Raw genomic sequence first — 124,828 nt, 5'->3', positions numbered from 1 at the left:
TCTAGTCTGCTGTCCAAAAATCTGAAAGTTAGAATTTATAAAACAGTTATATTACCGGTTCTTCTGTATGGTTGTGAAACTTGGACTCTCACTCTGAGAGAGGAACATAGGTTCAGGGTGTTTGAGAATAAGGTGCTTAGGAAAATATTTGGGGCTAAGCGGGATGAAGTTACAGGAGAATGGAGAAAGTTACACAACATAGAACTGCACGCATTGTATTCTTCACCTGACATAATTAGGAACATTAAATCCAGACGCTTGAGATGGGCAGGGCATGTAGCACGTATGGGCGAATCCAGAAATGCATATAGAGTGTTAGTTGGGAGACCGGAGGGAAAAAGACCTTTAGGGAGGCCGAGACGTAGATGGGAGGTGGATGGATTTGAGGGAGGTGGGGTATGATGATAGAGACTGGATTAATCTTGCTCAGGATAGGGACCGCTGGCGGGCTTATGTGAGGGCGGCAATGAACCTTCGGGTTCCTTAAAAGCCATTTGTAAGTAAGTAAGTAAGTAAGTAAGTAAGTAAGTAATTATGTCAGGTGAAGAATACAATGCGTGCAGTTCTGTGTTGTGTAACTTTCTCCATTCTCCTGTAACTTCATCCCGCTTAGCCCCAAATATTTTCCTTAGCATCCTTATTCTCAAACACCCTGAACCTATGTTCCTCTCTCAGAGTGAGAGTCCAAGTTTCACAACCATACAGAAGAACCGGTAATATAACTGTTTTATAAATTCTAACTTTCAGATTTTTCGACAGCAGACTGGATGATAAGAGCTTCTCAACCGAATAATAACACGCATTTCCCATATTTATTCTGCGTTTAATTTCCTCCCGAGTGTCATTTATATTTGTTACTGTTGCTCCAAGATATTTTAATTTTTCCACCTCTTCGAAGGATAAATCTCCAATTTTTATATTTCCATTTCGTACAATATTCTGGTCACGAGACATAATCATATACTTTGTCTTTTCGGGATTTACTTCCAAACCGATCGCTCTACTTGCTTCAAGTAAAATTTCCGTGTTTTCCCTAATCGTTTGTGTATTTTCTCCTAACATATTCACGTCATCCGCATAGACAAGAAGCTGATGTAACCCGTTCAATTCCAAACCCTGCCTGTTATCCTGAACTTTCCTAATGGCATATTCTAGAGCGAAGTTAAAAAGTAAAGGTGATAGTGCATCTCCTTGCTTTAGCCCGCAGTGAATTGGAAAAGCATCATATGTAAGTATAAACCATAAAAATGATCAAATGATCAAATGGACTGAGCGAGTTTTGGGATCGCATTCTTTAATTATTCCCTTTTAGATGTAGCTAATGAAGATTCGTTCCCTTTTATGCAGTTGCTAACATATATTGCCGTGTTAAATGAAATTTATGTACAATATTTTTGAAAGAGACGCTTTTAGATCGAATATCATAAGAAAGAAAGGACTTCTGTTTTTTGGGTAGGTACTCGTAGTATAATAATAATAATAATAATAATAATAATAATAATAATAATAATAATAATAATAATAATAATAATAGGCTCATTAATCTCCTGAGTTTCCTCTTATTGAGATTCTGGCTGATTTGTATAGATACGGAATTAAAAATTTGGAGCGAATCTTGATGGGAGTCCACCAATATGTGGGCAACAATTTCGCACGACTGTCCACAAGTAGCATACATACAGTGGCTCTTGTTTACTGCACATGCGCAGTGTGTTGTAAGCGAAACATACACAGTAAGGGAGCTCCAATTTTATTTCCGCTTGTGTACGTCTATTATCAGGGAGTACATCTCATTTGACGATATGTGTCAAAGGAAGAAAAATTGTTTGTGACGATATATGCAATGGGGAGGGAAAGGAACTGGCCACCCTACCTCGTTATCTCCTGGCCTAGTTTCCTCATAAGTGATGCCTTCTTGGTATCACTTTTGAGGTTCAGACCTCATTGTCTTCGAACAGTTGACTAAACAACAATAATCTCCTGAGGAAAATAGGACCGTGATCACTTCTCACCATCTAACTCTTATTTTGGGTAACATGTTCATGGGAATTACACAATTATATCCCATGCCTCCGGTTCTTTTCCCATTATACGACTTCATGATTATGCAACATTCAGTCTACGAGTATCTTATAGATGAGTCAGTAATCATTTTGTGGCATTTCGCCTTACGTTTGAAGACATACTGTTAATTTCTTTAGTAAAGTTTATGGTAAATCATGCGTATAATTAACAGACTTCGACAATTTCTAAACATGGTCCACTGATTAAGTTATTTCTTCAATGTTTTTTTTTTTTGCGTTTATTTATATATACATGCTTTAACATCTGTGGTCAGATCGCTTGTGTAGGATCTTTGGGTATATCAGGAGGCCGTTTTTACTATTGTTGAGTTTCTGTTTCTATTGTCGTGTGTTATAGATGGCTTGTGTTGATGTAATTGATTTATGTTTATGATATTGGTGATTGAGACGTTGATGAATCATGGTATGTAAATTTCCAGTCCGGGATTTGCCTTTGTGACTGAGGGAAACCATGAAAAATCCCAGTCAGATTGGCAGGCCACGGGGTTTGAACATGGGACCTCCCGAATATGCGTCTCAAACGTTACCGTCTGAGTCAAATCGCTTGGTTTTCAATGTTTTATACATACATTTCATACGGAAATGTTAAATTCTTATGTGGTATAGGTATTCTCCCTTTTCATAAGAGTCTGAGGCGCATTTCTTCACTCAAGAGCATCTAGCGTTATTTATTCCGCTCTAAAGATGAAAAAAAATGTTGACGAACGATTCCTATTTGTAGACCAAATTTAATAAGCAAATGTTTTTAAGTGGTAGCAGTGTATTATATAAAGAACGCAGAGGTCATTCAGCGTGGAAATCCGACGTGAGCTACAATCTTTCCTGAAGCCTGCTATCACGGACAGGGTTCTTTTACGTGCCGTAAATCTACGACACGGGACCCAAAGCTTCATTTCCCATGCTTTCCTATTACACGTTATACACAGTGTTCTTCATGTCTTCATGTTTATTACATACATACATACATACATACATACATACATACATACATACATACAGTCAATACCTGAGGAGTAACGGTTAGCGCGTCTGACCTGGTTGAGGTTTTTCCGGGGTTTTCCCTCAACCCAATATGAGCAAATGCTGGGTAACGTTCTGTGTTGGACCCCGGATTCATTTCACCGGCATTATCACCTTCATCTCATTCAGACGCTAAATAACCTAAGATGTTGATACAGCGTCGTTAAATAACCTACTAAAATAAAAAAATTAAAATACATACATACATACATACAGTACATACATACATACATACATACATACATACATACATACATAAGTGTTATAGGTTTTTCACTGCAAACCCAGCATTCTTCAATATTTTCTATTTTCTGCCTTCCTCTTAGTCTCCGCATAATATGATCAACATAATCTTAATCTCGTCTATCATCTGATATCTTCTTCTGCCCCGAACTCTTCTCCCGTTCACCATTCCTTCAGTAGGCAGTTTCTTCTCAGCCAGTGACCCAACCAATTCCTTTTTTCTCTTTCCGATCAGTTTCGCATAATTCTTTTTTCACCCACTCTTTCCAACACAACTTCATTCTTTATTCTGTCTGTCCACTTCACACTCTCCATTCTTCTCCATATCCACATTTCAAATGCTTCTATTCGCTTCTCTTCACTTCGTCGTAATGTCCACGTTTCTGTCCTATACAATGCCACACTCCTCACAAAGCACTAGTCTCTTCCTTAATTCTTTTTCCAGAGGTACGCAGAAGATGCTCCTTTTTCTATTAAAAGCTTTCTTTATATATAAATTGTATAAATTTTCAGTTCAATAAACATTTTCAGTAGTTTACTGTTTGATTAGTATTATTATTAATTTATTATTATTTGTGTTTTTTATCAATAAAATTGTATTTATTATTAATTGTCATTATTGAGTGTAATTAGTTACCACTGCCACCGGGTATTTACCCATAAACAGACACGTATATGTTTTGGCGCATACTGTATTTAAGATGTTTACATAAAATTGAATAGGTAATGACAGAAACAGAAACAAGCAGGACAATGTTGAGTTGATTTGTTGTTTAGCGGTTATAATTTAATTTTCATTTAAAAGAGGACACAGGCTTCGTTGTTTTTACACAGTTTTACAGTTTTACCGGGCGGAGAAAATTGCATGGGTAATAACGAAGAACTAATAATAAATACCTTTCTTTTAATTTTATGCCCCCTCCACCCGGAGAAAATATTCAATTCACACCCTAACTACTAAACGTGACTGCATTTCTTCATTCTTATACTTGTATCTTACGTTCAAGATCCCATTCTGAGAGACGTATTCACGCACAAAACTACCCCGATATTTTTTTCAACAGTAATCTCACTAGACGTTTTGATTTTATCGATAAATCTGCGAGTGGAACACGAGCAGATTTATCTAGAGAAAATCAAAACTCGAGTGGGATTTAATTGACTATTACACGATTAGAAGTAACGAAGTACTCCAATACAATAAAATATTAATTGACTTACGAAAATACAACTGTCTTCAAATGTATTATTGTACCATCTCAACATTACAAATATTACGCTAGATGCATGCTAGATGGCAGTAGTGAGCAATGCCGAGAAGTTCTCGGTCTATTTATTATACATGATGGCAATGTTACTATAGTCAAGAAGGCTTTGTTGATTCAGTTTCATTTTTATTAAAATGCAACATTCCACTTCAGTTATCCGAATCCCAGTAATCAACGTCACTTGACAGATGATTTTCAATAAATCTTAATATTAAACAATCTCTGATACGTGACTATCCATAATATCATATAGCAGAAGCTATAACATAACCTAACTAATATACTGTACACAAGTGTTAGAAAAGTTTTAATTAACGACGATGACATAAAAAATAAACATGAATAATTTTAAAAGGAATAATTATTGAATGTACAATTTTGAAATTTGAATGTGGTTGGTGGTTCAATTGATGTTATATTGGACGTGTGCATAATAGAAGTGGAACTCGTTGATTTAGGCCTACATGGTGTATTCAACTTATTCAGGATTTCCGAATGGCGCTCTTCATTTATTTGTAAATCGGATTTTAGAAGATGCATAGGTATGATCAGTGATTTTTATTAATTCTTGTTCTTGAATGCCAATGCGAGTCATATTTGAAACTGCTGTGCATCGACTGGAGTGGTTTGTAATTTTATATATACATATATATATGTATATATATATATATATATATATATATATATATATATATATATATATATATATTTTACGTCCAGACCAGCTCAGTTCCAAATGTTGGCAAACAAAGAAACAAATGCTAGGGACGCGATAAAATTGTGCGACAAGCAGCCATGATTGGTCGAAATACGTCCTTTCGTACCGTTTTATTGGTCAAAAGTAGTATGACGTAGTAAGAGTGTAATAGTCAGTATAAAAATTCTAGAGACGTGTATTCACGTCAATGCCTCGCGATCGTTTTTCGGTATCACAGTATTTTCTCTTCACACTTCGTAAAATAAGCAGGAAAATCACTGTTACAGAATGAATCATTTCCATTACTGGGATTATGGGGAGTCTGTACTGCCTATCCCAGTAATGTAAATTTCATCTAATTTAGGTGTACTTTTCTCAGGACTTACGTAAGATACACATTTGAAATTTTTAGGGATTATTCTTCAAGTATTATTGTATGTAACAGGCTAAAATTACGGTCTTTATCTTTTATTACTCCTCTTTACATTGATGGGATGGCAGTACAGACTCCCCTTAAAGGAACTGTATGAAAGAGTGGAGAATATGGCACGTGCGAATTTTAGCGGTGTTCTGGCAGTCACTTCAAAGTTCTGGTGTGTAAGCGAATTTGAGAGTCGCTAATAGAGAAAGGGAAGGGAGGAGAGGCACATAGCACAATAAAGAAGCTCATTCATGTCCGTGGGTGGGTAATGTTTCCTGAACTGACTGCCGGCAGTGAGCCAGGCCTGTTGCAAGTTAAATAGAACACTGCACAGTCCAAGGTCACAATTAGGCATGCTATGATTCCGTGAATATGAACCGCATGTTGGTACTGTAGGTCTGTAACGTTTCAGTGGCAAATAGAATATCCACTTTAAAATTAGACAAATTGATTAAATTTTTAATTTTATATTAAAGAAAGTTTTGCGCAAAAAAAAAATCGAGATTTTTGAGCAAATATACATTTTTAGCATCACTGTTATTGAAAAAATAATTCTTGTGCATGCCATCTCTCTGTTTCCAGCGATTTATCCAATTGGATGTACTGTGTGTTGTTCATATGAACATATGAACGGTTCAGAGCCATAGTGGGCCAAGCGCCATTTATTAAAAACGGAGACAGCAAGGGTTAAAGTTAAGTGAATACCATAGTTTAATGAAGACTATTACACTCTTACTACGTCATACTACTTTGGCTGCTTATCGCACAATTTTATCGCGTCCCTAGCATTTGTTTAATTTTATCGCGTCCCTAGCATTTCTTTAATTTTATCGCGTTCCTAGCATTTATTTGTTTCTTTGTTTGCCAACTTTTGAAACTCCGCTGGTCTGGACGTCAAAAATATATATAAAATTACAAACCACTCCAGTCGATGCACAGCAGTTTCAAATATGACTCGCATTGGCATTCAAGAACAAGAATTAATAAAAATCACTGATCACACCTATGCATCTTCTGAAATCCGATTTACAAATAAATGAAGAGCACCATTCGGAAATCCTGAATAAATTGAATACACCATGTAGGCCTAAATCAACGAGTTCCACTTCTATTACGCACACGTCCAATATAACATCAATTGAACCACCAGCCACATTCAAATTTGAAAATTGTACATTCAATAATTATTGCTTTTAAAATTATTCATGTTTATTTTTTATGTCATCGTCGTTAATTAAAACTTTTCTAACACTTGTGTATATTAGTTAAGTTATGTTATAGCTTCTGCTCTGAGAGGATAAAAAGAACTTCTGCTATATGATATTATGGATAGTCACGTATCAGAGATTGTTTAATATTAAGATTGGATAGTAATCATTACAGTGTCTGTATAAAGACACTATTGTCATCTAGCATGCATGTAGCGTAATATTTGTAATGTTGAGATGGTACAATAATACATTTGAAGACAGTTGTATTTTCGTAAGTCAATTAATATTTTATTGTATTGGAGTACTTCGTTACTTCTAATCTTTATATACTTTCTTCTAATCGTGTAATAGTCAATTAAATGCCACTCGAGTTTTGATTTTCTCTAGATAAATCAAAACGTCTAGTGAGATTACTGTTGATAAACATATCATTTAGTTTGAATGTGTATACCTTATATTACTTGCTATATGTTTCCATTGAATTATGGTGAGAACTTCATTTTAACTCTTGTTTTCTACGGTTTTAGTAAATGGCGCTTGGCCCACTATGGTTCTGAACCCTTCATATGTTCATTAATACATTATCTAGACGTCAATTGGAGGACAAAGGTAATTGGGATTTCTCGGTCCCTGGACAGGTCAAAATCCTGATAGAACTGATATTTAACCTTTGGGGTGAATTTCGTGAAGTCCGGAGGGCCTAATTAGTCAAGTCCACTCTCCTCACCTCCACGCTGGGTCCCTCTGTAATGTTTTAAGATGCGAAAAAGAGAGTAGTACAGACGTGGACAAATTATTATCAAAATTGACGATTTTTATGATAATTCTGTTTACAAAATTTGACTTTTCAATTTAGACTACAGTTGACAGTTTTGCATATTTCCATCATTATAGTGGACAGGAATTTGCAAAAATGTCAACTGTAGTTTAAATTGAAGAGCCAAATTTTGTAAAAATACATAATAAAAATCTTAAATTTTGCTAAAAATTTATAAATATGCAAAAATGTCAACTGCAGTCAAAATTGAAGAGTAAAATTTTGTAAAAATATAAAATAAAATCTTCAGCTTTGCTAATAATTTGGAAATATCCAAAATGTGAACTGTAGTCCAAATTGAAGAGTTGAATTTGGTAAAAATATATAATAAAAATATTCAGTTTTGCTAATAATTTGTAAATATGCAAAAATATCAAATGTAGTCCAAATTGAAGAGTCAAATTTTCTAAAAATATACAATACAAATCTTCAATTTTGCAAATAATTTGGAAATACGCAAAAATGTCAACTGCAGTCTGAATTGAAGAATCATATTTTATAAAAATATATAATAAAAATCCTCAATTTTGCTAATAATTTGTCCACGTCTGTATAAGGTGGCTGCCGCATTTATCTTACCCAAGACAAACTATAAACATGGCATGGTGATACAAGACGAAGACCATGGTTATCGGAAAAAAAGGCAAACGTGCGCATTCGAAATGAGGCAGTAGAGCAAGTGGACAGCTTCAAATACTCGTACTGGGGTGTACTATAAGCAGTAACATGAGCTGCAACAAGGAGGTAAAAAGGATAGCTATGACAAAGGAAACTTTTAACATGAAAAGAAGCATCTTCTGCGGACCTCTGGAAAAAAAAAAAACTAAGGAAGAGATTATTTAGTAAGGTACTCCGTATGGAGTGTGTTAAATGTTATGTTTTATTTAACGACGCTCGCAACTGCAGAGGTTATATCAGCGTCGCCGGATGTGCCGGAATTTTGTCCCGCAGGAGTTCTTTTACATGCCAGCAAATCTACTGACATGAGCCTGTCGCATTTAAGCACACTTAAATGCCATCGACCTGGCCCGGGATCGAACCCGCAACCTTGGGCATAGAAGGCCAGGTATGGAGTGTGGCATTGTATAGGGCAGAAACATGGACATTACAACGAAATGAAGAAAAACGACTAGGAGCATTTGAAGTGGATATAGAGAAGAATGGAAAGTGTGAAATGGGCAGACAGAATAAGAAATGAAGCTGTGTTAGAAAGGGGAGTGAAGAAAGAATAATGCTGAAACTGATCAGGAAGAGAAAAATGAAATGGTTTGGGATCACTGGCTAAGAAGAAACTGCCTATTGAGGGATGCATTGGAAGGAATCGTAAACGGAAGAAGAATTCGTGGCAGAAGATATCAAATGAAAGACGACATTAAGATATTATGGACAAGAGGTAGGCAAAAATAGGAAATATATATTATTTTAATGTACCGAAGTACATATGATATTTCCATGCAGATATTCTGCGTCATCATACGATGACATCGTAAAAATAGGAAAGATTAGGGAAAGCTGGGTTTGCAGTGAAAGATCTGACCTTTAGCAAATGCTATGAATTAATGAGTCAATTTATTCCGAAATGATAGGCCTACATATAAAATATAATAGTTTTAGTAGAACAAATCTTTATTTGAAATCAAAAAACACAACTAGCGATGAACTCGAAATTGACTGAAACAATTCTTTTTAGATTTTGTTTGTTGCATAAGTAAAATGTCCTCAAAGTGCTACATTTCAGAGAAAGTGATTTTATACCCAGAATTAAGTTCGTGCACACAATGCGTTGCTCCAGCTGAATGAGCACTGTGTATTCAAGGCCAGACCTACTCAATTTTTAGCTCTATTTCATTGAACATTTAATTTCGCGCTCGTACAGATGATACGATTAGCCATTTTTTATATTATTATGTAGAGATGTAACCATGTACGCAGTTTGAGAGGGGAGGTTTCGATATGAACTTAGTAACAGTTACTTATCTATCAGACGTCTAAAACAGCGTTTCACTTTAAAGGTAACGCACCGAACTTGTAGTTCTCTGAGTTGCTCCTTAGCACCATATATGGTGAATCTATAACACATCGTTATGTGATGATGGATCATGCTTTAATTGGTAAAATTACGAGATTGGATGAAGGAAATGCTCCACAAATATGTGCCCAAACTCCGTATTTGTCCAGCACAAATTTATCTTGTATTCTCCGGGACTCGAATTTTGTTCTCCGGCGTGGATCAGAAGAAAATAATCGAATGTATATTATTATCCTCACGATATAGCCTCTCTAGAATATGGTCGCAAGGAACACCGATAAGTGTGCTTAAATGCGACAGGCTCATGTCAGTAGATTTGCTGGCTTGTAAAAGAATTCCTGCGGGACAAAATTCCGGCACACCGGTGACGCTGATATAACCTCGGCAGTTGCGAGCGTCGTTAAATAAACTATAATTTAATTTAAAATGGACCACCGAACGAGAAAAAAAGCAAAGAAAACCTACACTAGGCGAAGGAACCTGCTATGATAGCAAACACTGCTCCTATTGATAGAACGTAATGGAAGTGAGCTACTACATAATAAGTATCAGATAGAACAATGATTTTCAACTGGGGATCTCAAACGAAATAATAATAATAATAATAATAATAATAATAATAATAATAATAATAATAATAATAATAATAATAATAATAATAATAATGATTTGTAAAAGTTGTTCTTCGAAAATTTAAACAAACGACTATTTTGTATTAAATAAAAATATAATTAAATTGTTTTATTTTTAAATTGATACCAAATTTTACACTACCATGTCCTACTTGTACATTCTACTCTACACCTTAGGTCAGGGAACCTCAGTAAAGAATTGTGAGAAGAAGAAGGGTCCACAGCGCAAAAATGTTTAGAAACATTGAGATAGACACATCCCGATGAAATCCTCAACACACAACTCAATTTCAGAACACACACACTTTTTGACTCCATATTACATTACACAAACACACCCCCATAGGAAGCACAGTCAGAAGGCCCGAAAACGAGGACCACCCAGTTCTGAAGATAGTCTATAACAGGCTGAAACTAGTCAACAAGGTAACCTAGTTTTAACACGTGAAAGAAAAAAGTTATATATTCCGAAGTGAAATAACGTTAAAAGTTGTGTAATCAAGATGTACGAGTATACTGTAAAAATCTTGAATAACTTTGCAATGTGGAGGTATAGGCCCATTTTCTTCCAGAGATTGAGAAAACACTCCTTTCCCTTAGTAGCTAGTATAGGTAGTCAATATAACCACTTTCACGTGCTAAAATAAACTAAGTTGTAATTCAGCTTATGTCAGTAATCATCAGAACTAGTTTTACAAAACAACTGAATACTGGAATAGTTCTGATGATGACAGACATAAGCTGAAACTAATCAACTAGATAATTACAACTTAGTTTATTTTAATACATGGAAGTGGTTATAATTATTAACTAAATTACTAAGTGATATAAAGTTAAAGATTAAATTTCCAACTTCTTTACCGTGTTAATATTTAAGATTTACCTTAGCTGACTAATTTCGAAGCCTTGTGCTTCATTGTCCAAAGCCTAATGGAGATCCCGCGCTATCTTCCGGGTTCCTGTTATGATGGGGTGTGGTCATTATTGTGTCGAAAAGAATTTGTGTTTTAAAATTGAGTTGAGTGTTCAGGATGTGATGTGGGTGTGTTTTTATATGTTTATAAATTCCATAACGACATGAAAATACTACACAGCCAGCCAAAAAACCAGAAACTAGACACCCTAGAACAATAAGAGTTTGGTGCACGAATATGAGTCAGTATTAGAAGCTTGTGCGATTCTTCAAGCATTTTGGAGGTTGATATTGAACAATGTAATTGCCAAATCATAAAATAAAATGATGTTCATAAAAAAATACAATAATCTCATCATGAAAAATAAAAGTGTTAATAAAACACATACACTCCTTCCCAAAGCAAAAGCCCTTACATTAGATACAATTGATATAAATTGTCCAATTAAATTAACCTATATATACAGACAGTTCTCTCTCAGATGAAGTTGAAGGAACTGATGCAGGTGAAACTTCCAGTTCTTTTCTTTTTATAAGAAAGTACCCCGTAGGTGAATACACCACAAAATATGATAGTGAAACTGAAGCAATTTATATATCTCTACAGAATATATTTATGTGGCTGCAACACTGTAATATTATCTGATTCTAAGGCTACAATTCAAGTAATTGCATCTGTCATATGTCAAAAAATGGAAAGAATTAATGAACGATAAATCGAATTCAAAATCTAGAGAAAAACATAGCTTCACAGTGGATTCCAGCACATTGTGGCATAAACGGAAATGAGATAACTACGTGTTAGCAAAAAATTAGAAAAAAAAATGTCTTCAAATAACACATAAGTTTTCATATGAATCTATGAAACGAATCATAAAAAAGAAAATAGTCTGCAATTATAATTTTAAACTAATCTCTGAAAATGACAATTCTAATTGGAGGAAAAAAAGTATTCAAGACTCTAGATTGATACCTGAAGCACCTCGTAAATTAGCTGTAACCATATTTAGGCTGATCACTGGACATGATTGTTTAAGCAGACATCTTGGCTTAGATGCATTATAGGTACTCCCAACCTATTTGATAATATCGATTTATATTATTATTGGCTAAGATCACACCGTACACGAGCCTGGCTCTTACGGTAATGGCTAGAAACATTCTCGTTTTATAATTATTTTAATTTGTACTCACTAGTTAGCTAGCTAGTTAAGTAAATTAAATATTCTTATCTGGAAATAGTATATTATCGATTGCTATTCTAATATAGCCAACATTAATAAAATTAATTAATGTTTTTTAAAATATATTTCAATAATACGTGATGTCACTGCCTTCTCCAAAGTTATTCATTATAGTTTTTTAAGCAGATATTTTCCCTGGACTTTTGGTATGTTTAAATACCCGCCATGGTGGCATAAAAATAAACAAACTTTGGTTCTCAATTAGTCAAACAATAGATATCGATAATTTCATTTATCGAACTGCTACTTCCGTTTACCTTTTTTAGGAGATATATTAACTGGCAGTACATCTCTATAGGATTGGAATAACAACCACACCTAAATGTCTCCAATGCCATTAGGAAGTAGAAATCTGACACATCATGATATAATATAAAACTATTAGAAACCAAGAAAGAAAATAATTATTGTTAAATCGAGAGCATTAGATACATATTACATATATTTTATTTTATTGGGTTATTTTACGACGCTGTATCAACATCTAGGTTATTTAGCGTCTGAATGATATGAAGGTGATAATGCCGGTGAAATGAGTCCGGGGTCCAGCACCGAAAGTTACCCAGCATTTGCTCGTACTGGGTTGAGGGAAAATCCCGGGAAAAACCTCAACCAGATAACTTGCCCCGACCGGGATTCGAACCCGGGCCACCTGGTTTTGCAGCCAGACGCGCTGACCGCTACTCCACAGGTGTGGACCATATTACATATACATACATTCTCTAAATAAGTAAGTTGCTAATAGGAACTGAATTCGTAGATGTAATCATGAAGAAAGTTTTTATTGATTTTTTTCTCTCTTTTATTTATACTCGCTTTAACATCTCTGGTCATATCGCGAGTTAATCTTTTGGCTGAAATCCGAAGGCCTGTGTACTATTGTTGAGACTGGTTCTATTGTTGTGAACTAGATGGCGACTGTATATATATATTACTGATTTGTTATATGATTTCGGTGATGAATGAGGCCGACAGGGATGGTGTGGCCCCAATTTCCTGAAATTTACCTTACGGTCGAGGAAAAACCCTGAAAAACCTCAACCAGGAAATTCAACCCGACCGGGAATCGAACCCGGGCCCTCTGCGTAAGAGACACCACAGAGGTGGTCTACTGATTTTGTACAGGGAACTTGTGGAACATCGTTTAACAGTACTTTGCATAGGTTTTCATTTCGTTTAGAGAAAATCAAGTGACAACATACACCGTCTGCGTTGAAAATAGTCTTTCTTGGAACAATCAGGCTGAAAAAAATCTCACATAATATGACATTTTAAACTTGACATAGGCAACCACATGGGTCTGAATTCTTTTAGTTATATTAGTGGTCGTCAGCACTCGCTGAAATGTGCAAAGGGTAAGCGGAGCCGTCCCTTGTGTCCCGTCGTGCAGCAGGAAGAGGTAGAGAGTATATCCGCTAGCAGCTACGAGTGCACCATGGTGCACTGTATTCTCCGTGGGTAAGAGACGCTAGCCCCAGGGAGCTCTGTGCTGACGACAATTGATTTATATGATGTGATTGTGCAAATATTTTTTACGAGTTACTGTATTTTTCACATTTTTCATTTTTCTATGTACACTTTTAACACTTGCATATCACTGATTAAATTTACAACTTCTTTACCGTGTTAATATTTAGGATTTACCTTGTCATGTTGGGGTTTCAGAGGAGTAGAGGACTATAGGAAAGAAATAGATCTTAATAAATTTACAGAAACATAAACAATTTATTTTTACCCCGCAAGTTTATAAACAACAGCATTTACACAATGCCACATCTTTAAAAATAATATAAAAATAATTACAGTTTGCTTTTATTTCACATTATACATATACCAGTAGAGTCAAAAAATAACCGAACTTTTGTTGCAGATGACATGTAACCATTTACACAACACCACCTTCAAAGTACGCCCTCTGGTCAGTGACACACTTCTGCCAACGTCCATACCACTTCTCGAAACATTCCTGCAGCCCATCTTTGGTCACTTTCCGCAGAGCGCTTGTCGCATGAATTTTCATCTTTTCGGCTGACGCAAACCGCCGTCCCATGAATAGGGATTTGACATTTGAAAACAGGTAGAAATCTGCTGGAGCAAGATCTGGAGAATATGTTGTCTGTGGAAGGACAGGTATCTTGTGTTGTGCGAGGAATTTGCTCACCAAGAGTGACCGATGTGCTGAGGCATTGTCATGATGAAGAACCCAATTCTGTTCTTGCCACAAATTGGGTCTTTTTCGTCGAACTGCATCACGAAGACGTCGAAGAATTGCAACATGCGTCTATTTACTGACAGTTCGAATCTCAGGAATAAACTCGAAATGTACAAGACCCTGGATATCGAAAAACGCTACTTCAAACATTAAGGCTGGTTCACAATAAACCGAGAACGGAAACGACAACGAGAGCGAGAACGGAAATATTGTTAAAATAAATGTATTTAAATGACAATAATAAAAAACAATTGACTAAAGAAGATAGCATTTTAATATTACACATGAATGTTTGATCGTATTTATTTATATTTCTAGTGTTGCAAAACATTTCCATGGTTCTTATTCCGATAGGATTACAAAACATTTCCATGGTTTTCAATTTTTATTGTATCGCCAAATATTTCCATGGTTCTTATTTCGATAGTATTACAAAACATTTCCATGTTTTTTTATTTTTATTTTATCGCCAAATATTTCCATGGTTCTTATTTCGATAGTATTACAAAACATTTCCATGGTTTTTGTTTTTATTGTATCGCCAAATATTTCCATGGTTCTTATTTCGATAGTATTACAAAGCATTTCCATGGTTTTTAATTTTTATTGTATCGCCAAATATTTCCATGGTTCTTATTTCGATAGTATTACAACACATTTCCATGGTTTTTATTTTTATTACATCGCCAAATATTTCCATGGTTCTTATTTCGATAGCATTACAAAACATTTCCATGGTTTTTATTTTTATTACATCGCCAAATATTTCCATGGTTCTTATTTCGATAGTATTACAACACATTTCCATGGTTTTATTTTTATTACATCGCCAAATATTTCCATGGTTCTTATTTCGATAGTATTACAACACATTTCCATGGTTTTTATATTTATTACATCGCCAAATATTTCCATGGTTCTTATTTCGATAGCATTACAAAACATTTCCATGGTTTTTAATTTTTATTGTATCGCCAAATATTTCCATGGTTCTTATTTCGATAGTATTACAAAAACATTTCTATGTTTTTTTATTTTTATTTTATCGCCAAATATTTCCATGGTTCTTATTTCGATAGTATTACAACATATTTCCATGGTTTTTATTTTTATTGTATCGCCAAATATTTCCATGGTTCTTATTTCGATAGTATTACAACACATTTCCATGGTTTTTATTTTTATTGTATCGCCAAATATTTCCATGGTTCTTATTTCGATAGTATTACAACATATTTCCATGGTTTTTATTTTTATTGTATTGCCAAATATTTCCATGGTTCTTATTTCGATAGTATTATAAAACATTTCCATGGTTTTTATTTTTATTTCATCGCGAAATATTTCCATGGTTCTTATTTCGATAGTATTACAACATATTTCCATGGTTTTTATTTTTTATTGTATCGCCAAATATTTCCATGGTTCTTATTTCGATAGTATTACAACACATTTCCATGGTTTTTATTTTTATTGCATCGCCAATCATTTCCATGGTTGTTATTTTATGAGCATTACAAACATTTCAATTATTTTTTATTTTTATTATATCACCAAACATTTCCATGGTTCTTATTTTGATAGTATTGCAAAACCTTTCCTTGGTTTTTATTTTTATTGTATCGCCAAACATTTCCATGGTTCTTATTTTGATAGTAAGCCTATTGCAAAACATTTCCACGGTTTTTATTTTTATTGTATCGCCAAACATTTCCATGGTTCTTATTTTGAGAGTATTACGAAACATTTCCATGTTTTTTATAGTATTACAAAACATTTGCACGCTTTTTATAGTATTACAAAACATTTGAATGTTTTTATTTTATAGTACTACAAAACGTTTGCATATTTTTTATCTTTATAGTATTACGAAACATTTGCATTTTTTTAAATTTTATAGCACTATAGCATGTTTTTATCTCTAAGTATTACAAAACATTTCTAGGGTTGACTCGTAAAAGCCATAATAGTAGGAGTAATGATGATGACAATAATAATAATTAACGAGAAGCTTACCGGAGCCCGGGAACGGTAATGTAAAAATTTATTTTAACAATATTTCCGTTCTCATTGTCATTTCCGTTCCCGGTTTATTGTGAACCAGCCTTTACTTTCCCTTTTGATCGGTCATCGATCGGCACACTGAGACTATACGCCTGGAGTATAGGCTACATACCACACGGACAAGGCAGAGAAGTTGCCTACAGAGCAAGGCGTTGCCACCCGAAGTTCGGGGACTTTCTGACTCTACTGGTATACATTTAAGAACTAAAGTGTGGTGAGGCACTCCCGGTCCCAGTCGACGGGTATGAGCGGCTTGATTAGTCTTAAGAAAGTGTCCAGGTAACAAGGTTGTCCACATTTCGGCATGTTGAGTATGTTCAGGTTGCGCGTGGCTGTGCTGTTCAGGTACAGCAGCTGAAACAGAAGAAATGAATTCGTGACACAGAGAAATGAACTACAAAATTATCACACATTAAATCATAATTATGTGAAAATAATATGACAGAAAGGATTACATTTTAAAAGAATCTTGCATAGGATTTTGTGAAAGAAAGGTCAGCAATGAAATCATTACACGATTTTCTAATAAATTACTCTTTTCACAGTCATCTTCGATAGTACAGGGACATCATTTTATTTTTACTAACATTTTTAATATTAAAATGCCTATACCTCCGGATCAACGCCGTTTGCTACCCCCTTCCAGGACTGGAGATCGATGATACTGGCGTAATATACAAAAAAATCACTTTACTAGGTATAGGAGGGAAGAAAAGTAGTTCATCCATTTACGTAAACTAGGAAATATTGCGCTTTTGAGTTTGATCGTTTTCATTAGGTTTTTGTTTAATTAAAATACAGTAGCCTACAGTATTAACAATAAATGTTTTTACTAACGAACTGAGCTGTCCATGTGGACGTATTCATTATGCAGTGTATATTATATCACAGTCTAGTATATACAGTCACGAAGCTCAATACGTAGTAAATATGCAAACATTAGATAGTTGGTCACCACTAGGATCGCTAATATTGGCTCATTACAGGCAATGCAAAATAGTACCGGCACAGTCTATTGTTTCTAGCACCCTCAAAACTCAAGCTTCGTGACTGTATATAGTTGACTGTGATTATACTGTCTACAGTACATTAGCGTACAAGATAAAGAATGAAGTTAAATTGTAAAATAATCATAATATGGATATTTAAATACATTTTTTTTTAAATGGTGGCCGTTCATTTCGATACAGGCTTCAGTGTTGCACTATAGACTATTGTACCTAATCCCAATTACCAGTTTCGTTCTTCGTACTAGTAACTCATGTTGAAATAATTCTGTACCTACTCTATAAAAGAGTACCTTACGTACTGTAAATTCAATCTTCACTTCTGCCCGATCCGAAAAGATAAAATTATTCAGACATGCTATCTACTGTCCGTCCAAGTGATTATGTCGTAGGGTCGTAGAAAGTGAGAAAATCACGTGACAGTTAATTACTTAACGAGCTCCTTTTATTTAAGTTATTTGAACAGTTGTATAATATTATGTAGACGTCCAATTCCTAACAAATTAATGTTCTCAGAAAGGAGCTAAGACAGCCCAGCTACTAGCTGGCGAATAAAAGCTGGTGGGGGAAACCGGAATGCGACGTAGGCAAATGGACGACAGTACCTGTGCGAAAATGATTCAATATTGAAAGCTCTTTCGTCACTGGAAAACGCGAACATATTTTTGTAACATACTGTTTATTATGACCGTAAGGCTACTATGATTGTATAATATGCGGTCTTGGATCTGTGTGGAGGAGGGTTGAACTTCATTAGTAGAAGGGGTAGGAGTGAAGTACATTCAAAAACTCAGGTACAATAAAAATTGGAGTAAAATAAAATGATGCCCCTGTATAATGGTTACCATATTTGTCACCAGTGGCGCCAACTTTTTAAAAACATTGAGTGGGCTCAAATACTTGATCATAATTTCCCAAAAGGATCTCATAAATCCTCCCTTTAATGATATGAATACCAATTTGTTCCTTTATACTAGTAACTAAATACAAAAAAATCTCCGCATTATCTTGTGAGTGGCTGTTCTGCACAAATATTATTCATTTTTAGTAATTAAATAGAGCGTTACAATTATATAAATATTTTAACTAGGGGACTTGAATTCTTTCTAACTATAAATTGATAACACGAAAGTGGACCGGATATTCTAAATGGAGTACTTAACTGTAAAGGAATCAGATTCTCTGTAATAGCATTATTAATCATTACAATTAAAAAAAAACTCATTGGCGTCATGTTGATGTGTGAATCGTTTAGAATACTACCTACATAAAAACATATACCCACGCACAGATACAAATACATACGCGTTTCAACTTTTCTTTCAATTTTTAAGCATTCAAACAATGCATGCAAGAGTGAACGAAACGCATTCAATTGTGTGTGCTCCACTAAAAATGAGAGCGCATGCGACAATTGAAAGCTACCCATCGCCGGTGGGTATCTTGTGCGTATTTCGTTCAACAGAAGCATGCAGCGAACAGCTGATTGTTCTGGGTGGCCGTGAATGAACTGAAAATTGTTTTGTCTGGTGATGGTGGACAGTTTATGGGAAGAAGATGGTATTTTTTAAAACATTTTTCCTATTTGGTGTAAAATATTAATTTTTTGTATGTAGAGAGTTCATAACTGTGGCAACTCAACCAAATAAAAATAAATAATTGATACAATGGTGATCTTACTCGTGTTAATTGTGTGAGCATGTGCGGCTTATAGCCGTTTCGGTGCTTCTTCACACCATCCTCAGAGCCTACTAGATCTCGGCTTCATCTCGAACTTCGCTGTCTGTTGTACGGGTGCATTAGATTGTTGAAAAGTGTTGAAATGTGGACATGGACAAATAATAATATTTTGAAAAAAATATATTTGGGGGCCCAAATTTGAAAAAAAAAATATATCCAATGCAGGATTGTACTAAAACCGATATATCTAAACCGTTTTTAAAGATAGATTCAAACATTTTTTTTGCAATGTATTTGCAAAAGCATGTTCTACAAACTGTCTGTAACAGAATTTTGATATTAGTCCCTACGTTTGTAAAATTAACAATTAAAATTTAATAACAATTTTCTGATTTCCTTTTTTGCAAACAAACGGACGTATTTTTAAAATGAAATAAATTAACAAAATTCTGTTACAGGGAAAAGTTTCGTAATAGTCTAAAGAATGTGTGTTCTAAATTTCATGCATGTATCTGTAATAGTTCAGAAATTATATCTTTTTTTTGTCTGGCAATGTAGAAAAAAAATGAAGTTACTGGAAACCGATAAGAGCGGGCGTGTGATTTAAAAATCCATAGCGCAGGAAGTTTAAAAATGACGTCTCAACATTCGATAAGGGCACAAATACCCACAAAATATTATGCTATGCATTGCACACATATCAAAGGGTATTTTAAAGAAAAAAAATTCTGAAAATTTAATTTACCGGAAACAACAATAAAAGCGGGCGTGTGATTTAAAAATCCATAGCGCAGGAAGTTTAAAAATGACGTCTCAACATTCGATAAGGGCACAAATACCCACAAAATATTATGCTATGCATTGCACACATATCAAAGGGTATTTTAAAGAAAAAAAATTCTGAAAATTTAATTTACCGGAAACAACAATAAAAGTGGGCGAGTGATTTAAAAATCCATAGCGCAGGAAGTTTAAAAATGACGTCTCAACATCCGATAAGGGCACAAATGCCCACAAAATGTTATGCAATGCATTCCACATATATCAAAGGGTATTTTAAAGAAAAAAAAATTTGAAAATTTAATTTACCGGAAACAACAATAAAAGTGGGCGTGTGATTTAAAAATCCATAACGCAGGATTTAAAAGCGGTGACTCAACATCCGATAAGGGCACAAATACCCACAAAATGTTATGCTATGCATTCCACACATATCAAAGGGTATTTTTTAAGAAAAACATTTTTTTTTAAATTTAATTTACCGGAAACAACAATAAAAGTGGGCGTGTGATTTAAAAATCCATAGCGCAGGAAGTTTAAAAATGACGTCTCAACATTCGATAAGGGCACAAATACCCACAAAATGTTATGCTATGCATTCCACACATATCAAAGGGTATTTTTAAAGAAAAACATTTTTTTTTGAAAATTTAATTTACCGGAAACAACAATAAAAGTGGGCGTGTGATTTAAAAGTCCATAACGCAGGATTTAAAAGTGGTGACTCAACATCCGATAAGGGCACAAATACCCACAAAATGTTATGCTATGCATTCCACACATATCAAAGGGTATGTTAAAGGAAAACATTTTTTTTTGTGAAAATTTAATTTACCGGAAACAACAATAAAAGTGGGCGTGTGATTTAAAAATCCATAACGCAGGAAGTTTAAAAGTGGTGACTCAACATCCGATAAGGGCACAAATACCCACAAAATGTTATGCTATGCATTCCACACATATCAAAGGGTATTTTTAAAGAACACCATTTTTTTTTAAATTGAATTTACCGGAACCAACAATAAAAGTGGGCGTGTGATTTAAAAATCCATAACGCAGGATTTAAAAGTGGTGACTCAACATCCGATAAGGGCACAAATACCCACAAAATGTTATGCTATGCATTCCACACATATCAAAGGGTATGTTAAAGAAAAACATTTTTTTTTTTTTGAAAATTTAATTTACCGGAAACAACAATAAAAGTGGGCGTGTGATGTAAAAATCCATAACGCAGGAAGTTTAAAAGTGGTGACTCAACATCCGATAAGGGCACAAATACCCACAAAATGTTATGCTATGCATTCCACACATATCAAAGGGTATTTTAAAGAAAAACATTTTTTTTTATTTAATTTACCGGAAACAACAATAAAAGTGGGCGTGTGATTTAAAAATCCATAACGCAGGAAGTTTAAAAGTAGTGACTCAACATCCGATAAGGGCACAAATACCCACAAAATGTTATGCTATACATTGCACACATATCAAAGGGTATTTTAAAGAAAAATTTTTTTTTTAAATCTAATTTACCGGAAACAACAATAAAAGTGGGCGTGTGATTTAAAAATCCATAACGCAGGAAGTTTAAAAGTGGTGACTCAACAACCGATAAGGGCACAAATACCCACAAAATGTTATGCTATGCATTCCACACATATCAAAGGGTATTTTTAAAGAAAAACAGTTTTTTTTGAAAATTTAATTCACCGGAAACAACAATAAAAGTGGGCGTGTGATTTAAAAATCCATAACGCAGGATTTAAAAGTGGTGACTCAACATCCGATAAGGGCACAAATACCCACAAAATGTTATGCTATGCATTCCACACATATCAAAGGGTATTTTTAAAGAAAAACATTTTTTTTTTAAATTGAATTTACCGGAACCAACAATAAAAGTGGGCGTGTGATTTAAAAATCCATAACGCAGGATTTAAAAGTGGTGACTCAACATCCGATAAGGGCACAAATACCCACAAAATGTTATGCTATGCATTCCACACATATCAAAGGGTATGTTAAAGAAAAACATTTTTTTTTTTTGAAAATTTAATTTACCGGAAACAACAATAAAAGTGGGCGTGTGATGTAAAAATCCATAACGCAGGAAGTTTAAAAGTGGTGACTCAACATCCGATAAGGGCACAAATACCCACAAAATGTTATGCTATGCATTCCACACATATCAAAGGGTATGTTAAAGGAAAACATTTTTTTTTTGTGAAAATTTAATTTACCGGAAACAACAATAAAAGTGGGCGTGTGATTTAAAAATCCATAACGCAGGAAGTTTAAAAGTGGTGACTCAACATCCGATAAGGGCACAAATACCCACAAAATGTTATGCTATACATTGCACACATATCAAAGGGTATTTTAAAGAAACATTTTTTTTTTAAATCTAATTTACCGGAAACAACAATAAAAGTGGGCGTGTGATTTAAAAATCCATAACGCAGGAAGTTTAAAAGTGGTGTTTCAACAACCGATAAGGGCACAAATACCCACAAAATGTTATGCTATGCATTCCAAACATATCAAAGGGTATTTTTAAAGAAAAACAGTTTTTTTTGAAAATTTAATTTACCGGAAACAACAATAAAAGTGGGCGTGTGATTTAAAAATCCATAACGCAGGATTTAAAAGTGGTGACTCAACATCCGATAAGGGCACAAATACCCACAAAATGTTATGCTATGCATTCCACACATATCAAAGGGTATTTTAAAGAATTTTTTTTTTTTTTGAAAATTTAATTTACCGGAACAACAATAAAAGTGGGCGTGTGATTTAAAAATCCATAACGCAGGAAGTTTAAAAGTGGTGACTCAACATCCGATAAGGGCACAAATACCCACAAAATGTTATGCTATGCATTCCACACATATCAAAGGGTATGTTAAAGAAAAACATTTTTTTCTGAAAATTTAATTTACCGGAAACAACAATAAAAGTGGGCGTGTGATTTAAAAATCCATAACGCAGGATTTAAAAGTGGTGACTCAACATCCGATAAGGGCACAAATACCCACAAAATGTTATGCTATGCATTCCACACATATCAAAGGGTATGTTAAAGAAAAACATTTTTTTTTTTAAATTTAATTTACCGGAAACAACAATAAAAGTGGGCGTGTGATTTAAAAATCCATAACGCAGGAAGTTTAAAAGTGGTGACTCAACAACCGATAATGGCACAAATACCCACAAAATGTTATGCTATGCATTCCACACATATCAAAGGGTATTTTAAAGAATTTTTTTGTTTTGAAAATATACTCATTTTTCACCAAAAAATACCATCCTCTCCCCTTAAGCTGAAAATGGCGGCAAGTACGATTAGCTTTATTGAAGATTATCACAAATACGAGGCGCACCGTGTAGACAAAAAATGTGCATGCTTCTTAATTGAACATGTGTTTTCAACTTTATTCTTTCAATATTCTCCCTACATTGCATGTGTAAACGCATGGAAAATTGAACTGTGTAGATGCACCTTTAATATGCAATATAAAAACTTATGTGCTATTAAATTTCATGTATTCAAGATTTGTATAATGTATGAATATACTCTTAAAAAAGGCCAAATATCCAAACATGCAGGAAAAGGTGTCGTTATTTGGAATCGTTAAGTCATAAAACGAACATTTGTAAAGTTTGAGAAGTGTGACAAGCTTACATAAAAACATACATTTGCATCATGGAAATCCGGGCTTTAGTAATGTTACAGCAAATGTTCAGTCGATACTCACTTTCACCTCATGATCAGCACCTGATCGTGTTGTATGTAATTCTAATATCAATGAGGCACCAAAATCAGGTTTAATCATGTCCGTAAACCCTAGCGTACGCCATACATTTACAATAGTGACGTCATGTGCTGAATAAAGTACCATCTTGCGGTCAGTCTTCGATACGGCAGTTCTCTTGCTATCCATGTTGTAGCTAATCTCCTTCACCAGGGGACCTGCAAATCAAAACAACAGCATTTTCATTGGAGAGTTATTCAGGCCAGAAGAGGAGTTTACAAGGAAGAGAAAAAAATTCCAAAATATAAAAATCCGTGTACACAAGCCTATATGTATGTATTGATTTGTGTGGAGTAAATATGGTACCTGCCTATCGAAAAATCAATGCCATAAATGGTATACCTTTATTTTTATTTTTATTTCAAAGGAGATGCGGAAAACTGTCAGAGCTATACCATAGATCTCCCTACTTAAATAAGGATGGTAATTTTCTCAGGCACTATTAACAGAAATTTGTGAAATATTGTATGGAATTGAAGCCATACCATAATACTGTAAAAACAAACACCATGGAAATGTTTTGTAATACTATAAAAATAAAAACCACGGAAATGTGTAACATTACAAAAATAAAAACTATGCAAATGTTTTGTAATACTATTAAAATAAAAACCACGGAAATGTGTAACATTAGAAAAATAAACACCATGGAAATGTTTTGTAATACTATAAAAATAAAACCCACGGAAATGTGTAGGCCTAATATTATAAAAATAAAAACCAATGAAATGTTTTGCAATACTATAAAATTAAAAACCATGGAAATATTTTGTAATTCTATAAAAACAAGAAAGTATGGAAATTTTTTGTAATATTATAAAAATAAAAACTAGGGAAAAGTTTTGTAATACTACAAAAATGAAAACCATGGAAATGTTATGTACTACTGTAAATATAAAAAAAAAACCTAGAAATGTTTTGTAATACTATCGAAATAAGAACCATGGAAATATTTGGCGATACAATAAAAATAAAAACCATGGAAATGTTTTGTAATACTATTGAAATAAGAACCATGGAAATATTTGGCGATACAATAAAATTAAAAACCGTGGATATATTTTGCAATACTATCGAAATAAGAACCATGGAAATATTCGGCGATACGATAAAATTAAAAACCATGCAAATATTTTGCAATACTATCGAAATAAGAACCATGGAAATATTCGGCGATACAATTAAAATATAAACCATGGAAATGTTTTGCAACACTATCGAAATGAAAACCATGGAAGTGTTTTGCAATAGTATCGAAATAAAAACCATGGAAATATTTTGCAACACTATCGAAATAAAAACCATGAAAATGTTTTGCGATACTATCGAAATAAAAACCATGGAAATATTTTGCAATACTATCGAAATAAGAACCATGGAAATATTCGGCGATACAATTAAAATATAAACCATGGAAATGTTTTGCAATAGTATCGAAATAAAAACCATGGAAATATTTTGCAACACTAACAAAATAAAAACCATGGAAATGTTTTGCGATACTATCGAAATAAAAACCATGCAAATATTTTGCAATACTATCGAAATAAGAACCATGGAAATATTCGGCGATACAATTAAAATATAAACCATGGACATGTTTTGCAACACTATCGAAATAAAACCATGCAAATGTTTTGCAATAGTATCGAAATAAAAACCATGGAAATATTTTGCAACACAATCAAAATAAAAACCATGGAAATGTTTTGCGATACTATCGAAATAAAAACCATGCAAATATTTTGCAATACTATCGAAATAAGAACCATGGAAATATTCGGCGATACAATTAAAATATAAACCATGGAAATGTTTTGCAACACTATCGAAATAAAAACCATGGAAATGTTTTGCAATAGTATCGAAATAAAAACAATGGAAATATTTTGCAACACTATCGAAATAAAAACCATGGAAATGTTTGCGATACTATCGAAATAAAAACCATGGAAATATTCGGCGATACAATTAAAATAAAAACCATAGAAATGTTTTGCAACACTATCGAAATAAAAACCATGGAAATGTTTTGCAACACTATCAAAATAAAAACCATGGAAATGTTTTGCAATACTATCGAAATAAAAACCATGGAAATGTTTTGCAATACTATCGAAATGAAAACCATGGAAATGTTTTGCAATACTATCGAAATAAAAGTCATGGAAATATTTTGCAACACTATCGAAATAAAAACCATGGAAATATTTTGCAACACTATCGAAATGAAAACCATGGAAATGTTTTGTAATACTATCGAAATGAAAACCATGGAAATGTTTTGCAATACTATCGAAATAAAAACCATGGAAATGTTTTGCAGTACTATCGAAATGAAAACCATGGAAATGTTTTGCAATACTATCGAAATGAAAACCATGGAAATGTTTTGCAATACTATCGAAATGAAAACCATGGAAATGTTTTGCAATACTATCGAAATAAAAACCATGGAAATGTTTTGCAGTACTATCGAAATGAAAACCATGGAAATGTTTTGCAATACTATCGAAATGAAAACCATGGAAATGTTTTGCAATACTATCGAAATGAAAACCATGGAAATGTTTTGCAATACTATCGAAATGAAAACCATGGAAATGTTTTGCAATACTATCGAAATTAAAACCATGGAAATGTTTTGCAATACTATCGAAATGAAAACCATGGAAATGTTTTGCAATTCATGGAAATATTTTGCGATACTACAACAATACAAACCTTAGAAACGCTTTCTAATACTATAAAAATAAAAACCATGGAAATGTTTCACGATAGTGTACAAATAAAACCATGGTAATATTTTACGATACTATAGAAATAAAACCATGGAAATGTTTTACAATACTAAACCAGGGACGTGCTTTACGATATTATAAAAACAAAAACCATGGAAATGTTTAGCTATACAGTACTAGGCCTATACAAATAAAAGGCATTAACATGTTTTGCTATACTATAAAAATAAAAGGCATAAAAATGTTTTGTGATAGACGTATTATAAAAGTAAATAACATGGAAAATTCACGAAGACATATCTTGTAACATACAATCCTGTGTCAAAAGTGAATTACTCGTATGTGACCTATAGTCCTGTGATGAAAATGTTATTATATGTGTCGAATCAGACATATGACCAGTACTTTGTGTCGAATCATCCAGATCCCGTGAGACTTTCTTTGCCATGCCTGTTATTATGAATCATTCTGTAAAATATATTGTGACTCTGAATAACTGAGATAGCAGTGAAAAGACTTGTGAAAGACATAATAATAGAAGTAATGATGACAATGATGATAATAATGATAATAATGATAATAATAATAATAATAATAATAATAATAATAATAATAATAATAATAATGAGGAGGAGGAGGAGGAGTGAAAGGACATACAAATAGACAGAGGATCAAGGCAAAGAGACCAATTAAAAACTGTAAGAAATTTGAGATGAAAATTCAGCAAATAAGAGACATGAATGTTGTACTATACATGTAATGACAAGAATAGAAACTGCAATTAAAAGAAGTGCTCAATGGTACATCACATAACAAAGCAGAAAGGCATTTCGTCTGAAAACAGTACGATTCAGTTCAGAAGATTCATGCCAAATCACGTTAGCAGAGAATCAGTGTCCTTTTTTTTTAATTCAATAATTTTACCGACCAGAGGCTATTTTCCTAAAGCTTTTTCTTTGTTTTTCTTTTTTATGTTAAATTTTTCTTCAACTAATACGGACATAATACCCATGCAGAAGGCATGGGACTCAAACCCACAACCTTTAGGAGCAAGCGGTAGCGACATTCCGTGCCTCTACCGCTTGCACCACCCAGGTTGGTATTTTAAACTCATTGAGGATATCATTTTTAAAGCCTTTCTTATTGTTATTTGAGACATGTTAGGCATTAAAGCGAATTTGAAATTTCTGTAGATTGAAGGGCGTACCATATTTGCGGAACACAGCGGCATTTTTTCTGCATATGGAGAGAAGCTGAACAAAATTTCTTTATCCCCAAAAGCGTTTTTACAAGGTCTGATTGGAAAACATACCAATATCCGTTCTTATTCTGTCGCTATATTTCTCTCCAGAACTAACTTATCAACTCCAGTTTAATTACAACTATTCCGTTTACAAAACGGAATCAATGCACACTTCAAATGCTTCCGATACATCATTAAACCACCAACGTGTACACTCTCTTAATTGAACATGATGCTGCACCGAGATTCTAATATAAAGACCTCGATAACAAGAAAGGGACATTCTGTAATACCGGTACGTAATTTTTAATGTTGTGGTAGTTTGGCTATGTTTAGTGTACGTAAACTCAGGTTAAAATAAATAAAGATGTGAACTGTTGTCTATGTAACAACAAATTATTAGGTTGCCACTCAGTTACACGTAGTTCACACTAACCTGCTGTGAGCCTCTTCAGAATATCAGTTTCCGTGAAGATTGCAAGGCTTCTGGCTGCTAGATTTTTCATTTTGTCGGGATATACTGTCCGCGTCCATTCTGGCAGAGTAAGCCCATTTGAATTCTGCAAGCATGTAAAAGATAGTCACACATTGAAGAGTGATGGATGCTTTAAAACAGGAAGAATTACATGTGAGTGGACAGCTTCAAATACTTGGAGTGCAGTATAAGCAATAACATGAGCTGCTGCCAGGAAGTCAAAAGGAGGATAGTAATGACAAAGCAGCATCTTCTGCGCTCCACTGAAAAAAAGAATTAAGGAAGAGACTAATGAAGTGCTTTGTGTGGAGTCTGGCACTGTATGGAGCAGAAATCTGGACATTACGACGCACAGTGGGACAGATCGCGATTCTAGCCGGAACAAAATCAATTTTCACATGTTCTCATTTTTATGCGTGTCCTATCTCAAGTTGTTGCTAATGAATCACAGAATGCTTATCTATGAGAAAGAAGCTTTGACACTGAACATACGGACGTCACACAATGATGATGACGAGGATTCCCCTCTGTAACCAGTTTTATTGCTCAGCCACGCTGAAACAGTGTAAGAAGCAAGCATGTTTTCTGTGATCTGGGAGTGAAACATTTTGTGATTCTGAAATAGAAAATGAAGAACAAGGTTGGTAGATAATTATTATATAAATTTTATGATCATAATAATTTTGAATTTTTAGAAACGGAATGTTAACTTAAGAGCGGCAAATGCGATTTTTAAAACTATTTATCAAAGTAAACGTTGACTTATAATAGGAGAGTCACACAGAGTCACATTTATTTTTATGTCAGAATGTAGGTTTAAGTGTGCACTTTAAGACTAACCTAGTTTCATTTGCTCCTACTGACCGCCCTGCAGGTGGTTAATTTTTTTCAGACTCGGAACCACTACCGGTGATTTCGGCAGTGATCTATTTCCAATGCTTGCCAATAAAAGTGGCGACTTAGATGAACTATATAGATATGTTTTGAACAAATTATGTCTTGAAACATGTAATTCTAATAGTGAGAAGTGCATTCGTAATATTTTGAAGAATATTCGAAGTAATTTTAACAGACGTTGGATGCAGTGCCACTGTAAAGAGGATTATTTTCTTAAAAAACATTGTTCTTGGCATGTCAGAGACAACAACAAAGATATTTTTGCAGCCAGAAAAGAGGACATTATTTCTAGATTTCGCTCTCAATTAGGGCTTCTTATTGACAAGCCGAAATCTGGTGGGCCTGGGACATCAAATGTTGGCGATTCTGCACTTCGGTTTTTTGAAAACCCACAAATTACAGCCAATATTACGGACATTAGTAAGGCTTCGTTCACAGATTTTCTGTAATTTTATGCACCATTTCATGTGGATAATCAATATATATTGAGGCTTTTGAGAAGTACACTAATGATACAACCCAATTATATGTACAATTATATCCATGGTATACATGCCATCCAGCGTACATAAAATACTGATAAATGGACGAAAAAGCAGAAACTGCAATACTTCCTATTGGGATGTTATCTGAAGATGCTCAAGAGGGAAGGCACAAAGATTTACGAAAGTACAGGCTGGATCATGCTAGAAAGTGTTCTCGTGAGAAAAAAAAACTTAGAAGATATCCTGCACATGTTGTTAGTAACTTCTGATCCCATCATATCCCAGATCAATCGACATCCAAGTCCAAGAAAATCAAAACTGTCAGTTGAAGTAATTAAACTGCTACAAGTACCAGCTGCGAGTGCCAACAACAGCACTGCTCAACTGCAACCCCAAGATGAGGACGACTGTAGCGCTAGCGGGTCCGACACTTCTGGACATACAACAGACGCTTCAGATTTCTAAGCATGAGTCATAAAATTTACTACATATATTACTTTTCTCTTCATAGTAGTGTGTGAAATAATTTCTGTTACTTTAATTTTTTATTCGCATTAGTTGTATGCAATTTCTATTACTGTATGATTTTTTTAATAAATAGGTGTTCTATACCAAAATAATAATTCTCATACATATATTTCATCAAATTTCATAATAATTTACCTTCATCTTGCTATTTTCAACGATTCGAAAGAAATTTATCAATATTAGATTTTGTTCCGGCTAGAATCGCAATCCGTCCCACTGTGCGACGGAGTGAAGAGAAGTAGCTAGAAGCATTTGAAATGTGAAATGGACAGACACAATAAGAAATGAAGCTGTGTTGGAAAGAGTGGGTGAAGAAAGGATGATGCTAAAACTTATCAGGAAGAGAAAAAGGAATTGGTTGGGTCACGGCTGAGAAGAAACTGCCTATTGAAAAATGCACTGGAAGGAATGGTGAACGGGAGAAGAGTTCGTGGCAGAAGACATCAGATGATAGACGACATTAAAATGTATGGATCTTACGCGGAGACCAAGAGGAAAGCGGAAAATGGGAAAGATTGAAGAATGGGTTTGCAGTGAAAGACCTGCTCTTGGGCAGAAAACTATGAACAGGCTATAAGAGGCACTCATTCCGACATTACTAATTGACTATGAATGGTACCAATGATTTTATTTAATTTTATGTCCGTAAGAGTCCAGACTAGCAGTATCATTAGTTCTTTACAGTTTTATAATATGGAGAAAGGCACTGTGAATACACTAGATTTAGTCTGAAATGTATTTATTCCTAACATGTAGACTATATGGTCAAGATTTGCTCATTGTCGTCTGATAAGGAAAATGTACGAAGTTGTTATATTTTCATTTTGTACTGATAATAATTTAATTACGGCTACTTAGTTCTTGGTCAATTGTCAGGAAATACGATAGTTACCATAGTAACCACAACCATAGTGCTTCTGTATAAAACAAATGAAATATTACATAACGATATAAAAATATGTTCTTTCAGATGATAATAAAGAAACTACAGAGTGAATTTAAAAATGTTCTCGATGACGTCATAAATTGCATAACAATAGTTTCAAAACTATTTCGTTTCCATAAAAATATTCCTTTTCAAATACAGGGTTTCACGTGTCTGAGGTTTGTATCCAAAATATCATCATTCAATTTCAACTGCAATTATACTTTATTTTTTAAACACCCTGCATAATCCGTTCACGCAAATTTCCGTACAAATATATTAATAACTAGCCATACCCGTGCGCTCCGCTGCACCTGTTAGAAATAAATATAAAGTAATTACATAATTAAAATAGGACATTTGATCCAGGGAACATTCGTGTTTGATAGAAGGATAAATCGTTTAATGTGTTAATTAATTTAAATTGTATTTAAATAATTAAATTGCGGTCATTTTGGTCCAGAGAGCAATCATTTGGTGCAATGACAATTCCTTTAACATGTTTCTTAATTGTTATTACATGCAACCATAGTTTAATGAAGATTGACATATCATTTAGTTTCAATGTGTATACTTTATATTACTTGCTATATGTTTCAGAAGTTACTGTACTAACATTGTAGAATTATGTCCATCTAGAGAAACTACACTTTCCAATGGTGAAATAATAATTAAACAATTAATTAGCTTCCGATATTTTTTTTAATCCAATGCCACCAGGTTGTCTTTCGACATTTCTGGTCTTCTCTCCTGACCGTGGCTTAGTTGTAACCCACTTCTGAGGTTGGGGCGCCTGGAAGGCGGAGTTACATTACCCCGATGATGTGATAGGATGATTATGATAATGTGGTGCCAGGAGAGGTCTTAAATCTAAACTTAACCTAAATTCCAGACCATGGACGAACACAGGAATAATCCCCTTTAAGGAAAAATTCCTGTGCTCTAACTGGGAATCGAACCCGGGACCTCATGAACTATAACCAGAAGCTCTGACCACTAGACCATGAGGCTGGTCAGCTTCCGATATTATTTCATACAAACACAGAAATATTTTCTGTAGGCTATGATTAATAGCTTTCGATTGTTGTTGTCCAAGGCCCCTTATAGACGAAGTCATTTGTTTTTATTTCAGTACAGCGCTTTAGATGGCGTTGTTATTGTAATTTTGAAACTCATTTATCTCATTAAATATCAGTCCTATCAAAATTTTGTATAGAATAAAACTTATCGAAAATTATTTTTAAAGAAACTTTTGTTATGTAACATTTTTCATTAAAATCAATAATAAGCGAGATATTTCGATTTATTTAATTCAGGCCCCCTTATAACCCCCACTTTTAAATAAAGTATTTTGAATACCATATAGCCTAAAATCTAAGTTACAACGAATTTAATTTATATTCCAATTTTCATATAAATCGCTCCAGCCATTATCGCGTGAAAAGGTAACAAATGTCCAGACAGACAGACAGCCAGAAAGACAGACATACAAACAAGGATTTCAAAAAAGCGATTTTCGGTTTCAGGATTGTTAATTATACATGTTGACACCAATTATTTTTGGAAAATCGAAAATTACCAGAAAAATTTTGGCTACAGATTTATAGTATAGATGTATTCATGTAAAATAAAAGAATGAAAGCGAGTCATACAAGGCTGTCCATGTATTTTAGACTATTAGTAAAATCTTCATCATCCCAAAGAATAACTCGTAATACACGTTCACAGCACAATCTATTCCTATCCATACCACGTCATCAGACATCTCAGTACTCAAGTTCTTTCTCAATAGCCATGGCCCGCTCATGGAATTCGCTGCCGCTGGAAATCAGGGGTAGTCTTAGTCTCCAGTTGTTTAAAATTAGGTTGTTTAGAAATATTTTAAATGCACAGAATTAGTTTTTTAGGTATAATTTGTTTTATTTATTTATTTATTATATTATTATTATTATTATTATTATTATTATTATTATTATTATTATTATTATTATTATTATTATTTTACACAGTCATTACTTTATTTTTCCATTAACACTAATATCTAGGTAATTGTCATTGTCTCAATGTAACACGTGCTGTACTGATCATACTAATTGTACTATTCCTTTAGTTGTGAGATTATATTCATATGTACTAATTCTTTTTTTTTTTCTTTTAACTTAATACTTGTATACTAGAATGTATTTTTCTGTTTGTGATTATGTATTCAGTCTCTTTTTTTTTATTACATATATATTTTTTTATTATTGTTATTTTCAAAGTTAATACTGATTGTGTATATGTATTCAATCTCTCTTTTCTACTTAATTATGTTTATTATTATTTTTAAGTTCATATTTGTATACCGGTATGTATTTTTTCTGTATGTTATTTGATCCTGGTTGAGTGGAAGAAAAGGCCTGATGGCCTTAACTCTGCCAGGGAAAATAAAACTACACTCAGGGACAAAAAAAAAACCGGACACTTCTATATTTGCTTGTATTTTTTTGCCAATTATTTCAAAATGAAACAAAACCCATTTAAACAAAATAATGTTTCATTTAGCACCTTATACGACAACATTTGAAAAAAAAATCTCTGATGAGAAAATTTACAAAAAAATTACAAAGGGCGTATAACTATGGCATCGTTTGGTCTAACTGTTTTTTCATTTTATGGTGCCTTAAACATTAAAAACTCTTTTTAGTAACGGGTATTACCCCCTCTGGCTTGAATAACTGCATCCATACGTCTTGGCATGCTCTCAATTTGGTTAGCAATGTCTTCTTGAGGAATAAGTTCCCATTCTTCGGCAAGTGCTCGCCTCAACTCTTGTAACGATTCTGGTCTCGGTCGTCTATTCTTAACACGCCGTCCCAGCATGGCCCACACGTGTTCAATTGGGTTCATGTCTGGACTCCTTGCTGGCCATGGAAGAACATGGATTCCCACTTCTTGGAGATAATCTCCGACCGCATGGGCAATATGCGGCCGTGCATTATCGTATATTAAAACAAAATTATCGCCTACAAATTAGCCAAATGGCACAACATGATCAGCCAAACATTCATTTATATACCTATCAGCTGTTAGTCTTCCATTTTCAACAAAACCCAACTCTGTACGAGCATCCGTACACACTCCTGCCCAAACCATCACTCCACCACCTCCATACGGCACATTTTCGGAAATGCAACACTGTGAAAATCGTTCTCCCCTCCTACTCCAAACTTTTTCACGTCCATCAGGCGAGCACAGATTGAAACGGGACTCATCGGTGAACAGAACACAGCTCCACTGTCCATTTCTCCAATCCCTGTGATCATTTGCAAAACGCAGTCGTTCAACTCGATGCATCCTGAGAAGTCTGGGACCAGTTGCAGGTCTACTTGATATCAGTCCATTTGCTTTCAACCTCCTTCTAACTGTTTTGGCCGAAATTGGGCGTCCATGCATGTTAAGAAATTGCTGGGCTACATTAGTAGCTGGCAGGTTGCGCTCCCTAAGAACTCTCAACACCATATACCTGTCTTCATTTGGATTTGTAGCTCTTGGACGACCCGAACCTGGTCTTCTGGTATATTCTAGGGTCTCTCTATACCGTTTTATGGCATCATGGGTTGTGCTTCTAGCCATATTCATAACATTTGCAATGTAACGTACACTGCGTCCATCATCGTAAAGGGCTACAGCTCGAGCCACATCTTCAGGTCGCATCTTGTTTTTTAAGACAAATGTTACAACCACACTTAAACTCAGAAAATGTGAAAATAAAGAAATAACGAAAGATAACGATAATGAAGCACAAAATGGTTGAGACAAAATTGTTATAGCTGAGACTCCGAAAGCAAAATTGGAATATTTGGTTGCAATGGCTTGTTTATAAAACAAAAAACAATCAACAATGTATACACGTCTCCATAACAACAGATGGCTACCATAATATTGTATGAGAAGATAATGTTTTGCAAAATACCAACAAATATTAAAGTGTCCGGTTTTTTTTGTCCCTGAGTGTATTATTATTATTAACTTGCTCTCTTACCTCTATGTCGAGGGTGTTGAACAGATACTCGACTGCAGTCACGTTATCGATGTGTTTTCCCGAGTGCAGCTGCAGATATTTATAAAGATCTGCGTTCTCCCGGTCCAGTTCAACTATGGAAGGTGACTTATACGCTTTCTCAAGCTCCTGCTCTTTTCTGAGGCATGGCTTCTTCGCAATAATTACCTGAAAGTAAAGCACACATCATATTTACTAGTTTCATTGTGTCACTATGTTACTCATTTTTAAATAGCTCACGAGTCCTGCAATGTTTTAAAAACGTAGATATAAGTATCTAACAAATATTCTGAAATGAAAAAAGGGTATTCCATTATTGTAAATACAGTATACAGTATACAGTTAAAGGTAAAAGAGAAGATGGAAACGATACGATAAAAGAACTTAAATGGGAAACTTTGGAAAACAGACGTAGGAAAACTAGAATAACATCATTGTATAGAGCTCATCTAGGTCAGAAAGCATGGGTAGACATAACGGCTCGGTTAGAAAAGCTAACGCACTATGGTAGGAACGATCATGATTTTAAAATCAAATGTAGGAAACAGAAAACGGATGTAGGTAAATTCTCATTTTTAAATAGAACTATAAATGATTGGAATGACCTACCTGCAGAGGTCTTTGAGGGCTGTCCTTCCTTAAGGAGATTCAAAAATAATTTAAAAAGTTGTGTATAAAGTGAAAATTAAAATTAAGGTGACATTCAACATTTAATTTTTTAAGGTGACATGTATTTATCTAGCCTGACGAGTTTACTTCCTTGGTTTGAATTTTAAATTATTTAAAAATAGCGTTTAAGAGGGCCTTAGACTAGAAATGTTCAGTTTAAATGTAGTTCTGTTTATAAGTATGCATAAGGATGTAATTATTTGACTTATTTGAACTGTTGTATCAGTGATGCGAGGTGAGTCAGTGAAGTTATGGTTTTACAGTGCAGTGAACAGTTCCGATCAGTGATAATTTATAGCGTCAATGAAATGTGTTCTATAGTGTCAGTGAAATGTTTGCTAAAGTGTCAGTGAAATGCGTCATAGTGCCACTACAGGGAATGAGATGAGAGTAAAGTGAAAGACTATTGAAACTTATGTAGGACCTATACATAATTATGTAGGTTGTATTGTAAAATTAGGTATTTTATTTTGTTTTATTATTATTGTGTTAAATTGTATTGTGTATTCTTATTGTATTGTGTATAATATTGTATATGTGTTGTAAAATTATATTGTGTATTGTAAATTTTATTGTGTATTGCTTATCATTTTATTGTGTATTTGTTAATATTGTATATACCACTGCCACCGGGTGCTTGCCCACTTGCAGTGTAAATAAATACATACATAAACATTTTTATTTCTCGCGTTACAATACTCCAAGAGGTTAGCAACTGAGAGTACAAGGAACAGTAGATTGTGCGATAGTAGTGGTCCTAGTGGCTAGCAACTAAAGTTCAACTGTCATTGGATCCCTACGTATTTTGCTTCGTGACTGTAAGTACTAGATAGACTGTGATACTAGATAGTTGCTCACCACTAGGATCGCTAATATCGCCTCATTACAGGCAATGCAATATAGTATCGTCACAGTCTATTGTTTCTAGCACCCTCAAAACTCAAGCTTCGTCACTGTATATACTAGACTGTGATACTATCAAGATGTCATTATGGCTGTGAATTGACTATTATATTCAGTGACCAAGTAATTTAACAGGGAACAACTAGCCATTTTAATTACAAAGCCAGTATCAGGATTTGTGGTTTTGTCTTTTGTGAAGTTAAAACAAATGCGAAATAGTTTATATCTAATTAGAAATTATCTTTAATTGAAAATAATAAAGAAGAAAAATTTACCATACCTTCACAATTTTAAATACAGGAAAAGGAAATTCGATGCAAAAATTAGAGATTATTGTTTAGTTACAAGATATATTTTGTATTGTCAAGTTGAGGAGACTGTAATGTAGATGATCTTACAAATAATAAGAAGAAAGATACTGAACGTTAAAAAACAGTCTTTGATTTATTTCTAATTGTAACAATTGTTGGTTGGACTTTGTAATAAGATACATTTAGAAACTGCGAGAACAATGAATGCATCTAGCATTTGCAATGTAGGTTATAGTAGGGGATGACACAATTTTTATTTTCTTTGAATATACGCAACAATTTAACGTTCTGAAGTTTCGTCCCTCTGGAAAATTGAAGCAAGTCTATGTAAATAGGCCTCAACTTTTATCTTATGGATTAATTAAGTAAAATAAATCTAATTATTTAAGTCACCTTTCAGAAATAATACGTAATCTCCAACTTTTATTGTAAGTAGATTAGTAAGCCTATGTAATAATGCATTATTATTATTATTATTATTATTATTATTATTATTATTATTATTATTATTATTAGGGAAAACACGGAAATTTTACTTGAAGCAAGTAGAGCGATCGGTTTGGAAGTAAATCCCGAAAAGACAAAGTATATGATTATGTCTCGTGACCAGAATATTGTACGAAATGGAAATATAAAAATTGGAGATTTATCCTTCGAAGAGGTGGAAAAATTCAAATATCTTGGAGCAACAGTAACAAATATAAATGACACTCGGGAGGAAATTAAACGCAGAATAAATATGGGAAATGCGTGTTATTATTCGGTTGAGAAGCTCTTATCATCCAGTCTGCTGTCGAAAAATCTGAAAGTTAGAATTTATAAAACAGTTATATTACCGGTTCTTCTGTATGGTTGTGAAACTTGGACTCTCACTCTGAGAGAGGAACATAGGTTCAGGGTGTTTGAGAATAAGGTGCTAAGGAAAATATTTGGGGCTAAGCGGGATGAAGTTACAGGAGAATGGAGAAAGTTACACAACACAGAACTGCACGCATTGTATTCTTCACCTGACATAATTAGGAACATTAAATCCAGACGTTTGAGATGGGCAGGGCATGTAGCACGTATGGGCGAATCCAGAAATGCATATAGAGTTTTAGTTGGGAGACCGGAGGGAAAAAGACCTTTAGGGAGGCCGAGACGTACATGGGAGGATAATATTAAAATGGATCTGAGGGAGGTGGGGTATGATGATAGAGACTGGATTAATCTTGCACAGGATAGGGACCGCTGGCGGGCTTATGTGAGGGCGGCAATGAACCTTCGGGTTCCTTAAAAGCCATTTGTAAGTAAGTAAGTAAGTAAGTAAGTATTATTATTATTATTATTATTATTATTATTATTATTATTATTATTATTACTATTATTAACTAGGGCTAAGAATTGTATGCCGTTACATTGCGCTTCATTTGCCTCTGACTTTAAGTACCAGTACGCAATTGCGTTGGAGTGGGGGATTTCAGTGTGTTTCGTTCAGCAGCGAACTTCAGCTGATCGGTTACATTACGACCGAATACTGCTATTCGTAACAGGCAGCATTAAACGTCTTGTAAAGAAGAATAATAGCAAGATGCGGAGGACGAAATTTGTGACAATTTCAAATGAGGAAATTTGTAATAATGATACAGCTTTTGAGATAAATAATGCTTATGTAAAATATTTCAAATATGCCCTTATTGTTTCTGCAGAAGTGGGACGAAGTTTCTCTAGATATGAGCACAGTCTACTATAAACAGTCGCGAAGCTTGAGGTGTTTTTTTGCAAATCTCGTAATAAAGCGCTCCAAGCGGTTAGCAACTAGAAACAATAGACAGTCCATGGTCGACTTTGGACTGTGTCGTATTTCTATCGAGTGCTAGCTCGTTGCGTTTTTCACATTGATGCTTGTGAAATGTTCGTTATTGGTTGTAATGAAAATGTTAATGGCTAAAATATAATAATTGGAATAATAATATGGGACAAGGAGGAGACGTATGTAGTGATATAAATTGTGGCAACAGTAAGAGAAAGCGGCCAGAGTTATCCTTTTTCCGATTTCCGAAAGATTCAGAAAGGTTCCTGGGTTTCCACAAGAATGCTGTGCAGAAACAAAACTGTTAATTTTGGAATTCTTTGTGACTATTAGAATACATTATATCCCTAAATTTCACAATGAAATGTTTCAGTCTAACCGAAAGGACATTAGATACCGGTTAAAGTTCTGTCACTTAGGCTGCTAAATTTCCAGAGAAATAAAGGTTAGGTCTACTTTTTTTTTCAGAGGATATATTTTTAATTGTAGCTATTAATTTTGTTATTATTTTTATGTGTTATTTTACTAAAGACGTAGAAAAAAATTAAGTTTGTTTTAATGAAATTTATTGATCAAGTTTTATTTTCAATTCTGGTGGGATATTATTGCTTAGGCCTACTTTTTTTTGTCAAAGGATATGTTTTTAATTATAGCTGTTAATTTTGTTGTTATTTTTATTTGTTGCTTTAATAGAGACGTAGAAAAAGTCTGTTACAATAAAATTTATTGATCACGTTTTATTTCCAATTCTGGTGTGATTATTATTGCTTAACCTCATCCCACTTTGTGAACTACGTAAGCCTACACTACAAGTACCGGTACACGTAAGTTACTCCATTAATTCATATTTCCATTATTATTGTTGTAAAGGGAAATGCAAATTAATATTTATTAGTTTCATAGTTAATTATCGCTATAATCTTGAATGAGTGAAGCTATTATAGTATTTTTCAGTTCGTTTTGCACAAACAAAAATGATATTAACTTATTTCTTGCAGGTATCTTCGAGTTTATGGTGGAATTTAATATACTTCATTAAAATAATAAATTAACTTTATGCATTTAATATTTCAATAATGGAAGAAAGGTGTTAATTTTTCCAAAAGAACACAACGAAAGTGTAACACATTTTGTCGGCTGCTAGGAGAGAGATTTGCGATGATGAGGCGATAGTAGCGATCCTAGTGGTGGGCAACTACCCATGTTTGCATTTTTACTACATATTGAGCTTCGCGACTGTATATAGTAGACTGTGATATGAGGCTGTGTTTTCTAGCAACAGGCAATCATTCTCCTTAGAAAATTTGAAAATGTGGTTTGTTATTCACTGCAACAATATATGAAATGAAAAATCATGTAAAAAAAACGTAATACATTATCATATTCCCATAGTGAAATAATAAGTCTGATACGTGCTGTCATTGTTATTTTTGGTGTATTTTCTACAGATAGAAAACATGATGTAGTCAATGATATTGTGACGAAACTGAACAGCTGGAATACGAAATAGGAAAAATTTTAGCAAACAAGATGAAAAAAATACTGGATAAACATTATGGATATTTACCTCTATGTAAAATTTGTGACAATTTCAAATTAGGAAATTTAATAATAATTATACAGATTTTAAGATAGATAATGATTGTGTAAAATATTTCAATATTTCAAATAATATGTCCTCATTGTTTCGGCAGAAAAGGAACGAAGTTTTTCTAGATGTAAGGCTGTGTTTTCCAGCAACATGTAATCATTCTTCTTTGAAAATTTGAAGGTGTGGTTTGTTATTCACTGCAACAATACATGAAAGGAAAAATTATGTAAAACAAAAACATAATAAACTATCATATTAACATAGTGAAATAAAAAAGGCTGATACTTGTCAATGTTATATTAGTGGCCGTGTGCACCATTCTCGATCATCTAGCCCGTTTATCAGCAATCACGGAAACATGGTTAATTCTTGACAATGATCAAGTTACAGATGCGGTGCACCGACATTTTCCCTCGATCAACTCAGTACCGTCAGCTGACGGTACGCTCGCTTGAGAAGAATCATCTGAGAGCTAGGTTACCGCGTATAAAACAGCGAACGAACGCACTCTGTCAATTATCGCTTCGTTTTTGTTTGTCGGACTGTTTCAAACATAGACTTACTAAATAACCACTAGACCGCTCACTGGCGCTAGTGTTATGCTCCCAAATTGAACAGCCGACGAGCGGCCATTTGTTTGGTTGAGCTGAATAGCTATGGTTCGTTCGTGTGCTGTTTTTAATTGCAGCAATATACACGGATGTAAAGATAAAGAAGGAAGGAATGTTACATTTCACTGATTAGTAATCTTTCATTTCTACGACGATTTTTGCTCCGTATTACGTTACAGAAGACAAACTATTGTACTTAAACGACTGTATTATGCTTAGGTTTCCTTTGAATAAAGATTCCCTTAACAGCATGTGGATAGGTGTAATCCGCAGAGAGAATTTCTACCTTACTACGAATCATTCAATTTGTTCAACTCATTTCGAACTACTTTCAAACTACGTTATTACCATATAGATTGTTATTGTCCATCATCCACTCCATATCCTTCATTTTCTTCAAACAGATAATTATTCGCCGAATTTAAAGATACAGAAACTGTATAAATTATAAAACGTTAATATTTTAATATGACTGATTATTATTATTATTATTATTATTATTATTATTATTATTATTGGAAATTTTACTTGAAGCAAGTAGAGCGATCGGTTTGGAAGTAAATCCCGAAAAGACAAAGTATATGATTATGTCTCGTGACCAGAATATTGTACGAAATGGAAATATAAAAATTGGAGATTTATCCTTCGAAGAGGTGGAAAAATTCAAATATCTTGGAGCAACAGTAACAAATATAAATGACACTCGGGAGGAAATTAAACGCAGAATAAATATGGGAAATGCGTGTTATTATTCGGTTGAGAAGCTCTTATCATCCAGTCTGCTGTCGAAAAACCTGAAAGTTAGAATTTATAAAACAGTTATATTACCGGTTCTTCTGTATGGTTGTGAAACTTGGACTCTCACTCTGAGAGAGGAACATAGGTTCAGGGTGTTTGAGAATAAGGTGCTAAGGAAAATATTTGGGGCTAAGCGGGATGAAGTTACAGGAGAATGGAGAAAGTTACACAACACAGAACTGCACGCATTGTATTCTTCATCTGACATAATTAGGAACATTAAATCCAGACGTTTGAGATGGGCAGGGCATGTAGCACGTATGGGCGAATCCAGAAATGCATATAGAGTGTTAGTTGGGAGACCGGAGGGAAAAAGACCTTTAGGGAGGCCGAGACGTAGATGGGAGGATAATATTAAAATGGATTTGAGGGAGGTGGGATATGATGATAGAGACTGGATTAATCTTGCACAGGATAGGGACCGCTGGCGGGCTTATGTGAGGGCGGCAATGAACCTTCGGGTTCCTTAAAAGCCATTTGTAAGTAAGTAAGTAAGTATTATTATTATTATTATGCTTATTATGCTTTTTGATTTCATATAGCAGTTTAACCTACAGATTAAATTAAAAAGTAAAAATCCTTTCATTAACCGTGGATATGAATATTCACATTAAGAGTTCCTATGAAAATGATGAAAGCCTGACAGCCAGAGTTGCCGGGTATCCCAATTTAGGCGGGATTCTCCCAATTTCGTGGTTAAATCCCGATAAAGCGAGTCGAGAATGGTAAAAATTCCGATTTGAGAGATAACAGTTTAGAACGTAATTTAAACAAATTAGTCTGAATTTCCTATTAACCGATATTTTTATTTATATATTGACTCAAATGGTAACTCTGTGAACATAGAGGTAACCCGAGGAAATTTAGTAAGTCTGTGAGGTAACCCAGCTGATTGCCGTAAGGCAACTTACTCTATTCGCAAGATAATAGTTCCCCTAGTTCTACAGCATTGTTGATTAATCCGTTTCGGTACCTAGTTGCTGCTCTCTCAATTAATAAACATTGTGTAGTTCAGATGCGTTGAATGACAAAAAAGATAGCGTTTTGATATCGTATTTTTACACTAATAACAGACACATACAATTGCTGCGTTTTATAGTTTAGTGAACTATGTTTAAACATGGATTCATTGTCAGATGTACTGTTGCAGTACCGGACCCGAAAAAGAAAAGTTGCAAAGTTACTGTAATTTAGTAGCGAATGGTTAAAACATATTCGTGGTCAATAAAAGAAAAAACGATTAGCCTATAGCATTCACTGTACTGTGTATCCTTCGTATTTGAGTGTTTCTCAAGGAGGCGAATATTACATTAAAAGCACGCGAACATTACTTTGCAGAAAACAATTATAAATCTTATGATAAGGTGATGATAAGTCTAATGTCTTAAGTCAGCTTCTGATATCCCGATTTCCCTCGCAGAAAACCTAGCAACTCTGCTCACAGCAGAAACATGTTATTAAAGGTATATCGGAAAGGAAGTATTGTTCCTGTAAATAAAAAACATTTAGCTTTCGGGTACGCAATACAACGCGTATTCAATTAGCGGTTTCGAAATCCCGCGCGTTTTCTACCAACAAATGGCGGCTTTCCGCTGCTTCAATCTGGGAACATATTTCTCACTTTTCCGCTATGGCGTGGTAGGGGCTCGGTTTCAAACATCCTCGCAGTTTTCAAATAACAAGTTTCAATAATCATGGAAGAAAAAAAAGAAAAGAGCACCGAACTTCTCACAGTCCGAAGTGGGAATTCTTTTAGAACTCGTCATCAATTCTGCATCCATATTAGAGAATAAAAGTACTGACGGAAGTTCTCTAAGAGAAAAACAGGCTACCTGGTTGGATTTAACCTCACAATTCAACATGGATTATACGTGTTTACATAATTCCACATAACTTGTAACGTAATTTATACAGTGGTTATTTCATATTATTGAAAATTATTATTTGGGACAATTTCAGTATACGGATACCTCACTGACAATTATCTTGAAATAGGCTACTAAAAAGAGCAGATTTGTATGTGTTTGTCGAATGCTCATCATCTTGCTTACGAAAAGACACATTTCAGTGCCAATAATTTATTTGGAAAAATTTCAGTATACGGATACCTCGCTAACAATTATTTTAAAATAAAAAAAAGAAACAATTCGTATGTGTATGTCGAATACGCATCATCATGCATACGAAAAAGAAGATTTTATTTTGTGTGCATAAGGTTGGAATTTTGGAGTAAGAGGGAAAGGAAGGTATCCGTGTAATTTCTCTTAATTCAAGCTTAAATAGCCTAATTGTCCAAAACGTCATGTAGGTCCTAATAGGCCTAGTTTCAAACGGCAAATCTATAGCTAATAAGTGATAATCTCGCACTCTACAAAATGGTCATTTAGTTTTAGGCCTACTATATTATTACCGGCATAGAATAACTACTTTATTATTATTTTAACAAAATTGGACAGTTAGGCCTAAATAATATTTTGTCCTCAAGTAAAGCCCCGATCTTCCAAAGCAGAAACATATATAAAACAGTCTATTTTGAGAAAAAAAAAACATTTTTATTATTCATCTACAAACTTACTCTTTCTACAATAACACCAATTCTGTTATTTCCGCAGTGATTTGCGTGTTCAAGATACACCATTTCATCTTCAATTCCATCAAGTAGGCTACGTCAAATCGTGCCGCCATTTTGGTTTTCTCGACTTGACCAAGTTCAATTCAAGATAATCGGTCCCACACCCGTGATCAAATTTGATCATCATCAACTCGCTTGTTTAACTTTGATCGAGATTGATACTCCGCAAATTGGCGTTGAAGATGGTCAAGTGCCGACTTAACTTTGGTCAAATTTTAATCGAGAATGGTGCACACGGGCATAGGTGTATTTTCTATAGACAGAAAAAAAATGTTTTTAAAATAGTGTAATTTTTCTTTAACAAAGAAAATAATGTCTTTAAATTTTTCTTTAGCAGGTAATTGTGCTTCGAAGTCAGAGGAGTGACTTTCAAGCACCCAAATGCTGAGGACTAACTTACCGTGATGATAAGCACGAGTTCAAACGAACGAAAGACACTGCCTTAACTCACCCCAACGCTGAGACGTACTCAAAGTCAGAGGCGCACGAAGAGCACTGGTAGTACAAGGACATCATTTTATTTTTACTAACATTTTTAATATTAACCTGTCTATACCTTTAGAGAACCGGAAACACCGCTTGCTCCCCCCTCCAAGACTGGAGTTCGATGATACTGGCGTAAAACACAAATCACTCTACTAGGTATAAGAAGGAAGAAAAGTAGTTCATCCATTTACGTAAACTAGGAAATATCGCGATTTTGAGTTTGATAATTTTCATTAGGTTTTTCTTTAATCAAAGTACAGTACTGTATTAAGAATAAGTGTTTTTACTCACGAAGTGAGTTATCCATGCGAACGTATTCATTATGCGGTGTATATTATACTGTCTACAGCACATTAGCGTACAATATAGAGAAAGAAGTTAAATTGAAAAATAATCATAATATGAATATTTAAACACAATTTTGAAAATGGTGGCCGTTCATTTCGATACAGGCTTCAGTTCTTTTGTGCATAATATCGCACTATAGACTATTGCATCTAATTCCAATTGCCAGTTTCGTCCTTCGTACTAGTAACTCATGTTGAAATAATTATGTACCCACTCTACGTACTGTAAATTCAATCTTCACTTCTGCCCGACCCGAAAATATAAAATTACTCAGACATGCTATCTACTGTCCGTCCAAGTGGTTATGCCGCAGGATTGTAGAAAGGGAGGAAATCACGTGACAGTTAATTACTTAACGAGGCCCTTTTATTTAAGTTAAATTAAACAGCTGTATAATATTACGTAAACGCCCAATTCCTAACAGAAATTAATGTTTTCAGAAAAGAGCTAAGACAGCCCAGCTTTTACAAAGGGGCGAGCAGAAGCAGGTGGGGGAAATCGGGATGCGACGTAGGCAAACGGACAGTACCTGTGCGAAAATATGATTCAATATTGAAAGCTCTTTCGTCACTGGAAAACGCGAACATATTTCTGGAACGTACTATACTCAGTAACTCAGTACTGCTTACTATCTGCTGTCTTCGCTCTGTGTGGAGTTGGAACTTCATTAGTAGAAGGGGTGGGAGTGAAGTACATTCAAAAACTCAGGTACAATAAAAATTGAAGTAAAAATAAAATGATGTCCTTGTATAACGGCATATATTTCTCAGGCCTAACTATTACCATCATGATTCTACAGTTCAACGTTTAATATAATCCAAGAATTTGCCAGAGTTCAGACTGCAACTTCTAACCTCTCATCATCTTCAAGTCTTTAGGATAAAAAATCACCTCATCCAAATGCCTTGGAGTAGAATGGACAGGGATAGGCTGCCACTTGAGATCCGGGTTCCATTCCTGTGGCCCTGTCGGAGGATAGAGCCCAGCCAGAACAACCTGGGCACTCATGAGGCATCGGTCGTTGGAACTGCTCTTCATCAGGAACTCCTTGGGGTAATACAGCTCGTCCAGGTAGCCGTTATATCGGTTCCGCAGATACTGTCCGAGTTTGAACATCTGCATCTTCCCTTTCTGCAACAATGAATGAAAAATTGCATGTAAGAGTAGTTTTGTGTGATTTTAACATTTCAATGCCATCTATCCGCAGTATGCGGAACCCGAATCACGCAAGTGAAGTAGGTGGGCATTGGATACACACACACATACACACACATTTCAATGTCTGCTACATTGCATATATTCGAGAAAGATGTACAATAAAAGAAAAGTAAGTGTGAACAAAATGTTTAAGATCAAATAACATAAAAACACAAAATTACATAAACATGCATGTATTGAATTAGTTAATTATGCAATGCTAGCTATTGAGACACGAGTGCCGGGGTAAAACTGCACGAGTGTCTTAAGGGGTTAGGTACAGCTTAAAGGAGTAACATTTTGGAAATATTCAACATTTTTTTCCTCCATTACTGTATCTTGTACAATAATGAAAACTAGTATGTGTAAAACACTGTCCTTCTGCTATATAATAAACATATTTTTACGATTTAAAAAAAAAAATATTTTTTCAAAATTCAAAATTCACTGTGCAGTGATGAAGCGTTTCCCTCACAACTCAAAAAGTATCCAATATTCTGTGATGAAATTTTTTGTATGTATTTATGCATGTCATATCTACAATATGATGCAAACTAACTTCTCTACCTTTAATAGATTATCTGATAAAAATAAATTAATTTAAAAACACGGTCAAATATCAATATTTAAAAAAAAGCACAAAATAAAAAAATATATTATTTATTAAGTAATGTAGTTGAAAAAGCATGATATTGTAAACATGAATTTCAGCAATAAAATAAGAGAAAGACAACATGAAAAAGTTAACAAGTTTATGAGTTATGAGGGAAAACGCTTCATCACTGCACAGTGAACTACCACCGTTTTGAATTTTGAAAAACATTATATATAAATAATTTTTTTAAATCGTAAAAATATTTTTTTTTTCACATAGCAAAAGGACAGTGTTTACACATACCAATTTTCATTATTGTACAAGATACAGTAATGGAGGAAAAAATGTTGAATATTTCCAAAAATTTTACTGCTATAAGCTGTACCTAACCCCTCAATAGCCATTATTTATGAGAGTTCTGTTTTTCTACGACGTGTAGTAAGGTTAGACAAAATTGAATAATTAATTAAAAATTAAAATTAATGTTTAAATACATATTTATTTATTTATATTGACAATATGGAAGTATGAATATGGTTTTAGACAGGAAACAAAACAGTGACGTTTGAGACAGTGTGAAACGAAAGAATGCAAGTGATTCTTATTTGCAATTCCTATACGTAGGTACGAAAACAAATGAAATCACAGTCTCTTTTGTAAGTTTTAACGTTAAAAGAAATATGAACATTATTGAATAATGTCTGATTCTTTGTGAATGAAGCATTACTCTTAAAGGTGGAAGCTTCAGTCAGTCATGAAACCTAAAGTATTTCATCAGCTGTTTATTGAAGGAAGTACAGTAGACACAATGCATGCAGTTCAGAAGTCGAGGGCAACTCAAGTGCGGCGATTTATATTCAAAGCATGCGTCAAACGAAGGCAACATCCAGTAATTCGCATGCAAGACTTGGCCATGCTAAGAATTCAGGGGTGAGACTAGGCTTGCCTTGACTTTTAGAGGGACAGAACTGGGACAGACAAGCGCCGAGGCTCCCATAGGCGCAAGCAAAGCAAAGTCATTAATTTCATGGGATTATTCTTTCAGATATCTCAAACAAAACAGTTTAATGCAATTTTGTATATTTTTGCATCATTTTCGAGATAAAAATTGTTTTATATGAAACATTTCATAGCGTGTTTTGGGAAAGCCATTGATTTAATTCCAAATATACTCAACAATTTAAGAGAGCAGTGTGTTATGATAATAAATGATTGAAAGAATTTTGGTTTTGTCCTTTAAATGTGCAAAAATTTGATCTGAACAAATGTAACATTTTAAAATTTATTTTCAGAACGAAAAGTTATATTTGTTCGGATAAAATTTCTATACATTTAAAGTATAAAACTAAAATTCTTTTTATTAATCTATTATCATAATACACTGTTCTCTTAAATTGACTGAGCGTATTGGGAATTAATTCAATACCTTTCCCAAAACACACTACGAAAATATTTAATGTAAAATAATTTTTTCTCGAAGAGGAAGCAAAATCAAGAAAAATTGTATGAAACTTCTTTGTTTGAAATATCTAAAAAAATAACCCCTTGCTATTTATAACATTACTTATGATCCAGCCTGTATGTGCGATGATTGTGGTCAGTGGCTTGGGTGTCATTGATAAATCTGATACTGAGTGGCGGGCCATCCTTCCTCAGTCCTGACAGCCAGGTCCCAGACGATTAAATCTTACTACTGGGTTCACAAAGTTCCCGGAATTTTACTACCATTTTCCGTATTAATATATAACAAGGGATATTATACATTTGTTTTGTTGGTAACATTCATGATGTCATTTCCTTAAAGTTTGTTGATAACGGCGATTGCTGGTTTTGAGTTGTAGGCAATTGTTTATCATAGTGTTTTGTTTGTTCGTCGCATTTTGTAATTATGTCCACAGAGCAACGTACAAACATCAAGTTCTGTGTTTTGTTACACAAAACTCCTGCAGAGCCATTAAGATTGTTGGAAGAAGCATATGGCGAAGCAGCAATGAAAAAAACTCAAGTGTATGCCTGGCATAAACGCTTTTCTGGTGGCCGCCATAGCATCAAAGATGACGTACGCAGCGGCCGACCAACAACTGCAACAAATGAAGCAATCGCTCAGCGTGTGCGTAATGTTGTGAGGGACGACAGACGTAAAACCATAAAAGAGATAGCAGCAGAGGTCGGAATATCAGTCGGAAGTGTACACAATGTTTTCTTCACAAGCATCTCAACATGCATTACGTATCTCAGAAGTTAGTTCCGAAAATGTTGTCGGCAGAACAGAAAGAAACAAGAATGACTCTTGCTGGGGACATGATCAGTAAGGGTGATGAAGATGGTGATTTCTTAAACAAAATTATTGCTGGTGATGAAACTTGGTGCTACTTGTACGACCCGGTCCCTAAACGATAGTCATCTGAGTGGAAATCGAAAACATCTCCTAGGAAGCAAAAATTTCCTAGGCACACTTCCAAAGGCAAAGTTATGTTGGAAGTTTTCTTCGACTCTCTGGGTCTCATGCACCATGAGTTCATTCCAGAAGGTCGTACTGTAACGAAAGAATTGTACGTAGAAATCCTCCGTCGCCTCCGGGACGCAGTGAGAAGGAAACGTCCAGAAAAGTGGGTAGAAAACAACTGGTTCCTTATGCATGACAATGCACCTGCTCATCGCGCAATTATTGTAAAGAATTTTCTTGCCAGGCACAACATAACTGCTTTGGATCACCCACCATACTCTCCTGATCTCTCACCACCTGATTACTTTCTGTTTCCCCGTCCGAAAAGTCATCTGAAAGGACGGAGATTCAATGCTGAAGAGTTATCGCAAACGCGACGAGAGCACTAAGACGGGTTTCACAAAATGGCTTCCAGGAACTCTACACGCGTTGGCAAAAGTGTGTTGTTGCGGAAGGCAACTATTTTGAAGGGAATGCTGCAGAATAGTGTTTAAGGTACGTTGTTTCTATGATACTAGCAAATTCTGGGAACTTTTTGAACCTAGTATGTATATCAGCTTCGAAGACCCATACTATCCGTTTATGGAACTATGCAGATGATAGATGAAATGAAGGAGAGGTGGAATGAAAGAGGGGAACTAGAGGACCCCGAGAAAATCCTCTAGACCGTCTTTGTCCGCCAAAGATTTCCATCACGATTACACCGGGGATCTAACTCGGGTCGCCCAGATGAAATACCGACGTGCTAGCGCCGAGCTACAGACACGGCAAAAACCACGATGAGAATGGACGACCGCGATGTAAGCCGACGGAACATGACAGCCTGGGCGCGATCTGCAATGGAACGTTCTGTAGCCGAAATTAAATCAATGCTGAATTACAGACCAACAGGAAGGGACGGCCAGCAAGATCTTTAAAACGAATAGGCCTACTGGAAATGATAACAGCACGTTAGGGATATGCACGCACATACTTTGATATTTGTTTTAAAAATGCATGTGAAACAATACGCTAGTTACTTTTACCTTGCTTTAATAGTTTTTCCATAAATGTGTCATGCACAGTATTTTACTATCTCTCTACTGGGTGTTCATTTCAAAGTGCGTCATGACGTCACTGTTAGTGAGTCAGCGATTTGAAGCGAGTTTCAGCTTTTATGTCAGAATAGTTGCTTATTAATCAAAGCGTTCAATCTGAACTTGAGAACGTGTACGGCCAGCGATGTCAGACAGGGACTAAACGGAGCGGAGCGCTCCACTAGACTGGTTGCGTGCTCCGGTGTTTCCACAGACATAAGCAAGTTCAAGCTCCGATCTAGCTCCACAACCGGTATTGGAGCTTACAACTCTGACACTACACTGTACGGTATAACTTGAACGTCGTAGCAACAGATGGCAGTCTGTAAGGTCTGAGTGCTACCATAACCTCTTTCGAACTGTGTTTTGCGCGGGCAAGTCGTACGCAGGGTATTTGTTATCATCGGTTGCGTACGGCAACATTCCACAATACAAATCAAATGCTCCGTGTCCATGTTGACCGTCCAAGTTAATGTCAACAAATACGTAAGTAATCGTCTTAACCCTCTCCCCATATCCCGACAGTACGTATTTCCAAACAGTTCACATTCCTACCACTACCGGTGTTACCGTACGTATCGGTACGTATTCTTCAGAATGAACGCCGTACTTGCTAGGCAACTTCTCTGGCTCATAGGTAATACGCCTTTGCGGAAGTGTAGGAAGATTGAATTTTCTAGGCTCATCGGCCAGTACTGGGTGTTCAGTTCAAAGTGTGTCATGGCTCGCTGTGTGCCGTCATGTGGCTAGCCGACGAGCCTAGAGAATTCAATCTTCCTACACTTCCGCAGAGGTGTATAACCTATGAGGCAGAGAAGTTGCCTAGCAAGTACGGCGTTCATTCTGAAGAGTACGTACCGATACGTACGGTAACGCCGGTAGTGGCAGGAATGTGAACTGTTTGGAAATACGTACTGTCGGGATATGGGGAGAGGGTTAAGACGATTACTTACGTATTTGTTGACATTAACTTCGACGGTCAACATGGACACGGAGCATTTGATTTGTGTTGTGGAATGTTACCGTACGCAACCGATGATAACAAATACCCTGCGTACGACTTGCCGGCGCAAAACACAGTTCGAAAGAGGTTATGGTAGTACACAGACCGTACAGACCGCCATCTGTTGCTACGACGTTCAAGTTATACCGTACACGTTCTCAAATTCAGATTGAACGCCTTAAATAATAGGCAACTTCTCTGACATAAAATCTGAAACTCGCTTCAAATCGGTGACCCAACAACAGTGACGGCATGACACACTTTGAAATGAACACCCAGTATGTTTTATGAATGATCGTACTCCTATTATGAAACGCCTGTCGTTTAGACCATACGCACATCTTTCGGTCACATGTACTCAGTGGCGTACGCAGAATTTTGTCAAGGGAGTCATTATTAAAATAGTTTACAATTTACATCATCATCATCATCATCATCATCACGCTGCAGCTGTGAAGAAACATTTGCCAGTGTGAAATTTTCACTAACCTCGCGAGAATCGCTACGCGACTTTTTGCTAGAAAATTGTAAAATTGAGCTGTATGGTCGCTTAGACATATCAAAGAACTCCGAACGATGGTGTGAGGTTTATATTAAAAATATGAACTGCTGTCAAATGCACAACGTTAATCGAACGTTTCGCAATAAAATCAGAACTCTAACGGACGGGTGAATACCGCGGATATATCTATGCTGGCAACACTGACAGTTTCTTCGTCATATATTCACAGAAGTAATAAGTAAAGAAGCCACATTTACACGAATAAATAATCGATCACTATCGATTAGTAGGGGTCAGATATCTTTGAACGCAAGTGCACAGAAGAGAATTTAAAGTGATTATTTGCAATAAGGAGCTATTTTGACTACGCTATATGCATTTTCCCCTGATTCAAGACCACAGACTCCATTTAAAGAATGAAAAACATACTGTATCTTTTTTTTCTTTAGTTATTTATACACGCTTTAACATAAGTGGCAATATCCCGTGTGTAGGATCTTTCGAGTACATTAGTAGGCCATTTTTTTTACTGTTGTTGAGTTTCATGTTATAACATTTTCTTATTATGTATTTATTTTGACGTAAATACGTCTATGCTGAAGGGTCATTCGAAGGAAAGCGCAAGACATGAAAATGTGTCAGATCCAGCGTTGTGCCAGCTTTAACTCTCCAGTAAAAGAATGAATGGCAGAAACGGGAGGGAAAACATTTAAAAGGTAAGCAAAAATATGTCTTTGCAAGGAAAATTAGGACTGGGAGGAAGTGTCTATGTGAGCTCCAATCCTTTTGGCGACTTTTGTCACTCTGATGTTCGCAGTTCCATTTGAAGGAACATGAGAGAATTTTGAAAGAAAGTCGAAAGTGAACATAACCTAACAGCTACCATGTGGAGGAGAGATATCGACAGCACGACAGAACAGAACAAGGCAGGATCGGCGGAGTTGTTAAAAGCCTGGGGGCAAGGGAGGCGCAGTACTCGTAAGGGAAGGGATCCGAGCCCTTCCGTTGTCGATAAATAAATAAATAAATAAATAAATAAATAAACAAACAAATAAATAAAAAAATAAATAAACAAACAAACAAATAAATAAAGAAATAAACAAACAAACAAATAAATAAACAAATAAATAAATAAACAAACAAATAAACAAATAAACAAATAAACAAATAAATAAATAAATAAATAAATAAATAAATAAACAAATAAATAAATAAATAAACAAATAAATAAACAAATAAATAAATAAATAAATAAACAAATAAACGAACAAATAAACAAATAAATAAATAAATAAACAAACAAATAAATAAACAAATAAATAAATAAACAAATAAATAAATAAACAAACAAACAAATAAACGAACAAATAAACAAATAAACAAACAAATAAACAAACAAATAAACAAATAAATAAATAAACATATAAACAAATAAATAAATAAATAAACAAACAAATAAACAAACAAATAAATAAACAAATAAACAAACAAATAAACAAATACATATACAAACAAATAAAGAAATAAATAAACAAATAAATAAATAAACAAATAAAAGAATGAATAAATAAATAAACAAATAAATGAATGAATGAACGAATGAACGAAGGAACGAATGAACGAATAAATAAATAAACAAACAAATAAATGAATAAAAAAACAAATAAAGAAATAAATAAACAAATAAATAAATAAACAAATAAATGAATGAATGAATAAATAAATAAATAAACAAATAAAGAAACAAATAAACAAATAAATAAATAAAAAATGAATGAATGAACGAATGAATGAATGAACAAATGAACGAATAAACGAATAAATAAACAAATAAATAAACAAATAAACAAACAAAAAACAAACAAACAAACAAATAAATAAATAAACAAACAAATACATAAATATACAAACAAATAAATAAATAAACAAATAAGTAAATGAATGAATGAATAAATAAATAAATAAATAAACAAATGAATACATAAATAAATAAACAAATAAAGAAATAAATAAATAAATAAACAAATAAATAAATAAACAAATAAATGAATGAATGAACGAATGAATGACTGAATGAATGAACGAATGAACGAATAAATAAATAAATAAATAAATAAATAAATAAATAAATAAATAAATCGATCAATCAATCAATTATTCAAATCAAATCAAATAGAGGAAGTCGTAAGGAGTGAGTTTTAATAGTAGATAGTGTATTTACTTATGCCCCCATGTTAATTTTTTTTCAAGACCAGTGCATTCATTTTGTCAGGTACCCAGCTTTGAAGCCGCTTGCCCTGATTAACTTCCCCTTCCGCTGTGTTCAGTAATGGATACGATTCCGTTCTACATGAAATGGACCTCACAGAAAATGATTTGCTAAATTGTCGAACAACTCGCGATACGTTAAAAATTGTAAGGAAAGAATAATAAGGAACTACTATGATCACAAAATAAAGATATTTAAAACTATAATTTTATACAGGATGATTCACGAGGATTTACCGTCCCTTGCGGTGCTTATTTCCAAAGACATTCTGAGCAAAAAATGTCACATAAACATTTGTCCTAATCTCAATATTTTCAGAGTTACACTAATTTGAAGTTGTTTGTAAAATACCATTATTCTTGAGTTTTAAGGGTAAAAGAATATTACAGATAAAGAATGAACTATTCAGGAGTATCATCTCTTTAATTAGCTAATACTCTGAAGCTAGAAATGTGTTGTGAATTCCATAGTTGCTTCGTACAGAATTTTTTTTTTTCCGATTTTTAACTACAAAATTACATTTTCTTACGCATTTATCACAACAATTGTTACAAATCACACCACTCTTGTAAATTCTTCAAGACTGTACATTAGGATGCATAATTAAACTGTAAAGAATCAAGTTCCTGAAGTCGTATGATTTGTAACAATTTTTGTGATAAGTGCGTAAGAATGATGTAATTTTTAGTTAGAAATTGAAAAAATAAATTTGTACAAAGCAATTAACAACACATTTTTAGCTTCAGAACACTAGCCAATTAAAGAAATGATACCTCTGAATAGGTCATTCTCTATTTATGTTATTTTCTTACCCTTAAAACTAAAGAAAAAAGGTATTTTACAAACAACTTCAAATTAGTGTAACTCTGAAAATATTAAGATTAGGACAAATGTTTATATGACAGTTTTTGCTCAGAATGTCTTCGGAAATAAACTCCGTAAGTGGCGGTAAATCCTCGTGAATCACCCTGTATAATGTAAACTTTTATAATAGTTGTACATTATTTATTTCCCTTGTAATATTACAAGATGCAAAAAAAATATATATATATTGAATCGCGTTTAAAAGCGTGCCGTTAAATATTAGACATGACTCAAGATATGCAGTGTATAAAATACGTGAGAAACCACGGCCTAGTCCACACCTGTGGAGTAACGGTCACGCGTCTGGCCGCGAAACCAGGTGGCCCGGGCTCGAATCCCGGTCGGGGCAAGTTACCTGGTTGAGGTTTTTTTCCGGGGTTTTCCCTCAACCCAATACGAGCAAATGCTGGGTAACTTTCGGTGCTGGACCCCGGACTTATTTCACCGGCATTATCACCTTCATTTCATTCAGACGCTAAATATGCTAGATGTTGATACAGCGTTGTAAAATAACCCAATAAAGTAAATAAAACCATGGCCTTCTCAAATACGTAATTAGATTCTAGGTTGGGCAAATAGTTTGAATATTACAGGCATATAAATGTACAAATAAAGACGTTTTCAGTTTGTTAACAACAATAGCTTGACTGCCTCCGTGGTCTGTTGGTCAGCATGCTGGCTTCTAGATCAGGGGGTCCCGGGTTCGATTCCCGGGCTCGGGAATTCCTTGTGTGTCTAGAGTCTGGAAATTTGTATGAATGTGAGTGTGAGTGTGATTGTGAGTGTGCCGGGTTAATATTAATTAACCAATCATCACATATAAAAATACATCAGGACTGTCGCTGGGCAGTAACCTAAACACACGTTTCAGCGTCACATTGTTGACAAGTAACTCCATCTGTTAGCACAACCATAAAGCATCTAATAGATGCTATAGAGTTACCAACAACGGAAAAAAAAAACAATATCATTTTATGAAGAGATAGTATAATAGCTGTCCTTGATAATAAATTATATCCTTAAATTAAATTAAGAAGAAAAACATATTTACGTCAATATATACCAGAACCGTTGGTTATACTGCTAAATACTTTTTCTTTTTTTTGAGAAACCAGCCTTACACATAATAATGTGGACATTAAGATCATTCCAGATGAATTTTTCTGAATCCACATAAACGTTTCGAAGTAATTGCACATCACATTATTACCGGCGTTATAGACTCCATTACGTAGAATTTTATTCCCATGTAAGAAATGCATCTTAAGCCGACATGACGGCGACATTTCTGCTCTTCCTGTCATGATGATTTGTCCACTTTGGCAGATGTTCATGCCTTACGTCTTAATTGCGGGAGCTAAAAACGAGGAAGCTTTTTGCGAACCCAATTCCAGCTGTTTCTTTGAGTAAACATCGCCATAAAGCGAAGCATTTCGCCTGTTAAAACGTTGTGAGATTGTTCCTTACCAAGGACAATAAAATTGTTCGATACGTAAGAGGAGCCATTTTAAGTCTTCATACATGTGGAACGCAATAATGCAGCATTGGATTCTCTACATAAAAGCTCCTATATGAAATTTTAAGAATTTCGGTGAATCAGTAAAATGTACGTACAACCAAGAGAGTCAATTACGCTTATGAAATTCCATGAATATATAGCTACAATATGCGATATGAGATTCGATAGCTTTTGCGTCTTAGTATGAGCATTTTATTTTCTTATGGAAGACTGCCCTATTTTAAAAATAAAAAAGCAAATATATCCCCTTCACACAGCATGAAATGGCATGGAGAGCAAAGAGGTGAACTCCATGCTTTAATGATTTCTGCACTAGAATGAGGCGGGTGGTGTGGCCTTTTAACTCCGAAATAGACTTGGTGCCCAATTTTACAGGATACTGACAAGGAAGGCTCATCAAGTGAAAATGGATTTTCACAACGATTTTTCCCCCAATTGGGAGTCTCTTACCCCGTTTCGAAAATCACACAACCAGAAATTTCATTCAAAAAATGATACTGTTTTACGGAAGCGGGAGAGATTAAAATGTTGCATTAGAAAAAAAGTTATTGTTATTTTGAGCAGTAAACCATTATTGTTTATTTTTTAGACGTACAATAAAAAATGGAGCAATATTGTTAAATAAAATGGAAACTTACCATAATGTTCTATTAATGAAATTGAAAGTTTTTATTTGCTGCTCGTTTTATGTAAAAACAGTTGTCCTGGTCTGCCCCTGCATTAGAACAGAGCATCTGTTTTGCATCGGTATGTCTATATCCGCTTGAGCTGTACTGTGCACTTGTAAACTCCTTCTTCCCCATCGAGCAACGCTGCCAAACGTCTAATATTGTAAACTTTAATAATTAGTTAAATACTGCAATTAGAAAAAAATTGTGACGACATTTTGTCTTCCTGAAGACATGAATAATCATCACTTAAAGTAATGGCACTTATACCCCTTACAGCCTATATATGTACAAATCATACAAACGTCCAAATGGGTTGGCCGAGTTTCGGAATCACACTCTTCAATTTACGCTCATATCGCATCTATTTTGCTTTCTAAATTGCTCTGCCAATCTCCCTTTAGTTTTCCAGGCCCTCTACAGTTCAATATAAACAGACTTCAAATAATGATAATTTTCATAGTGTCTATATTTATATGGACTATTCCAGCGCCTTCTATCTTATGACTTAAGGTCACCGAAATATCACATTCCTCAGTCGTAAATTTAATTATTATATAATTTTCCAATTCATTTCGAATCAAGCACTGGAGGTCAGAAGTAATATCGTCTACTTATCGGTTATTAACTTCTTCAATGTTTGTGCTTATATTATTATCTGTGCATTTCGAACTAGCGGCTCAAAGTCAAGCAATGGACTGCATTTGCAACGTGTGCTTACTTCAATTCTGGACCATTCTCCTCAACTAAAGTCAACTCGGACAGCCAGAATTACCAGTGCTTCAGTTTACAGTTTGCAACGTGGTTTGTAGTTTTGTACATGATCTTGATCCGCCAGTTCAAAATGCACAGATAATAGTTGTATTAGTACTGTGGGTCCGCAACTCCTTCACGTATTTTTGTCTTAAAATGTCCTGTCTGATAATTCGTTATAATTAGATACAGGATGTGGTCAACACCAGCCAACTTAAGTAGTAGTGTAGCATTTCTCAGATAAATACCGTTCATTCATTCGCTCTATTGCTCAAACACATTCATTCATTCATTCATTCATTCATTCATTCATTCATTCATTCATTCATTCATTCATTCATTCATTCATTCATCCATTCATTCATTCAATCAGCTCCTAGTTCATTCATTCACGCATTTATCCACTTGTTCATTAATTAATTCATTCAATAATTCGTTCATTTGTTCATTCCATAATTCGTTTATTAATTCAATAATTCATCCATTACTCGTTCATGTGTTTACTCAGCTATTCATTCATTTGTTAATTAATGAAATAATTCATCATAAATTTATTTGTTCATTCATTCATTTACTCGCTTATTACCATAATTAAATTGTTTAGTTATTCATGCGTTAACTTCTTCACTGTTCCATTAATTAATTTAATAAACTGGTCTTTCTTTCAGCGTCCACAGCAACCAAATCAATGGCTTTATTCACAGTAGTGAATTAAAAGTTTTTAAATCACTCTCTCTTTGACAACCAACATATTAGCAAGAACAAAATCCATATACTTAATTTATCCATGACTGGAATCTAAACTGGTCTTTCTTTCATCGTCCTTAGCAACCAAAACTATGACTTTATTCACACTAGTGAATTAATAGTACATTATGCAACGAGCCTATAATGGTACTAATTAAGACGCGAGTATGTTTATGAAACGAGCACAAGCGAGTTTCATAATTTTCATACGAGCGTCTTAATTACCATTATAGGCAAGTTTCATATGACTTTTTATGCTCGACCATATTTCTAACTTGAAATTATTCATAAGTATTCATGTTATTCTTATCTGACTGGGGAGCGGAACTGACCTTGTGCAATATCTCGTAAACTGTGAGATGTACGCAGACGCGAAAGTATTGATTTTTTTCCGAGAAACAAATGTCATTGACTTTGATATAATCTAGAGAGTAAAATAAAGATTAATCTTGATATAAACTTGAAATTGATTTAGACATTGAAAAACGAGATGACAAATTGCATTTATTTGAATATTATTTGCAATTAACGCTAATTATTATAGTAACAGAACATAACCTTCTGCGACAATATTGGATTTCCAGCCTCCGTGACGTTTCGCTAGTTGTCTTTCGACTGCATATCCGAGAATAATCGATACTTGCGCTTTCATATTGCTACAATGGTGTTTTCTGATTGGTGGAACACCTGAACTTTAATGAATAGGTGTACTTTAATGAGGTCCATTAAAGGGCTGCTACCAGGTGTATAATTACTACATTTCGGCATCGTTGAGCATAAAAGTTTTTAAATCATCTCTCTTTGACAATCAACACATTAGCAACAATAAAATCCATATAATTAATTTATCCATGGAAAATATTTTTTATTTCAGGAAAACATAATCTGAAAACAAGATATCATACACTTCTATGCAAAAACTTTTCAAATTATATTTCGATGTTAGAGTATTACCAAGACTTGTTTCTGACATTTTTTTTCTTATTTTTTGTCCAATAATGATTCACTCAACCAAATTCTCTAAATTCCGCGTTTGAGCCAGGTAAATAAAATACGAATTCAATGACAATGGCAAGAGTTGAACAACAGATATTTTGATCTTTCAGCAGTGTTACAAAAGAAGGAGGCATTTCTCCTCCAGCTTTACACAATTCATATTCCATATTTGTAAATTATTTATAATTAATGACTTCGTAATACAAAACCCATCGAACGTTACGTAAAAATGATTTTAAGAAATTATTTAAATGAATTCTTCAACTGGAATATTTTGGCGTACCGAAGGGGTTTCATCAGGACATGGGACATTTAGCTCCAAATCGGGATGGTCCCGAAAATCCGGGATGAATAGTAGGTTTAGTGCATGTTTTATCATGCATTTTTGGTAGGCGTACAGTGTTGTTAGTCTCATTATCCTTGTATTACTAAATTGTCAGTTGTTAATGAGATGTGGAGACTTCAAGTCACGCCGATCCCACGTCAGTACGTCACTGAGAGAGAGGGAAACGTGGCTTATTACAAAGCAGATGAAGACAGGAAGTGGTTCTGTGACGTCACATGACCTTCCTCTTACATCATACTGGGCACACCTGAAATGCAGGTGGAGGATGAGGTACTGCGGAAATTAGATACCTACGTACTTTATACACGAGTAGAATTTAAATTGTAGTGAATTTTCAAATATACGAGGGAGCGTCAAAAAGTAACCTTAATAATTGTTTTATTAAGTGCATATGTACAATGAGACTACAAACACTTTATCACTTTTCAACATAGTATAACCACAGTCTAGCATATACAGTCACGAAGCTTGAGTTGTGAGGGTACTAGGAACAATAGACTGTGCCGGTACTATTTCGCATTGTCTGTAATGAGGCGATATTAGCGATCCTAGTGGTTAGCAACTATCTATGGATGCATATTTACTACGTATTGAGCTTCGCTCGTGGATTTATTTGGGAAATCTCAGACCTCGAGTGACATTTATTAGAATTATTTCGTGAATAAAATAAAAATGTAAATAATACATCCCTAAAATTCGCTCACAAAATGTTAATAATTGTATATTTATGAATACTTAACCTATTCAGACATTGTGAAGATGAATATCGATTACTGCAATAAAGAAATAGAATGTTATTCAGTAATGCCAATTGAGAAAAGAGAAATAGCCATTGCCCGCTCATAGAATTCGCTGCCACTGGAAATCAGGAGTAGTCTTAGTCCTCAGTTGTTTAAAATTAGGCTGTTTAGAAATATTTTAAATGCACAGAATTAGTTTTTTTAGGTACAATTTTGATTTCTTATTATTATTATTATTATTATTATTATTATTATTATTATTATTATTATTATTACTTACTTACTTACTTACTGGCTTTTAAGGAACCCGGAGGTTCATTGCCGCCCTCACATAAGCCCGCCATTGGTCCCTATCCTGAGCAAGATTAATCCAGTCTCTACCATCATACCCCACTTCCCTCAAATCCATTTTAATATTATCTTCCCACCTACGTCTCGGCCTCCCCAAAGATCTTTTTCCCTCCGGCATCCCAACTAACACTCTATATGCATTTCTGGATTCGCCCATACGTGCTACATGTCCTGCCCATCTCAAACGTCTGGATTTATTATTATTATTATTATTATTATTATTATTATTATTATTATTATTATTATTTTACACAGCCATTACTTTATTTTTCCATTAACACTTATATCTAGGTAAATGTCATTGTTTCAATGTAACACGTGCTGTGCTGATCATACTATATTCCTTTAGTTGTGAGATTATATTCATATGTATTAATTCTTTTTTTTTTAAGTTAATACTTGTATACTAGAATGTATTTTCCTGTTTGTGATTATGTATTCAGACTCTTTTTTATTATATATGTTTTATTATTGTTATTTTAAAGTTAATACTGATTGTATATATGTATTCAGTCTCTCTCTTTTACTTAATTATGTTTATTATTATTTTTAAGTTAATATTTGTATACCGGTATGTATTTTTCTGTATGTGATTTGATCCTGGTTGAGTGGAAGAGAAAGCCTGATGGCCTTAACTCTGCCAGGGAAAATAAAACTATTATTATTATTATTATTATTATTATTATTATTATTATTATTATTAAATACAGATTTTAAAATGTTAATTACATGTACTGCGCTTTTCTCTTGTTATTATAACAGAAGTACGTTTTCATTATCTGCTGAAATCATAATTTAATTTAAACATTTTATAGTATAATTACAAATAACCTGATTAATACATTAATTACATGAACAATTGTTGTGAAGGACTGACATTTTCTTTAGATACAATGTACATGGAATTAGAAGATGAAGTGTAGACGTGGAAGTAGGATTTCGCACTTTATTTAGTGCAATGGATTCATGCTCATCGATTTATGTGGAAACAGTTGGCGGCACTGACTAAACAAAAGAACGACCATGCGATAAACTGATAGCGATTAATCGAGCTGCAGAAAATATCGTGATGTATGACTGTGATTGGTTGGAATTCAAAATTTCATTACACTTCATTGGCCGAAAATGGAGTGACGTCATATAAACTATATAAATCTATAGTGACACTTATGACGGACAAGATCGCAGTTGGGGTTTTCTTCGGGTTCTCCCGTTTTCCTTTATTAGGCATCTACATCATTCCGTCAATATTTCTCTATTCCATAACATTCCCCGAACGCTAGCTGGCGACGCAGGGAGGGGGCTGGCCTAGGGACGAGTGGGGTTGCCTGCTCGAAACCTGGGTACGCAGCGAACCTTAGTGTAGTCATATATATTATTTTAATGTACCGAAGTACATATGATATTTCCATGCAGATATTCTGCGTCATCATATGATGAAAGAGTAATGGAACAGAGAAAAATTCTCTCCGGCACCGGAGACGATTCTGTCCGACACCGGGATGGGTATCCGGTGTGGCTTAGTGGATAAAGCATCAGCACGTAGAGCTGAAAACCCAGGTTCAAATCCCGGTGCCGGAGAGAATTTTTCTCTGTTCCATTACTCTTTCACCGTATGATGACGCAGAATATCTGCATGGAAATATCATATATATACTTCGGTACATTAAAATAATATATATGATATACGTAAATCACTTCGTGATTTGAGACGGCGCTTATTCCGTCGGATCCCGGCCAACTAGTCACTCATAACGAGTGCACCTCAGCACATGTGTGGACTTCAGTCCTACGTTCATATACATCTATGACGTAGTGCAGAGGGCGGCCACTAGAGGGAACCCAAGAGTTGGAACTTAAACTGAGTCGATTCTGTCCGACACCGGGATGGGTATCCGATGTGGCTTAGTGGATAAAGCATCAGCACGTAGAGCTGAAAACCCGGGTTCAAATCCCGGTCCCGGAGAGAATTTTTCTCTGTTCCATTACTCTTTCATCGTTAGTGTAGTCAGCCGGTGTGTGTTTAGGAATGCGCCTCATATTCTGCAGCAAAGTAATTAAACTGCCAATGCCTGATATTTCTGCATCGTATGCCACTATGTTAACATTCACTATCCTTTGTAACTCACAACACGTACGATTTCTTGGTGCACAATAGAACGAATTGCGACTAGATTTTGAGTTACATAAGGAACAAGTGTTTTTTTTTTTTCGTGTTACTAGTTCAACCTTTACTCCCACCAAGGACAGAACCCCGTCAGTTGCTAAACACACGCTATTATCTACCATGCCACCAAGCAATGGCGTAACGGCAGACAGAGAAGTACGTATAGTCACGTGATCTTTATACAGAGTGAACCGTAAGTAATGCCATTAATTTCAGGGGGTTATTCTTTGAGATATTTCAAACAAAAAATTTAATATAATTTGCCTTGTTTTTGCTTTCTTCTCGAGATAAAAATTGTTTTATATGAAACATTTCATAGCGTGTTTTGGGAAAGCCATTGATTTAATCCCCAACATGCTCAGTTAATTTAAGAGAACAGTGTATCATGATAATAAATTATTGAAATAATTTTAGTTTTTATCCTTTAAATGTGCAGAAATTTGATCCGTAGAAATGTAACTTTTCGTTCCACAAAAGAATTTTATTAGATACAAACATAATTTCTGTATATTAATATTATTTGTTATGATTAATCAAAGTATAAATTATAATCCTAATATACTTCATGTAAAACATTGATTTATACATTTGAAAAAAAATACTACTATTACTAAATCAGATAGACGCTATTCCTTCTCTGACATGAGCAAGAATATTTCTTAACCCAATGATTTGACCAAGAATATATCTTAACTCAATGCTTTGAGCAAAAATATTTCTTAACCCAATGCTCTGAGCACAAATATTACTTAACTCAATGCTTTGAGCAAGAATATTTCTTAATTCAATGCTCTGAGCACGAATATTTCTTAACCCAATGCTTTGAGCAAGAATATTTCTTAAACCAATGATTTGAACAAGAATATTTCATAAACCAATGATTTGAGCAAGAATATATCTTAACTCAATGATTTGAGTAAGAATATTTCTTAACCCAATGCTCTGAGTACGAATATAACTTAATCCAATGCTTTGAGCAAGAATATTTCTTAACCCAATGCTCTGAGTACGAATATAACTTAATCCAATGCTTTGAGCAAGAATATTTCTTAACCCAATGCTATGAGCACGAATATTAGTTAACCCAATGGTTTAAGCAAGAATGTTTCTTAACCCAATGCTTTGAGCAAGAATATTTCTTAACCCAATGATTTGAGAAAGAATATTTCTTAACCCAATGATTTGAGCAAGAATATTTCTTAACTCAATGCTCTGAGCAAGAATACTTCTTAACCCAGTGCTTTGAGCAAGAATATTATTTCTTAATCAAGTTTTTGAGCAAGAATATTTCTTAACTCAATGCTTTGAGCAAGAATATTTCTTAACCCATGATTTGAGCAAGAATATTATTTAACCCAATGCTTTGAGCAATATTTATTAACCCAAAGCTATGAGCAAGAATATTTATTAACCCAATGCTCTGAGCAAGAATATTTCTCAACCCAATGCTTTGAGCAAGAATATTCCTTAATCCAATGCTTTGAGCAAGAATATTTCTTAACCCATGATTTGAGGAAGAATATTTATTAATCCAATGCTTTGAGCAAAAATATTTCTTAATCCATGATTTGAGAAAGAATATTTCTTAACCCAATGCTTTGAGCAAGAATATTTCTTAACCCAATGCTTTCAGCATTTTAAGTCCACAGCCTATGTATCGGAGAATCATTCAGTGCAATTCTACGTTGGAAATTACATAAAATGAATCTTACCTTGGTAAGAGCACCCCAGCCTTCAACCCACTCTTTCCCGTCAATGTATGGGTCAGTGGGATAGGAATGTGTAGGCGTCCTGTCTCCATGTCGGAATATCTGCAACAGAAGTAAATTCGTTACTAAGCTTACCTGTTTGCATACACATTGTTCATCACTCAACGTCTGTAACACGAGAACCACTGGCAACGATGAACGTGTTTAGTGCAGTATTTTTTTTACTTGGTTATGTAACGATGCTGTATCAACTACGAGGTTATTTAGAGTCGATGAGATTGGTGATAGCGAGATGACATTTGGCGAGATGAGGCCGAGGATTCGCCACAGATTACCTGACATTTGCCTTACGGTTGGTGAAAACCTCGGAAAAACCCCCAGCCCAAGCGGAAATCGAATCCGCGCCCAAGCACAACTTCAGATCGGTAAGCAAGCGCCTTAGCCGACAGAGCTACGCCGGTGGCTAGTGCAGTATCACCTTCATATAATCAGGCCTATATTAGAAACCAAGTTCTGGATTGAACTCTTGGGGTGCTATTCATAGACATTTCGCTAGCCCGCGCTACGAGCGTGCTAAACTAGCCCCGGCTATCGACTGGTTAGTTGTACAGGAATCATATCATATCATATCATATCATATCATATCATATCATATCATATCATATCATATCATATCATATCATATCATATCATATCATTTTATATATCATATCATATCATATCATATCATATCATATCATATCATATCATATCATATCATATCATATCATATCATATCATAGCATATCATATCATATATCATATCATATCGCTAACACTGGTTTGTGAATACGAAAAACGTTAGTTTGCTGATCATCCACCGGAAGCCCGCGCTAAGAATGTCTATGAATACGGCCCTAGGTATTTTTTAATCCTAAAATGCTCTACGTAATTATTTTACTCTTCCAAGCAAAATGTTCTAGTAACATTCAGCAAGTGTAACACTATTTTAAATGAAGTACGTCAAAATTCCAGGTCTGATCAGGACTCGAATCTGAACTGCCTGCGATCGTAAGGCTAATCCTGATCTTCTTCTTCCATTTCTTCTTCTTCTTCTTCTTCTTCTTCTTCTTCTTCTTCTTCTTCTTCTTCTTCTTCTTCTTCTTCTTCTCAAGACATTAAATCCGCTCCGCTCGTTAGTCGACCTTGTTACAGCACAGGCTGATCTAGAGTTCACGCATCATCCGGTTTATTCATTAACTCGAACTTAACGCACGCAATGCCATAATGGGACTTCAGTTACTCAGGAGTGTCAACTTTGTCAGAGATTAATTCTTACGGAAGGGACAAACTTATTGGTTACTCTAGTGGTTAGAAACGCCGGCTATTAACCAAGAGGTCTCGGGTTTAATTCCCGACTCTTGCAAGGGGTCTTTTTTTGGTTAGACATTGTTCCTTGGCTTGAATGTTTGTGTTGTCCTTAGGTTTAAGTATTTTTTTTTTATTTTAGTAGGTTATTTTAAGACGCTTTATCAACAGCTTAGGTTATTAAATTTTAGCGTCTGAATGAGATGAAGGTGATAATGCCGGTGAAATGAGTCCGGGATCCAACACCGAAAGTTACCCAGCATTTGCTCATATTGGGTTGAGGGAAGTTTAAGTATCATAAGATTTAATTAGATGTAGATCAAACTGTTAGAAGGGGACTGGCGCACCATACTAAAAACGTGTTGAGAAGACAAAGGTAAGCGATTTTCTGCGCACAACTCGAGAATAACTGCAACAGAAATTACAGCATTTCCCCTAGTACAGGCCTGGGGGATTTATGCATTAGCTTGAGCGATCTTAAGATAGCGCGGTCTCCTTCTACTCCCGCAATTTTGTTCATCGTGGACATAAGAATCGATCAGTGGCGTGCAATGTGTAAGCTATTTCGTTGCAAACAGAAAATTAAATGTAGTATTTATGTACATAATATGTAGGCGAAGCATGACTTGAGAATGGCACTCACTGAACCTCTGCGTTGTTTGTCGTTCCTATCCACCTGTCCGCAGCCTGTTTCTCTGTAAGCGCGAGAGAGGCTTACCCCAACCCTGCCCTAGTGGGAGGTGCGTCGATTCCACCCGCAATGCACTTGTTAGTTAAAGAGCTTCAATTTTAAGCTGTAAAACAATTTGATATTTGTTCCATTAAAGTTAAATAATTACATTGTACAGGGACATCATTTTATTTTTACTAACATTTCTAATATTAACCTGGCTATACCTTTGGATCAAGGATTGCTACCACCTTCCACGACTGGAGTTCGATGATACTGGCGTAATATACAAACAAATCACTTTACTAGGTATAGGAGGGAAGAAAAGTAGCTCATCCATTTACGTAAACTAGGAAATATCGCAATTTTGAGTTTGATATTTTCATTAGGTTTTTGTTTAATCAAAATACAGTACAGTTTTAACAATAAGTGTTTTTACTCACCAACTGAGCTATCCATTCGGACGTATTCATTATGCGATGTATATTATACTGTCTACAGCACATTAGCGTACAATATAGAGAATGAAGTTAAATTGAAAAATAATCATAATATGGATATTTAAACACATTTTTGAAAATGGTGATCGTTCATTTCGATACAGGCTTCAGTTCTTTTGTGCATATTATCGCCCTATATACTATTGCATCTAATTCCAATTACCAGTTTCGCCCTTCGCATTAGTAACTCATGTTGAAATAATTGTGTACCTACTCTATAAAACAGTACCTTACGTACTGTAAATTCAATCTTCACTTCTGCCCGATCCGAAAAGATAAAATTACTCAGAAATGCTATCTACTGTCCGTTCAAGTGATTTTGTCGTAGGGTCGTAGAAAGGGGGTGGGGAAATCACGTGACAGTTAATGACTTAACGAGGCCATTTTATTTAAATTATTTTAAACAGTTGTATATTACCTAGATGTCCAAGTCCTAACAGAAATTAATGTTTTCAGAAAAGAGCTAAGACAGCCCAGCTACTAGACTTTGCAGAGGGGCGAACAGAAGCAGGTGGGGGAAACCGGGATGCGACGTAGGCAAACGGACGACAGTACCTGTGCGAATATATGATTCAATATTGAAAGCTCTTTCGTCACTAGAAAACGCGAACATATTTCTGGAACGTACTGTGGTGGACTGTTCTGTGTGGTGGACGGTTGGAAGTTTACTAGTAGAAGGGGTGGGAGTGAAGTACATTCAAAAACTCAGGTACAATAAAAATTGAAGTAAAAATAAAATGATGTCCCTGTAGTTGTAATCTCCTGGTGGAGACCTTTATCTCTACCTGCTTACATAAATACTAAATTTAAAAACAGTTTTAAAGAATATCCTTTAATTGTTTACTTACAATTATATCTTATGTAACGAATAACGACCGATTTATATAATAATAATTTTGTGCAATTAAAACATAATTACTCATATTTCTGACATCTTATGAGGACCTTTCAGTAAATACACTTGTGAACGGAATGGAATCTGTCAAAAATTCACACAGGAAGATAGTCAGATCGCTAAAACAAAAGAAGGCCTACGGAATGTGAGAAACTAGATTCTAGATATCCGGAATGTTGGATAATTTCGTCACATGCCAACATATCTTAGGCAGGAATAAGAGGTTGCACTTCTGACAAAACCGGCGCTGTATGTGCTTCAGAAACTTTGTTTCTGCTAACCAAAGAACATACGATATTTTATAGACTTATTACTTTGTTTTACAGAATAATATCCGTAATATTGACAATTAATATTTGAGGAGAAAAATTCGGCGTAGCTCAATGGTCAGAGTGCTTGGTACGTAGAACCAAGGACACGGGCTCGATCTCCGGCGCCGGAGCGAATTTTTCTCCTCAAATATGAATACGATATTTTGGTATTTTTTTCTCCTTAAGCATCCACATGGCCGTAGCTTTATAGAATTAAGAGTTTCTTTATTTGTCAGATTAGTTACGACTCCATGGCAAACACATCATTGTTATACAGGGACATCATTTTATTTTTACTTCAATTTTTATTGTACCCGACTTCTTGAATGTACTTCACTTCCACCCCTTCTACTAATGAAGTTCAACCGTCCTCCACACAGATCCAAGACCGCATATACAGTCATAGTAGCCTTACGGTTGTAGTAAACAGTACGTTCCAAAAATATGTTCGCGTTTTCCAGTGACGAAAGGGCTTTCAATATTGAATCATTTTGACACAGATACTGTCTTCCATTTGCCTACGTCGTATCCCGATTTCCCCCACCAGCTTTTATTCGCCAGCTAGTGGCTGGGCTGTCTTTTCTGAGAACATTAATTTCTGTTAGTAATTGGACGTCTACGTAATATTATATGACTGTTTAAAATAACTTAAGTAAAAGGGTCTCGTTAAGTAATTAATTGTCACGTGATTTCCTCCCTTTCTACGACCCTACGACTGACAGTAGATAGTATGTCTGAGTGATTTTATCTTTTCGGATCGGGCAGGAGTGAAGATTGAATTTACAGTACGTAAGGTACTCTTTTATAGAGTAGGTACAGAATTATTTCAACATGAGTTACTAGTACGAAGGACGAAACTGGTAATTGGGATTAGGTACAATAGTCTATAATGCGATAATATACACATTATAACTGAAGTCTGTATCGAAATGAACGGCCACCACTTTCAAAAATGTGTTTAAATATACATATTATGATTATTTTCCAATTTAACTTCATTCTCTGTATTGTACGCTAATATGCTGTAGACAGTATAATATACACTGCATAATGAATACGTCCACATGGACAGCTCAATTCGTGAGTAAAAGCACTCATTGTTAATAATGTACTGTATTTTGATTAAACAAAAACCTAACGAAAATTATCAAACTCAAAAGCGCGATATTTCCTAGTTTACGTAAATGGATGAACTACTTTTCTTCCCTCCTATACCTAGTAAAGTGATTTGTTTGTATATTACGCCAGTATCATCGAACTCCAGTCGTGGAAAGGGGTAGCAAACGGCGTTGATCCAGAGGTATAGCCAGGTTAATATTAAAAATGTTAGTAAAAATAAAATGATGTCCCTGTATAAATCGCAAGAGGTGCATTACCAAACCTTGGTAGATTTTTTCTGTTTGTCGTATACACTTTGAGTTATAACCATTTCTTTCATACGTGTTTCAAGCTGAACACTTTGTATTTGTATACAGAGTAAACTGTAAGCAATTTCATTAATTTCATGGGGTTATTCTTTGAGATACAGTAAATTCTCTGTGATCCGTTGCTATGTCGTCCGTCCGCTTCGTCGTCCGGCATTCACGTGATTTCATGCCTTACTGCAAGACGGTACGGAAATTAGTTAACTATCCCTCCATCGTCTGCATAATTGATATGAGTAAATATGATAAGGAAATATTTGTGAACATTTGAATAATACAGTAATTAAATCACCGATTACAATAGTTACAATCAGTATATTTTTTAATGTATTCCAATTAACATCAAGGGAAGCTTATTTGCCCCTGATGCATTGTAGCAAGCTAATACAGTCACACGTTCTTTTTGGATTTTGAAACCAGGCGCAGTTTTGCATGATGTAGATTCTAAAGTTCTTTTCGGTAAACATTTGATATTTAAACCGGTTTCGTCACAACTGTATATCTGCTGGGGAGATAATTCTTGTTTACTCACCAAATCTCGGAATGTAGTTTTATAGCCTATTCTTCAACTGCAGCGGTATCAGATGACATCCTCTCTCCACAAATTGCAAGTGGACGAACACCATACTTTTCCCTCCACATTGACAACCACCCATCACTAGCAGAGAAATCATCGCCTCCATGTTTCTTAAGCATATCAAGCGCTTTCTCTTTCACAATCGAGCCAGATGTTGGAGTACATTTCCTTCTTTGTTCTTGGAACCATGGAAACAGTTCCTTATCGTATTTGAAAACACTAGGCTGCTTCAATGCACGGCGCTTGTCATTAGAGCTCGTGGATGCACAATATTCTTCCAATGCAGCACGATTACGCTTCCAGTCATAAATTGTACTTCTTGGGATACCAGAAATAGTTTCCCCTTCATCCAGCCGTTTTAAAATATCCAATTTGTCTTTTAAAAAATAATTAAACTTCGAGCGTTTATCAGCAAATGTCTTAGAAAGCATAGTGAACTTCTTCCACACACAACCTGTGATTTACTGAAAGCACGACGGGGTTGCAAATAGGGGGAGGAAAAAAATACATGGCGGGGAGGAAGAAGGCACGTACTGTACTTTGAGTAGCCAATAATAATTACCTACCGTACCGTCCGGATGAGAGAGTAATCTAATTTATATATCTTCTCATTATTCGTGAGCTGCCACAAGGGACAAAGAGTGCTTAACCATAGAAATGTTTACAAGTTCATGAAAAACCATTGATTTTGTTTTAACAATGAAATTACTACAAATAATTTCCTGCAAATATATATATATATATTTTTTTGAGATTAGTATTTCAAACAAAAAAATTTAATTCAATTTTGCTCGTTTTTACTTTCTTTTCGAGATAAAAATTGTTTTATATGAAATATTTCATAGCGTGTTTTGGGAAAACTATTGGTTTAATTCCCAATATCTATACTAATAATAAATCTGTAGCCAAAATTTTTCTGGTAATTTTCGATTTTCCAAAACTAATTGGTCCTAACATATACAATTAACCACCCTGAAACCGAAAATAGCTTTTTTAAAATTTTTGTTTGTATGTCTGTCTGTCTGTATGTTTGTTACCTTTTCACGCGATAATGGCTGAACCGATTTCGATGAAAATTGGAATATAAATTAAGTTCGTTGTAACTCAGATTTTAGGCTATATGGCATTCAAAATACATTATTTAAAAGGGAGGGTTATAAGGGGGCCTGAATTAAATAAATCGAAATATCTCGCTTATTATTGATTTTTGGTGAAAAATGTTACATAACAAAAGTTTCTTTAAAAATAATTTGCGATAAGTTTTATTCCTTGAAAAATTTTGATAGGACTGATATTTAATGAGATAAATGAGTTTTAAAATTAAAATAACTGCCATCTAAGGCCGTGCAATGAATTAAAAAATAAATGACTTCGTCTATAAGGGGCCTTGGACAGCAAAAATCGAAAGCTATGAAAGATAGCCTACAGATAATGTTTCTGTGTTTGTATGAAGTAATATCAGAAGCTAAATTAACCGATTTGTATAATTAATTATTAATTCACCATTGGAAAGTGTAGTTTCTCTAGATGGACATAATGCTATAATGTTATTACAGTAACTTCTGAGTGAATCGAGGACAGGTAAGATTAAAATAGCTTCTTATGCACAGAAAATTTGATAGGCTATTCTGTACATTCGTTTCCTGTATTTCCTAAAATAATTTTTATGACCAAATGAGTGGTCTCTGGATCAAAATGATCGCATTTAATTATGCAAATACAATTTAAATTAAGTAACATAATAAACGATTTATCCCTATATCAAACACGAATGTTCCCTGGATCAAACGTCCTATTTTAATTATGTAATTACTTTATATTTATTTCTATCGGGTGCAGCGGAGCGCACGGGTACGGCTAGTGCTCAATAAACTTAAGAGAGCAGTGTATTGTGATAATAAATGATTGAAAGAATTTTAATTTTATCCTTTAACCCTTAAATTGGCAAAACATCATTTCTCACACTAGTTTATTAAACCGTGTCGGACTGTAAAGAAAACAACTATCGCAATGTCCATATTTTATATGTTGTACAATATTTTAATATTGTGAAATTTTAATTTTCCTAACAATTTTTTTTTCTATTGTTCTATTAAAATTATAGCATATAGCTTATTAACCTGTTGTATTCTATAGGATACTTTGTGAATTTAAGGGTTAAATGTGCAGAAATTATGTAGCCTATATTGTTTTTCAAAATGCATATATATAATATATATACATATATACACACATTTATTATTATCAGGGAACGGATTTATATGGACTAAAAATATATGAAATATGTAAATATATATGTAGTTATTTTTACCAAAATATGGAATTAAATATGGATTTTTACCAAAATATGGAATTAAATATGGACTTAAAATTATAAAAAAATGACTATGTACGTTAAATATTGGTACATTTTAATCAAACTAAACAAAAAATATAATGGACGTACCTTATCTTCCAATGTAGTTTCAACAAAACACAATTTTTATTGTCTGTTACCATAACAATAGGTTACAAACATTTCTTTCAAGTGCTGAAAAGTGAATCTTCTTCTATTGTCTCTGAGGATAGATTTATACTGACTAAAAGAGCGTTCGACGTCACAAGAAGTAACTGGTACATAATTCAATTTCACAATGTCTGCTGGGGATAAGTCCAAGTTAATCTTCACTGTTGATTCACCACTCATCACAGCAACAACCTTTTGTAGTTCTTCATATCCAGGGTTTTTTGAAAGTACAGTGTCCACCTTAGCTCTTACTGCATCTGCAACTTTACCTCTACCACGATTCAGTTGTTCCACAGTACTATTTATAATTTCAAAACTTTCAGATAGTGAAAGGTGCCTATTTTGGAGACTTTTGAGCGTTTTTATGATGCATGAAAATGTATGCTGAATGTGAGCTAAGTCATTCTTCACACTTATGTCACAGGTAACTGTTTTCGCAGTATCAATTGAGACTGCATCTTCAGAGTCCAATGCAAGGAGAACATTGTTAATAGAGTCTATATGTTCGGCATAATATTCAACTGCTTCTAGCCATGTACCCCATCTAGTTAAAATTGGCTTTGGTGGCAATGGAATTTCAGGGTACATTTCTTTCAACACGTTAACTCTACTGGGAGCTTTGAGAAATACTTTTTTCACTGATGAAATCAACAAATCTACTTTAGGGAAATTGTCTCTGACCACTTCTGCCACACGATGAAATGCATGCGCCACACAAGTAAAATGAGTCAATTTAGGATATACAACAGATAATGCTTGTCCAGCTTTGACCATATAAGGGGCAGCATCGCTAATAAAGAATAACACATTATCGTACATAATACCCTTTGGCCACAGGATACCCATAGCTTCGTTGAACAGTTTAACTATAGTTTTGTTATTGCACTTTTCTAGAACATCACAATGTAAAAGAATTCGTTCAGAATATTGTTCACTTAACAAACCGATAACTACATTACCAACAAGTCTACCTTCTTTGTCGGGAGTCTCATCAATGGAAACCCAAATTGAACTATCTTTAATTTCATCTCTTATCTTCTGTATTGTCTCATCGTAGATGGATGGAGCATACGTCTTCCTAAGTGTTGACTCATCCGGGATTGTATGTTGAGTATATTTTTCAAGGAATTCCCTGAAGACCTTATTCTTTAGTTTGTAGAGAGGAATATCAGCAGAGATGAGAGAACGGCACAGGTCGATGTTAAACTCAGATCTTACATTCGATGTTGTTGGTTGTGTTAAAAACAATTGTCTCTGCTTGGAATTTAGTTGCTTGTTGGCCTGATGTTTACTAGTTGTAATGTGTTGTTGCACCAGGAACTTTTGTGTAGATGATACTGCACACTGACACAAATTACAAAATAATATTTTATTGTCAGTTGATAAACCATCTTCTTTAAATTCTGAAATGTAACTTGTTAGTTTTGATTTTAAATTGACTGAATGACGTACTTTTGGCATATTTACCGTCTTTATAGTATGATTTACAAAACTGAACCTATGTGTACTCTGACTGGCATTTAACTGTTGAGCTGCACAACTGAAGTCTGTTAAAAATTTTAAATTAAATTAATACAGTTTTGTAACTTACTTTCCCATTGTTGATAGGACTGCTAATTTTCAAATAACTCTGATGTTAAAGGGATTACTGAACATGTGTTTAAATCTCTATTGTTGAAATGTATTTTTAAAAGTTAATGGAATTGTGTTTTGTTTTATTGTTAAACCTAATATAATATGGACTGTTTTATATGAAATATGGAAAATATATGGAAATTAACGAAAATATGTACTAAACTCTAAAATATGGAAAAATATGGAAAATAAAAGTAGGATTTTTCAACCCTACACATTGTGAAACATAAAGATAATGCAAAATATAAATTATATTAGCTTTATAAGTAAATATGTATTTACATATAAATCCTTTCCCTGATTATTATTATTAAGTATTAATGAGAAATTAACTTGGTACACATCATTTGATAGTAAAACTTTCGAAGTTTTAAGCTCTGATTTTCGGAAAACATATTTCTGTTGACTTGGGAGACAATGTTGATAAATGACAACTTCATAACATAAATCGATTTGCGTTTTGCAGCTTGCAAAAACAAATCCAGTATTAATGGTAGACCTACAAAGGTTGTTTCATAAACATTTGCGAATTGTCCATCTACAACATCGTTGGATTAGACGTGTTACCTTCGCTGATCTGACATATAATCTTTGGCCTCCCAGTTCACCAGACTTCACACCATGTGATTTCTTTCTTTGGGGTATGTGAGTGTTTCTGTTTATGTGCCACCTCCATCCCAAAACTTTAAGAAGTAAGACATCGGATCATTGCTGCGATTGCATCCATGAACAGAGATAGTATGTTCCAGAGAGTGTGGCAAGAATTTGACGATCGTGCTGATGTATGCCGTGTAACAAAAGGTTCTTACACTGAATGTTCATAATGTGCCAATAAAAACTTTGAGAGTTTATTAAAGAAATTATATACACGAAGTTGTTGCTGCAAATGTCAAAGTAATTATGAACAGACTTATTTAACGCGAGACAGTATTTCTACCTGTCCCTCACTCGCCTGAACGAGGAAAGTCGAATCAGTAGTTGTCAACACGCCAGAAAATGCAGCAATAAAAATGTTCCTTCCTTCATTACTAAGAAAAATTTGTCTTACGACATCACCATATTTCTTTGCATGCTGGTAAGATACTATTTGAAAGTAATGATCATCGATTAAGTTTAATTCGAGATGAACATGCACAGTGACCCCACAAAATCGTGGCTATTCTCGTTAGTAGCCGCATATCCGCTTATTGCGTCAGCTGTGAACTGAAGGGCGTTTTAAATGAGGTCAATTTTATGTAAATATAGGATGGAGAATTTCCCCTTCCTGTGATGCAATACACACACTCATCTGTACTTGCTTATTGGAAAGGCTTTCAAAGGATGTGAAAGGTTATAAGAGCCGTTTATTCTTGTGTGTATAGTATCGTTATATGAAAGCTTTCCCTTTTAACTTAAGCGGTAGCGTTTTCAGCTATACAAATACAGTAAACGCGTATTAGATTCTCGATCGTGTGGAAATTTGTTTCTTCCTACAGATTACACTGAACAACAAATTTTTACATATTGTCTTGCTCCGAAATAAAAAATAGGTGAATATTACTATAGTCCCGTCGCTCTAATTTCCGGTAGCCAATCGCGTTGTAGGTCGGCTACATTTAAACGTGTGCGTCTTGTGATTCGCTGATTCATTTCTTAAGGCTCGATAAATACTTAATATAATCGCCCGCCATTTTAGCCCTTTCGTTTGCGTTCGCAGAAAGCACACGAAGACATTATTTGCCGCTCAATTATTTGCTGAATTACATTGCGTTTACATTATTATCATAGGAGCTACGACATGATGATGTTTTACGGTGTGGCAAATAGATTCCTCGTATGGTAGCTCGGCAACGTAAGAACAAAAATGGCGAACAATACTACCTACCTAGACTTTATAGAGCCTTCACTTTCTAAGACGTAAGCAAAGAGGCGGAGTCACGTCGGAAATAACAGCGTCGGGACTATAATATTTATGCCCTAAATCCGAATTTAAAATCCAAATTGCCCAATCACGTACCATTTTCAGGGGAAAATGAATGGAATTTTTTTATGACAAAAGTTAGCTCTTTTTAATTTTTCACTGCTACCGATAAAATTACATACAACACACTAGGGGTTCAAAATTTCTCGTAATACTTGAAAAATGTGTACGGATAAAAAAATGTTCTTACATAGTTTAAAATACAACAACAATAAAAATATTTCATGCGTATAATGAGAAAAATCTCGGAATTTTAACTTACAATTAATCTAATTTTCTGGGTTATTTCTGCTTATAACTAGACCCGGGACTGTATTTTACAAGGAACCAACAATAGTCTGCAAGCATGCTGGATGATGATCTTCCTTTATATCGCCTTTCCATTTCAGATATTTCTTGATGAAATCTTTCCCCATGCTCGTCGCTTACCGCTCCAAAGTTAGAAGGAAAGAAATCCAAATGAGATTGTAAAAAATGTATTTTGAGAGACATATTACACTCCATTTTGTCATATGCACTTAACATGGTTTCCACAACAAGTTCTGTGTAGTTCTCTGCCCTAGAATTTCCAAGGAAATTTGAGCAAACGTCTTTGAAAGCGAGCCATGCCATTCTTTCTGCAACGAAAAGTTTTTGCTCAAACAAAGGGTCATCCATAACTTTGTGAATTTGTGGACCGATGAAAATACCCTCTTTTCAATTTTCCTTCACTCAAACTGGTAAACGTTTCTTTTAAATACTGAAAACCACATCCTTGTTTGTTTACTGCATAGATCTCACTCTGAATTGTTATGAAATTTACTTAATAGAAGGGACCAATATCTGTTTATTTATTAGAAGTACAAAATGTAACATGTCAACAACCATAAGAAACCGGAAATAAGTCATAAAGTCATAAAATGTATTAGCTTTTGTTTTGGTTTATACCCCCAACCCGAGCCAGATGTTTCCTGGGGGAGCGCTTACCGAAAAGTGAAATCATAGTACAGGGACATCATTTTATTTTTACTCCAATTTTTATTGTACCTGAGTTTTTGAATGTACTTCACTCTCACCCCTTCTACTAACGAAGTTCCAACTGTCCAACAGAACCAAGATCGCAGATAGTAAGCAGTACTAAGTTAGTGAGTATAGTACGTTCCAGAAATAGCCTATGTTCGCGTTTTCCAGTGACGAAAGAGTTTTCAATATTTAATCATACTTTCGCACAGGTACTGTCCGTTTGCCTACGTCGCATCCAGATTTCCCCCACCTGCTTCTGCTCGCCCCTCTGTAAAAGCTAGGCTGTCTTAGCTCTTTTCTGAAAACATTAATTTCTCTTAGGAATTGGACGTTTACGTAATATTATACAGCTGTTTAATTTAACTTAAATAAAAGGGCCTCGTTAAGCAATTAACTGTCACGTGATTTCCCCCCTTTCTACAATCCTGCGGCATAACCACTTGGACAGACAGTAGATAGGATGTCTGAGCAATTTTATATTTTCAGATCGGGCAGAAGTGAAGACTGAATTTACAGTAGGCCTACGTAAGGTACTCTTTTATAGAGTAGGTACAGATTTATTTCAACATGATAATATGCACAAAAGAACTGAAGCCTGTATCGAAATGAACGGCTACCATTTTCAAAAAATGTGCTTAAATATTCATATTATGATTATTTTTCAATTTAACTTCTTTCTCTACATTGTACGCTAATGTGCTGTGGACAGTATAATATATATACGTTCGCATGGATAACTCAGTTCGTGAGTAAAAACACTTATTCTTAATACAGTACTGTACTTTGATTGAACAAAAACCTAATGAATATTATCAAACCAAAATCGCGATATTTCCTAGTTTACGTAAATGAACTACTTTTCTTCCTTCCTATACCTAGTAGAGTTATTTGTTTGTGTTTTATGCCAGTATCATCGAACTACAGTCGTGGAAGGGGATAGCAAACTGTGTTTCCGGTTCTCTAAAGTTATACCCAGGTTAATATTAAAAATGTTAGTAAAAATAAAATGATGTCCCTGTATATCATCTTAAAACCCTTACGTGATACGAAGAAAAGAGATGCATTTTCGGATTCAGCGGACATCAAACCATAAGGGACACATTGTTTTAAGTCGGAGCAAAATTCTTGTTGTTCAGTCTAATGGGTGTGCCTCTCTTGCATTTTGTTTATCAATTTTTTTCTTGTTTAGTTGGTTAATTGGAGACGTTGTTTAACTACTATGCTATTTAACGTTGATGAAAATTGACGACAGCGAGATGGTATTTGGCGAGATGAGACCAAGGATTCACCGTAGATTATCTGACATTCGCCTTATGGCTGGGAAAAACCTCGGAAAAAACCCAACAGGTAAAAGCGCGAATCGAATCCACACTAGAGCGCAACCGTCTCTGCCGATTGAGCTAAGCCAGTGGCTTTAACTTATCTTACACTGTGGCCTTAAACCATGCTAACCACAATACTAGGTCACCCCCTATTTGCAACTCTCCAGTGCTGGTTCATTTGTGGAATCCTGTTGCGATAAAAATGTTGATCCATATACTGGATGTGCGAAGAATCATAATAGATGTTGATATAAAATTGGGTCATCTCCTCCAGAAGGGTCAAAGAAAGATGTATTTAGATTGCTATCAGTTAATAATATAGTAATCGGAAGAATAAAAAGGCATAGGAGCAAAGGACCCGAGACCTAAATGTGGAAATTGTATTAATGAAGACGAATACTTTTTGCTTTCTGATGATACGTTTTATGAAGAGAAAGTACTGTGATATCTTATAGTTTATATTTAGAGTGTTAAAAAATATGAAATATTACTCATTCATTTAGTGATCTGCCCAAGGGCCATTCTCCTGTTTCATGTCTTTTAATTCTTTATTAAACTTGTTTCATGGACTTCGAAATTGAGACAAATAAGTATGTAAAATCATGTTGAGTAACTTAGACCATAAAACTAAACAAAACACTACGGCTAACGATGAAAGAGTAATGGAACGGAGAAAAATTCTCTCCGGCACCAGGATTTGAACCCGGGTTTTCAGCTCTACATGCTGATGCTTTATCCACTAAGCCACACCGGATACCCATCCCGGGTGTTGGACAGAATTGTCTCAGTTTAAGTTCCAACTCTTGGGTTCCCTCTAGTGGCCGCCCTCTGCACTACGTCATAGATGTCTATGAACGTAGGACCGAAGTCCAGACATGTGCTGAGGTGCACTCGTTATGAGTGACTAGTTGGCCGGGATCCGACGGAATAAGCGCCGTCTTAAATCACGAAGTGATTTACGCATATCATATATATATATATATATATATATATATATTTATTATTTTAATGTACCGAAGTACATATGATATTTCCATGCAGATATTAATAATAATAATAATAATAATAATAATAATAATAGTAGTAGTAGTAGTAATAATAATAGCAATAATAATAATAATAATAATAATAATAATAATAATAATAATGAGATAATTTAGATACTTATCTGTGATATATATAACCATTAAACATTGAGAAACCTGAAACAGCTATTACTGTTAACAAGAATTGTTAGAAAAATATCTCGTTAGCCTATTCTTAAATTTGTTTGACGTCTGACAGTCCCTGACATTACTCGGTAGGCAATTCCAAAGCCGAGGAACAGCCACAGTGAAAGAAGATGAATATGAGGATGTTCGGTGGGAGGGAATTGATAATATTGAGGAGTGTTGTGATCGTGTGTCTAGGTTATGATGGGTGGATAAATTTTGAAAACGAGACGCAAGATAGACAGGAGTGGAGAAATGCAATATGTGAAAGAGAAGGGAAAGACAATGGATTTTCCTACGATCTTCTAGACGGAGCCAGGACAACATTTCGAGGGATGGTGTTACGTGATCAGCCCGGCGAATATTGCAGACGAAACGGACGCACATATTCTGCGTCATCATACGATGAAAAAGTAATGGAACGGAGAAAAATTCTCTCCGGCACCGGGATTTGAACCCGGGTTTTCAGTTCTACGTGCTGATGCTTTATCCACTAAGCCACACCGGATACCCATCCCGGTATCGTATGATGACGCAGAATATCTGCATGGAAATATCATATGTACTTCGGTACATTAAAATAATATATACTATGACTAACCAAACTTTACAACAGATGCTCAAAATGAGAACCATTCACAGCCAAACAGTATCCCAGTCTACCAAGAAAACAGTCCATTGTCTTTCTCACAGTTACTTGATTGATCTATTCCATCACATATCTAGAATGGATAAAATTATTGTACTTACGTAACACTAACACATAACTTAACATTACTGCAAACTTAATATTAAACAAATTTCATTGTATTACATTTAAAGTTAAAGAGGTTATAACGTAATAAAGAATATATAAAAACAAAATAATTTTCGTAATTAATTCACTGAAAAAAAAGTTATGTTTTATTTAACGACGCTCGCAACTGCCGAGGTTATATCAGCGTCGCCGGTATGCCGGAATTTTTGTTCCGCAGGAGTTCTTTTACATGCCAGTAAACCTACAGACATGAGCCTGTCGTATTTAAGCATACTTAAATACCATCGACCTGGTCCGGGATCGAACCCGCAATCTCGAGCATAGAAGGCCAGCGCTATACCAACTGAGCCAACCAGGGCGGCAATTCACTGAATACTTTGCGTTTTGATCTACAGAAATTTGGTCGAAACTTATCTCATGAGACGTTTTTGTTTACATTCTCCTCTCGGCAGACTTGCGGAGTGGAGGTCGGAGTTAAGGCTGGTCCACAATAAACCGGGAACGGAAAGACAACGAGAACGAGAACGGAAATATTGTTAAAATAAATGTATTTAAATGTGAACATTCACAATTGACTATTGTGAATGGTCACATTTAAATACATTTATTTTAACATTATTTCCGTTCTCGTTCTCGTTTCCGTTCCCGGTTTATTGTGAACCAGCCTTTACACTCACCTCCACCGCGGAGCAATGACCACAAGGAGCATAGCTATTCTTTGCAGCGTTGCAACACGTTGCATTTCGTATTCTCAAAACTATTGGACGTACGAAAAAACTTAATTGACAAAACTTGTTCGCATTGAATTCATCTATTACCTCTGCGAATTAATACAAAAGGTTCCCTTCCACTTTGTATATTCAATACCGTACTAGTTATTGTACCATTTGTTCATTATTTTCCGTTTGCGCTATAGCTACTTCAGAATACCGCGTAAGTACTTAAGTACAAAGACTGTAAAATTAAAACTAATTAAAAACATGTTTTTATTGATGATACAAGGTTAGATAAATAAATAAGTAGGCCTACATAAAAAAGAGCTGTTCCTTGCACCATAAATAAATAATTCAATAATGAAATAACATATGTACTTACGCAGTATTCTGAGGTCGTTCCTCAGTTTCTTTGTGGTTCCCTTCCCTTCTTATCTCCAAGATTTCCTTCCTAGTCCATTTTTTTACTTGGCTTTTAAGGAATCAGCAGGTTCATTGCCGCCCTCACATAATCCCGCCATCGGTCCCTATCCTGAGCAAGATTAATCCAGTCTCTACCATCATATCCCACCTTCCTCAAATACATTTTTATTTATTAATATAAATTAACACAACGAGACTTTCAATAAACACAGAAGTGAACAAACATCCAACAATGATTTCCTGAAGTAAACATCACAAACGCTTATTGAAGTCCTGACAGTGTTGTCAACTTTGTTCTGCATCATACTCATTTCCCGAGATATTAATCTCAAATTTTGTGACTTTATATTACTCATTGTAAGGTTTCATTTTAGCCTATTTTCGAAAAAAAAAAATCATGAATGTCCACTCACGCTCTTTTCGTAATTATTGCTAATGGCTGCGGGAAAAAAGTCGTTAATGTTACGATTTTGAAGAAATTTCCCCGTATTTATTCTCTTTATTTTTGTTACAAACTCATAAAAACTGTCACACTGGATTATTCAGGTGTGAGCGAAAAGTAATAAAATTTCAGTAGTCTACTTACCACACTAACTAATCGGAGTGTTGCATGAGGAGTTTCTTCTTGTCCGAACGCCATAAAAGCCAATAGGATGGCAGCAATGACAAATCCTAGGACAGTAACAGTTATGCATGCTGGCCGATGACGGCGCTGGCAACATTTTTGAACTATAAGCGGTTGGTGCGATCGTGAAAGTTCAGGCATTCCTACACGTATGAGGTGCTGCCACCACGTAACAACAACATACAATTAAATGTCACAATATAAGTATTAAACACCTTCAATCGCGAGAGAAATATCTGCATTCCTTTTAGTGTACGCTTCAAAATAATAACCGTTAATCAAGACACATCCATATCGCAAACATAAGCCTCTTCCACCACTGCTGCGTTTGACGTTCCGATGAAAATGATAGCGAACAAACACACTGTCATCGGAAAACTCGCACGAACTGTTGTTGTCTTGGTGGTACCTTCACCGCTTCTGCCGATGAGTCTGCTGCTAGCAGCACACAGATAACAAAAGCCAATCGCCTAGCGGAGAGATTGCGCAAAATGTACACGACAGATCTACAAAAGAAGACATGAATATGTGGCCTTCACATGCGGTACAGCGTGCCCGAGAAATCATTCTAATGGAGAGGGGATTACTACGTCGATTAAGAGGTCAATGAACTCATCTGACGTTCCCAAGTTCACGGTTTAGACCAATGCAGGGGTTTGTAAACATGGGACTGAGGAGCAGTTACAAGGTTCAGATCAACATATCGATATCTAAGAAATGATACTCGTAAAAATGATAATTTATGTTAACTACATTATTATTATTATTAATATTATTATTATTATTATTATTATTATTATTATTATTACTTACTTACTTACTTACTTACTTACTTACAAATGGCTTTTAAGGAACCCGAAGGTTCATTGCCGCCCTCACATAAGCCCCCCAGCGGTCCCTATCCTGTGCAAGATTAATCCAGTCTCTATCATCATACCCCACCTCCCTCAAATCCATTTTAATATTATCCTCCCATCTACGTCTCGGCCTCCCTAAAGGTCTTTTTCCCTCCGGTCTCCCAACTAACACTCTATATGCATTTCTGGATTCGCCCATACGTGCTACATGCCCTGCCCATCTCAAACGTCTGGATTTAATGTTCCTAATTATGTCAGGTGAAGAATACAATGCGTGCAGTTCTGTGTTGTGTAACTTTCTCCATTCTCCTGTAACTTCATCCCGCTTAGCCCCAAATATTTTCCTAAGCACCTTATTCTCAAACACCCTGAACCTATGTTCCTCTCTCAGAGTTAGAATCCAAGTTTCACAACCATACAGAACAACCGGTAATATAACTGTTTTATAAATTCTAACTTTCAGATTTTTGTACAGCAGACTGGATGATAAGAGCTTCTCAACCGAATAATAACACGCATTTCCCATATTTATTCTGCGTTTAATTTCCTCCCGAGTGTCATTTATATTTGTTATTATTATTATTATTATTATTATTATTATTATTATTATTATTATTATTATTTGTGCGCAGGTCACCACTATTTCAAGATGATGACAAACCCATTTTCGTTCCTACTATAAAGCAGTCCCTTTATATGACACATTTACTTCTCTGAACAGAGGAAACGCGTGACTATTGGTTGAAGGTCTCACTGCCAAGTGTCTTCCTTATATGAGACAAAAAAATGCTTTGAATTTAAACATAGAATGCTGTAAAGATAATGTTGAGATATGGAATTTTGAACTTTGGGTGCTGGTGCTAGAAGTCCAAATACATAAGTAAATGTTGAGACAGTACGCTCAAAGTAAGTCATCCCTCTGTTATTTCAAACATACGATAAACCCATAAATAAAATAAGAGATAGATTGTGCCCGAGGTCCAAATACTCACGTTAAGTGATGGGATAAGCCTATCTTAGCTTTTCGAGAGTTGAACCCCGAACGAGTCATTACACTTAACAACAACAACAACAACAACAACAACAACAACAACAACAACAATAATAATAATAATAATAATAATAATAATAATAATAATAATAATAATAATAATAAAGCAAGGAGATACACTATCACCTTTAAGTTTTGATTTTGCTCTAGAATATGTCATTAGGAAAGTTCAGGAAGACGGAGAGGATTTGGAATTGAACAGGTTACATCACCTGTTTGTCTATGCGAATGACGTGAATATGTTAGGAGAAAATCCACAAACGATTAGGGAGAACACGGGAATTCTACTTGAAGCAAGTAAAGAGATAGGTTTGGAAGTAAATCCCTAAAAGATAAAGTATATGATAATGTTTTGTGACCAGATTATTATATGAAATGGAAATATAAAAATTACAAATTTATCCTTTGAAGAGGTGGAAAAATTCAAATATCTTGGAGCAACAGTAACAAATATAAATGACACTCGGGAGGAAATTAAACACAGAATAAATATAGGAAATGCGTGTTATTATTCAGTTGAGAAGCTTTTGTCATCTAGTCTGCTTTAAAAAAAACTGAAAGTTAGAATTTGTGAAACAGTTATATTACCGGGTGTTCTGTATGGTTGTGAAATTTGGACTCTCACTTTGAGAATGGAACAGAGGTTAAGTGTGTTCCAGAATAATGCTTAGGAAAATATTTGGGGCTAACTGCGATTCTCCGAGTCGGAGTCACGACAGCTGTTCCAAATATGGTGAAATATGATCATATTTTCGAATGTTGCATATAAATCTAAAGCAGATATTATGGAGACGTTGTAGCTTTATGAGTAATTTTGAAGTTACATCAGTTAAAAGAACATTGCAATAATCTAATAAAGGCATTATCAGACTCTAGATAACAATTTTATTAGGGCTTAAGCTTTCCTTGGATCATTGTACTCCATATATACCAGGTAGGTCACGAAGTCCTTATTAATGCGAAGTTACGCAACGTCTCATAGTCATAGTCGATTCCGTTAACACTGTACTCGCAATCATATCTTGAATACGAAAGGGAATAGTGTGCCTTAAGGGGTTAGGTACAGCTTACAGCAGTAAATTTTTGGAAATATTCAACATTTTTTTCTTCAATTACTGTATCTTGTACAATAATGAAAATTGGTATGTGTAAAATACTGTCCTTCTGCTATATGAAAAAAATATTTTTACGATAAAAAAATAATTTATATATATATATATATATATATATATATATATATATATATTCCAAAAATTCAAAACGTTGGCAGTTCACTGTGCAGTGATGAAGCTTTTCCCTCATAACTCATAAACTTGTTAACTTTTTCATGTTCTCTCTCTTTTATTTTATTGCTGAAACTCATGTTTACAATATCATGCTCCTTCAACTACATTCCTTAATAAATAATATTTTTTTTTTATTTTGTGTTAGAATAAAATACTGATATTTGACTATATTTAAAATGGATTTATTTTTTATCAGATAATCTATCAAAGGTAGAGAAGTGATCTTGCATCATATTGTAGATATGACATGCATAAAATAATGCACACAAAAAATTTCATCACAGAATGTTGGAAAGTTTTTGAGTTATGTGGGAAACGCTTCATCACTGTACAGTGAACTGAATTTTGAGAAAAAAAATGTAAATAATTTTTTTTAATTGTAAAACTATATTTTTTTCATATACCAGGTCAGTGTTTTACACATACTGATTTGTGCGAGATCGTGCGTATTTGCTTGGTTTCCACACAAAACCAATCCGCGGAAAGTATGGAATTCCACATTTAGTATTCCCAACCTAACACACTTAACAATTTCCCACTTCTTACCGCTTAAGTGACATATTGATTTTACTGCTTTAGGCTTTTAACATATTATTTTTAGAGACGTTCAATATAGTAATAATTATAAATTCGAAACTTACCACTGCAATTTCACCTAAATTGCACTGTTAATTACTGTTTTTAAATATTTGCAAAAATTAAGTAAACTCTACAACTCCACTAAAGTTACTGCATTCGATTAAGGAAGCCGTGAAAAAAATCCAAAAATCAACTTGCCGATGTTATTATTGCAATATGTTATATAAATAATAGGCCTATTGTAAAATATTAAAATGAAAAATAAGTCATTACATAACCTTACCGTTTGTTTTAAGTTCGCATTTATAGACTGGGGGAAAAAAAAGACAGACGTATATCACGGCCTGCTGGAGTATAGTAAACACAGAAAACATTTTAAATCAACAATGTTGAAGATAGATATTTTTGTTTTGCAAATTTGCCGTTATTGAACAGAAACCAAGATGGAGATTTCATTGCAACTAATTAGAAATTCCTCTTTCAGTTATGTACTAAACGATCTTCGCACAAAATAATGTACGATACACGAGCGGTATGTTTTCTTTCAATTCTCGGAAATTAAAAAAGCTCAACTACGTTTCGCTTTTTCAAACTTTTCCTCGAACATGAAAACTTCAACATACCGCTCTTGTAACGCATATTACTATTTCATTATTGTACAAGAAACAGTAATGGAGGAAAAAAATTGTTGAACATTTTCCAAAATTTTACTGCTGTAAGCTGTACCTAACCCCTTAAGACGGTAATTAATAATGGTTTGCGAGTTCGTGTCTTACACTACATTGTATATATAATGTAGTATGCCTTGCACTCTTCTACCCCTAACCGTCGGAGTAATGCTCAGTATGTGTGACCGTGAAACAAGCGGGCATGTGTTCAAATCCTGGTTGGTAAAAGTTACCTAGTTGAGGTTTTTTCAAGGTTTCCATCAACCAATTTAAGCAGGAAATCTGCGTTACTTTCGACGTTGGACCTCGGACTCATTTCACCATATTTACACTTCCCTCCTTCATCATCATCACCTTCGTTTCAGTCCCATATTTCGGGCTTGCTTCGATGTAGAATCAGCTGCGGGCCGCCACCAAACTTGGAGTCCGTGGTATGTGGTCATTAGTTGCTGGTGGTAGTGCTATGTACCGTGGGCTCTCCACTAGTTCGTGGGAGCCGTGGTTCATGGACCCCGGTGATGCCTATGGAAAGGTAAAGGGATTTTTAAAGCTGTATGAGAGTGCAGAGGCGAACTCCAGGAGAATCTGTAGCAGGGAGGCCTTATGGCAGCGGTCATTAGCATAGTGCACCCTTGAGCTAGCGTCTCTTACCCGCGCATAAGACATTGCACTGCCATGCATCTCTGGCTTCTGACGGGTATGCTTTCTACCTCTCCCTTCTGCACGATGGAGCATATTACTTTGTACTCGTTACCCTTTACCCATTTGAGCGAGTGCTGACGACCACTGTCTTATGGCATGCACACCATTCCATTTCTGGTAGTACAGTGGGCCCATCCAAGCGGCCTACGTGCGAGGGCAGTCTCCAGCCTATGCCCATCTCCACAAGAGGGACTAATAGATTCTCTAACCAGTTAGTTTGTACTATACTATTCATATAAGTTAGACATACACATTCCATCTGTTTTATGTCGACATATCGTAAACTAACTTAGGTTGAGCCACAGTGAGACCAGATAATACCATTGCAGTAGATTAGATTTCAACAGTACAGTATTATAACAAAATCCTCATGTTCCTCAAGATCTTTTAGGACTTTGAAACTCATATGTTATGTATGTTTTTACATCGGGATATGGCAAGCTTATCATTTAATCTATGTTTAAGTAGAGTGACATATTTATGGGCTTAAAATACTGTCACTTTCAATTGAATGTACATATTTATACATATGGAGTGAACCGTAAGTCATGTCATTAATGGCAGAGGGTTATTCTTTTTTTTTTTAGTTGGTTATTTAACGACGCTGTATCAACTACTAGGTTATTTAGCGTCGATGAGATTGATGATAGCGAGATGAGGCCGAGGATTCGCCATAGATTACCTTGCATTCACATTACGGTTGGGGAAAACCTCGGGAAAAACCCAACCAGGTAATCAGCCCAAGCGGGGATCGAACCCGCGCCCGAACGCAACTTCAGACCGGCAGGCAAACGCCTTAACCGACAGAGCCACGCCGGTGGCTGGGTTATTCTTTGAGATACACTAAGACTAATCCGGACTAACTGGGGGGATAATTTGATCGGTTTAACGAAAGTCCGGATGAACTAAAATAACCTAAAAAACAGTAGAAAGTGGATTAAAACTCCGTTTATTGTAAAAAAAAAACAAGTTTATTATGGTTTACTTAAAGAGCAGAGGCCTAAATACATTGTACAGCACAGTAAAATGTAAAGCAATACATACAATGCAGTACATACGTGATACCCATAAGATGTGCCCGACGGAACTGGTTCTACTTTACTCGAAACTCTTGCTGCTGCGGGAGTTGGTTTGAGGTACATGTCTATATTCTTTTGGAACAAACGAACCAGACTCATCGGTTTTCTTTTGCCTGTTCGGATTAAGCCAGGGCTGTGCATCGGGAGCGGAACTAGACTCTATACGGGGACGCTTAATATTCATCCGTCACTGAATCAACGCTGCGCGGTGTTCGGCGGAGAGAAAGGGGATGAAGAGAAATCATATGCCTCCCCGTGTGAGAGTAGAATCCGCTCTTGCTGCCCAGCTCTGTATTAAGCGAAGTCCGGCTTAATGGAGTCCGGATTAACGAGGTTTTACTGTATTTCAAACAAAAAAGTTTCGTACAATTTTGATGGTTTTTGCTCCCTTTTGGAGATAAAAATTGCTTTATATTAAATATGTCATACCGTGTTTTGGGAAAGCCATATTTTGTTTCATTCCCAATATTCCCAGTCTATTTAAGAGAGCAGTATTATGATTATGGCCAGGAAGTTCATGCCCTAAAATCCTACTAAATATGCGTGCAAGTAAAACACCTTAAAATATGCCAATAAATATGCACTAATAAAATTCTATATTTATTTATACGAATAATAAATAACCAATATAATAATAATAATAATAATAATAATAATAATAATAATAATAATAATAATAATTCTTACTTACTTACTGGCTTTTAACGAACCCGTAGGTTCATTGCCGCCCTCATATAAGCCCGCCATTGGTCCCTGTCCTGAGCAAGATTAATCCATTCTCTATCATCATATCCCACCTCCCACAAATCCATTTTAATATTATCTTCCCATCTACGTCTCGGCCTCCATAAAGGTCTTCATCCCTCCAGCCTCTCAACTAACACTCTATATGCATTTCTGGATTCGCCCATACGTGCTACATGCCCTGCCCATCTCAAACGTCTTGATTTAATGTTCCTAATTACGTCAGGTGAAGAAGACAATGCGTGTAGTTCTGTGTTGTGTAACTTTCTCCATTCTCCTGTAACTTCATCCCTCTTAGCCCCAAATATTTTCCTAAGAGCCTTATTCTCAAACACCCTTAATCTCTGTTTCTCTCTCAAAGTGAGACTCAAAGTTTCACAACCATACAGAACAACCGGTAATATAACTGTTTTATAAATTCTGACTTTCAGATTTTTTGACAGCAGACTGGATGATAAAAGTTTCTCAACCGAATAATAACAGACATTTCCCATATTTATTCTGTGTTTAATTTCCTCCCGATTATCATTTATATTTGTTACTGTTGCTCTAAGATATTTGAATTTCTCCACCTCTTCAAAAGATAAATTTCCAATTTTTATACTTCCATTTCGTACAATATTCTCGTTACGAGACATAATCATATACTTTGTCTTTTCGGGATTTACGTCCAAACCTATCTCTTTACCTGTAATAATAATAATAATAATAATAATAATAATAATAATAATAATAATAATAATAATAATAATAATAATAATAAGCAATAAATGTAATAACATTATAGGTGAAACTAGATAAGATTAAACTTAGGTTTATTGTTGAGAGCGGCACACTACAGCGCCGTGACATTCGCTGGGAGTGCCGAGAAACTTCCAATACTTTTCCGGTAAAAATAATTATAATAATTTGACTCAGTACCAAATAGAATACGATGCTTTTACTTTAAAAGTCGAAACTATGCATTTTTATGCACATAAAATCAGCTTTAATGAGCTCAAACGCGAAAATCAGTAGTTACATCCAATGGAAAAATATATGCAAATGCATGAAATTCCTGGTCATAATTATGATAATAAATTATTGAAAGAATTTTAGTAAGCCATGTTCGGAGAGCATTTTCATCCGGAAAGGAAGTTCCTTGAAGGTTGTTCGATAGAGATCGGAAAAGGTGAAAATCTGAGGACGCAAGATCAGGTGAATAAGGTGGGTAGCGAACAGAATGCTGCAGAACAGCGCTTACAACCGGTTTATATTCGACCGGTTGCAGATCAACCGACGAGGTTGGATATTCGTTCGAATATCCGGCCGCCTTGAAGCGGTTGCCTGGCTAGACAGAACCACAGATATATAGGACAGAATACCAAGCGCATTTCACCATACAGGAACTCTGATGACATTTTGTAACTACGCAAATGGAGTAATTGAAGGAAATTTACTTTTCCTATTTAAAAAAATGGTTAGCTTGAAATTCTTAGGAAAATATTTGGGGCTAAGAGGAATGAAGTTACAGGAGAATGGAGAAAGTTACACAACGTAGATGCACGCATTGTATTCTTCACGTGACATAATTAGGAACATTAAATCCAGACGTTTGAGATGGGCAGGGCATGTAGCACGTATGTGCGAATCCAGAAATGCATATAGTGTGTTAGTTGGGTGAGCGGAGGGAAAAACACGTTTGAGGAGGCCGAGACGTATATGGGAGGATAATATTAAAATGGATTTGAGGGAAGTGGAATATGATGGTAGAGACTGGATTAATCTTGCAGAGGATAGGGACCGATGACGGGCTTATGTGAGGGCGGCAACGAACCCGTGGGTTCCTTAAAAGCCGTAAGTAAGTAAGTTAGCTTGAAATAGGGTTATAATTGATTGTACACTTTGGTACATTTATCTTCATAACTAATATATAAATCAACTAATGGACACCGGTATCAACAAAGGAAATATGCGTAATCATAGATGAAATCTGACGTGTAAACAAATACAGGAATAAAATAAATTACAATTACTTACAAAATAGAAGAGCAAATATTATGTACACACTTACTATTGTAACGTTCATACTTTAAACTCAAAATACATAGGCTACCTCTGAAAGAGTAGTTGTTAATATAGCCTATGTCTTTTAATTATTCTAAGTGGATGTATTATTATTATTTCTGTAATAAATCGTTTTTAGGGAAATAACAAGTTATTAACAAAAATAAAAGCACTCTCAATTCTAATGATTATAGTTTCAATGAAGAGAGAGGAGGAAATATCATTTGAAAAGTACACGATGATAATCGCGTCCTTGCAATGATTCTTGGAACTCCTGGATGGCCCAATATTATCTGTCGTTCATGACCCAGAGCCGTCCAATCGAGTGAGACTCGGACATTCGTTAAATCGAACTTTGGACCACTCCGCGAGACGAAAGAGCTTCGCAAACTGTCTATAGTGCCAGGGGTTCAGTAGCAATCTGTCTTTTCTATATTTCGTAACCGGTTATGCAGGACTCTAGTGCGGAATGACTTCCCAGCCCAACTCCTGGATAGTGTTTTGTGTCAGGTTAGCAGAGTGCGGAAAAGTGTGAAAAGTGATTCAAGGTACAACAGTCTCCCCTACAGTGAACTTTAAGAGCTAACCAATCAAATTACATTGCGAGATGAGAAGATAATTACTGTGAAAGTTGTGACTAGTTTGCTTGACAGTCACTGTGAATTTAGAAGCAGAGCTCTTCAGTCAGTTTGGTATCCGTGTGCTAATGTTGACAAGTACAAGTATTTATAGAACTTTATCTATATTGCTTATATACTTAATCACAATGACATCAGCCGAAGAATATCGGTGACCACAGGGATCCTGAATTACAGAAAACTATTTACAAAGTAAGTGATTAAAAAAATGTTAAAACAAAGAACGTGGTTTAGAAAATGTACAAGAATATCAGGTCTTATAAATCTTCTGTAGGAATCGATGCACGTATCCAGGCTTTGTCGCACACACTTGCCAGATCAATATGCCACTGGCAGTAACAATTACTTAATTGCTTGCCATAAAGAACTAATGGCGAAATGAGCACTTTTGAGACAAGAATATTGTTATTGTCATCGATCCGGCGGCGTCGTGGAATGCTCCTGGTGCTGGAACTTTCATCTTTCAAGGCTTTCTCAAAGGGGAGAAGCTTTCTATAAAACATGTAACAAGGGAAAATTCCTTTGCAGAGTGAAACATTACATTTGAAGATTTTGGAGATAAATAATGATAACCCACATATACAGTACAAACACAAGAGGATTGTCATATTTTTCAAGCATCATAATCCAATCATTTGTTAACATATTTACATAATTACTTAACAAAATCAAAGATAATGTTGCTTATAGGCTGTTAACAACCAGAAAACTGTTAATCTCAATTTTGAGGGTTATCACTATTTACCCTCGAGGTCTTCATTTGTTCAGATTTCTGAAGATTTAAAGGACGAAAGAAGACTTCTTTAACTCAAAACCACGCTACTTCTACAGGCGTGGAATCGAAAAACTACTCCAGCGTTAGCAGATTGTTGTAAATAGTGAAGGAGAATATATTGTTGATGATTAAGTTCTCTCTTGTGTATATATTGTGATTAATAAACTTATGAAAAAACGCTAGGAACTTACGTACCAACCCATATACAATATAGGCTACACACAATACAAAACAGAGCGTTAGCAGTGAATAGATTCTGCTACGGTCATTCCTACATCGTACAAAGTTAATCATGCTTAGCTCAAGGTCTGTTGGACAGCTTTCGCCGAATAGAGGTTGAAGATCAGTGTGCAGTTTCGGCAAATAGGCGTGGCTATTTTTGAAGCATTAAAACTATAATAAATGTTCAAGTGACAGCAGTTTGTTTTCAGAGATCATGGTAACTATTCTAAGAGTCAAAACTGAGAATTTACAAACATTCTATATTCATGATAACTTATAGGATAGGGAAGCTTCTATAGCATATTAATCCCCAGCTGTATGTTTCTCACGCATGTTGGCAGATCAATGCTCATATTTTGTCTTGTGTAACAACGTGATACAAAGCTGGTAGGGGCGGACACAGTATTTGCATCTGTGTTCCGTTAAAATACTTCATCTCTAAATTTATGTGGAACACTGACGTAAGCAGTATATGGTTTAAATACATTGGGAAGATCCAATCAGAGATCAAGTTAGTTCATGGTCTAACTGAACATGCGGACGATTGTAGAGGCCGATGGTTCACATTAATGACAATTTATGTCGCTAAAGTAATTTTGTTCCTAACCAGGCGCCACGGTGGAGGAAATCTCGCCGACCAGCGCGCTGGCTCGCAAAAATGATAACCTTCGGAGCTGCGTAATTGTTACGTTCTAATTGCATGACGTACGTGTGAAACTATCGTTATTACATCACAGTCACGAAGCTTGAGTTGTTGAGGGTACTAGGAACAATAGACTGTGCCGGTACTATTTCGCATTGTCTGTCATGAGGCGATAGTAGCGATCCTAGTGGTTAGCAACTATCTATGGATGCATATTCCCTACGTATTGAGCTTCGTGACTGTATATACTAGACTGTGATTACATCGTCTTTGTTTCAGATGTGTTTAAAAAAATAAATATAAAGAAAAACCTGACGTTGTTATCATGTACTTTTAATGTTACATAACTATTTTACTGAGGGAATTGAAGGTATTGGTGGATGAATGGATTATGTAACATTTTTGTGAATATTGAGTTTTCTTAGTGAATAAAGATGATATGTAGTGGTTTTTCAGATAGTACCTTATTTCAGTTTGTCTTGTCATAGAATGTAGAAATACAAAGAGCGGGAAGGACGTATGTTACAGATGCAAGTCTGTTTTTTAGTTTTATTTGAATATGGTAATATTTATAACATAAACCCTTCATCCACTAAAGCCTTAAATTCCTTTGACACGATACTTGGAAGTTCCATGAGTTACTATCAACATTTATTTTAATCTTTGTTAAAATATTTATTGTTTTCGCAAAAAAATGATCTTAAATTAATTTATCTGTATCAAATTAATGACAATGCTACTATATTACCAATACAGTGTGCTCTAAAATTCCCCTTACAAACTTCTAGGACTTGTTAAGGGGACTGTGTAGATAATATTTTGAATTGCAATTATTATTATTATTATTATTATTATTATTATTATTATTATTATTATTATTATTATTATTATTATTATTATTATTATTATAGTATCAAATACTATGTTATTAATATTAACCTTACCTTTACGGATTTCAAGCTTTCCCACCCCCTATTAACAATATTAGATTTCTGTTAGCCTACTGTATTATTACTTCTGTTATTATTATCATTATTATTTTTACTATTATTATTATTATAGTATCAAATAATTTGTTATTAATATTAACTTTACCTTTACGGATTTCACGCTTCCCCCCCATTAACAATATTCGATTTCAGTTAGCCTACTGCATTATTATTATTATTATTATTATTATTATTATTATTATTATTATAGTATCAAATAATGTGTTATTAATATTAACCTTACCTTTACGGATTTCACGCTTCCCCCCCTATTAACAATATTCGATTTCAGTTAGCCTACTGTATTATTATTATTATTATTATTATTATTATTATTATTATTATTATTATTATTATTATTATTATAGTATCAAATAATGTGTTATTAATATTAACCTTACCTTTACGGATTTCACGCTTCCCCACCTATTAAGAATATTCGATTTCTGTTAGCCTACTATATTATTATTAATATTATTATTATTATTATTATTATTATTATTATTATTATTATTATTATTATTATGAAGTTACAGGAGAATGGAGAAAGTTACACAACGCAGAGCTGCACGCATTGTATTCTCCATCTGACATAATTAGGAACATTAAATCCAGACGCATGAGATGGGCAGGGCATGTAGCACGTATATGCGAATACAGAAATGCATATGAAGTTAGTTGGGAGGCCGGCGGGAAAAAGACCTTTGGGGAGGCCGAGACGTAATTGGGAAGATAATATTAAAATGGATTTGAGGGAGGTGGGATATGATGGTAGAAACTGGATTAATCTTGCTCAGAATAGGGACCAATGGCGGGCTTATGTGAGAGCGGCAATGAACCTCCGGGTTCCTTAAAAGCCAATAAGTAAGTAAGTATTATTATTATCATTATTATTATTATTATTATTACTATTATTATTATTATTATTATTATTATTATAGTATCAAATAATGTTTTATTAATATTAATCTTACTTTTACGTATGTCACGCTTCCCCCCCCCACCTTTTAACAATATTCGATTTCTGTTAGAATACTTTATTATTATTATTATTGTTATTATTATTATTGCTATTATTATTATTATTATTATTATTATTATTATTATAGTATCAAATAATGTTTTATTAATATTAATCTTACTTTTACGTATGTCACGCTTCCCACCCCCCACCTTTTAACAATATTCGATTTCTGTTAGAATACTGTATTATTATTATTGTTATTATTATTATTATTATTATTATTATTATTATTATTATTATTATTATTATTATTATAGAATCAAATAATGTGTTATTGATATTAACCTTATCTTTACGGATTTCACGCTTTCCCTCCCCCCCTTTTAACAATATTCGATTTCTGTTGGCCTACTGTATTATTATTATTATTATTATTATTATTATTATTATTATTATTATTATTATTTTATATCAGCTTCTTGTCTATGCGGATGACGTGAATATGTTAGGATAAAATCCACAAACGATTAGGGAAAACGCGGAAATTCTACTTGAAGCAAGTAAAGAGATAGGGTTGGAAGTAAATCCCGAAAAGTCTAAGTATATGATTATGTCTCGTGATCAGAATATTGTACGAAATGGAACTATAAAAGTTGGAGATTTATCCTTCGAAGAGGTGGAAAAATTCAAATATCCTGAAGCAACAGTAACAAATATAAATGACACTCGGGAGGAAATTAAACGCAGAATAAATATGGGAAATGCGTGTTATTATTCGGTTGAGAAGCATTTGTCATCTAGTCTGCTGTCAAAAAATCTGAAAGGTAGAATTTATAAAACAGTTACATTACCCGTTGTTCTGTATGGTTGTGAAACTTGGACTCTCACTTTGAAAGAGGAACAGAGATTGAGGGTTTTTGAGAATAAGGTTCTTAGGAAAATATTTCGGGCAAAGAGGGATGACGTTACAGGAGAATGGAGAAAGTTACACAACGCAGAGCTGCACGCATTGTATCCTTCACCTGACATAATTAGGAACATTAAACCCAGACGTTTGAGATGGGCAGGGCATATAGCACGTATGGGCGAATACAGAAATGCATATAGAGTGTCAGTTGGGAGACCAGAGGGGAAAAGACCTTTGCGGAGGCCGAGACGTAGATGGGAGGATAATATTAAAATGGATTTGAGGGAGGTGGAATATGATGGTAATCTTGCTCAGGATAGGGACCAATGGCGGGCTTATGTGAGGGCGGCAATGAACCTCCGGGTTCCTTAAAGCCTGTAAGTATTATTATTATTATTATTATTATTATTATTATTATTTTCATGATCATCATCACTATTAAATGCGCTTAATTGCGACAGGTTCATCTCAGTAGATTCCTGCGGGACAAAATTCCGGCATACCGGCGACGCTGATATAACCGCGACAGTTGCGAACGTCGTTAAATAAAATATAATTTTATTATTAATATTATTATTATTATTCAATTGTTTTCTGTGTTCTTGTTATTTATATCTTCCATGTATTCTTATACTGTTTGAGTGGAAGAGAAGGCCTTATGTTCTTAACTTTGCCAGTAAAAATAAATCAATTAAATTAATGAACAAATAACTTAAATTGTAGGAAACATCACCGTAGTATCAGGCTTTATCACTATAATGCTTTGTGAACAGTCTATGAGGTCTAGTTGTGAATCACGAATAGAACGTCAACTTCAGCACAAACAAGATGCTGGCTGTGAAACGCATCAAATAAGACGTCACGTTAATATCACAACTAATTTTGAAATGACCCCCTTTGACTACAAAGTTCTAGGTACGCTACTGCTTGTACAGGTATTACGACTATGCGGTGTGTATTCAGTATAGAAGTAAAGGAAAAACAATAATTAAAAACACGTAAATCGTATTAAATTTATTTGACTCTCACTCATATTCGCAATCATCATAAAAAAGAATAAATCTAAATGCCACAATGACAGCTAATGACAATGACTAGTGCAAGACATAAGTACAGTAGTGCATGGCGTAGTACAGTAGTGCATGGCGTAGTACAGTAGTGCATGGCGTAGTACAGTAGTGCATGGCGTAGTAGAGTAGTGCACTACATAAGTACTGTAGTGCATGGCATAGTAGAGTAGTGCATACTAATATATATATGCATGTGCGTGCCCTTCTACGAATATATATATATATATATGCATGTTCGCGCCCTTCTACTAATATATATATATGCCTGTTCGCGCCCGTTTACATATATATATATATATATATATATGTATCTTCGTGCCCCTCTACTAATATATATATATATATATATATATATATATATATATATATATATATATGCCTGTTCGCGCCCCTCTACTAATATATTTATGCCTGTTCGCGCCCCTCTACTAATATATATCCATGTTCGCGCCCCTCTACTAATATACATCCATGTTCGCGCCCCTCTACTGATATATATCCATATTCGCGCCCCTCTACTAATATATATCCATGTTCGCGCCACTCTACTAATATATATCCATGTTCGCGCCACTCTACTAATATATATATCCATGTTCGCGCCACTCTACTAATATATATATTCATGTGCGTGCCTCTCTACTAATATATATATGCCTGTTCGCGCCCCTCTACTAATATATATATGCCTGTTCGCGCCCCTCTACTAATATATATATGCCTGTTCGCGCCCCTCTACTAATATATATATGCCTGTTCGCGCCCCTCTACTAATATATATATTCATGTGCGTGCCTCTCTACTAATATATATATGCCTGTTCGCGCCTCTCTACTAATATATATATGCCTGTTCGCGCCTCTCTACTAATATATATATGCCTGTTCGCGCCTCTCTACTAATATATATATGCCTGTTCGCGCCCCTCTACTAATATATATATTCATGTGCGTGCCTCTCTACTAATATATATATGCCTGTTCGCGCCTCTCTACTAATATATATCTGCCTGTTCGCGCCCCTCTACTAATATATATATATATGCCTGTTCGCGCCCCTCTACTAATATATATATTCATGTGCGTGCCTCTCTACTAATATATATATGCCTGTTCGCGCCTCTCTACTAATATATATATGCCTGTTCGCGCCCCTCTACTAATATATATATTCATGTGCGTGCCTCTCTACTAATATATATATGCCTGTTCGCGCCTCTCTACTAATATATATATGCCTGTTCGCGCCCCTCTACTAATATATATATGCCTGTTCGCGCCCCTCTACTAATATATATATGCCTGTTCGCGCCTCTCTACTAATATATATATGCCTGTTCGCGCCCCTCTACTAATATATATATGCCTGTTCGCGCACCTCTACTAATATATATATGCCTGTTCGCGCCTCTCTACTAATATATATATGCCTGTTCGCGCCTCTCTACTAATATATATATGCCTGTTCGCGCCTCTCTACTAATATATATATGCCTGTTCGCGCCTCTCTACTAATATATATATATGCCTGTTCGCGCCCCTCTACTAATATATATATTCATGTGCGTGCCTCTCTACTAATATATATATGCCTGTTCGCGCCTCTCTACTAATATATATATGCCTGTTCGCGCCTCTCTACTAATATATATATGCCTGTTCGCGCCTCTCTACTAATATATATATGCCTGTTCGCGCCCCTCTACTAATATATATATTCATGTGCGTGCCACTCTACTAATATATATATGCCTGTTCGCGCCTCTCTACTAATATATATATGCCTGTTCGCGCCCCTCTACTTTTATATATATATATGCCTGTTCGCGCCCCTCTACTAATATTTATATTCATGTGCGTGCCTCTCTACTAATATATATATGCCTGTTCGCGCCTCTCTACTAATATATATATGCCTGTTCGCGCCTCTCTACTAATATATATATGCCTGTTCGCGCCCCTCTACTAATATATATATATATGCCTGTTCGCGCCCCTCTACTAATATATATATTCATGTGCGTGCCTCTCTACTAATATATATATGCCTGTTCGCGCCCCTCTACTAATATATATATGCCTGTTCGCGCCTCTCTACTAATATATATATGCCTGTTCGCGCCTCTCTACTAATATATATATGCCTGTTCGCGCCCCTCTACTAATATATATATGCCTGTTCGCGCCCCTCTACTAATATATATATTCATGTGCGTGCCTCTCTACTAATATATATATGCCTGTTCGCGCCTCTCTACTAATATATATATGCCTGTTCGCGCCCCTCTACTAATATATATATTCATGTGCGTGCCTCTCTACTAATATATATATGCCTGTTCGCGCCCCTCTACTAATATATATATGCCTGTTCGCGCCTCTCTACTAATATATATATGCCTGTTCGCGCCCCTCTACTAATATATATATGCCTGTTCGCGCCCCTCTACTAATATATATATGCCTGTTCGCGCCTCTCTACTAATATATATATGCCTGTTCGCGCCCCTCTACTAATATATATATGCCTGTTCGCGCCCCTCTACTAATATATATATGCCTGTTCGCGCCTCTCTACTAATATATATATGCCTGTTCGCGCCCCTCTACTAATATATATATGCCTGTTCGCGCCCCTCTACTAATATATATATGCCTGTTCGCGCCTCTCTACTAATATATATATGCCTGTTCGCGCCTCTCTACTAATATATATATGCCTGTTCGCGCCTCTCTACTAATATATATATGCCTGTTCGCGCCTCTCTACTAATATATATATGCCTGTTCGCGCCTCTCTACTAATATATATATGCCTGTTCGCGCCCCTCTACTAATATATATATGCCTGTTCGCGCCTCTCTACTAATATATATATGCCTGTTCGCGCCTCTCTACTAATATATATATGCCTGTTCGCGCCCCTCTACTAATATATATATGCCTGTTCGCGCCTCTCTACTAATATATATATGCCTGTTCGCGCCTCTCTACTAATATATATATGCCTGTTCGCGCCTCTCTACTAATATATATATGCCTGTTCGCGCCCTCTACTAATATATATATATATGCCTGTTCGCGCCCCTCTACTAATATATATATTCATGTGCGTGCCTCTCTACTAATATATATATGCCTGTTCGCGCCTCTCTACTAATATATATATGCCTGTTCGCGCCCCTCTACTAATATATATATGCCTGTTCGCGCCTCTCTACTAATATATATATGCCTGTTCGCGCCTCTCTACTAATATATATATGCCTGTTCGCGCCCCTCTACTAATATATATATGCCTGTTCGCGCCCCTCTACTAATATATATATTCATGTGCGTGCCTCTCTACTAATATATATATGCCTGTTCGCGCCTCTCTACTAATATATATATGCCTGTTCGCGCCCCTCTACTAATATATATATTCATGTGCGTGCCTCTCTACTAATATATATATGCCTGTTCGCGCCTCTCTACTAATATATATATGCCTGTTCGCGCCCCTCTACTTTTATATATATATATGCCTGTTCGCGCCCTTCTACTAATATATATATATGCCTGTTCGCGCCCGTTTACATATATATATATATATATATGTATCTTCGTGCCCCTCTACTAATATATATATATATATATATATATATATATATATATATATATATATATATATGCCTGTTCGCGCCCCTCTACTAATATATTTATGCCTGTTCGCGCCCCTCTACTAATATATATCCATGTTCGCGCCCCTCTACTAATATACATCCATGTTCGCGCCCCTCTACTGATACATATCCATATTCGCGCCCCTCTACTAATATATATCCATGTTCGCGCCACTCTACTAATATATATCCATGTTCGCGCCACTCTACTAATATATATATCCATGTTCGCGCCACTCTACTAATATATATATTCATGTGCGTGCCTCTCTACTAATATATATATGCCTGTTCGCGCCCCTCTACTAATATATATATGCCTGTTCGCGCCCCTCTACTAATATATATATGCCTGTTCGCGCCCCTCTACTAATATATATATGCCTGTTCGCGCCCCTCTACTAATATATATATTCATGTGCGTGCCTCTCTACTAATATATATATGCCTGTTCGCGCCTCTCTACTAATATATATATGCCTGTTCGCGCCTCTCTACTAATATATATATGCCTGTTCGCGCCTCTCTACTAATATATATATGCCTGTTCGCGCCCCTCTACTAATATATATATTCATGTGCGTGCCTCTCTACTAATATATATATGCCTGTTCGCGCCTCTCTACTAATATATATATGCCTGTTCGCGCCCCTCTACTAATATATATATATATATGCCTGTTCGCGCCCCTCTACTAATATATATATTCATGTGCGTGCCTCTCTACTAATATATATATGCCTGTTCGCGCCTCTCTACTAATATATATATGCCTGTTCGCGCCCCTCTACTAATATATATATTCATGTGCGTGCCTCTCTACTAATATATATATGCCTGTTCGCGCCTCTCTACTAATATATATATGCCTGTTCGCGCCCCTCTACTAATATATATATGCCTGTTCGCGCCCCTCTACTAATATATATATGCCTGTTCGCGCCTCTCTACTAATATATATATGCCTGTTCGCGCCCCTCTACTAATATATATATGCCTGTTCGCGCCCCTCTACTAATATATATATGCCTGTTCGCGCCTCTCTACTAATATATATATGCCTGTTCGCGCCTCTTTACTAATATATATATGCCTGTTCGCGCCTCTCTACTAATATATATATGCCTGTTCGCGCCTCTCTACTAATATATATATGCCTGTTCGCGCCCCTCTACTAATATATATATTCATGTGCGTGCCTCTCTACTAATATATATATGCCTGTTCGCGCCTCTCTACTAATATATATATGCCTGTTCGCGCCTCTCTACTAATATATATATGCCTGTTCGCGCCTCTCTACTAATATATATATGCCTGTTCGCGCCCCTCTACTAATATATATATTCATGTGCGTGCCTCTCTACTAATATATATATGCCTGTTCGCGCCTCTCTACTAATATATATATGCCTGTTCGCGCCCCTCTACTTTTATATATATATATGCCTGTTCGCGCCCCTCTACTAATATATATATTCATGTGCGTGCCTCTCTACTAATATATATATGCCTGTTCGCGCCTCTCTACTAATATATATATGCCTGTTCGCGCCTCTCTACTAATATATATATGCCTGTTCGCGCCCCTCTACTAATATATATATATATGCCTGTTCGCGCCCCTCTACTAATATATATATTCATGTGCGTGCCTCTCTACTAATATATATATGCCTGTTCGCGCCCCTCTACTAATATATATATGCCTGTTCGCGCCTCTCTACTAATATATATATGCCTGTTCGCGCCTCTCTACTAATATATATATGCCTGTTCGCGCCCCTCTACTAATATATATATGCCTGTTCGCGCCCCTCTACTAATATATATATTCATGTGCGTGCCTCTCTACTAATATATATATGCCTGTTCGCGCCTCTCTACTAATATATATATGCCTGTTCGCGCCCCTCTACTAATATATATATTCATGTGCGTGCCTCTCTACTAATATATATATGCCTGTTCGCGCCTCTCTACTAATATATATATGCCTGTTCGCGCCTCTCTACTAATATATATATGCCTGTTCGCGCCCCTCTACTAATATATATATGCCTGTTCGCGCCTCTCTACTAATATATATATGCCTGTTCGCGCCCCTCTACTAATATATATATGCCTGTTCGCGCCCCTCTACTAATATATATATGCCTGTTCGCGCCTCTCTACTAATATATATATGCCTGTTCGCGCCCCTCTACTAATATATATATGCCTCTTCGCGCCCCTCTACTAATATATATATGCCTGTTCGCGCCTCTCTACTAATATATATATGCCTGTTCGCGCCTCTCTACTAATATATATATGCCTGTTCGCGCCTCTCTACTAATATATATATGCCTGTTCGCGCCTATCTACTAATATATATATGCCTGTTCGCGCCTCTCTACTAATATATATATGCCTGTTCGCGCCCTCTACTAATATATATATGCCTGTTCGCGCCTCTCTACTAATATATATATGCCTGTTCGCGCCTCTCTACTAATATATATATGCCTGTTCGCGCCCCTCTACTAATATATATATGCCTGTTCGCGCCTCTCTACTAATATATATATGCCTGTTCGCGCCTCTCTACTAATATATATATGCCTGTTCGCGCCTCTCTACTAATATATATATGCCTGTTCGCGCCCCTCTACTAATATATATATATATGCCTGTTCGCGCCCCTCTACTAATATATATATTCATGTGCGTGCCTCTCTACTAATATATATATGCCTGTTCGCGCCTCTCTACTAATATATATATGCCTGTTCGCGCCCCTCTACTAATATATATATGCCTGTTCGCGCCTCTCTACTAATATATATATGCCTGTTCGCGCCTCTCTACTAATATATATATGCCTGTTCGCGCCCCTCTACTAATATATATATGCCTGTTCGCGCCCTCTACTAATATATATATTGCATGTGCGTGCCTCTCTACTAATATATATATGCCTGTTCGCGCCTCTCTACTAATATATATATGCCTGTTCGCGCCCCTCTACTAATATATATATTCATGTGCGTGCCTCTCTACTAATATATATATGCCTGTTCGCGCCTCTCTACTAATATATATATGCCTGTTCGCGCCCCTCTACTAATATATATATGCCTGTTCGCGCCCCTCTACTAATATATATATGCCTGTTCGCGCCTCTCTACTAATATATATATGCCTGTTCGCGCCCCTCTACTAATATATATATGCCTGTTCGCGCCCCTCTACTAATATATATATGCCTGTTCGCGCCTCTCTACTAATATATATATGCCTGTTCGCGCCTCTCTACTAATATATATATGCCTGTTCGCGCCTCTCTACTAATATATATATGCCTGTTCGCGCCTCTCTACTAATATATATATGCCTGTTCGCGCCTCTCTACTAATATATATATGCCTGTTCGCGCCCCTCTACTAATATATATATTCATGTGCGTGCCTCTCTACTAATATATATATGCCTGTTCGCGCCTCTCTACTAATATATATATGCCTGTTCGCGCCTCTCTACTAATATATATATGCCTGTTCGCGCCTCTCTACTAATATATATATGCCTGTTCGCGCCCCTCTACTAATATATATATTCATGTGCGTGCCTCTCTACTAATATATATATGCCTGTTCGCGCCTCTCTACTAATATATATATGCCTGTTCGCGCCTCTCTACTAATATATATATGCCTGTTCGCGCCTCTCTACTAATATATATATGCCTGTTCGCGCCCCTCTACTAATATATATATTCATGTGCGTGCCTCTCTACTAATATATATATGCCTGTTCGCGCCTCTCTACTAATATATATATGCCTGTTCGCGCCTCTCTACTAATATATATATATGCCTGTTCGCGCCCCTCTACTAATATATATATATATGCCTGTTCGCGCCCCTCTACTAATATATATATTCATGTGCGTGCCTCTCTACTAATATATATATGCCTGTTCGCGCCTCTCTACTAATATATATATGCCTGTTCGCGCCTCTCTACTAATATATATATGCCTGTTCGCGCCCCTCTACTAATATATATATATGCCTGTTCGCGCCCCTCTACTAATATATATATTCATGTGCGTGCCTCTCTACTAATATATATATGCCTGTTCGCGCCCCTCTACTAATATATATATGCCTGTTCGCGCCTCTCTACTAATATATATATGCCTGTTCGCGCCTCTCTACTAATATATATATGCCTGTTCGCGCCCTCTACTAATATATATATGCCTGTTCGCGCCTCTCTACTAATATATATATTCATGTGCGTGCCTCTCTACTAATATATATATGCCTGTTCGCGCCTCTCTACTAATATATATATGCCTGTTCGCGCCTCTCTACTAATATATATATTCATGTGCGTGCCTCTCTACTAATATATATATGCCTGTTCGCGCCTCTCTACTAATATATATATGCCTGTTCGCGCCCCTCTACTAATATATATATGCCTGTTCGCGCCTCTCTACTAATATATATATGCCTGTTCGCGCCTCTCTACTAATATATATATGCCTGTTCGCGCCTCTCTACTAATATATATATGCCTGTTCGCGCCTCTCTACTAATATATATATGCCTGTTCGCGCCTCTCTACTAATATATATATGCCTGTTCGCGCCCCTCTACTAATATATATATGCCTGTTCGCGCCCCTCTACTAATATATATATGCCTGTTCGCGCCTCTCTACTAATATATATATGCCTGTTCGCGCCTCTCTACTAATATATATATGCCTGTTCGCGCCTCTCTACTAATATATATATGCCTGTTCGCGCCTCTCTACTAATATATATATGCCTGTTCGCGCCCCTCTACTAATATATATATTCATGTGCGTGCCTCTCTACTAATATATATATGCCTGTTCGCGCCTCTCTACTAATATATATATGCCTGTTCGCGCCTCTCTACTAATATATATATGCCTGTTCGCGCCTCTCTACTAATATATATATGCCTGTTCGCGCCCCTCTACTAATATATATATTCATGTGCGTGCCTCTCTACTAATATATATATGCCTGTTCGCGCCTCTCTACTAATATATATATGCCTGTTCGCGCCTCTCTACTAATATATATATGCCTGTTCGCGCCTCTCTACTAATATATATATGCCTGTTCGCGCCCCTCTACTAATATATATATTCATGTGCGTGCCTCTCTACTAATATATATATGCCTGTTCGCGCCTCTCTACTAATATATATATGCCTGTTCGCGCCTCTCTACTAATATATATATGCCTGTTCGCGCCTCTCTACTAATATATATATGCCTGTTCGCGCCCCTCTACTAATATATATATTCATGTGCGTGCCTCTCTACTAATATATATATGCCTGTTCGCGCCCCTCTACTAATATATATATGCCTGTTCGCGCCTCTCTACTAATATATATATGCCTGTTCGCGCCTCTCTACTAATATATATATGCCTGTTCGCGCCCTCTACTAATATATATATGCCTGTTCGCGCCCCTCTACTAATATATATATTCATGTGCGTGCCTCTCTACTAATATATATATGCCTGTTCGCGCCTCTCTACTAATATATATATGCCTGTTCGCGCCTCTCTACTAATATATATATGCCTGTTCGCGCCTCTCTACTAATATATATATGCCTGTTCGCGCCCTCTACTAATATATATATTCATGTGCGTGCCTCTCTACTAATATATATATGCCTGTTCGCGCCTCTCTACTAATATATATATGCCTGTTCGCGCCCCTCTACTAATATATATATGCCTGTTCGCGCCTCTCTACTAATATATATATGCCTGTTCGCGCCTCTCTACTAATATATATATGCCTGTTCGCGCCTCTCTACTAATATATATATGCCTGTTCGCGCCTCTCTACTAATATATATATGCCTGTTCGCGCCCCTCTACTAATATATATATTCATGTGCGTGCCTCTCTACTAATATATATATGCCTGTTCGCGCCTCTCTACTAATATATATATGCCTGTTCGCGCCCCTCTACTAATATATATATGCCTGTTCGCGCCTCTCTACTAATATATATATGCCTGTTCGCGCCTCTCTACTAATATATATATGCCTGTTCGCGCCTCTCTACTAATATATATATGCCTGTTCGCGCCCCTCTACTAATATATATATTCATGTGCGTGCCTCTCTACTAATATATATATGCCTGTTCGCGCCTCTCTACTAATATATATATGCCTGTTCGCGCCCTCTACTAATATATATATGCCTGTTCGCGCCCCTCTACTAATATATATATTCATGTGCGTGCCTCTCTACTAATATATATATGCCTGTTCGCGCCTCTCTACTAATATATATATGCCTGTTCGCGCCTCTCTACTAATATATATATGCCTGTTCGCGCCCTCTCTACTAATATATATATGCCTGTTCGCGCCCCTCTACTAATATATATATGCATGTGCGTGCCTCTCTACTAATATATATATGCCTGTTCGCGCCTCTCTACTAATATATATATGCCTGTTCGCGCCCCTCTACTAATATATATATGCCTGTTCGCGCCTCTCTACTAATATATATATGCCTGTTCGCGCCTCTCTACTAATATATATATGCCTGTTCGCGCCCCTCTACTAATATATATATGCCTGTTCGCGCCCCTCTACTAATATATATATGCCTGTTCGCGCCTCTCTACTAATATATATATGCCTGTTCGCGCCCCTCTACTAATATATATATGCCTGTTCGCGCCTCTCTACTAATATATATATGCCTGTTCGCGCCTCTCTACTAATATATATATGCCTGTTCGCGCCTCTCTACTAATATATATATGCCTGTTCGCGCCCCTCTACTAATATATATATTCATGTGCGTGCCTCTCTACTAATATATATATGCCTGTTCGCGCCTCTCTACTAATATATATATGCCTGTTCGCGCCCCTCTACTAATATATATATGCCTGTTCGCGCCTCTCTACTAATATATATATGCCTGTTCGCGCCTCTCTACTAATATATATATGCCTGTTCGCGCCCTCTACTAATATATATATTCATGTGCGTGCCTCTCTACTAATATATATATGCCTGTTCGCGCCTCTCTACTAATATATATATGCCTGTTCGCGCCCCTCTACTAATATATATATTCATGTGCGTGCCTCTCTACTAATATATATATGCCTGTTCGCGCCTCTCTACTAATATATATATGCCTGTTCGCGCCCCTCTACTAATATATATATTCATGTGCGTGCCTCTCTACTAATATATATATGCCTGTTCGCGCCTCTCTACTAATATATATATGCCTGTTCGCGCCTCTCTACTAATATATATATGCCTGTTCGCGCCCCTCTACTAATATATATATTCATGTGCGTGCCTCTCTACTAATATATATATGCCTGTTCGCGCCTCTCTACTAATATATATATGCCTGTTCGCGCCTCTCTACTAATATATATATTCCTGTGCGCGCCTCTCTACTAATATATATATGCCTGTTCGCGCCTCTCTACTAATATATATATTCATGTGCGTGCCTCTCTACTAATATATATATGCCTGTTCGCGCCTCTCTACTAATATATATATGCCTGTTCGCGCCTCTCTACTAATATATATGCCTGTTCGCGCCTCTCTACTAATATATATATGCCTGTTCGCGCCCTCTCTACTAATATATATATGCCTGTTCACGCCCTCTACTAATATATATATTTCATGTGCGTGCCTCTCTACTAATATATATATGCCTGTTCGCGCCTCTCTACTAATATATATATGCCTGTTCGCGCCCCTCTACTAATATATATATGCCTGTTCGCGCTCTCTACTAATATATATATGCCTGTTCGCGCCTCTCTACTAATATATATATGCCTGTTCGCGCCTCTCTACTAATATATATATGCCTGTTCGCGCCTCTCTACTAATATATATATGCCTGTTCGCGCCCTCTACTAATATATATATGCCTGTTCGCGCCTCTCTACTAATATATATATTCATGTGCGTGCCTCTCTACTAATATATCATATGCCTGTTCGCGCCCTCTCTACTAATATATATATGCCTGTTCGCGCCCTCTCTACTAATATATATATTCATGTGCGTGCCTCTCTACTAATATATATATGCCTGTTCGCGCCTCTCTACTAATATATATATGCCTGTTCGCGCCTCTCTACTAATATATATATGCCTGTTCGCGCCTCTCTACTAATATATATATTCATGTGCGTGCCTCTCTACTAATATATATATGCCTGTTCGCGCCCTCTTCTACTAATATATATATGCCATGTTCGCGCCTCTCTACTAATATATATATGCCTGTTCGCGCCTCTCTACTAATATATATATGCCTGTTCGCGCCTCTCTACTAATATATATATTCATGTGCGTGCCTCCTCTACTAATATATATATGCCTGTTCGCGCCCCTCTACTAATATATATATGCCTGTTCGCGCCTCTCTACTAATATATATATTATGTGCGGCCTCTACTAATATATATATGCCTGTTCGCGCCTCTCTACTAATATATATATTCATGTGCGTGCCTCTCTACTAATATATATATGCCTGTTCGCGCCTCTCTACTAATATATATATGCCTGTTCGCGCCTCTCTACTAATATATATATGCCTGTTCGCGCCCCTCTACTAATATATATATTCATGTGCGTGCCTCTCTACTAATATATATATGCCTGTTCGCGCCTCTCTACTAATATATATATGCCTGTTCGCGCCTCTCTACTAATATATATATGCCTGTTCGCGCCCTCTCTACTAATATATATATTCATGTGCGTGCCTCTCTACTAATATATATATGCCTGTTCGCGCCTCTCTACTAATATATATATGCCTGTTCGCGCCTCTCTACTAATATATATATGCCTGTTCGCGCCCCTCTACTAATATATATATTCATGTGCGTGCCTCTCTACTAATATATATATGCCTGTTCGCGCCCTCTCTACTAATATATATATGCCTGTTCGCGCCTCTCTACTAATATATATATTCATGTGCGTGCCTCTCTACTAATATATATATGCCTGTTCGCGCCTCTCTACTAATATATATATGCCTGTTCGCGCCCCTCTACTAATATATATATGCCTGTTCGCGCCTCTCTACTAATATATATATTCATGTGCGTGCCTCTCTACTAATATATATATGCCTGTTCGCGCCTCTCTACTAATATATATATGCCTGTTCGCGCCTCTCTACTAATATATATATGCCTGTTCGCGCCTCTCTACTAATATATATATGCCTGTTCGCGCCCCTCTACTAATATATATATTCATGTGCGTGCCTCTCTACTAATATATATATGCCTGTTCGCGCCTCTCTACTAATATATATATTGCCTGTTCGCGCCCTCTCTACTAATATATATATGCCTGTTCGCGCCTCTCTACTAATATATATATGCCTGTTCGCGCCCCTCTACTAATATATATATTCATGTGCGTGCCTCTCTACTAATATATATATGCCTGTTCGCGCCTCTCTACTAATATATATATGCCTGTTCGCGCCTCTCTACTAATATATATATTCATGTGCGTGCCTCTCTACTAATATATATATGCCTGTTCGCGCCTCCTCTACTAATATATATATGCCTGTTCGCGCCTCTCTACTAATATATATATGCCTGTTCGCGCCCTCTACTAATATATATATTCATGTGCGTGCCTCTCTACTAATATATATATGCCTGTTCGCGCCTCTCTACTAATATATATATGCCTGTTCGCGCCCCTCTACTAATATATATATGCCTGTTCGCGCCTCTCTACTAATATATATATGCCTGTTCGCGCCTCTCTACTAATATATATATTCATGTGCGCTGCCTCTCTATCCTAATATATATATGCCTGTTCGCGCCTCTCTACTAATATATATATGCCTGTTCGCGCCCTCTCTACTAATATATATATTCATGTGCGTGCCTCTCTACTAATATATATATGCCTGTTCGCGCCTCTCTACTAATATATATATGCCTGTTCGCGCCTCTCTACTAATATATATATTCATGTGCGTGCCTCTCTACTAATATATATATGCCTGTTCGCGCCTCTCTACTAATATATATATGCCTGTTCGCGCCTCTCTACTAATATATATATGCCTGTTCGCGCCCCTCTACTAATATATATATTCATGTGCGTGCCTCTCTACTAATATATATATGCCTGTTCGCGCCTCTCTACTAATATATATATGCCTGTTCGCGCCCCTCTACTAATATATATATGCCTGTTCGCGCCTCTCTACTAATATATATATGCCTGTTCACGCCCCTCTACTAATATATATATCATGTGCGTGCCTCTCTACTATATATATATGCCTGTTCGCGCCTCTCTACTAATATATATATGCCTGTTCGCGCCTCTCTACTAATATATATATTCATGTGCGTGCCTTAATATATATATGCCTGTTCGCGCCTCTCTACTAATATATATATGCCTGTTCGCGCCTCTCTACTAATATATATATGCCTGTTCGCGCCCCTCTACTAATATATATATTCATGTGCGTGCCTCTCTACTAATATATATATGCCTGTTCGCGCCTCTCTACTAATATATATATGCCTGTTCGCGCCCCTCTACTAATATATATATGCCTGTTCGCGCCCCTCTACTAATATATATATTCATGTGCGTGCCTCTCTACTAATATATATATGCCTGTTCGCGCCTCTCTACTAATATATATATGCCTGTTCGCGCCCCTCTACTAATATATATATTCATGTGCGTGCCTCTCTACTAATATATATATGCCTGTTCGCGCCTCTCTACTAATATATATATGCCTGTTCGCGCCCCTCTACTAATATATATATGCCTGTTCGCGCCTCTCTACTAATATATATATTCCTGTGCGTGCCTCTCTACTAATATATATATGCCTGTTCGCGCCCCTCTACTAATATATATATGCCTGTTCGCGCCTCTCTACTAATATATATATGCCTGTTCGCGCCTCTCTACTAATATATATATGCCTGTTCGCGCCTCTCTACTAATATATATATTCATGTGCGTGCCTCTCTACTAATATATATATGCCTGTTCGCGCCTCTCTACTAATATATATATGCCTGTTCGCGCCCCTCTACTAATATATATATGCCTGTTCGCGCCCTCTACTAATATATATATTCATGTGCGTGCCTCTCTACTAATATATATATGCCTGTTCGCGCCTCTCTACTAATATATATATGCCTGTTCGCGCCCCTCTACTAATATATATATTCATGTGCGTGCCTCTCTACTAATATATATATGCCTGTTCGCGCCTCTCTACTAATATATATATGCCTGTTCGCGCCCCTCTACTAATATATATATGCCTGTTCGTGCCTCTCTACTAATATATATATGCCTGTTCGCGCCTCTCTACTAATATATATATGCCTGTTCGCGCCCCTCTACTAATATATATATGCCTGTTCGCGCCTCTCTACTAATATATATATGCCTGTTCGCGCCTCTCTACTAATATATATATTCCTGTGCGCGCCTCTCTACTAATATATATATGCCTGTTCGCGCCTCTCTACTAATATATATATGCCTGTTCGCGCCTCTCTACTAATATATATATTCATGTGCGTGCCTCTCTACTAATATATATATGCCTGTTCGCGCCTCTCTACTAATATATATATGCCTGTTCGCGCCTCTCTACTAATATATATATGCCTGTTCGCGCCCCTCTACTAATATATATATTCATGTGCGTGCCTCTCTACTAATATATATATGCCTGTTCGCGCCTCTCTACTAATATATATATGCCTGTTCGCGCCCCTCTACTAATATATATATGCCTGTTCGCGCCTCTCTACTAATATATATATTCATGTGCGTGCCTCTCTACTAATATATATATGCCTGTTCGCGCCTCTCTACTAATATATATATGCCTGTTCGCGCCCCTCTACTAATATATATATGCCTGTTCGCGCCCCTCTACTAATATATATATTCATGTGCGTGCCTCTCTACTAATATATATATGCCTGTTCGCGCCTCTCTACTAATATATATATGCCTGTTCGCGCCCCTCTACTAATATATATATGCCTGTTCGCGCCCTCTACTAATATATATATTCATGTGCGTGCCTCTCTACTAATATATATATGCCTGTTCGCGCCTCTCTACTAATATATATATGCCTGTTCGCGCCTCTCTACTAATATATATATGCCTGTTCGCGCCCCTCTACTAATATATATATGCCTGTTCGCGCCCCTCTACTAATATATATATTCATGTGCGTGCCTCTCTACTAATATATATATGCCTGTTCGCGCCTCTCTACTAATATATATATGCCTGTTCGCGCCCCTCTACTAATATATATATGCCTGTTCGCGCCTCTCTACTAATATATATATGCCTGTTCGCGCCTCTCTACTAATATATATATGCCTGTTCGCGCCTCTCTACTAATATATATATGCCTGTTCGCGCCCCTCTACTAATATATATATGCCTGTTCGCGCCTCTCTACTAATATATATATGCCTGTTCGCGCCCCTCTACTAATATATATATGCCTGTTCGCGCCCCTCTACTAATATATATATGCCTGTTCGCGCCTCTCTACTAATATATATATGCCTGTTCGCGCCTCTCTACTAATATATATATGCCTGTTCGCGCCCCTCTACTAATATATATATTCATGTGCGTGCCTCTCTACTAATATATATATGCCTGTTCGCGCCTCTCTACTAATATATATATTCCTGTGCGCGCCCCTCTACTAATATATATATGCCTGTTCGCGCCTCTCTACTAATATATATATGCCTGTTCGCGCCTCTCTACTAATATATATATGCCTGTTCGCGCCTCTCTACTAATATATATATTCATGTGCGTGCCTCTCTACTAATATATATATGCCTGTTCGCGCCTCTCTACTAATATATATATGCCTGTTCGCGCCCCTCTACTAATATATATATTCATGTGCGTGCCTCTCTACTAATATATATATGCCTGTTCGCGCCTCTCTACTAATATATATATGCCTGTTCGCGCCCCTCTACTAATATATATATGCATGTGCGTGCCTCTCTACTAATATATATATGCCTGTTCGCGCCTCTCTACTAATATATATATGCCTGTTCGCGCCTCTCTACTAATATATATATGCCTGTTCGCGCCCCTCTACTAATATATATATTCATGTGCGTGCCTCTCTACTAATATATATATGCCTGTTCGCGCCCCTCTACTAATATATATATGCCTGTTCGCGCCTCTCTACTAATATATATATTCCTGTTCGCGCCTCTCTACTAATATATATATGCCTGTTCGCGCCTCTCTACTAATATATATATTCATGTGCGTGCCTCTCTACTAATATATATATGCCTGTTCGCGCCTCTCTACTAATATATATATGCCTGTTCGCGCCTCTCTACTAATATATATATGCCTGTTCGCGCCTCTCTACTAATATATATATTCATGTGCGTGCCTCTCTACTAATATATATATGCCTGTTCGCGCCTCTCTACTAATATATATATGCCTGTTCGCGCCTCTCTACTAATATATATATGCCTGTTCGCGCCTCTCTACTAATATATATATGCCTGTTCGCGCCCCTCTACTAATATATATATTCATGTGCGTGCCTCTCTACTAATATATATATGCCTGTTCGCGCCTCTCTACTAATATATATATGCCTGTTCGCGCCCCTCTACTAATATATATATGCCTGTTCGCGCCCCTCTACTAATATATATATTCATGTGCGTGCCTCTCTACTAATATATATATGCCTGTTCGCGCCTCTCTACTAATATATATATGCCTGTTCGCGCCTCTCTACTAATATATATATGCCTGTTCGCGCCTCTCTACTAATATATATATTCATGTGCGTGCCTCTCTACTAATATATATATGCCTGTTCGCGCCTCTCTACTAATATATATATGCCTGTTCGCGCCTCTCTACTAATATATATATTCATGTGCGTGCCTCTCTACTAATATATATATGCCTGTTCGCGCCTCTCTACTAATATATATATGCCTGTTCGCGCCTCTCTACTAATATATATATGCCTGTTCGCGCCCCTCTACTAATATATATATTCATGTGCGTGCCTCTCTACTAATATATATATGCCTGTTCGCGCCTCTCTACTAATATATATATGCCTGTTCGCGCCCCTCTACTAATATATATATGCCTGTTCGCGCCTCTCTACTAATATATATATGCCTGTTCGCGCCCCTCTACTAATATATATATTCATGTGCGTGCCTCTCTACTAATATATATATGCCTGTTCGCGCCTCTCTACTAATATATATATGCCTGTTCGCGCCTCTCTACTAATATATATATTCATGTGCGTGCCTCTCTACTAATATATATATGCCTGTTCGCGCCTCTCTACTAATATATATATGCCTGTTCGCGCCTCTCTACTAATATATATATGCCTGTTCGCGCCCCTCTACTAATATATATATTCATGTGCGTGCCTCTCTACTAATATATATATGCCTGTTCGCGCCTCTCTACTAATATATATATGCCTGTTCGCGCCCCTCTACTAATATATATATGCCTGTTCGCGCCCCTCTACTAATATATATATTCATGTGCGTGCCTCTCTACTAATATATATATGCCTGTTCGCGCCTCTCTACTAATATATATATGCCTGTTCGCGCCCCTCTCTACTAATATATATATTCATGTGCGTGCCTCTCTACTAATATATATATGCCTGTTCGCGCCTCTCTACTAATATATATATGCCTGTTCGCGCCCCTCTACTAATATATATATGCCTGTTCGCGCCTCTCTACTAATATATATATTCATGTGCGTGCCTCTCTACTAATATATATATGCCTGTTCGCGCCTCTCTACTAATATATATATGCCTGTTCGCGCCTCTCTACTAATATATATATGCCTGTTCGCGCCTCTCTACTAATATATATATGCCTGTTCGCGCCCCTCTACTAATATATATATTCATGTGCGTGCCTCTCTACTAATATATATATGCCTGTTCGCGCCTCTCTACTAATATATATATGCCTGTTCGCGCCCCTCTACTAATATATATATGCCTGTTCGCGCCCCTCTACTAATATATATATTCATGTGCGTGCCTCTCTACTAATATATATATGCCTGTTCGCGCCTCTCTACTAATATATATATGCCTGTTCGCGCCTCTCTACTAATATATATATTCATGTGCGTGCCTCTCTACTAATATATATATGCCTGTTCGCGCCTCTCTACTAATATATATATGCCTGTTCGCGCCCCTCTACTAATATATATATTCATGTGCGTGCCTCTCTACTAATATATATATGCCTGTTCGCGCCTCTCTACTAATATATATATGCCTGTTCGCGCCCCTCTACTAATATATATATGCCTGTTCGCGCCTCTCTACTAATATATATATGCCTGTTCGCGCCTCTCTACTAATATATATATTCCTGTGCGCTGCCTCTCTACTAATATATATATGCCTGTTCGCGCCCCTCTACTAATATATATATGCCTGTTCGCGCCTCTCTACTAATATATATATTCATGTGCGTGCCTCTCTACTAATATATATATGCCTGTTCGCGCCTCTCTACTAATATATATATGCCTGTTCGCGCCCTCTCTACTAATATATATATGCCTGTTCGCGCCCTCTACTAATATATATATTCATGTGCGTGCCTCTCTACTAATATATATATGCCTGTTCGCGCCTCTCTACTAATATATATATGCCTGTTCGCGCCCCTCTACTAATATATATATGCCTGTTCGCGCCCCTCTACTAATATATATATTCATGTGCGTGCCTCTCTACTAATATATATATGCCTGTTCGCGCCTCTCTACTAATATATATATGCCTGTTCGCGCCCCTCTACTAATATATATATGCCTGTTCGCGCCCTCTACTAATATATATATTCATGTGCGTGCCTCTCTACTAATATATATATGCCTGTTCGCGCCTCTCTACTAATATATATATGCCTGTTCGCGCCCTCTCTACTAATATATATATGCCTGTTCGCGCCCCTCTACTAATATATATATTCATGTGCGTGCCTCTCTACTAATATATATATGCCTGTTCGCGCCTCTCTACTAATATATATATGCCTGTTCGCGCCTCTCTACTAATATATATATGCCTGTTCGCGCCCCTCTACTAATATATATATGCCTGTTCGCGCCCCTCTACTAATATATATATTCATGTGCGTGCCTCTCTACTAATATATATATGCCTGTTCGCGCCTCTCTACTAATATATATATGCCTGTTCGCGCCCCTCTACTAATATATATATGCCTGTTCGCGCCCTCTACTAATATATATATGCCTGTTCGCGCCTCTCTACTAATATATATATGCCTGTTCGCGCCCCTCTACTAATATATATATGCCTGTTCGCGCCCCTCTACTAATATATATATGCCTGTTCGCGCCTCTCTACTAATATATATATGCCTGTTCGCGCCCCTCTACTAATATATATATGCCTGTTCGCGCCCCTCTACTAATATATATATGCCTGTTCGCGCCTCTCTACTAATATATATATGCCTGTTCGCGCCTCTCTACTAATATATATATGCCTGTTCGCGCCCCTCTACTAATATATATATTCATGTGCGTGCCTCTCTACTAATATATATATGCCTGTTCGCGCCTCTCTACTATATATATATTCATGTGCGTGCCTCTCTACTAATATATATATGCCTGTTCGCGCCTCTCTACTAATATATATATGCCTGTTCGCGCCTCTCTACTAATATATATATGCCTGTTCGCGCCCCTCTACTAATATATATATTCATGTGCGTGCCTCTCTACTAATATATATATGCCTGTTCGCGCCTCTCTACTAATATATATATGCCTGTTCGCGCCCCTCTACTAATATAATATATTCATGTGCGTGCCTCTCTACTAATATATATATGCCTGTTCGCGCCCCTCTACTAATATATATATGCCTGTTCGCGCCCCTCTACTAATATATATATTCATGTGCGTGCCTCTCTACTAATATATATATGCCTGTTCGCGCCTCTCTACTAATATATATATGCCTGTTCGCGCCTCTCTACTAATATATATATGCCTGTTCGCGCCCCTCTACTAATATATATATTCATGTGCGTGCCTCTCTACTAATATATATATGCCTGTTCGCGCCCCTCTACTAATATATATATGCCTGTTCGCGCCTCTCTACTAATATATATATTCATGTGCGTGCCTCTCTACTAATATATATATGCCTGTTCGCGCCTCTCTACTAATATATATATTCATGTGCGTGCCTCTCTACTAATATATATATGCCTGTTCGCGCCTCTCTACTAATATATATATGCCTGTTCGCGCCCCTCTACTAATATATATATGCCTGTTCGCGCCTCTCTACTAATATATATATTCATGTGCGTGCCTCTCTACTAATATATATATATGCCTGTTCGCGCCTCTCCACTAATATATATATGCCTGTTCGCGCCTCTCTACTAATATATATATGCCTGTTCGCGCCTCTCTACTAATATATATATGCCTGTTCGCGCCCCTCTACTAATATATATATTCATGTGCGTGCCTCTCTACTAATATATATATGCCTGTTCGCGCCTCTCTACTAATATATATATGCCTGTTCGCGCCCCTCTACTAATATATATATGCCTGTTCACGCCCCTCTACTAATATATATATTCATGTGCGTGCCTCTCTACTAATATATATATGCCTGTTCGCGCCTCTCTACTAATATATATATGCCTGTTCGCGCCCCTCTACTAATATATATATGCCTGTTCGCGCCTCTCTACTAATATATATATTCATGTGCGTGCCTCTCTACTAATATATATATGCCTGTTCGCGCCTCTCTACTAATATATATATGCCTGTTCGCGCCTCTCTACTAATATATATATTCATGTGCGTGCCTCTCTACTAATATATATATGCCTGTTCACGCCTCTCTACTAATATATATATGCCTGTTCGCGCCTCTCTACTAATATATATATGCCTGTTCGCGCCCCTCTACTAATATATATATTCATGTGCGTGCCTCTCTACTAATATATATATGCCTGTTCGCGCCTCTCTACTAATATATATATGCCTGTTCGCGCCCCTCTACTAATATATATATGCCTGTTCGCGCCCCTCTACTAATATATATATTCATGTGCGTGCCTCTCTACTAATATATATATGCCTGTTCGCGGCTCTCTACTAATATATATATGCCTGTTCACGCCCCTCTACTAATATATATATTCATGTGCGCGCCTCTCTACTAATATATATATGCCTGTTCGCGCCTCTCTACTAATATATATATGCCTGTTCGCGCCCCTCTACTAATATATATATGCCTGTTCGCGCCTCTCTACTAATATATATATTCATGTGCGTGCCTCTCTACTAATATATATATGCCTGTTCGCGCCTCTCTACTAATATATATATGCCTGTTCGCGCCTCTCTAGTAATATATATATTCATGTGCGTGCCTCTCTACTAATATATATATGCCTGTTCGCGCCTCTCTACTAATATATATATGCCTGTTCGCGCCTCTCTACTAATATATATATGCCTGTTCGCGCCCCTCTACTAATATATATATTCATGTGCGTGCCTCTCTACTAATATATATATGCCTGTTCGCGCCTCTCTACTAATATATGTATGCCTGTTCGCGCCCCTCTACTAATATATATATGCCTGTTCGCGCCCCTCTACTAATATATATATTCATGTGCGTGCCTCTCTACTAATATATATATGCCTGTTCGCGCCTCTCTACTAATATATATATGCCTGTTCGCGCCCCTCTACTAATATATATATTCATGTGCGTGCCTCTCTACTAATATATATATGCCTGTTCGCGCCTCTCTACTAATATATATATGCCTGTTCGCGCCCTCTACTAATATATATATTCATGTGCGTGCCTCTCTACTAATATATATATGCCTGTTCGCGCCTCTCTACTAATATATATATGCCTGTTCGCGCCCCTCTACTAATATATATATGCCTGTTCGCGCCTCTCTACTAATATATATATGCCTGTTCGCGCCTCTCTACTAATATATATATTCATGTGCGTGCCTCTCTACTAATATATATATGCCTGTTCGCGCCCCTCTACTAATATATATATGCCTGTTCGCGCCTCTCTACTAATATATATATTCATGTGCGTGCCTCTCTACTAATATATATATGCCTGTTCGCGCCTCTCTACTAATATATATATGCCTGTTCGCGCCTCTCTACTAATATATATATGCCTGTTCGCGCCCCTCTACTAATATATATATGCCTGTTCGCGCCTCTCTACTAATATATATATGCCTGTTCGCGCCCCTCTACTAATATATATATTTATGTGCGTGCCTCTCTACTAATATATATATGCCTGTTCGCGCCTCTCTACTAATATATATATGCCTGTTCGCGCCTCTCTACTAATATATATATGCCTGTTCGCGCCCCTCTACTAATATATATATTCATGTGCGTGCCTCTCTACTAATATATATATGCCTGTTCGCGCCTCTCTACTAATATATATATGCCTGTTCGCGCCCCTCTACTAATATATATATGCCTGTTCGCGCCCCTCTACTAATATATATATTCATGTGCGTGCCTCTCTACTAATATATATATGCCTGTTCGCGCCTCTCTACTAATATATATATGCCTGTTCGCGCCTCTCTACTAATATATATATTCATGTGCGTGCCTCTCTACTAATATATATATACCTGTTCGCGCCTCTCTACTAATATATATATGCCTGTTCGCGCCTCTCTACTAATATATATATGCCTGTTCGCGCCCCTCTACTAATATATATATTCATGTGCGTGCCTCTCTACTAATATATATATGCCTGTTCGCGCCTCTCTACTAATATATATATGCCTGTTCGCGCCCCTCTACTAATATATATATGCCTGTTCGCGCCTCTCTACTAATATATATATGCCTGTTCACGCCCCTCTACTAATATATATATTCATGTGCGTGCCTCTCTACTAATATATATATGCCTGTTCGCGCCTCTCTACTAATATATATATGCCTGTTCGCGCCTCTCTACAAATATATATATTCATGTGCGTGCCTCTCTACTAATATATATATGCCTGTTCGCGCCTCTCTACTAATATATATATGCCTGATCGCGCCTCTCTACTAATATATATATTCATGTGCGTGCCTCTCTACTAATATATATATGCCTGTTCGCGCCTCTCTACTAATATATATATGCCTGTTCGCGCCTCTCTACTAATATATATATGCCTGTTCGCGCCCCTCTACTAATATATATATTCATGTGCGTGCCTCTCTACTAATATATATATGCCTGTTCGCGCCTCTCTACTAATATATATATGCCTGTTCGCGCCCCTCTACTAATATATATATGCCTGTTCGCGCCTCTCTACTAATATATATATGCCTGTTCACGCCCCTCTACTAATATATATATTCATGTGCGTGCCTCTCTACTAATATATATATGCCTGTTCGCGCCTCTCTACTAATATATATATGCCTGTTCGCGCCTCTCTACTAATATATATATTCATGTGCGTGCCTCTCTACTAATATATATATGCCTGTTCGCGCCTCTCTACTAATATATATATGCCTGTTCGCGCCTCTCTACTAATATATATATGCCTGTTCGCGCCCCTCTACTAATATATATATTCATGTGCGTGCCTCTCTACTAATATATATATGCCTGTTCGCGCCTCTCTACTAATATATATATGCCTGTTCGCGCCCCTCTACTAATATATATATTCATGTGCGTGCGTCTCTACTAATATATATATGCCTGTTCGCGCCTCTCTACTAATATATATATTCATGTGCGTGCCTCTCTACTAATATATATATGCCTGTTCGCGCCTCTCTACTAATATATATATGCCTGTTCGCGCCTCTCTACTAATATATATATGCCTGTTCGCGCCTCTCTACTAATATATATATGCCTGTTCGCGCCCCTCTACTAATATATATATTCATGTGCGTGCCTCTCTACTAATATATATATGCCTGTTCGCGCCTCTCTACTAATATATATATGCCTGTTCGCGCCCCTCTACTAATATATATATGCCTGTTCGCGCCTCTCTACTAATATATATATTCATGTGCGTGCCTCTCTACTAATATATATATGCCTGTTCGCGCCTCTCTACTAATATATATATGCCTGTTCGCGCCTCTCTACTAATATATATATGCCTGTTCGCGCCTCTCTACTAATATATATATTCATGTGCGTGCCTCTCTACTAATATATATATGCCTGTTCGCGCCTCTCTACTAATATATATATGCCTGTTCGCGCCTCTCTACTAATATATATATTCATGTGCGTGCCTCTCTACTAATATATATATGCCTGTTCGCGCCTCTCTACTAATATATATATGCCTGTTCGCGCCCCTCTACTAATATATATATTCATGTGCGAGCCTCTCTACTAATATATATATGCCTGTTCGCGCCTCTCTACTAATATATATATGCCTGTTCGCGCCCCTCTACTAATATATATATGCCTGTTCGCGCCTCTCTACTAATATATATATGCCTGTTCGCGCCCCTCTACTAATATATATATTCATGTGCGAGCCTCTCTACTAATATATATATGCCTGTTCGCGCCTCTCTACTAATATATATATGCCTGTTCGCGCCTCTCTACTAATATATATATGCCTGTTCGCGCCTCTCTACTAATATATATATGCCTGTTCGCGCCCCTCTACTAATATATATATTCATGTGCGAGCCTCTCTACTAATATATATATGCCTGTTCGCGCCTCTCTACTAATATATATATGCCTGTTCGCGCCCCTCTACTAATATATATATGCCTGTTCGCGCCCCTCTACTAATATATATATGCCTGTTCGCGCCTCTCTACTAATATATATATGCCTGTTCGCGCCCCTCTACTAATATATATATTCATGTGCGTGCCTCTCTACTAATATATATATGCCTGTTCGCGCCTCTCTACTAATATATATATGCCTGTTCGCGCCCCTCTACTAATATATATATTCATGTGCGTGCCTCTCTACTAATATATATATGCCTGTTCGCGCCTCTCTACTAATATATATATGCCTGTTCGCGCCCCTCTACTAATATATATATGCCTGTTCGCGCCCCTCTACTAATATATATATTCATGTGCGTGCCTCTCTACTAATATATATATGCCTGTTCGCGCCTCTCTACTAATATATATATGCCTGTTCGCGCCCCTCTACTAATATATATATGCCTGTTCGCGCCTCTCTACTAA

At 35.8% G+C, this 124,828-nt stretch overlaps 1 protein-coding gene across 1 annotated transcript; it reads right to left on the bottom strand.

Annotated features, from left to right (window-relative positions):
• Window positions 1-14,280: 14,280 nt before the first annotated feature.
• Window positions 14,281-83,895, bottom strand: LOC138692894 (lysosomal acid phosphatase-like). Its single transcript, XM_069816213.1, has 7 exons — window positions 83,399-83,895; window positions 65,563-65,661; window positions 46,503-46,742; window positions 35,453-35,638; window positions 28,555-28,678; window positions 24,078-24,292; window positions 14,281-17,209 (listed from the first exon to the last, which is right to left on the bottom strand). Exons 1-7 carry the CDS (start codon window positions 83,576-83,578, stop codon window positions 17,060-17,062), a joined length of 1,194 nt encoding a protein of 397 aa, XP_069672314.1. The 5' UTR covers window positions 83,579-83,895; the 3' UTR covers window positions 14,281-17,059.
• Between the last annotated feature and the right edge of the window lie 40,933 nt (window positions 83,896-124,828).

Source organism: Periplaneta americana, chromosome 17 (genome assembly GCF_040183065.1).
Source record: "Periplaneta americana isolate PAMFEO1 chromosome 17, P.americana_PAMFEO1_priV1, whole genome shotgun sequence".
Lineage (NCBI taxonomy): Eukaryota > Metazoa > Arthropoda > Insecta > Blattodea > Blattidae > Periplaneta > Periplaneta americana.
The sequence above is the reverse complement of the archived record's forward strand: the minus strand, read 5'-3'. Positions and strand labels throughout refer to the sequence as shown.

Excerpts from the sequence above, each read along its gene's own strand:
- LOC138692894 (XM_069816213.1), bottom strand. The coding sequence starts at position 83,578 with ATGCCTGAACTTTCACGATCGCACCAACCGCTTATAGTTCAAAAATGT. Across the intron at positions 65,662-83,398 it reads CACTCCGATTAGTTAGTGTG|ATATTCCGACATGGAGACAG; the intron begins GTAAGTAGACTA and ends CTTCTGTTGCAG. Across the intron at positions 24,293-28,554 it reads TCTGAAGAGGCTCACAGCAG|GTCCCCTGGTGAAGGAGATT; the intron begins GTTAGTGTGAAC and ends TTTGATTTGCAG.